The sequence below is a fragment of the Emydura macquarii genome, unplaced genomic scaffold (assembly GCF_026122565.2).
Source record: "Emydura macquarii macquarii isolate MOO-44397 ecotype Brisbane River unplaced genomic scaffold, CSIRO-AGI_Emac_v2 contig_3122, whole genome shotgun sequence".
Classification (NCBI taxonomy): domain Eukaryota; kingdom Metazoa; phylum Chordata; order Testudines; family Chelidae; genus Emydura; species Emydura macquarii.
Window position 1 is genome coordinate 5,532,842 of NW_027133259.1, and position 144,179 is coordinate 5,677,020.

The 144,179-nt window shown below is 42.2% G+C and overlaps 3 protein-coding genes across 3 annotated transcripts; 2 read left to right on the top strand and 1 right to left on the bottom strand.

Annotated features, from left to right (window-relative positions):
* The first annotated feature begins 23,430 nt into the window (after positions 1–23,430).
* CCND2 (cyclin D2) lies at positions 23,431–60,676 on the top strand. Its single transcript, XM_067530939.1, has 5 exons — positions 23,431–23,672; positions 25,081–25,296; positions 28,130–28,289; positions 39,469–39,617; positions 60,467–60,676. The coding sequence occupies exons 1-5, from the start codon at positions 23,478–23,480 to the stop codon at positions 60,620–60,622; spliced, it is 876 nt and encodes a 291-aa protein (XP_067387040.1). The 5' UTR covers positions 23,431–23,477; the 3' UTR covers positions 60,623–60,676.
* A 13,111-nt stretch (positions 60,677–73,787) lies between these two features.
* TIGAR (TP53 induced glycolysis regulatory phosphatase) lies at positions 73,788–93,723 on the top strand. Its single transcript, XM_067531030.1, has 6 exons — positions 73,788–73,892; positions 81,795–81,832; positions 84,049–84,170; positions 88,168–88,245; positions 90,487–90,597; positions 91,712–93,723. Exons 1-6 carry the CDS (start codon positions 73,861–73,863, stop codon positions 92,156–92,158), a joined length of 828 nt encoding a protein of 275 aa, XP_067387131.1. The 5' UTR covers positions 73,788–73,860; the 3' UTR covers positions 92,159–93,723.
* Positions 93,724–99,962: 6,239 nt separating this feature from the next.
* On the bottom strand, positions 99,963–107,918 carry FGF23 (fibroblast growth factor 23). The gene is made up of 3 exons (XM_067530996.1): positions 107,696–107,918; positions 105,402–105,505; positions 99,963–104,223 (listed from the first exon to the last, which is right to left on the bottom strand). Exons 1-3 carry the CDS (start codon positions 107,916–107,918, stop codon positions 103,798–103,800), a joined length of 753 nt encoding a protein of 250 aa, XP_067387097.1. The 3' UTR covers positions 99,963–103,797.
* Between the last annotated feature and the right edge of the window lie 36,261 nt (positions 107,919–144,179).

Consider the following 144,179-nt stretch of genomic DNA (forward strand, 5'->3'; position numbering starts at 1 on the left):
CAAACATTTATATGGAAAGCAAATAGTAAATGTATTTAATACACTGCCGAAGGAATATATCAAAATGGTGAGAAGCACTGTGGATTGGTTTAAAGAGTTTTAAATTGCACAGCAGAATGAATTCTTCTGATAACTTCGTCATTACCAGCAGTGCTTCTTTAATGCACTTTACTGGTGACAGAAAGGGTGATGAAACTGCTTGTGACACCCTTGCTGGGGATTCTGCCATTGTGAAGGCATTCCCCGTGATCACAGAGCAAACACAGGGCATTCTCTGTGCTATCTTCCTTGAGCCCTGGAGTAGGCAGGGAAGGGCAAGAAGGGGTGTAACAGGACAGCATTACTCCAGCGATCCACCTGGCTGTTCCAAACTCTGCTGGAGCCAATGTAAAGTCAGCTCTTCTATTTCCCACCAGTCATAGCAGAGCATCTGGGCTGCTATTACTATTTCATATGATTAAATAATTTGCTCCTGGAAACACACTTATGTTTTTGTCATTTTGTGGAAAAGTCTGTTTTCACTTTAGTGTTATTGTGAAGACAAAAATACAACTGTCTCTTTCAAATCAGTTGTGTCTGAGCATAAATTCTGAGTACAGCAAATTAAAGAAACAGTTCTATTATATCATAAAGGAAGCATAGCCAGAACTCTGTGAAGCAATATTTGAAATGTATTAAAGCAGTTGGGCTTAGGTTGTTTGAGAAATGCTCTGCATCTAATCTGATCCTACAGGTTAAATGTCTCCATTGGAAAAAGACAGCAAATATATAGAGTATATTTAGAATAAACTCCATACAAGTATTTTTTGAGAAAGTTTGTAAATTCCTACAGTAATAAATTACTTTTCTAAGGTGTATATATCCAAAGGGAGGAGGGAATTATGTCTCGCTATATAGGACTAGTGTGGTGACAAAAGAATTAACACAATATTTTAGATAGAAATGATCATATAAAAAGTATTTTACTAATGACATATTGGACCATAATTATAGTGAAATTAGTGGAACTATGCAAGAAAGACCAACCCAGGTTACAAGATATATGTTTGAGGTTGCTCAATAAACTGTATCATATCTACTGTATTATTTGAGAAAGAGTATGTGAAGAAACAATTAAAAGACGGTGAGGCAGATCCTCAGATGGAGTACTGTAAATCAACATAGCTCCATTGACTTCCATGGCTCTGTGTCAATTTACATCTGTTGAGGATCTGGCACAGTATCATAACATATACAACGAAGCAGAATAAAAGCTTAACGTTTTTCAACCTTAACTTTGTTTCCTAACTTCCGTGCTTAACTGCATAATCCTAGTGTTGTATTAACATAGGTACCTATTCAGTCAACGGGAGCTTTGCAGGAGAAAGAACTGGGTAAAAACTAAGTCAGGATTTCAGGATTTATTTAGAGGTATACTTTTCAAAGAAAGGAAACAAAGTATTTCCCCCTAAATGCTACCTACATCTCTTTCCAAGTGTGGAGGTAAAAGAAACTGAGGTTTGATGTTAAAAGACAGCAGCCAGGCAAAGTTATTACTATATCCATGCTGTGGAAAAGATTTTCAGTTAGATTTAGTGCTGAGGGAAAACAGGAATTTCTCTCTAGAGGGAAATTTCAATATTTCAATACTTGTTTTCAACCTGAATCGTGACAAAATGTGGAAATAATGAAATTCTTCACAAAACATTTTGAAAAATTACAATTCAGATATGGCAACACAGTTCACTTTGACATTTACTATCAAAACAAAACATTTCCATGTCCCTGAAGCAAAGGGGTTTGGTTTGGTTTGGTTTGGTTTGTTGAAGTGACCTGACACATTTCATTCAGAGTCAGTCAATCATAACGTGTTGCTGCAGTGCTTCATGGGAGTTGCCCCCCATTCTCTCCTACTAGCAAGGCTCCCTTGTTGGGTTACATCTCCAAGGTCCTCACAGCCATGTGACTCTCATGATGCATCATGCCACTTGGTCAGAGGAGAGACTACTTTGGATCATGGAGATACTGTCCAGCCTGGGAACCAAACACATAGGAGACAATGAGTGCCTGAACTACAACTCCCATGAGACAATGCACCACAGTAGGGACATGCAGTTTAATGTCGAATTGTTTCAAAGCAAAATGTTGAACAAACCAAAATATTTTGATTTGGGTCAAAGTGACCCAAACACAAAAATATTTCATTTCAATTTTCGATAAGGAAAATAAAAACATTTCAAGAAAACTGAAAATTTTCCCTTGAAAAATTTCATTTTTGTGGCCATTGCATTTTGCACTGAAAAATCATTCCAATGGAAAGTTTCCCAGCCAACTCTAGTTTGATCCTGCCTCAATCCTTGGTCTTGGGAATCCTATTTGTACCTAACTATAGTCACATAGTGCCAAGCCAGTTGTGTTTAAAAGCTGTTATCACCCCAGGTTACAGTTTCATTATAATGTTGAAACTCCCTTAGTGAGTTCAGGAGGCACTTGGATTGGTTGGTTCAATACAATATCCATTTAGTATTAACAGTTTCCAAAACAAAATTCATAAGTACAGATAAATCAATACAGGTCTTGGTAGAAACAGCGACATTGCTGGATCAGTCTAGAGCACCAGTGTCTATGGGGAGGATTCTCACAACTTAAAATGCCAAATGTAAACTGATCTTGTTTCCTCTTCCATTCTTATCTATCCTGTGGTGTGTGAGGCATCCAAAATCACTAGTTAGTTTTGAAAATCTTGGCTATAAAACCCACTTACAATTGTCCATCTTTGTTAAAGTTCAATCTCTCTTTCCATACCATCGCCTCCTTTTCCTCACTATTTGCATAGTTGTACATTTCGCAATTTCAAAGGGTTCTTTTGATCCAAATGTGTTGCTATATTTGGTCCTGGTTCAAAAGAACTTCTTCCCTCTCTTTCCACTGGCTGTTGTCTTAAGACACCCCTTTTAGAGGAAGGTTCATTGGTATCTTGATAGAATTCCCACTCCACAATGTCATCTTATGATGGGCCTGATTTTCAGCTAGTGCCCTTGGAAAACCAGGACCCTTTAAGGTGTCTCAAGTTGGGTGCCCAAAAATTGAGACACTCCAAATTACTAGTCACTTGGCTGTGGCTCATATCATCTGGCCTGGTGTCAAAGGGTGACTGGCATCTTGTAGGGGAAACCAGGCCAGCCACACCTGGGCCTTAATTAATTAGCTGCTTCCTTGCCTGAGAGAATGGGGCAAAGGAGGGTCAGGTGACAGATTAATGGACACCTGGGCCTTATTAAAGGACAGAGAGTGAGCTCACAGTGAAATTGGAGCCACAGGCAGTGAGAAGGTTCCTGTGGAAAGGTCTAAGCTTGGGTCTGCAGGCAGGGCTCAAGCATAATTTTTTTGGTCCTGGTACAATCTTGTAACATGGGCCCCCTCCCACACACACACACCCACCACAATCCCTCATCCCATACATACAATCTCATGAGCCATGAAAAAAATTTTCCTCATCGAAATGGGGGTTGCAACCTGGGTCAGGCCTCTGGGCCCCAGTAAAAGGTACCCTTCCCCATCCCCCCTTCGTGGGGGCCCTGTCTTCAGGAGGCTTGCTATTCCAGGAGAACCAGCCTGTGGATCTAAGTCTCCATACCGAAGCAGGTAAGAACACAAGGGACAGACGCCAGTGGGGGCTGAGAACAGTACCACAGGGTAGTGAGCCTGTGGACTAGGTGATCTATACTGGAGCAGGGGGGAAAACTCTCAAAGGCAACCCAGAAAGGGGCTGGGAACAAGGCCCAAAGGGAAGCTGTCATGGGAAGAAGAATCTTTTGGTTGTTGGGACTCTTCAGTTTGGCTGTTTGACACCCCAGAAGTGGTTAAGTCTGTTTATCACTTGGCTGAAGGGCTAAGCTGCACCTCCAGCACAGACCAGTGTGTGGAGAGCTGAGACGACCCAGTTCAAGTACTCAGCAGCTGTACCCCCTACACATAGGTGTCCAATAATAGCTCCTTCCAGAGAGCATTCTGGTCCCAAAGGAGTTACACCCCGAGGCATTGAAGAGTGATTCTCTCTAACAGTTACCGTCCTGCAAGTCTAACATCTATCCTAAGGAAAATAAGGCAACAAATGTTAAGAGGGGGGAAAAAAAATCAAACTATCATTCAGCATCTCCAGGGTAACAGAATCATGAGCAATAGGCAGCAAGGGGTTTAAAAGAATATTTTTGCCAGATAAACTTGATTGCTTTTTGGACAGAATTACAGAAGTAGTGGGTGAAGGGAACATAGTAGATACAATGTGTTTGGATTTTAGCAAAGTATTTGACACTGTGTCCCATGAAATTGTAGGGGGAAAAATTAATCCAAATTGGCTTGAAACTGAAAACTAGCTAGAAAACCAGAAACAAAGGGTAATGATAAATGGCAATACATCAAGTTGGGAGGAGGTGTCTGCTGGGGTACTAAAATAATCCGCATTAGAACCAGTTTAGTGTGGTTAAACATCTTTATTAATGATCTGGGAGAAGGATTTGTGTATGAGTGAAATTCACAGATAAATTGGGAGAGTGGGTGCAAAAACCAGCAAGAAATGTTCATAAAGTACAAAGCATTAAGCATTCACGCTCGAGCCAGCATCCTGGAAAATGAGGGAGTGGGGGCAGGTAGAATCAGGTGGGAATCTGCACCATAGCACTGGTGTTGTGGAAGGAAAAGTTTGGAATTAAGCGGTTAAATACTGACCCTTGTTTAGGGATCAAATCCTGGACAATGTTGAGAATTAGAGTTCCAATCCAGCAAAGTTGTTAAGCATATGCTTAACTATAAGCATGTGAGTAGTCTTACTGAAGTCACTGGGAATAAAGTTAAGCATTTGCTGGATCCGAGGCAGAGTGCTCAGAGAGGATCAAGCCCTCCTTCATTTACTTCTTATTGCTTCCTCTTTTGCGTCCTTCACCTACTTGTTGTCTGTTTAGATTAGAAGTTCCTTGGGGGCAGGGCCTTTGTCTTTAGACAGAATTGGCCAGGGGACAACAATTCCGGTTCATTAAGGATTTGGAAATTGGGCTTCACTTCAAATCAGAACAAAAACTGAAACTTTTGAAATTCTCCAAAGGACTAAATAGTAAAATGACTTTATTGATAACTGGCCACGGCTGGGTATGCAATAACCTTGGGCAAGAAGCCTTTGCTTCTCATTCTCATCACTAGTCCACCTTAATGAGGGTATGGGTTATTCCTATTTTCCAGCCCACCAGGACTGGCAAATGGCAGTTTTGTGATTTGCTTCCTTATTCTCTTTTCTCCTCATTAGAATCTCCACCTCCGCCTGCCCCTAAAAACTGCTATGCTGTGGTATTCTGTTCAAAAATACTCTTCCTGGATCAACCTTTCAAATAGCCCATGTCTGATCAATGGTACAAATCCTCCCTCATGATCACAGCATCTACAGGATTACCAGCTCTTGCAATTTTATCAAGAGTCTTACGATATTTGATGTGGGTTTTTTTCCCTTAAAGCTCCAGCTACTCATATAATGTGATTGTGAAAGATCTCACTCTTTGTTCAAAACAAAGGGGGAGTTTCTAGCTCTCATGGTTGCAGAGAACCTAGATAACATGAACCCTAAAGGCTCAAAATCCAAAGGGCAAATGAAAAGAACCCAACATTTGGCTTTAAAAAATCCTGAGATTTAAAAATGATTTCATTACATAGGGGGCCTGGCTCATGAATTTTGAAGGTGTAGGGGTGGCAATACCACATCTACCATGTCAAGATACAGTCTGGCAACCTTCCTGAAATGATCTGATCTAACATCATTTCCTAAGCAGGTCTGTAGCCGGACACCACATCTCTCCTTCAAACTGTAGGCAGTCTAGGGAAATGCTGTTCTTGCCACACCTCCTGTCTGAATCCATACACATCGTTCTGGGTTTATGGAATTTAACCATGGGATATTTGAGGACCACAAGTGGTTAGGACATTGGTGTTATGTCTCATCTGAAAGACGGTTCCTTTAGCAGCACACTGTCTGCTTACACCCTGACAAGGCATTTTCTTAGTAGTGGCCAGAAGGGAAAGTGCTGTCTTCTGACTCACCAACGCTACTTCCTCACCCATCTTGAGTTCTGCTTGAATGTTTCACACCCAAATAGCAACCAGCACAGCTTAGCCTCCGAGACTAGATGAAGTCACAGTCCAAAGTAGTATAGGTGCAGGTCATCTGAAGCTAATTATAGTTCTTAAAATGTGCTTAGCTGAAATAAACAGAGTGAGACTTTCAGAACTGGCTTGAAGATTTAGGCACACACTGTCTCAATCCCCTTACACAGCACTGAAAACTTCAACCATGGCTGCTACCCAACCTCTAAGCAGAGGGGCAGTAAAATAAACAGACATTACAGAATAAACTAGAGGTCATTCTTCTGTCAGCTGCTGTCAACAGCAACAAGGGCTGGGTTCAAATGGTTAAAGGTGCCTCCTTTAATTTACACCACCCACTCAAGCTACAACACAGAATTTTGGGGACTCCTGAATGCCTTCCATGGGTGTTTTTAATATGTGGTACTTTTAATATGCGGAGTCTATGTACAAAACATGGAACACTTTATTAGGTGGAAAGGGAATGCAGCACCACTTGTGAAAACACAGCAACACTCTAGCTAAATGAATGAGAAGTAAAAACACCCCCCAGCATGGTAACTTTGGCAATAGCCCTTAACTCGGTTCCCCCACCAGCTGGTGTGAAGTCCAATGATCAAATATTCCTTTAACAGGTCGCTTTCCCCCTCCCCCATTCACAGATTGGTGTCAATGGGCAGCAGAGATCTGAGATGCACTTGGGCAGCCCTGTCTCCAATCCTGTGGGAAATCCAGGTGGGTGCTGCCCTGGGGCTCCACCACCTCACCCAGCTACGGTTATTTCAGTTTTATTTCGTGGCTGGATAGGAGGGGCTCTCCCAGCTCTGCTGCTGTTCTGTACAGCTTCAGTGAAGATCCTTCTTGGCATTAAAGCCCTTTAGGAAGTTGCAATACCATGAAGACATCATCTCTTGGCACAAAGCACAGGATTCCTCAGGGGAGAACAACCAGTAGCATATAGGATCCTTACACAGACCGTTACTAACGACAACATTCCTTCCCACAAAATAGGAACCGTTTCCCCCTTGCACTCAGGTCAGTTCCAACCAATTCGGAGTCTGTGTGCAGTTAGGGTGGCTCTAAAGGTGTTGCTGGAGGAATTCTAGGTAGAAAACTTATGCAGATGAAACTCTGTAGATGTACTTCCCCCTGTTAGTTAATAGGTGGGGACAGAGAGTTCCTTACCACATCCATACTGCACTCTGCAGGCTTTCTGACTCATGACTGTGGCTTGAGCTGCATCCACACGGCAACATGACCAGGCTTGGACCCAAGTCACAGCAGGACTTAGGCTCCTCTCCCCCCAGCAGCATCTTAAGACCCAGGTCCTGAGTGCTTGCTGACCTGAGTCAGAATGACTTGTGTGTGGACAGAGGCGGGGCTTGGGCTCGAGCTGAGTGTGCAATGTAAAACATACCCTCAGACTTCATGGGAAGAGAGAAAGAAGCAAACCATGCTGCTCTGTGCCAGGGGCATGAAACATACGGTGGGCTGAATCTGGCTTTCATGAAGTGTTTCTGTGGCCTGCATGACATATTCAGATTCTCCAGTGGCTAAGCGATCATTTTTGTAAAAAGAGTGAGTTTCTTAAAACAGCACGTAAAGGTGAGCTGTATGTAACTGACGCAAGGATGTTTGCTAAATCTTCAGGCAGCCTGGAACGATGACTCAGAGGTGCAAACTTTCTAGATCCCCACTAATCTGATCAACTTCAAAGGGACTCCTCAGTGCCAACCTGAATGTAATCACTGAGCAGTTTAGTAGAGAAGTAACCCTTAGCACACTGCCTTGGGGACTGGGAGCTGCTACTGGGAAGCAAATGCAGAGAAAAGAACCGAGGGACTCACAAAGCCAGTGAAAACAGAGAAGAGAAGAAACGAAAGTCAGGAATAGTGGTCACCTAAAGGGGAGCAGATTTTCCCACTGAGTGATGAATGCAGCAGGAAAGCACTAAACAAATAATAGCTACACATGTAGTTATTATATAAAGGCTGTATTCTGTCCTTGATCTTTGTGCAACAACCCTACTGCCATCAGAGAGCCATTCTGCTGTGCATTGTTGGGCGTATATAATCCTGAATTTATACTCTGGCCCAAGGACCATAGTTAAACTTGAACTTCATCCCTCTCCACTCACAGACTTTAAAGTATAAAGCCAGAAGAGACCCGCATGATCATCTAGCCTGACCTCCTGCATATTGCAGACCACAGAACTTTGCCCACCCCCACTCCTAGAATAGTCCCCTAACCTCTGGCTGAGTTACTTTAGTCCTCAAATCATGATTTAAAGACGCCAAGTTGCAGCGAATCCAGCATTGACACTAGTTGAAACCTGCAGGTGACCTGTGCCTTAAGCTGCTCTCAGTGAGTTTGATATCCTGGACTACGCTATGTCAACTTCAAAAAAGGGGGCTGGGTCAGCCAGAGCAATGGCAGATCGGAGTATAAGTGGGCACATAACACAAGGATGGGGGTATGGGTCGAATGTTAACTATGTCTGCCAGAAACATGGATAGGGAGACTGTGCTCACCGCCGGATCCGTGCATCAGGGCAGGCTGCTGTGTAAACTGGAGCAGTGTGTGTGCTGGAACTGTTCAGATTCCCTTTGCTGGCCCTCACCCGTAACCTCCCACAAGGAAACCCTCTCATATGGTTTAAATCCAGGCTCCAAGCAAGATCCCTCCCTTAGGGATCAGTCCTCTAACCCTACCTGCCACGTAGGTGTGCTGCCGGAGGATAGAAGGGGATCCTGCTTTTGCAGGTGCAGCTGCCAGGCTGCGCCATCCTCTCATCCTGAATGCCCACCGCAGCCCGTCCCGCTCCGGGCTTTTGAAAAAAGCTATCCGCAGGCACTCTCTTTTCACATGGCTTTCATCACCGTTCCCTCTTGTACAGAAAACCTTCCCCACCACACCCTATTGTAGCCACATTAGTGAGATCTTTATCTGCTTTTCTGGTGTTGATTAAGGTGTTTGAAATTGTATTGTAATATGGAGTGCTCAGCATCTCAGAGGAGAGGTGTAGTAATGTACAGGATTGTTCAGAGCCCATTAGAATACCTTTCCCTGTCCACTACCTTGCCCTAGTCAGCATTAAATTTCATCTGTCACTCTGGTGCCCATCCATTCTTTTGTATTCGATTGTAACTCATCAGGGCAGTACCCTCTCCTTTTGCATATTTGCCGAGCATTGTGTCTCCTAATAAAATTCTATAGATCATAATTACCCAATCCTATGATTACTCTATTAACTCTCCCCATTCCCCAATGCACTTCCTTTTGTTTCAGCCTTACCTAAAGAACATTTTAATGACTATCAGTTCCCTTTGATTCAATGTTCCCTTCCCTCAGATCTCTGGCCTGCAAAAATTCCTGCCAGAATTCTTAACTCCTCATCATGCCAACTGACATGATACAATATCTCTGAGCTAGTACCATGCTGCAGCCTGTCAAAATATGATGGAAGATGGCCCTGAATCCCGTCTCGACTTAAACTGCAGCTGTCACATTCTCTCAGCGCCCATTGTTGTGGATTAACTCCTGTTGGCAGGGCATCCTGTGCAGAGCCTAAGCTGTGCTTTTCTCTGCATGCCTCCACTTTTCAGAGTTGGCCAAAGATATTTTGTTCCTAAGACCCTCACCCATTTGATCCACTCCTGTTTATCCAGCTTTGCTTCTCAGATTCTCCTCCTGTCTTTACCTAAGCTTATGCTAGACTGTCTCCCCATTCTTTGATGTGTCAATTCTTGCTTGCTTTCACCACATAGCACTTGGCCCAAGTTTTTTTTGTACTATAACAACTCCAGCCTTCTTATACACTCTCATCATCATGATTTGGTACTGTAGCAGGGCCTAGAGAGCAGGGCCCCTGTGCAAACATGTAATAAAGACAGGCCCTGCCCCAGTGATCTTACAATCTAATCCTAAAATGTGACAACAGGTGAACACGGACAGAGTGGGGAACAAGGAGGCAAGGAAACAATGAGATTATATCAGTCTGCATGATAGGCAGGGGTCCATACAGACAGCACACCAGATCATGGTCACAGTTTCTTAATAGGCATCATAGCAAACAAGAGTTTTAGGGAAGATGCTGAAGGACGATGCAGCAGCTTTGTACATTTTTACCAGGAACTCATTCCATGTGGCCTGCGAGAAAGCATAAAGGCGCTTGTTGGGAAATTTTATAATTGGGCAATCAAAATTGGCTTTGCACCAGTGCTATCTATCTATCCGTCTCTTCTGGTTAACTCCCTGAGGGCAAATCCTGCTCTTATTTCCGGTGATGTAAATCTGGAATGACTCCACCAAAGTCAACCATGTTATATTGGATTTATGCCAGCTTATATGAGAGCTAATTTAGCCACTGCTTTGCCTGTAGAGAAGCACCTGTTAAGTCCACTGCAAAATCAATGTCTCTCAAATGACTGTTCTTTACAAATATATACCGGATATAAATGTATATAAACAGAGAAATGCACCTTGTCAGTGTGATACATGACCATGTTTTAGTCTATGAAAATCATATTAAATATGTACTTCACACTTCTATTGATCATAGCTATTTATATGGCCACCGTTAGTTTTTTATCTAAATGTCACACTGTCTTTAATGTAGTTATCCTTGCAACACTCAGTGAGATAGGGAAGTGCTATTAGTGAGGCCATACAGATGGGGAACTGAGGCACAGAAATTAAGTGAACTGCCCAAGGTCATATGAGGCATCTATGAATGACAGAGCAAGGAATTGAACCCAGTCTCCCAAGCCTGTGACCTGAGCACTAGACCAGTGGTTCTCAACCAAGGGTACACATACCTTTGGAGATACAGAGAGGTCTTCTGGGGGCACATCAACTTCCCTAGATAGCTGCCTAGTTTTTACAACAGGGTACATAAAAAACACAGCGAAGTCAGTACAAACTAAAGTTTCATCCAGACCAAAAATGAGAAAGTAAGCAATTTTTCAGTTATAGTGTGCTGTGACCCTTGTATTTTTATGTCTGATTTTGTAAGCAAGTAGTTTTTAAGTGAGGTGAAACTTGGAGTATGCAAGACAAATCAGACTTCTGAAAGGGGTACAGAAGTCTGGAAAGGTTGGGAACCACTCCACTAGACCATGCTTCCTCTCTATACAACCTGTCATATGTTGATCCCAGCACACTTTGCAAACATTAATTAGACCTCACAACATCCCTGAGATGTAGGTCAATACGATCATATCTGTTTTGCAGGTGGATAAACTGAGGCACAGGGATGCTAAGCGATTTGTACAAGACCTAATGACATATCCGTGTCAGAGCTAGGAACAGACTCTGGGAGTGCTAGCTTCCTCACATATGCTCTAACCATTAAAAATACTGACTCCTGTTATCAATATTTAGTCAAGTTAAATGACAGAAAGAAAAGCCCAGCAACAGGCTATCAGATAGTATTCCTCTTCCAGATACATGAAAGAATGTCCCTGCCAAACCTATATGGAAAAACTTGGAGGCTTACAGATAAAATACATTGAGTTAGAAGTTTCTTTGCTTCGAAAGAGTAAAAGTACAAGGATTTTTATTGTCTGCAATGTTGGTAACATTGCATCATCCAAAAGACCTTGTTCATTTATCAGCATTTCTTAAAAATCTTTCTTTTGTTCACAAACTTGTGTGTGAGCAAAGAAAAATATTCAGCTCTATCTAATATCAGCTTGCAGCTGTTCAGTGACAGAAGGACTCAAAAGCTATGGATATGAACATGGGAAAATCCACCCAAATCAGAATGAAGACATAGCACGCAACAGCTGCATGACAAGAATATGCTGTTTCTGGAGTGTGAGAAAAAAAATAGCTACAGTTACATTAAGCATCAGAAAGTTGTCAGTAAACATTATAACCATGGTTAAACTTGGGAAAGAAGCAAAATGTCTCCAGGTATCTGGCGCTCTTCAGGGTAGATGCCATAATCCCCAGCAGGGGAAGAAAAGTATGAGCCAGGTGCAAAGTTCTTTGAACTAACTTCTAAGGACCAGAGTCAGCAAATCTCAATCTGTCTCTGACTTCCATAGAAAATAGAAAGGGTCTGGGGGAAAGGGAGTCCTGCTGAGCCCCATCTAGCATATGTATCCTTGATGAATACATAATTTTACTGTTCACACACCATTGTTAATGAAATGATGGTCTTGTTGATAAGGCATTATAGCAAGACTCAGGAAATCAGGGTTCTATTCCAAGGTCTAGTTTGGTGTTCCTGTGTGACATTAGATTCTTTATTTCATAGCTCAGTGCCTCAGTTTCCCACCTGTAAAATGTAGATAATGCTTCTCCAGCTTCCAAAGTGTGGTGAGGCTAAGTTCACTAATGCTTGGAAGATGTGCAGCTACTGTGGTGAGTGCCATAAAAAAAACTATGAATAAAAAGGAAAAATCTATGAATTAACTCTTTCATACATTATATTTTCTACTGCTTTTCCCAGTCCACTTTTAATGTTTCATATGGTGTGGCTTCTATCACCTCCTGTGAGATGCAGAAGCCAGGTTGCATAATTGCAGCCCACAGGAGTTACTCCAGCCCATTCCAAAAGGGCCCTGATAGGGCAAGACATCAACTCCACTTATCAGAGAAAAATGAAGCAATCAGAAGGAACTCTTACTTCCCAATTGGACCTGTTCTTGGTTGGAAGCTCCCGCATCAGGGCAAATGGGTAGGATCAGCTGGGGGACCTCCTTCAGAGTTCAGGATTCAGATCAGAATTTTGCTGGGGGGACCTCCTTCCTTCTGCCTACTCCAGGACCACCACTTTTTTTGCTAAGCCAATGGAGACAGAACTTTCGAATCCATATATCCCTTTTCAAATGTCATCTCTAACAGATGGGCATTCAGTCAATCAGGACAGAACCACTCCTTCAGGTAGGGCCATTAGATTTAGCAGGTCTTTACCACAGCCTGTGGGAAAGGGCAACCTTAGAGAAACCCAAAACACAAGAATCCTTGTTACCTCCGTCATTGTTGAGGAGATCTTTCCCCTTTGGACAATGGAGCAGCCTATGTAACTCCCATGAGGTCAGCAACAGTGGATTTGGCTGGAATGAACCATGTGGGGGATCTATTCCCCCCTCAACAAGAGGGCAGTGATGGACCTAAATTTCCTGCACACTGGGCAAAATCTTAGTCTTTACTCAATCCTCATTCAAGCAAAATTCTTATTGATGTCAATGGAATTTTACCTGTGGAAGAAGTGAGTAGAAAGGTATTTGGCCCACCACCCAGGTGAGAAAGACAACCCCTAAATACACATACTGTGCCACTCTTATTATCCTAAAAATACCTGCACCAAAATGTCTTTCCTAAACACTAAGGGTCAGAATCTGAAACCAGTGGGGGTTGCCTGGATGCAACAGAGGGCAGAGTTTAGAACTAAGAGAGGAATTCACTGAATTGCTCAGGGGTTAAACACAGGGCCAAATCCTGAGCTCTTTGCTCAGCGTTTACTCAGGCAAACTTCCACCAATTCAGTGAGGTAGCAGAGACATCAGAATTGTACCCTAAGAGTGTAGAGCATGCGTAGGGTCTCGTGATTGGTGTGGATTGATTACTTGGCACGCTGAAATGCTCAGTGAGGATGGCTGTAAACATCACCATCACCAGTCACAGCATTTTAAAATGCCTTTATTTTATAATTCACTTTACAACTTCATTCTTAATTTGTATTACATTAACGCATAGAAGGCCCGAGAATAAACATTGCATTCCCACATGAAAAATGAGCGAAGCAAATATAGCATTAAATGCCAGATTATTATTACATGCAACGTTGTTATTTTCCTGCACCCAAAGTTTTTGAAATTGGTTCATTTCCCAAGATTCTGCCCAACTAGAACAGCAAAATATCGCAAATATTTAACTCCAATAAGAGCTTCTAATTCTGCAAACAACAATGAATGGTTTAATTGTTCACCTTGAAAGAGGTTATTTGTTTTAAATGATTTGTCTATTTCATTATTTAATTTTTTTTTTTTTTGGTTAGGCAATTAAACTTTGTCCATTCCATTTGATGTGTTAGTGAGTTAATAAAATAAAATCTAAATTTAAAAGAATCAGGGAGAATTCCATGGTTCCAGGAATGCAAGAGGGAGTTCTATAGTATCACCCCAATGGCCATGTAAACCAGAATATTTTATAAAACTCATATTTTCTAACAGATGGGTTTTTGTCAAGTTTGCAACAGAAATAATTCAAATGCCAGGGAAAAAACAAACAAAAAAGCCCTCTCCCCTTCAGAAAATTCACTCGTTTTCATGATTCATTTGCATGTTGTATATTCTGTACAAAATAAGAAGTGGGAAAAAGTCCAATTTGTCCCCAATATGTAGTACCATAGTATCCTTAGAACTGTGGATCTCAACCTTTCCAGACTACTGTACCTCTTTCAGGAGTTTGATTTGTCTTGCTTACCCCCACGTTTCACTTTACTTAAAAACTACCTGCTTACAAAATCAGACATAAAAGTACAAAAGTGCTACAGCACACTATTACTGAAAAATTGCTGACTTTCACATTTTTACCATATAATTATAAAATAAATCAATTGGCATATAAATATTGTACTTATGTTTCAGTGTATAGTAAAATCGAGCAGTATAAACAAGTCATTGTCTGTATGAAAATTTAGTTTGTATTGACTTCACTAGAGTTTTTCTTGTAGCCTGTTTGTAAAACTAGGCAAATATCTAGATGAGCTGATGGATGCCCTGGAAGACCTCTGCGTACCCCCAGGGCTACACGTTCCCCTTGTTGAGAACCACAAGGCAGCACAAAAATACCTTGCATTTTTGTAGCACTTTTGAGCCTGGAGGATCTCAACACTCTTTATAAAACATCCTGCCACTTGTCTTTATGCAAGATGCCTCATTCATTTCAGCCGGGAATCCCACGCAGGGCTTAGTGGCAGGATAACTCTACAGAATAGTAGAATCACTCTACTTGCCTTTAAAATACAGTTGCTTCTGGGAATAATCATGACAACTGTTTAATAGCTCACAGCAACACTACATAACAATTTAGGATAGCAAATGAAGGAGAATAACAGGCCCAACTGCAATTCCAGAGAGAATTAGGGAGGCAGAATGCAGTTCAACCAATTGGGATTTGGCCAAGACGCTACACCTAACATTGCTATATTTGTGACAAGTGCTACTGAATGGTTTAATGGGAAGCAATATGGTCTATTGTATGAGGCACAGAGCTGGGAGTCCAGAACCCCTGAGTTTTAATCTAGGTCACTTCAGATATCTGTGCTAAATTCAGCTTTGATGTAAACAGGTACAATTCCCACTGTTAGGAGTCACACACATGCTTATGCCAGTGATGACTTTGATCCTCTATGTAACTTTCTCTCTTTGTAAAATAGTAATATTATTTATGGATGGGATTTTTCAGAAGCGCTCAGTAGCGATCCAGTTCTGTTCCCATTGGAGGAAAAGGAAATATTCTTTTACTACAATGAGTGCAAAGTTAGGCTAACACTGAGCACCTGGAAAAATCCCCCACTCTTTCTCTACCTCCCAGTGGTGTTTGTCACAATTTAAATAGTTAATATTCATAAAACACTAAATATTGTTAGTCTGGATTATTTGATTAGCTAGTTGGGCCCTTTGTGGTGATATCACAGCTGTTTACCAACCAACTTCCAACTGTGTATTTCTGGGACCTCATAACAGAAAGGAAAAGAAAAATCAATCCAGCCATTATTCTGTATGCATACAAAAAATAAAACGGGGTCTTTATAATCTTCCAGCCACACTTTCTCTTCCATTTAATATACTAGATTTAGTGGGAGTGATTCCAGTTTAAAATGTTTCTTGTAACATCCTTACCCAACCTCACTACTTGAAGAATTAGCGTGCTCTGAACTTTGATTTATTTTATAGCTTTACATTCAATCTTTGTTTCAATTTACATTTATAAATATAAATGCTAATTCCATATTGGCTTGAATAGGATCACTACCTCATGCATTGGATATTGGCTGATAAACGCTAAGGAAGAGACAAGCCACCAAATTGGAGGGATGTTTGCGCAAGGAGCAGCAAAGACTGATGATCACCCTTTGCGTTTGTTTTGGGGGGCTTATGTTTCATTTTTGTTCTCTATTAATGATCTAGAAAAAGGAAAACAAACTTCATTTTTTTGCAGATGTCTCAAAAATGAGAGATGTTGCTAATGCCAGAGAGGCCCGAGTAATCACACAACAGGACTTTGAGAGGTTAATAATTTTCAGCCTGAAAAATGCAAGCTAATTTGTCCAGAGAGCAATGAATGGAAGCTCAGATATTCAATCAGAGTGAGATCTAGTAGGACTGTCATTGTTTATTATTTGTTAAACACTGTACAAGGCATTGAAATACTACAGACATCTCCTCCCCTGAAGAGTTTACAGTCAGTACAAGATGGTAAGGGCAATGGGTGTTTCTTTGTGTTTGTTCAGTGTTTAGCATAATCCTAGATCTCACCTGCGATTTTTAGGCAGCAAATAATAGAAAGGAAGTCAATGAAACTTCACTGCTGTAAAATTGACAAAAGAGAAGAATCAAGGCTTTAGATTTTGAGGAAGTTAAACGTTTTTCAGCCTCTCAAAATCCCTGCACCCAAGAATGTGAAAATAAAGGACAATTTAGGGGTGATGTGGATTTAACTAAAGTCTCCCATCTACCAAAGTTCAGAAAATGGACTAAAAATAGTAAATCTTGCTTTGTCTTGTCTGGTTCCACTGCTCTTCATCAAACTTCTCTTTAGCAACGAAAACAAAATAGATGGGGACAAGCACACCCTATCAGAAAAGACATGCAGAAGGTAACAGAAAATAATTATTCTATAAATCTTTTAAGTCATCACAGAATTTAAAAAACAATGATCTCTCTGCCAGTTTGGAAGAGAGATAAACTATCATGCTGCAGGGTGCAAGCCAGCCTCTGTAGGATGGAAGTTGGGAAAGAATTTTGTCTGTAGGCAGGCTATTAAATAATTGCTACAATAAGGGTTTTTTGCACTTTCCCTGGGAGCAGCTGGTATCTGCCTCTGTCAGAAACAGAGTACAGTAATTTCTATGTTTCTATATAATAGAATGCTAAAAAAAAATCAATATAATAAATCTCATTCTATTAAACTCTGGAGAAGATCCTTAGCTGATGTTAACTGTCATAGTTCCATTGAAGTCAATGGAGTTCTAATAATTTATAACAGCAGAGGATCTGCCCCTATGGATGAAATCCTGACAATACTGAAGTAATTAACAAAACTCCCATTGACTTCAATACAGTACATTTTTGTGGGAGCAAAACTGAACCTGGTTCTCCCACAGTGAAGATTAGTATGCTAACCATTGGACCTTCCTTCTTTGATCATAAAAATAAAGTGTCAAAGCCTCACTCTGCTAAAATGTAGTAGGCACCGAAGTATGTCGGTAAATTATTATTTATTAATTAATGACAATGACAGAGATATTATCAGTGACCCTCCAGAATTATCCCTTGACATGCGTATCTGCTCTGCTGTCATCTAGCTGCTGCAAAAATGAACTTTTCCACACACAAAGAAAGAAGAAGGAAATCGTCCCCACAAGATTCTGCACAGCAATGGCCCAAATCTGCAAGGTGCTGAGGGCTCTCAGTGTCTGTTGATTTCACTGGGAATTGAAAGTACATAGTGCCTGATCCTGCCCCCCTGAAATTAACGGGAGCTTTTCCACTGACTTTAGTGGGTAAAAGATCAAGTCCCTAGTGCCTTGCACTATGGGATCAAGCCATAAGACCGGTGAACTTAAATAGACTCAAATACAACCAAATATTTCATATGTATCATATAGTGGTGGCAATCAAGATGCAGTTCTTTACCCCTCCCTCAGCAAAATGCTCATTGCCTTCAATGGGGTTTTTCCTGAGTTAGAATTGAGTCCTAAATCTGCATCCACCTATGTAATCGGCAATTACACATTCACAGATCTGTACATTTTTAAGGCCAGAAGGGGCTTTTATGATGATCTAGTTTGACCTTCTGCATAACACAATGCATAAATCTTCTCCACGTAATGTCTGCATCAAACCGATAACTTTTGTTTGAGCTATATCATGTACTTTCGAAAGCTATCCCATCTTGATTTAAAGACTTCAGTTATTGGGGAATCCATCCAGTCCCTAGGTGAGGTATTCCAGTGGTTAATTATTCTCAATGTGAAAAAGGTGCACCTTATTTCTAGTCTGAATTGGTCTAGATTCACTTTCTAACCACTGAATCTCATAATGCCTCTCTGCTAGATTGTAAAGCCATCTAGTATCTGAATCTCTTACACATACAGATAGTTGTAGACCATGGTTAAGTCCCCTCTTAAGATTTTCTTGGACAAACTAAATATAATGAGTTTCTTTGTCTCCCACTATAAGGCATGTTTTCTAGATTGGGAAACAGTCTCTTAATTCTTTAGTGAACCCCTGTCCAACCTAACTTTATCATTATGATAAGGATTGTGGATTGTAGAAACACAGTAAAAGGAAGTCCCTGCCCTGAAGAGTTTCCATTAATTAAGGAGAAGACATGAACAGGTAAATTTTTGCATAAAATGGAAAGGAAGAATGCATTTAAAAATTTATTACAACACTCACTAATTTATCAGTCTAATTGTTGTGCCTCTATGAAAACACCATCCAAGTGCAGACACTATTTTACTGGAGGGCAAAAGTTGCATGTTGTATTGGTGATTTTATGTAAGTATAATATTTCAAATGAAATGGCTTCTCTTGCTCAAATAATTAAGTCTAAAATTAGCAATACAATTAGATTTAACTTTTTTGTAACTATGTAAGTGGTGCACACACAGTTCCTATGATTTCTAAATCCTAATTTACACATCCACATAACCCACAATAAGAAGGGTGGAAAGGTAATTTTTTACTATGCTACTGTCTTTGAATTGGACTGTGGACACACAAAGCACAACTTCCAAAGGTTAAACATCACATTAACAAAACGTGAGCTCATAAGTAACACTTGAGATTATTGAAACTGAATTATTTTTTAAAAAATCTACTTTTCATGTTATGATTCATGCTGTTTGTTTACTTTCTGCATTTGTCTCAGCTCCGACAATGAAAAAACACATAGCTGGAGGGGGTTGGTTTTTTGGGGGTGGGGAGGATGGAGGGTGGGTGGGATTGCTTTCAGTCAGTTTCACTTTCAGATTCTAATGCCCCAGGCTTCAGTGTTCATGTTACGAACATCGGAAGGGAATATGTGTGTAATTTAAATAACCCTGTCTCCAGTGGGATTTAAAAAAACCCAAAACCGTGCACACATTTCTGTTAGTCTGCGGTTCGGAGACAAAGTTTGATCTGACAGTGAGCCTGGAAATCTCTCCGAGCTGCTTAGTCCCCTTATTTTTTTTTCCAAAGGCAGAAGCTGCAATAATAAATTACATGACTCCTGGATAAACTGGGTGCTGTGCGCTACACACAAGCCTGTCCCTCTCAGCTGGAGCTTTCACGCCAGCCAGGACACTGATAAAGCATCGTTCATGACTGCTCTTATATTCATCATTATCCAGGTGAACACTATGGACAGAGGTTCCGAAAGCTCACGGCACTAGCTTTACGGCGGAGCAGCGCCTTTTCAAGCGGCGCCCGAGGGTTGGCAGCCGCACGGCACCGCTCCAGTGCGGAGCACAGCGCTGCCAGGCGCTCCCTCGGCCGCAGAGACGCTGCTTTCCCGGGAAAGACGCTTCCAGCGGCTGTCGGGCGGGTGACGGGCCATTGCCGCGAAATTCCCGCATGCACGTGCGGGTGGCGGCTGCACCGAGCGGGCATGGCTGCGGGGCGGGATTCCCGCACCGGGGCTGCACACGCAGCTTTGCCAGGCGGGGGGGGGGGGTGTTTTGCAAGGTGTTGGCATCCGCCTAGCGCGGGGCTGTTTTAACAAACGAGACTAGCAGGGTTTGCTTTCCTCGTGTGTGCTCGTAACCTGCCGGCACGGCGCAGCGTGTGTGGAAAGGGTTTCTTTGGGGGGGGGTTAGAGGGGGGCACGCAACATATGGCACTGGGTTCATCTCCACACTGGGACTGGCCAAACATCTGCTGTCTCCAGATGTTAAGCAGCAGTTGTTGTTGTTTTTTTCCTTAAATGAGCCTGATGAGGGGAGCGCCCCTGAGCGTGACGTTAAGAGACAACTTGGGTTTGCTGCTTTCTTCGGAACCTGGCCCATACACTCGCCCAGCAGTCGGAAAATGACTTGGTTTTTCATGCAGCTCGTAACTGCCCCCTCCCCCTCCCCCCGGCCACCTCCAGTCAGAGCAAAAGCCCCTTCTGTCTCCTCCGGAGGAAAAGGGGAAACCCGCAGGCTGCTCTGCAGGTCTGCGTTGCAAAGGAGCGAAGCCCGGAGCTCCCCAGGGTTACTGCAAAGAAGGCAGTTTTGAAGTCCCCGGGATGAATTGCCATCCCTCTTTCCTCAGCACACCTGTGTCGGTCACAGGCAGTGGTTGGTGCACACCGGGCGCGGTGTTTGTTTTTAAAAGCCGAACACAAAAGGTGTACACGCGTTTGAAAGGCTCCAGCCCGTTGTCTTTACACATCAAAGTGTATGTGAATGAGCGTGCCTGGGGTACCACCCGCCTGGGGTGGATGTGCAGTCGGGAAGTGATCACCGAGTTTATTCCTCTGCCTGCTTGGAGTTGTTGTAGGTGAAGGCTCCGGCATATTTTTCTCTCTGCTGCACGAACTCTGCTTTCTGCCAAGCTGGGATTCATGTCTCTCCAATCCTCCTAGAAATCTAGCCGCTTTCCACATTTAGAGACGTTTGTCAAGTGTCCTGTGCAACTGGGAGATCACTCGCCATTTTCCTTGGAAACTCATGACAGTGACAATGACTGGCTTTGGGGGTACAAAGCCAGACGAGAGACCTTATGAAATCACTCCAATGAGTTCTTGGGGGGGGGGGGTCATTGCCACACCGCACTCCCTGTTACTGGAGCAGCTCTGCCATAGGAAGGGGAAGTGAATGGGGAAGTTAAAGTCCCGGAACTTTCATTGACAGGCACGCTGCTCTTTCCAGAGCCCGTTCTGTCCATGCATGGGTGAGGGATCCCCTGCCTTCCCCCAGCGCCATAATAAAATACCCAATGGGCAAAGTGCAGATACTTCAAGTGCTTTCTCATACGGACTTTGACTGCTAAACTCCCAGACAATGACGTTAGAAAAAGCCAAACCATGATTTATCTGTGTGAGGCGCCTGGGTTTGAAATCACCTGGATCCACGTGTGGCCAGAAGTTTGGTCCCTTTGGGGGGTCGGGAGACAAGAGAAAAGACCCGATGACTAGTGTATGCCTCAGCAGGATGAGTCCCCTCCTGAGCAAGTTGCAGAGGTGCTTCAGAAAAGGCTCCGATGGTGGTTGTGGTTGTTAAACACCCATTTCGCATCACGTTGACTAAAATATCTCGTCCCTTTGGGACAATCCCTGCCAAGCTTTGTGTCTCTTCTTTGTCAATGGGACTCGACGACTTTATTCCTCACCCAGTTAAAGCAAGCCACAGCTAGTTTCACCCTCAGCACACACGGTTTCGTTTGCAATTGGAGGGCTGGGGGTGGATTTTGGGGTTGTTTTTCGGGGTGGGTGCTATTTTCCAAGCAGCATCTACGGATCTGTAAAGTCTTGGTGTACAGTAGATCGGATGCTGGTTTTCCCCCGTTGATAAGGTCAGAAGGTTGTGTGTGTGTGTGTGTGTGTGTATTTTTTTCTTCTTTCCCCCTCCTTGGTTTCTTTTGATGTAGTGAGGAATGTTTCTTCCTTAAAATATAATCTGCCCAGTGACAACCAGCGCGCAGCAGCAAAAGCCCCAGAGCTATTGGCTATGCAAATAGAGGGAGGGGAAGCGGCTCCCCAAACTCTCAACTCACACTTTGCAAGCGCTATTTTCTTTCCCTCCAGTCCACCTGGCAGGGAGTGGGACCAGAAGGGGTGACTGGGCGGTGTGCTAGCCACATGCGCCTCTTTACTTTCTTACTCTGCATGAAAACCCAGCTTTAGGGGCAGCCCGTTCCTTTTCTCTGGCTGCAAACAGAGACTTAACAAACTTGACACACTTCACAAAAGGTTGCCATGCAGAGGCTGGGAGACACAGACGACTGGCAATGAACTGAGATGTGCTGTCCAAGGATGAAAAAAAAAAAAAACAACCCCCACTCAGAAGCAAAGTTAAACATCCATGTCCAACTGGTTAAAATAATAAATGCAAAAGAAGCAAGAGCATGAATGATCCTCAGCAAATCAAGCCTGGATGGAAATCACACTTCTTGTCAAGGGCATATTTTCCTTTTTTTTTTTTAAAAAGTGCAATAAAAAGGACAACAGTAGGAATAAACGTGAAGCCTAAAAAATGCAGTGTGGAAGGAAAGCTGGAAGTCACAGAGCCAGCCAGTGCTGGACAAATCCGCCCCTCTGCTCCCCCCCAATTATGTTTCCTAGAAAGCTCTATCTGTGTGACCATGCACTGCTAAAACAGTTCTGGCTGTTAGTCAGAAATACATATTCGAGGAAGTTGCATTGTGGCCACTGCTAGATCTCTCCAAACACCAGCGTGAACATACTGCAAAACACACCAGCCCCCGGTCCTGGGATCTTCTTTTGCAGGGTCTCTCTGTTGTGCCTTTAGTCTTTTGTTGGCGAGCAAAGTTTTCCTCCTGGTTGCAGGTCAGGAGGATTTTTTTTTTTTTTTGGGGGGGGGGGGGTTCCCAAAACCTTCTGGAAAAAGCAGGAAGCTCTCCACACAGCGAGGACATGTCATGGTTCACTCACACAGCTAGACTGACATGTCGTGAGCCAGCCACTGGCTTCTGCTCTTGCAATAAGCAAATCAAAAAGAAAGAGAAGAAAAAAGCCACTTCTAGAGATCCAGATTGGCCGGTGCAGCAGAAAGTCTGGCGCGATTTTGTTTGGTCGCTGCAACTAGAGAGAAAAAAAAGAGAAGCTGTCATTTGGTGTGTGTGTGTGTGTGTGTGCGTGCGTGCCCTATACAAGGGCCTCCGAGTTCCTCGTTAGCTTATAGAGGGGGGGAAAAGCCGCGTTTGATGTTACATCTGACCAGCTGCTGCGCTCCATAATAACAAGGGAGCGCTGCCTGCCCTGCTGGGTTGCGTCACTTTTGCTTCAACTCTGGGCTAGAAATCAAGAGAGAAAGAGGAGAGAGACCTTCCAAGGAGGGATCTGGAAAGCCCTGCGAGCCTGCCTCCCACCCACTTACCCCTCCTCCTCCTCTGCCCCCTCCTTCCCCTCCTCCCCACCCCCCTCCAAAAAAAAAAAAAAAAAAAACCACGTTTCCAGCCGAGGGAGAGGGCGATCTCTTCGGGAACATGGAGCTGCTGTGCGGCGAGGTGGAGCCCATGCGGCGAGCCCTGCCGGACCCCAGCTTGCTGTACGACGAGCGCGTTTTGCACAACTTGCTGACCGTCGAGGAGCGGTATCTGCCCCGCTGCTCCTACTTCAAGTGCGTCCAGAAGGACATCCAGCCCTTCATGCGCAGGATGGTGGCGACCTGGATGTTGGAGGTTTGTATTCAACGGAGAGGCAGAGTCCCCCCCCCCACATCTGTCTGTCTGTCTGTCTCCCCTCTTTGCCCCCAGTTTGGGGGGTTGCTGCCTGCAGACTCCTTCCTTCTGCGGGCTCCGAACTCCGTACGGTCCCTTCTGTCCCTGCCGCATTTCCCCTCCATCCTGCATTTTGCTAATTCATTCAGTGCTTTTTCCTCCCCCGGCGGGGGGAAGGGGATGGTCAAGGATTGTTCCGCGAGCCTGTCCTTCGGCGGGCGAGCCTGCGGAGCAAACGGCTCTTCCGGGGCCGCCGCTTTGCAAAGAGGGGTGCAAAATGGGGGAGAAGTGAAGTGAGCAGAAGTCATTGGCCAGAGGAGGACGAGAAAACCCGCCGCTGTCCCCAGGCTGCTGGGGCGGCTCGAGGGAGGCTTTCCCGGAGAGGGGGAGCTGCCTCCCCTCCCTGGCAGCAACCGGGGGGGGGGTGAGCGATCCCCCCTAATTTTTGCCCAACAAGTATTTCTGTGCCCACGTATGCAGCGCTCAGGACGTGCCATGTTTTCGCCATGTTGCTTTGCATGCAACTCTGCTCAGAAGCGCCGAACCCCCCCCCCAAGAGAAGGGCTCGGAAATGCACCCCCTTTCCGCCCGCCGGTCCCCCCCCAGCTGGCTGGGAGGCTGCCGGGGAGCCAGGGGAGCCGGTGACTCCTTCCCTCGCCGCGATCCTCACCCTGGAAGGGCGGCCCTGGGCCCAGAGCCCTCCAGAGCTTGCAGCCTGGCGCGGCCCCCCGTATCATTTCCCCTTCAGATCTCGCTTTGGGGGGACCCCTGCCAGCCCATCCCCCCCGGGCCGGGAAGCCCAGACCCTCCTCTTGGTTTTCATGTGGAATTTGCCCCTCTCCCCCCTGACTTGGATTTTTAATTATTTTTTGAAACCATTTTCTCTCGCTGAGGATCCGGGATCTCCCCACCCTAACCTCCCCCCTGGCCGACTCGCGGGCCCAGGGCTGGGGGATCCCCCCCCCCGGGGGAATTTTTACAATTGTCGGGAATGATAGGGGGTCGCCTGGGGGTGACATCGCTCCCAAAACGGGGGGCCCCGGGCCAGCGTAGCTATTTTTATTTATTTTTTGAAAATATGACGAAATCAAAAAAAAAAAAAAAAAAAAAAAAGGAAAGAAAAAATTGGGTCGCAAAATCTGAGGCTGCTGCTGCTGCTTTCGGCTCCCACACTGTGACTGAATTCATTTCTTACTGAATGAACCAAAGGAATGTGAAAGCCGATTGACAGCCTTCCCAGCCTCTCCAGAGATCTCCCCTTCCCCCCCCCCCCCCATCTAAAACAATCATTTAGAACCCTTGGTACATTTCAAGTGATCGCTCATGTTCTTCTCTCTCTTTTCTCCCCACCCCCACCCCTGGACTGCAGGTCTGTGAAGAGCAGAAGTGTGAAGAAGAGGTTTTCCCCCTCGCCATGAATTACCTGGACAGATTTTTAGCGGTGGTGCCCACCAGAAAGTGCCATCTGCAGCTGCTGGGGGCAGTTTGCATGTTCTTGGCCTCCAAGCTGAAAGAGACAATCCCCCTCACTGCAGAGAAACTTTGCATATATACGGACAATTCCATCAAACCCCAAGAGCTGCTGGTAAGCGGCCCTACACTACCTCCAGTGTGCCCCATTCCCCTCCATCAGCTCTTGCGCTGACAACCTCCCCACTCCTTCCAGAGCCCAGCACATGATACATTTCCCTGCCTCTTTATAAGTTTTTTAAACAATGTTTGAAAAGTTGAAGGTATTAAAGATTTTCAGGCACTGATAGAAAGTGATCAAGATAAGTTTCCTTTATGAAAATCGCATGGTTTTTTTGAGGGGGGCAGATCTCCCCATTTGTTTTGAACATACTGTATATAATTGCCTAATATTTAATATTCATATTCTTTTCCCATTTATGTAATTAGCACAATGGTTCGCAAATGCCCTCAGAGAGAATCTGAAGGTTTTGGTTACTGTTTGCGATTTTTAGAGATTTATACATAGTTAGCAGAAGATCTCTTTTTGATAGCATGCACATACATATATGTCCATGTGTTTAAATGGGCAACAAACTTTCTGAGTTAGGTTCTTTGTAGAGGTGCTTTCTTTCCGGTGCTCTGGTGCTACACTGCCATCCAGTGTCAGACATGCACAACTGGAAATGACTTCATCTTTGAATCCTTGCCAGAATCTCTTCTGTTTGCAGTTTCTTTCCTGCTTTCAGTTTTAAAGGAGCTGTCTGCAATCTGAGGGACATTTTAAAAACCCATGTCATGTCACTTGGTTTTATTCAGGTTACATACCCAATAAAATAAAAACGCGGGGAGGGTGTTTTATCACCGTTTGGAAAATTCGCTTTCAAATTTTTCCATTAGTGACACGGTTGAATCTGCTCCTGTTGAAGTCAATGAGAGTATAGCCGTTGATTCTGTTGGGAGTAGGATTGACTGCGTAGTCCCATGAAATTAACAAATTGCCCGTACAAGTGATACATTTATAACTTAGAAAATTATGGGTCGCATTTGTCCCTTTTTCGGTAAATGTAGTTCTCAGTGTTAACTCAATAAGCGTGAGATTTATCGAAATTCTGCTCTGCTAAGCACGATTGTAAATAAGGACCTCCTCCTCCTCAGTGAGCAGCTCAGTATGAGATTGAGGCGAGACAGCTGAAAAAAGTTACTTTTATTTACATGATTTTTGATGAAATACTATTTGCAAAGCACTTGGAGGATGTAAAGCGCTATATTAATGCTAAGTATTATTAGTTTATAAGAGTGCGTATTTCAGTCAAATAGTTCTGTTCTCACAGATCTTAATTTGTAGGATCTGGCCCTGGATTCATACACATACTTCTCATGTGAAACACCCATTGAAGCCAGTGGAGTTCCACCTATGGAGAGGTTGCAAAATCTATCTCCTAGAAGGCAGGGCCTTTCCCCCAAATCGCTGATGTGCTTAATACTACTGTTAGTAGTTCCCTCCGTGGTACTGCCTATGACAATAAAACACTGTGGCCTCAATTTAGGAAAGCGCTTAAGCACATGCTTAACATTTTTAGTTTCATGAGGAGTTAAGCATGTGCGTGAAGTTAAACATCTGCTTAAGTGAATAAAGATGCTTTCCTGAAGTGAGGCCTGTCTCTGCTAGCAAGTGTTCGAAAGATCAGTCCTTAGTGAATTTAATTGTCATTTTATTAAAACATCTTATGATATTTCTTGAGAAATTATGCAGGACTGGTTTCAGGTCTCACCTACGGAAACATTTTAGTAGAAGATTTCCAGGTTTTGGAGGGTTCTGTATTATCCCAATAGGAATGTTTCTGGTACAGCTGTTATCTGTCCAAGTAGGATTCTGCTCCAAAAAGTGACTGTAAAACTGCCATTGTGGGGGTCCATGTTTATTGTCTCTCACTGATGTCAGTTCAAATCTGCTAAATTCAGAAGTAAAAAGATGGTTTTTCCAATTGCCAGCCTTACAAACTCAGCCTGGGCTCTGAGATGCTGGCTTTCTGTAGACTTATGCATCCTGGAGATTAAAGAGTCTATAAACGGAATGTAGTTAATAATTCCGATGATTCATGAAGTGGAATAGAATTCAGCTCCTTCTCTCTGAGCTATGACGGCTCTGTAGGACTGATAATAGGAAAATGTATGAAACACTTAATTTAGACACTGAAGGAAGCAAATATGGCTCTGAAGGCACAGAAAGAGCAGATCTGTTGAGTGGGAAGGTGCCATTTTTTATATAACCACTTTTTGAAGAATAACCACACTTTAAGGGCCTGAACAATTCCTTTTGCACCCAAAAACTTCTCGTAACTTCTCTGGTAATTTTGTGTGTGCAAAGAATGCAGGATTGGGTCTTATGTGGTACATTGTCGGATATCTTACAGGCTTCTTGGGTGTGTCATATGCATTTCCCTTCTGCAAAACTTGCTGTGGCATAGATTAAATACAGTCTGAACCTAAGGACATCTCTAAAACAATTGTAGAGAAAATGCTGAGGTGCTCACTTTCCCAATGGAAAAAGAAAATTTATGTCTTGGTTATTTGTGTGCATAGTTATCCACTGGGCTTTAAATGGCTATAAATTAAGCACTATAGCCATTTAAAATAAGTTACTAGGTAAGGACCACAGTGACCTTGGCAATATCTAATTGCAGGCTAAACTTTCTGGGTGGGCATTCAGCAGTGGATACAAAAAAAGTAAAATCTTGGCAGGAGCTGCCAGGCCTCATTACTTTCAGTGTAACTTGACATTTCCAGTGTTTAAAAAAAAAATGAAGAAAAAGAAAGTCAACAACTTCAAAGCTTTAGAGGCACATTGAAAAAATGTCTAAGCAAAACCAATTTAGCAGTGATATAATTACAATCAGTAAAATGATTAAGCTTTTTTCTTTTTCGTCAGGGTTGCCTATGGTTTTTCTTTTGTTTTCTTCCTTCAGGAGTGGGAGCTTGTGGTGTTGGGAAAGTTGAAGTGGAATCTTGCAGCAGTCACTCCACATGATTTCATCGAACACATTCTAAGGAAGCTGCCTCTACCTAAAGACAAATTGCTTTTGATTCGGAAGCATGCACAAACATTTATTGCCCTTTGTGCCACAGGTAAGACAAGGTGTTTTGGATCACTGCTTCCTGCTTTTAGTGGGCTTATTAGAAGGGTAGATGACAGCCAGTGGTGATACAGAGGTGATACTCTGCCCTTCATCCCTAACTCACAAGGGAAGGCCCATTGAAGCCTATGGGATTATTCACATAAGAGCTGCAGGATCAGGCCTTGAGAGTGTGTGTTTGTTAATGCAGGATTCTTGCACTTGAGAGTAGCAATAAGGAGTTAAATGTGGCCTGAGCCTGCTGCCATTCAAGTCGATGGAAATTTTTCCATTGACTTCAGTAGGTGCTGGATCAGAAACTTCTGAGTTTTCTATTTTATCCATTCGTTTTTGATGGGTCATAGATGGTTTAGGAGGACAAATATGGTACATCCAAAACTATCAGAAGCTACTGTGGAATGTTAACGGGTTCCTTATGAAGTCTCACGTTCTCTGAATTTTGCATATGTTATTCAGGCACTTCGTTCTTTAGTATGAGGAAAAGGATGAGTTGGGGGAAAGCATTTTTTGTGTTAAATTGCCAAATATATGTTACAAGAACACTGTCAATATAAAATATGACATGTAGACATACGCCTTATCTGTGATACGACTAGATTACGGAAGGGGAAGGAACGGAAACAACATCAAATTTGCTTTGTGTCTCTGGCACTTTTTAAACAAAAAACCCCCACCTTTTTACTTCACTCCAGAAACTAGATCGCCTTTTCACTTTGTGTTTATGGTCAGTCAGATTTTCTGCTTCTCCTGTGTTTGGGTTTAACACAGCCTGGGAAAGTTTAAATAATAACTTTAAAAAACCCTTTACATTTAATTTCGTCTTTACATTTATTTATTTAAATCTTCAGTGTATTTCTAATCATTTTAATGTATGGAAAATCCTTTTTTTGAAAACTAAAACCTAGACATTGAGCCGTAAACTACTTAACAGCGTCCCGGTAAGATTGTGCATCATGCTGTTGTGGAGTCAGATACAGCTGTTCACAAATGGTTTAATCATTAGTCCTTGAGGGGGAGGCAGAATTAGAGTTCACTAACAATCAATCACGTTACAGCTGGAAATGTATAGTTAGCTTTTTGGAACAGGGGCTATTTCTACCTATGTATTTGCACAGCATGCAGCACAGTGGGCTCTAGATTGAGGTATTCTGGTACTACCATAACGTAAATAGTTACTACCATTTAATGGCAGTTGGGAGTTGATAACTGTCTTTTGCACAGCAGGCTAGTTTTGCTATTTGTACAGATTTTAATCTTTAAATAATAATTTTATGGACTGTGTCAGTGTATATGCTTTCAATTTGATTCATTTTTTAACCAGTGAGGTTAGCATATACACATTATATATATAATATTTTGAATCCTGCCTACCCATATGTGACAGACCCATGACAGACATTGCCAAATCTCTATTTTCACTTTCCTTATTTACACTGTGGGGATTGTAGCAGTTTAGCTAGATAGCACTTATGCTGGCATAACCCCATAGCGTAGGTGTAGCCTACACTGATGGAAGGGGTTTTTCCATCGCTGTAGGAAGTCCACCTCCCCAAGCGACAGTAGCTAGGTTGATGGAAGCATTTTTCTGTCGACACAAGTGGCTGCATCTGCAGTGGGGGTCTGGATGGAATAGCTGCAGTACTCTGGGGAGAGGGGTTTTCACACCCCTGAGCACTGTCGTTATGTCCACTTACATTTTAAGTGTTCACGAGACCTAAATCTCAACTCACAACTACCCATCTTTTTTTTAAAAAAACCAAACCCCACCTTCTGACCTTCTACTGTGTTCAAACCCTTTATTCCGGCAAGACTGCATTGAATTCAGTGGGACTATTGCATAAGGACTGCAGGATCACTTTTGGTAATTTATCAGCCAGTTTTGGCCTAATAAACCCTTTCCTTCAGGATTTATCAGTTGTTATTTATATGCTGGCTTCATCTCTTCTTGTTTCAGCATTAGGGGTTTACTCATAACATCCCTGACTTCTTTTCTCTCCTGGAAGCTCTTGATGTTTCACAGGCTATCAGCTCTCCTGCCCCCTCATCCAGTAGTTACAGCACCCTCGCTCCAGCTCTGACCCTGATGTCGATGATCAATCCTGGAGCACTGTGGATTTTTGTTCTTCTCAAACCAACCTGTCCCTGCCTTTGCTTTGGTGTGCTCCTCCCTGAAAGCAGTGGTTCTCCAGCTTTTTCATTCAGCAGGCCACTTTGTGACAGAGAGATGACCCATCTCCCCTTCCAGGCTTCAGCATCCAATTACCTCCTTCTCAAAATTATTCATATTGCAGATCTTTGGAGGGCCATCACCTGTAGTTTGTGAACCATTGTCCTAAGCATGGGTCCCTCTCCATTCTGTCCTGCGCTTTCTTGCTCTAGTTTGAATCCTACCTCTCTAACTACTCCTTTTTCATTTCTGGTGGAACCTTTATATCAGAGGTTTCCAAATGTTCTCCAGCTGTGACCACCGAACCAGCTGTGAATTCTTGTTCGCAATCCCATAATCCTTTGTGTCAGCAAAGGGATTGGAGTCACAGCAAGCAACCATTGCTAGTTTGGGATGGGAGTGCTGGGTGGACACTGGTAAGGTGTTGGATTGTGCTGGATGATTAAGGTTGCCTTCATAGGAGAATCACTTATACATAATGGTCAGAGAGGCAACCTCATGCTCTGTGTCCCTAAGTCTCTGACCTGTCAGGTGCTGGGACTGGATGACAGGATGCATTACTAGATAATTGCCCTGTTCTGTTCATTCCCCCAGAAGCATCTGGCATTGGCCACTGTCGGAAGACAGGATACTGAGCTAGACGGACACTTGGTCTGACCCAGGATAGCCGTTCTTATGGAGAGGAACTCTGCCCTCTTTGCTGTCTAACTTTTCCATTCTAGGGTTAGATAGTAACCTTGGATGTCATGTCAATATAGACGACACTCAGTTCTATAACTCCCCTTAACTCTATCTTTCATCTCCTTGTCTCCCATCTGTTTGTCTGTCTTGACTCTGCGGCCAGCTTTCCCACAGCTCTTCGCAATTTGAAGTTGTTCTTTCACTTGCGTTGCCCTGCCTGCTCGGAGCATCCACATTCCTAGCCATGGAATAGCTTCTTGAGGAGTAAGAAAATGCATTAGTTTTAGAGCTATGTGCTAGACATCCCAAACTGTGGCTGGAAAGAGGAACAGCATTTTGTTGATTTGAAATCTCCATTTCTTCCCCTCTCTTTCAGGTCCATCAAAGTCACAGATTGCTGGCTCCCACCTTATGTTATGTTCACCTATCAGAGGCAGGAAGTGCCAGTAGTTTAGGATTGTGCAATCCCATTTACTCCAAGACGTCCAGAGAAACAGATTTTTGGATGAAAGAGGAGGCAGCCAGGCCAGGTTTAGGACATGCTGAATCATGAACCCCTAGTGAAGAGAGTCATGGTCATAGTGAAGAGAACGTGGCTTGGTTGTTTGATTGTGAGAGTTTGCAAGGTTATTTTTAAGTATACATTATGGGATGCAAAATATGGACATTAAAAGCTTTGCAAACTTACAGATTGTACCGAGAAACAGCATTTACCTAACCTCTCCTCTTTCAGTGGTTGCTTCTGTGTGTCATCAGGGTTCTGTGACAGGTGAGATGATCCAGCATAGAGCACCATGGGACATCACACAGGGTGGGGGCTCCAGTAATTTGTGATGTCAGGGAGCCTGAAAGGAGGGAGGGGAGCAAGTCTCGAAGCTCATTCTGTACTGACTGCCAGACCTCTCCCCACTAATGTTGTTGACAGCATTAATCAATGAATCATCTAATTTCCACAGCGGAGAGAATTTTTTTACTTCTAGGCCAAAGCCTGAAATTCTTACTCAGGCAGAACTCTTGCAGAAGTCAGTGGGAGTCTGGCTGGAGCAGGGACTGTAAGATCAGGCCTACAGTGCAGGGAACCGGAGGATGACCACCGGGAGCAGTTTAAAGCTCTGAGAGCCACATTTGGCTCTCAGGACATGCCTTGAGCACCCCTACTATGCTCAGGCTTCGCCCAACCTTCCCCCTTTCAGCCTGTTTTGAGGGCCATTGTGCTTAACTCTGTAAAGTACGGTCCCTTCAAGAGAGAATAAATTGGGCTACGCAGTAACATTCATCAGCAGTCTGGATTTCCGAAAAGCAGTGGAAAAGCAGTGAAGGCAGTAAACACTTTGCCGCAGGTATTAATCTTTTGAAAAAGTCATGTAGGGTGAAGTGGCAATGGTTACACGACTATTCTGGGTGTATTGTGTGTCTGAAAGAGGAATGGCCGTACAACACTGTGGGGACACAAAGAAGGGTTTTTGATAATTCAGGTGAAGGTGTCATAGAGCAATAAATCAGAATTCGCAGCAAAACAAACGGAGGCGCAATCCTGCTGCTGTTAATGTTTTGCCATTGGCTTCATTGGGCCACAGGATCAGGGTCCAAATATGGTATAACTACATCTGAAGAATCAGATGAGAAGCAGCAGATAGAATATCTCCACATATGGAATCCTTTCCCACTCCCCCCATCTCTAACCAGCACTAACAGTATTGCAATTGATTAACAGTATACAGCAATGCTTTAATACCTTGGCCATTACAATATTGAGACATTTTATAACAGCATTAGGGGCAAACCCATTCCCTGCAGCTCCGAACCTGAGTTGCTGGATTTGTTGCTGGAAAGATGACTGAGGGGAAGTGGAGGACTGGATCCTTCTGCTGCAAACGCTTTGTACCAAACCCTTCACTGGTGTAAACTGGCATAATTCAATTGACTTCAATGAAGCTGTGCTGATTTACACCAATTACGAATCTGGCCATTAGATTTTTCATTTGTACATGGCCTAACAGAAGGTGGGTCTTGATCCTTGATTGGGGTTCCTTACTGCTACCATAACACAATACATAATAAAAGGGAAAACAACCATCCCAAAGCAGAGCTCATGATCTGCTACTCAGTATGTTCTATTAAATTGCCATATAATATATCGTTACTTTGATTGTGTTAAACGTACTTTTTCCCCCCTCGTGAAAGGCAGTGGTACTAACTCCAAGCATTAGTACTCAGGGTGCTTGAATATTCTGCTGGACATTCCTTGGGAAGTTCTGATCAAAGCAAATATGGAGGCATATCCGATTTGTCTTACTCATGTGATCAGTGATTGAGGTCACGGGGACTCATCAAGGTGAACAGAATTTGGTCTCTGTCCGTCCTAGCTATACATCATATTGAAGCACTTAAATCTGTGTCATGTTTGTTTAATAGCCTTTTCTGTGGTCGTACCTGTTCTAGTATGCTAAAGAATGGGCCTGGTTTTGCCTTTTCAAAACAAAGTAGTTAACCTGAAAAAAATAAATGCTGTGTTTAATAGAAATACAAGAACAAGAAAAATAGTGACGAATGCAATACGATTTACAGCATGTGTGCAAAATGAAGACAGCAACACACATACTGTCCAACTGAAGTTGGATCAGCACCTGTAACAATTAAACATACCGTTTAGAACAGTGGTTCTCAGCCTATTTACCATTGTGGGCCGCGTATGCAGCTCTCCGTGTGTTACGTGGGCTGTATCTACACAATAGGTTCAGACTCTTCCTCCGCTCGTTCCCTCCCAACTTGTTTTTAAAATACTGGGCTGCGTGTGTCTTTGGGGTTACAATATTGAGTGGGTGGAGTTTCATGAGGGATGAATTTAGCCCATTTATTTTTGGGGGAAGTAATTGAATATCATTTTCAAGTTTGGTAGATTGCTGCCCTGATTCTGCGGTCGTGTTGTAGGTAAAACGTCCAGTGACTTCATTGAGAATTTTGCCTACATAAAGACAAGAGCTGCAGACTCAGCATTTGTAACACTGAGAAAAAATTCTTCACTATATCCTATAAATGAAACCAACCTAATTAAAAAGCTAAAACCAGGACAGTCACGAAAGGTACTTGTAAGTAGGTAGGGTTCCCACGTTGCTCCTGACACTGTGTGCATGTACACACCAGATACTGTCCAGACTGCAGGACCTCTCTCTTTTAGGGCTCCTAGTTCCCTGTTGCTTCAGAGAGACTTTCAACCTTTCATTTTCCTAGGTTGATACGAGGTCCAGAGGGCCTGGATGCCAGGGTGAGTCAGCAGAATAACTCTGCCTCCCTGATTCTGCATGGTGCTGCACTCTCGCAATTCTCACAAAAGTCAACAGCATCTTGCAGGATCAGGTCCATAGTTTTCAAAGGGCGTGGGGAATAGGATGCTATATAAATTGAAGATGGTCAGAATAGCACCCCCATGTGGGTATTGCCTGGGTGGGAATAGAAAGCAAAACCATTTGTGGTTTCTCGTAATCTGCTTCTTTTCTTTATATTTTTGTGCTGTTCTGATATATTGTGCTTCGAAATATTGCCCTTGCCATCATTTAAACCTCTTTTGTACTTTTGCTTTGCAATCCCATATAAATCATTATGAAGATTTAGGGCCAAATTCTTCCCTTAGATGCATGTGCTAGATTCTCACTAACTTCCACGAGAGCCACACCTACCGCTGACAGAAGAATTTGGCTCATAGCCGTGATGTGGTTAGCACCCAGGGAGGGCTTTTATAGGATTTCCACTATAACGCTGCATTCATCACCTCAACCAACCAATTAAAACACTCCTGTATAGTCTTGAGGCCAAACGTTGATGTCCTTACTCCTTTTGTTTGTTTGTTTGTTTTTTTCACCAAGGCGGTACTATTGACTTGACCCCAATTGGAGTTTTGCCTGGGTAAAAACCGAGTAAAGGATGTCAGGATTTGGCTCAGTGTCATTTGTGAGGGGGGAGGAGGGAGGATTGTAGCTGAAAATAACGTTGTAAAAAAAAAGCTTGTTTTAAATCTCTTGGCGGAATGTGAGGGACTTGGAAGGGAGCCGGCATCCCCGTAGATATGGTGCTTAATATTTATGCTTTGGTTGCACCTTGACAAACATTTCACGTAGTTATTGCTTTGCTTGAATATGGAAATATGTTAATTACAGCTTTGATTCTGCTGCCCGCTCCTTTCCTCAGCCTTTTCTATTCAACCCTCTAGGTGGCCCAGCACAATGTGGCGTCTTTTCTTTGAATGAGCTCTTTCCGCACTAATAGGGTCCTGGGTGATGTGGAGAACCATGTGCACAAAATTGGTGCACCGCCCCCTCTTCCTTTGTGGGCATGTCAGGTTAAATTCATATCAGCAGGAAGGTCACTGCCATGATTTTCAATAGCGCAAGATGAGGTGATGACTTCAGACAATGGCACCACACTCTCCAGTTGGAGACACTTGCCTTACCAGTTGCAGTAGTTAATTAATATGCTAAAAATAGAAGCCAGTGATACAAATCGCTGCCTGTTGTACAACAAAGACCGGGCATGTGCAGCTTTGATAGCCAAGTTTATGGAGCTTGTTATGGAGGGAAGTTAGCGTAAAGCTAGAGGCAATGGAAGACTTTCTGGATGCTGAGCTTTTAGTCACTCTGGGCCTCTGGCCATTCGTTAGCTGTCTCATTTGCATTATGAATGACATTAAGGGAACTAACAAGGTTATTGGGCATAGAAATGTTCTCATGTGACCACACGTGGAAGCAGACCTACAGCAGTGCTAGCTGGCAGGGGTACTGTGGTTCTTTATTCAGCTTCCTAAGAGGAGCGTTTCTGGGAATACATAACTCACAGATATTCAGATAATGTGAAGGGCCTGATATAAACCCCTAGGAGGCAAGGAAATTCAGAGAGAAGACTGGGATTCCACCCTTCACTTAGCCCATTGTGCCGGAGTTATGGTGAACATAGGGCACAGTATGTATGACCTCCCATGGTTTGAGGGCTCCTGCATACCTACTGTTGGCACTGCGGAGGGCGAGAGAAGAACAGAGTTTCATTCTTAATTCTGAGTCCCTGCTTCTCTGTGTACAAGTCGGCTCTCTAATGGTACTTGATTTTCAGGGAGAGGATTTCAGTTCTTTGTTATAGCACAATGTTTGTATATGTAGTAATGACATAATTTGGTAATTTAGAAGTTCAGGCCAGAGTCTTATCCCAAGTTACACCAATGTAAATCTAGGCTAATCCCACTGACTTCAATGAAGTTATGCCTGATTTGCAAATGATCTGCTTAATATCAGAATTTGTCCCGTGTTCTTTATCGTATTTTAACATCCTCTTTAAGAGCCATTGGGCCTGATTCTTCTCTCATTTATACTGGGATAAATCAGGAGCATCTCCACTGAACTCAGAGGATCAGCTCCACTGGTTTCTGTGTTACACCAGATTAAATCCAGATTAAACCCACTGTAGTCAGTGGCCTACACCAGGTGAAGTCAGATCAGTATAAAACCAGTGAATCTGAAAGGAGAATCAGGCCCGTTGACCCAGAGTCTGCCTTCTCTTACTCCTTTGTAAAATCCATTGAAGTCAGTACCCACGTAAACGACAGCAGATTTTGGACACTAAGACTATTATGTAAACATGGTTTTGCACACTTTTTTATTTTATAAACGTCTGTTATTTGCTCCATGGACTGGGAGTGGGCCATGGACAGTCACTCATCCACATAAATATTTATACGTTGTATCATTTTTTAAATAATTTAATTGATAATTTTACAAATGGTCTTATAAACACCTGCTTACTTGGGGTTTTTTTGAGCCATTTCTGTTTGTAAAATTGGATTTTGGGGTCTGGTAGCCCCTCTTTCACACGCTTCATGTTAGAAGATACCACATCTGCCCATAGCACAGTGCTGGTACAGCATCAGTGGGCAAGGCCTGATTTCCTTCTATTATGCCATTCATTTTAATAGGGAGTTCTGCTTAAAATTCATTTGTTTGTTACAGTCTTGAGGAAGGAGCTCAGGGTTTGATTCGTTATAACGTGCTCAACTCTGATCTCTTTCCCGTTCATGTCATTCCATTTGCTTCAGTGGAGTTACTTCAGATATATGCTGGTGCACCTAAGATCATTGTGTCTAGCGCTGAAGACTTGTATTCAGGAATTCTGGTGCTGTTCCTGGTCTGCAGTTGACTTCCTGCAGAACTCTGGGGGAATCATTTAATTTCTCAGTGCCTCAGCTTTGCCATCTGTAAAATAGGATAAAATAATAGTTACTTGCCTCACAGGAGTTTTGTGAGCCGCAATTCTCTGATGTTTGTAAAGTGCACTGAGCTCCCAGAGGGAAAGTGCTATGAGCTTTATAGAACATATTTTATGTGTAGTGGCTGGCCTTCAGACGACAACTTCACCTGTTCCAATGGTCCTCTGTGTTCCAGATAAAGCCCTATGAAGATTCCATGTCTTACCTCTTCTCTTCCCCTTTCCAGAGGCCCCCACTCTGTCACAGCCACCATCTTTCTGGCTGAGTATTCTGACCAGATTCCCAGTCACTTTTGACCCTTTCATCTTTAATTGACCCCAGGGACTGCCGGTGAGCTAATGATGCATTCCTCCCTGAAAAGAGCATAGTGTCTCCACAACTACTTCAGTCACAGCCAGCTCAGTGTGTGAAGGGCTGAGATAGGGAATCAAACTCAGAGGGCCGAATCCTCAGCTGGTATAAATGAGCATTGCTACACCCATTCACACAAGCTGAGGGTTTGGCCCAGAGTCTCCAGCATGGTGGTTTACCGGGCTGCTCTCTATTTTTGTAAATAGACTGAATATATTGACAGGGATCTCTTTCACATTATGTACTAATTGGGTCTTGAGAATATTCATTTTAAAGAATAAAATAAAAGTTGATTGTTATCATGTAATAAATACATTTTCTCCTCCCACCCCCTTCTCTAAACTCCCCTTCAGTGCCTATAAAAACAAGCAAAGAAGGTTTTCGTTAAGTTACTGTTGGACTAAAGTCTTGCAAACCAAGTTTCAGTTTGAGCAGAAGTTTGTAACCAAGATAAATTCCTGGAAACAGGGTTTATAAAGGCAATCTGGATATACCATTCCCTATGTCAGTACTGAAAAAGCCTTAAAAAGGTAACTTATAAAGGACAAAACAAATAGGGATTGTGTCCTTTTTGTTTCTTTCTGATGTATAAAGAATGCTTGAAAGGATTTTTTTAAAATGTTTTCTTTTTCAGCTTGTTTATTAAAAGTATCAGGAATGTCAGTCTGGTCTTTCCTGGTTTTGCTAGAAGACTCATTGGAGGTCTCAAATATGCATTATGGGCTTTCTCAACCCTTAATTGTAAAGGTGTGGGCAGACTGGAGGGCAAGGGGAAAGAGAGCATATTCATTTCAACTTAGACTTCTTTTCTCCAAATAGACACATTTGAGTTAAATGTTAGTAAAAACAAACAAAAATACTTTTAGCTAAAAACCTCTTTCCTCTCAATTGTTCAGGTTTCAGTTCCTTTTGATTTCATATTCCAACTAGTTCGCCAGTTACATCAAATTCCAGGGTAGACGAGACCTGAATTTTAACGAGACCTGAATTTTTAAATTTTTTTTTTAAAAAGCAGAAATCTCCCACTTCCTTTTTTTTAAAAAAAAATGGGGGGAAAGGAAAAAAATGATTAGGTCTTCTTTATTTATCAGAAGTAAATTTGGAAGGATTAGATTTTTAATGGTGAATGTTGGTAAACATTGCTTTCACTGTAGATACACAGACCAACAAAAAATATTTCCATTGATAATAATCAAAATTTACAAAGAGGCAAAGTAAGAAAAATGCTGCTTGCAAACTTTGATTTAAGAATATTTACTTTATATATTTTGACATGTGATGTTGGCAATTTGTGTTTTAATAGTTAGTAAGCTTGTTTGAATGTGAGTATTTATTGTCATTAAATATTGTCTGACCTTTCAAACCCCAATAATTTCCTGCAACTATGAAAATTTAAATCAATAGAAATTGGAAAAAATGCATAAAACACATAATTATGCACAACTGAACATTTTAATAGATAAAAATAGAAGAAAGTATTGAAAAATACCGTTGAAATTATAAAAAAAAAAAACTGAATTCTGCCAAACCTATTCAGGAAGGAAAAAAGGGCACAAACACAATTTCTTTTTCTTTTGCAGGTCACCTTTAAGCCTCATCTATCTGCATCTAGTCTCTCTGGCTCAGTCAGAGCAGAAAGGACTTCAGTATTTCTGGCTGGTAGTCTCTGTGTCTTACAGCTTTGATGGTCTGTGCTTGGAATAATTCTTGGGTCCGTTTCTGCAGATTTTAACTTCGCCATGTATCCACCATCAATGATAGCAACTGGAAGTGTGGGAGCAGCCATCTGTGGCCTTCAGCTTGATGATGGAGAAAGTTCACTCTCTGGTGACAGCTTAACGGACCTCCTGGCCAAGATCACAAACACAGATGTGGTAAGTGTCTGGCAACATTGTTGTTTCTTTGCTGAGAAAGCTGTGGAAAATACGATCAGCATAATTTGCCTGTTCCTGCCAGCCAGTGGGAGTCCCATGGGCAGAGGACTTGCAGGACTGTGCTCACAGACATCATTTTAAAACTTCGGATTCAGCCCAAAACTCTGCGGGTGTGCCTGCACTGCAGTTAAAAACCCCAGGCTGGCTCAAGCCGGCTGACTCGGGCTCAGGGGCTGTTTAATTGCAATGTAGGGGCTGTAGGATCCCAGAGCTCAGGCTACAGACTAAGCCCCAACATCTACCCTGCCATTAAATGGTCTCTTAGCCCGATCCCAAGTCAGCTGGTGTCTAACTGCAGTGTAGACATACCTTATGTCACACTCTACCTTTTCTGTGGATGCATAAGGTGTGTGTGTTGGAGAGAGGGAGTGGGAGCCACAAGGGGGGGCATTTGGCAGTCCCTGCTCGTGTCTCTTGGAATGCTAGTCACCCTAAAGGGAGCAGGGAGAAGGCTTTGGACCTGCCTCCGTTAACAGCAGCCGGCAGAGCAGGCCTGTCGTAGCGGGGCAGTGTACCCTACGTCCTCGTGAGGGGTGATGAAGTGAGCAGACAGAAGGCACCGGGTTTCCCTGAGATCCCTCTGGAAGTGCAGTTTTCTCTCTCCCACACCATGGACCAGTACGAGACTGGTCAAATCTGGACCTGTGTTTGCAGACCTTGGAGATATGCGTTTGTTATTCTGGCCCTTCATTGACACACCTTTTTTAAAGGTCCTTGGTTTAAAGCCCTGTGTCCAGTATATCCAGATAATGAAATCAACTCACTTTGTATTCCGTTTACTATAACTTCATGCCTCCGAGGACACTTCTGAGATTACGAGAAAGTATTCTCGTAAATAACCGATGGGAAGCTGATGGTTGTTTGATAGTCTGTGAAATAAGTTTGGTGGTCTCAGGTCAGCATCTAGTGAGCACCTCACACAAACCAAACCCTGACACTCTTGTTGACAGCCTCAGCAGAGAGTTCAAGGACCGTGAAAGATCACTGAGAATGACCTACCCTTTTGCCCCTAAAGGTGGGTCCCAGAAGATCTTGGTTGAGATATTCATTGCTGCTGTCCCAGGTGTACCCAGTCTGTGGATAAACATGGGACTTTCATCTCTAGGGTTGTTAATCGAGCATTCAAACGAAATTCACTCAAACGAAAAGAAAGTGGGTGCTGGTTTCTGACAAGATGATGCTCTTCTACCATAAGGCCATCCGTTTACAGCATGCCATACTTAATATATATTAAGTATAGATTGTTGCATTTCTTTTATCTTGCAAAAAAGAATATCTTGTGCGTTTTTTATAATATTTTTGGATGCATTATACTGTTTTTCCACCAGCAAATCGAAGTCTTTGCATTTCATTTCTGATTTCCAAGAATGGCCCAGTTTTGAAAAAAAGAAAAATGGGTAGAATGTTACATTCCCCCCCCCCCCCGTCTCATTGTTTTTAATGTGAAATTTTGCATTTCTTTTAGTTGGAAATCACTTCACACAGAAAAGAGGCAACATTTTGAATGTTTTTAATGTGCTTTTAATGTGAAAGAGGTCATGGCTGTGGAAATGTCACACACTCAATTTCTGGGTCTAGGAATAAAATGAAATGAATTTTTTTTTATACAAAATACTTGTTGCTTTTGTACGTCTCTCTATAGACGTGTAGGTCAAGAGACTGTGTGAGCGATACAGAGCAGTATGTGGCAGGTTAATGCAATAAGAGAAACGACAAATGTCATGGTAGGCTGCATGGCCTGGTAAAAGCGGAAATTAATTGTCACATAGTGCTCCTTTGGCAATGGGGGTCATTTGGTGGAGGCGTAATGGGGTGCACACAGCATCCTTGGTGTGGGGGGGATGAAGGGGCACACAGAGCCTTTGGCATGAGGGAGGAGATACGGGAGTTACAGGTGGTCCCTGAGATAGAGGAGGATGGAGGGTGGCACACAAGGAACTTGTGTGGGGGATGGAGGAACCCAAGGAACCCCTGGTGTGTGCAATGAGCTGCAAAGTGTATACCCTTCCGGTACTAATGCTAAAAAAAACAGTATCAGAAGGGAAATAAAACATCATGTTGCAAGTCTTACAACAAACTCTAACTATTAGGGATTAGGATGAGACCTTCATGGGGGATACATTATCCCATATCTACCTACTGTGGGGCTTTTTGTGCCTTCCCTTGAAGCATCTGGTGCAGGTAATCTTAGAGACAGGATATTGGACCATGGATCTGATCCACTGTTGCAGTTCCTATGCTTTTTAAAAGGATTACAGTAATACTTTTCTCCTTCTCCCAGCTTCATTTGTAGTTGTGTGCAATGAGCTTTTTTACGATCACCATTACGTCCTGTCTGCTAACATTTCCTTTCATGTCTTTGTTTATCCTTGCCATGGAGAAGGAAATGTTTTAAAAGTTAGGGGGAACTTTTCAAAGGAAGGCACCCGGCTCCTATGGATATTCAGTGGAAATTGAGCACTTGACTGCTCTTTGTGCCTTTAAAAATTCCCCCGTCATATTTTTGAAGTGTCTTTTATGGGGACAGAAACAAGTGCACCAACCTCTAATCTATATCTTAGAACTGGAGTCTTCATCAGAGTTCAGGGCGTTTTCCCTGGTGACATTTAGTGGAAGAGAGGCTTCAGGCTGCTGTCTAGGCTGTCACAGGACTACATCTTCAGTATCACTAAACTCCATCTATGCTCTTAATATTGTTTCCATAGCAATGAGTGTTCGTCAGAGCACAGGGAGCTGTCTGCAGGCCCTGGTAACATTAGATGGGTTTGTTTTTGAGTGGCTCTGTTCTTTCTTCTCAATGATTCCTGTGTTGGGCAGTTGCTCATCTGCTCTAAGGGTTCTGTATGCCAAGGGGACATTTCCCATCGTTCATTTTTTTAGCATAGATGGGAGGTTTGGGTTGCAGTGGCATCACTCTGCTGACAATATTCAGCTCTGTCTCCTTTTCAGCTGAGCCAGACATTGCAGACCTAGCGTCTAGCCAAGATTGTGGCCTGGAGGATTGGTAGTTGGCTAAAGTTCAGTATGGATAGGACAGAAATGACACTAGTGGGGTGAGAGAAATGTTGGTAGGAGAGCATAGAGGGGATATCTCCTCCCTAGATGGAAAGATAATACTCACCATATAGAGGTGAGCGAGGTTTGCAGAACTTTTAGCTGCTCCTGGATTCCTGGGTATTGGGAAAGAGCATGTTGCATAGAAAGAGGGTGTGACCGTTTCTCTCAGATGTACCCTTGCTACAGTAATCTATTCCTAGTCACCTCCCGATTGGATTTTTGCAGTTCACTCTAAATGGGGCCAAACAGAAACCCCAGTGACTGCAGGCTGCACTGTTGTATTATTATTTATTAGTTATTTCCAGATGCGATTTAAAATATTGACATTTCACCTGGAAAGCCCTGCTTGACTTGGGATCCTGGCTGCCGTAGCGACTGAATTTCCTCATGCTCCATTTTGCTGGCTGGGAAAGGGCCACAGTGAAGTGTCTTTTTTCTGTGGAATTTCCTTTTCCCTTGGTCCACAGCGCCTGAAGTAATTGATTTTCAGGGCACGTTGCAGGGTGTACCCAAAGCCAAGCTGGAGAGAGAGGGGAAGGCTTGGCTTTCTTTGGTGGCTTAGGGAATTTATATGGGTCCTTTTCCATTGACATTGTCAATGTACATTTTAATTCGTGTGGTGCTTACTGTAGGTGGCATTGTAGTGCTGCCTGTTATTAAAGTTGCCTGACATTTCCTGTTATAAGACCCTGTTTTTAGCTGCTTATAACATTGCCAGACTTTAACTGTTTGGGGTGCTGTAGGCTGCTGAACTGAGAGCAGGGAGCCCATCTCTCCTGTGCTCTTATTGACACCCTCCCCCGCCTCCCGTTCTGGACCCAGGCAGCGTCGATGAAGAAGCTGCCTGATTCAAATGCAGCGGGAATGATAGCCAGACTTACAGAGGGTAGAGGAGTTTATTGGGACATGGAGCCAAGGGGGTGGAGGGGGGGGATATTGGAACTGTAGACTAGCAACGGAGGTGAGAGAAACTGGGAGTTGGGGTAGGGGAAGACCGAGAATGGCTGGGTAAAGAGACTAGGACTAGGAGTCAAAAGAGAAATTGGGATTGGAAACAGAGGGAGACTGGGCCTGGCTGGGCATAGAGACTTGGACGGACACCAAGATGGGTCAGGGTGGGGAGTGGCTGGAAGTCAGGGTGAAGGAGAGAGGCAGATTGGATGAGGAGCCAGCAGGGAGGGAACAGGGACTGACTGGAGACTGGGAGACTAGTGGGTGGAACTGGGAAGGGTTGGGCAGGGAGACGGGGGGGTGGGGGACAGACTGGGACTGAGAATCTGGAGGGGTGAGACTGGGACTTGGACGAGTAGCCCAAAGAGAGGAGACTGGGGCTGGCGGGGTGAGGAGAATGAGACTGGGATGAGAACCCCTGGGTGGGAGAAGAGACAGGATTGAGACGTGTTGGAGGGGATGGGGCGGAAGGGATCACATTTGAGAGAAATGGGCAGACGAGTCTGCACCTGCTAGAGAACGCTACTACCTGGAGCAGCGGTTCCCAACCTTTTTGGCTCGAGGGCCACAGATATCGTTTTTACAACCCTGAAGGGCTGCCAGTCTCCACCAGCAGCCCCCAACCTGCACCCCCACTGCAGCCATCCGGAAGGAGTTCAGTGCGGAGGCTGCCCCCCTCCTCGCTGATCTCCCGTCCCCCTGGCTGCAGCAGGGAAACCGCACGTGTCCTGTAGCCCCATGCGCTCCACCTGGGTCCCTAGGCAGTGGCTGCCTTCTGTAGCCAGGGGGACGGGAGATCAGTGCTCCCCCCTCTCTCTGGCTCCAGGAGGGACCCCAGCGCCTAGGGACCCAGGCAGAGCGCTTTGCCAGGCTCCCTGCTACAGCCAGGGAATGCAAGCGCTGATCTCCCATCCCCTTGTCTGCAGCAAGGATCCTGCACCGGCTTTGTAGCCCCGCGACAACGCGCTCCGCCTGGGTCCTTAGTCGCGGCTCCCTTCCGCAGCCAGCCGGAGGGGAGTGGCGAGTCACTTTGAAAGCTCTCACAGGCCATGGGTTGGGAGCCATGGGGCTAGAGCCTGGAATGGATCCCAAGATGTCTGAGTTTCACAATTCCTCAGACAATATCCGTGAAATCCACTGCGCAGCGTCTCGTCCTCCACATAGACAATGACAACTTACCATGGTATCCGTGACATGGTATTAGTTCAAGCGGCAGGGGCCGGTGCAGTGGCTCTGAAGGTTCCAAACCTGCTGATGAATCATAGAAAAGTAAGGCTGGAAGGGACCTCAAGAGGTTACTAAGTCAAGCCCCTTTTGTTGAGGCAGGACCACGTAAACCTAGACCAGCCCTGACGAGCGTTTGTCCAACCTGTTCTTAAAAACCATGAGTGACGGGGATTCCACAGCCTCCCTCGGAAGCTTATTCCGGATCTTAACTACCCACATAGTTAGAACGTTTTTTCTAATCTCTAACTTAAATTTCCCTTGCTGCAGATTAAGCCCATTACTTCTTGTCCTGCCTTCAGTGGACATGGACAAGAGTTGATTACAGTCCTCTTTAGAACAGCCCTTAACATATTTGAAAACTGTTATTAGATTCCCCTCAATCTTCTTTTCTCAAGACTAGACATGCCCAGTTTTTTAGCCTTAGGTTAAAATATAGGTCAGGTTTTCTAAACCTTGGATCAGTTTTGTTGCTCACCTTTTGGTCTCTCCAGTTTGTCCATATCTTTCCTATAGTCTGGCATCCCGCACTGGACACAATATTCTACATGAGTACTCACAAACGCCAAGTAGAGTGGGATAATTACCTGTCCTATTTACATAAGACACTCCTGTTAATACACCCCAAAAAGATACTAGTGTTTTTCGCAACTGCATCATGTTGTTGACTTATATTCAATTTGTGATCACTATAATAACCCCCAGATCCTTTTCAGCACTACTACTGCCTAGCCAGTTATTCCCCATTTTGAATTTGTGCATTTGATTTTTCCTTCCTAAGGGAAGGATTATTTTGCACTTTATTGAATTTTGTTTTGTTGGTTTCAGACCAGTTCTCCAATTTGACAAGGTTGTTTTGAATTCTGATCTTGTTCTCCAAAGTGCCTGCAGCCCCTCCCATCTTGGGCTCATCCACAGATTTTTATACGTTTACTCTCCACTCAGTTATCCAAGTCATTAATGGGAAATATTGAATAGTACCGGACCCCACTAGATATGCTCTCACAGTTTACAGCAAACCATATATAACTGCTCCTTAACCACGGTCTTTCAACTAGTTGTGCACCCACCTTATAGTAGTTTCATCTAGACCACTTTTCCCTAGTTTCTTTATGAGAATGTCATGTGGGACTGTGTCAAAAACCTTACTAAAATCAAAATGTATCACATCTGCTGCTTCTCCCCTGTCCACGAGGCCACTCACCCTGTCAAAGAAGGAAATTAGGTTGGTTTGGCATGATTCGTTCTTGACAAATCCATGCTGGCTCTTCCTTATATAATCCCCTCAATGCATACAGATTGATTGATACCTGAAAATATAGTAGAATAAATTATTAAACAATCAAAGTTAGGTTGACTGGTCTATAGTTCCCAGAGTCCTCTTTGTTCCCCTTTTTAAAGATAGGTATATATTTGCCCTTCTTCAGTCCTCTGGATCTCACCCGTCCTCCAGGAGTTCTCAAAGATAATTGCTAATGGTTCAGAGATTGCTTCAGCTGGTTCCTTACGTACTCTAGAATGAATTTCATCAGGCCCTCCCAACTTGAGTACATCTAACGTATCTAACTATTCTTTAACCTCTTCTTTCCTTGTTTGGGCTGGCACATTCCTACCCCTTGATGTTAATATTAAGTGTGTTAAGTATCTGGTCACCATTAACCTTTTTAGTGAAGACTGAAGCAAAATAGACATGAAACACCTCAGTCTTCTTGATGTCATCAGTTATTTGCTTTCCTTCCTCATTGTATAGAGGACCTACAGTTTCCTTCATCTTTCTCTTACTCCTAATGTATTTAAACACCCTCTTATTTTGGGCTTTTATGTCCCTTGCTAGGTGTAACTCATTTTGTGCCTGAGCCTTTCTGATTTTGTCATGCTTGTTGCTATTATTTTGTACTCCTTAGTAATGTGTCCATGTTTCCACTTTTTGTTGGACGCCTTTTTGTTTTTCAGGTTAGTAAAGCGAGCCACTTACTGGCCTCTTACTATTCTTCCTATTATTCCTTTGCACTGGAATAATTGGCGGTTGTGTGTTTTAATAATGTCTTCTTGAGAAACTTCCAGCTTTCCTGAACTCCTTTAGCTTCTAGATTTACTTCACATGGGAGCTTACCTACCAGTTCTCTGAGGTTGTTTAAATCAGCTTTTTTGAAGCCCATTGTCCTTATTCTGCTTCTCCCACTGCTTTTCCTTATAAAATCTATCACTTCACGATCACTTTTACCCAAATTACCTTCCACCTTCAGATTTGCATTAATTCCACTCTTTTGGTCAGAATCAAGTAGAAAATGGCTGTCTCCTTCGTTATTTTTAACTTTCTGAAACAAAAAGTTGTCCCCGATACATTTCAATAACTTGTTGGAAATTTTGTGTTTTGCTGTATTACTTTTTCAGCAGACGTCTGGGTCTTTAAAGTCCCCCATTACTACCAGGTCCTGTGTTTTGGATATTTCTGTTATTCATTCTATAAATGCCTTATTCATCTCCTCTTCCTGTTTTGGTGGTCTGTAGTACACTCCCTACCATGACGTCATGCCTGTTTTTTCCCCTTTTATCTTTACCAAGAGACTTTTAACTGGTCGGTTTCTCATTTCCTTCTGACCTCAGAACAAGTGTATATATTTTTGATGAATACTGCAAGACTTTCTCTCTTACTATATGGATATCAAATATGATGCTATATGATGAACTTTCTGGGTTTTTTCCGTTTGCTTTTTTAAAAAGCTAGGAAATTACACACAAAAATAAAGTTACAAACATTAAGGTTTCAAAGTCAAGCACTCAAAATTAAGGTTGCCTGTGCAACCTTAATTCAGGTCCCTTGTGCATATGCATTATAATATAGACTTTAATTGCCAGTGCCAGCTTCCCCCCATTTCCTGACTCCTCTTCCCAATCTACCCTCTTCCCTCCACACACCCTCTGTATTTGAGTCAGGCAACTTCCTTCTGTACACTGCCTGGACCCAGCAGGGGGCTCAATAAGGGCATAGGAGAGACGGGCTCCCTGCTTTCACTTTAGGTGTGCGGACCTGGACCGCCATAGTTGCGGCAGAACCAGAGCTGCACTTCCAGGGAAGGTCCTCTTCAGCACCTGGCTGGAGCATGCTCAATGTGGATGGACTTTTTGGGGAATTTAGTTGCTAAAAATCTAAGAAGTCTCTACTGAGCATGTGCAAACTGTGATTTTTTCCCCCCCCTCAAAGGGTTATAAATTGGCCAAATTTGGGTTTATTTTCACAGGGATGTCAAAGGGCACACTCCTGACACAGAGGCCATCCACCTACCAAATTGCAAGTCCCTATTCCAAAGCATGGGGTTGCTAAATCTTTTCAAAGAAAAGGTCCCCAGAGTTTTTGAACATGGGCAAAACAATGTCTTTTTCCCTAGCTTCATTCTCAAAAGTGACTGAATGGTTTTGGTGGACATTTTCCATACACCCAGAATGGACAATTTCAGCCCAAACAATTAATGTCTGGCAAAGTTATAAGCAAATGAAAACAGGGTCTTATAATAGGAATTGTCAGGCAACCTGAAGAGGTGATTCTACTGGCTCTGTCTATAATGAATAACTGTGATTGTAGAAAAAAATGTACTATCTTTGCATTGTTTAAGGATTAGTATCAGGATGCATTAGTAAAGGTTAAAGACTACTGTAATGTCCTGCAATGGGGCAGAGTTAAATTTTACATACAACCATAGTTCACTCTCAGTTCCTGATTTGTGATCTCTTAACCTTGTAAGTGTAATATTACAACAACTTCAGCTTTCCTATGTGAACTTGCCTGTTTTTGAGGCGGGGTGGGAAGAATCTTGGGCTTTTAGGTAAAAGATCTTTCTTATATTGCAAGCTGTCTTTGGGGTAGGGACAGTGTTTCTCTTCTGTGTTTGTACAGTACCTAGCACAGTGGGGTTCTGGTCCATGATGAGGGCTCCTAGTCACTATAATAATACAAATAGATAATATTAATATCCTGCAGAGGTTACAGGCTCTGCAGATGAAAAACTTCTCCTCCTGCCAACTCAGCAATAATCTTCAGAACCCTGCAGAGCACCTGAAGGGAGAAAACGGAGAGAGCAGGCAGCAGAATTAGCACTAACCCCATTCATGCCCCCTGGGCAGGGAGCTGCTGGGTTCTGTTGCCCTCTGAAAAGTTTAGCATGGGTCTCTTCATGCTGCAGTTAGCATCATAGCTGTGATGGTTAGTAAAATTGATGATCAAATCCTCCATGAGGACTAGCCACCCTGAATATTTCAGACTTTAAAGTGCAGCCATTTTTTAATTATACATGACCAGAGAAGCATTTTACAAATTTCTTAACAGGAGAAAAAGCCTGTTTTTTTTAACCCTTGCAAAACTCAGAAACTGCTGAAGGGATTTTGCTTTATCTTAAAAAGAAACAAACAAACAAACAAAAACCCCACCATCTGAAATGAAAAATGGCAGCTCCAGAGTTAGGAGTATGAGAAAATAGAGGATTATAATGAAAGACTGATGCAGCCTTAGCTATAATGATCTTTCCGAGGCTTCTGCTGTTGGATGTGTCCTGTTTACAAGGAAATAACTGTACCTGAGCTGCATAAACTCAAATGCCAAAATCAGTTGTCTTTACTATAGCATAACTAAGAGCAGAATTTGGCATGTAGTGCTGTAATATTTTTAATAGATGTTTCTTTACAAATTAGGCCAAAAATATGGTATTAATAAAGAGAATTTAATTTAATTCCCTGCTGCTTAAATAAATAAACACTCACTGTGTGAGTGTTTCTTTCTAAAACAGAGAGCCAGGTACTGATCTCTCAGTACTTTGGTGTAAATCTGAAGTAACTCCATGGACTTCAGGAGAGTTACTCTGGATTTTCACTGGCATAAGTGAGATCAGAATCTGACCCAATAGCTGTTACCTTTCATAGTGGTATCCTATGTCAATATCATTTGATAAAGATTATTTGCTAAATAGTTGCCATACACCATTTGGCAAAAAATAAAATGCAGTGTGAAGGAACTGTGACCTTCATGCTGTATGAGGGAATAATTGGGCTATGTGAAAGCTGAATTTTATTGCTCCTTCTGGCTACCAAAATAAATATCAGGGCCTTATACTAATGAGAAACTGAGAAGCCTGGCAGTTTTATGGGTTGTGAAATTACCTTTGTGTGGTGTATATTGAGTGTATTTTCCAAACACAAGATAGTAGCTGTGGTTTCACATAGCTGTGTGTGATATGGTAACGTTGTGGGCCTCTGCTGTGATCTGATTTTCAACAGGGTAGGAATATTTCTTCTGTTACTTGCTAAAGAGATCATTGGTTGGGGAAAAGTTGAAAACAAAAAACAAAAGAAAGACACCACTAGCCACAGGGAGTGCACGGAAGTGTTCTCTCCATCTCTCAATTGATCACTGTACTGGAAGAATAAACCACTTGAAAAAATGGGAATTTTCATACTGGACCAGACCAACATTCCGCCTGATGCAGCTTCCTGTCTCCAGCAGTACCAGATGCTTCAGAAGAAGGGGCAAGAAACCCTATTGTGAACAGTTATGGGCTATGAGAAAAGGAGGTGCAGTGGTTAGGGTGCTCGACTTGGGATGTTTCTGAGTTCATTTCTCCATTCTGCCACAGACTTTCTATGTGACGTTGGGCAAGTCACGTAGGGTGGGATCTCCAAAGGGACGTAGGTGTTGCAGTGTTGAGCGTCACAGAGCCTAGAAAATCACAGGAACAACATTGCGATCCACAAGGCGAGTTAAGTGCCTCAGCTTCGAGTACAGTGAATGGGGAGAGTTAGGAGCCTCCGATGGAGATCCACAAAAGCCAGTGTGCTTGGAGGGGAGTCACCTGAACTAGCCAACAGAGGGGTGTGTACTAAGCCCCCTGCCCATGGAGATAGGGCCTCAGTCTGGGCTGCATGGAGGTGCCTGGCTCTGCTTAGCAATCCTTGAATAGCAACCCCTGTCCTGGAGTCAGGTGGTTGAGGGCTATAAGCTGTTTCTTGTGGGAAGGAGTTAGATGCCTGCCTTGTTCCACACAAAATGGCTGTCAGAGGAGGTTATGCCCACCTGATAACTTTTAGCCCAGGGGTTAGAGCACTTGCCTGGGATGTGGGAGACCTGGGTTCAGTTCTCCCCTTTCTGCCAGAGGGGGAGAAAAGATTTGAACGGCGGTCTGCTGCGTCTCAGGAGAGTGCTGTAACGCCTCAGCTATGGGATATTCTGATAGGGGCATTTCCTCAGGCTGTCCTGTTGAAGCTGTTCTGTGGCTAAATAACAAAAGAGTAATGAGAGGAGGGGGACTGGACCCGGAGTCTCCCACCTCCCAGTGGGGTGCCTTAACCACTAGACTACAGAATCATTCTCCCACTCCAGCCCAATGACTGTTCCACAGTGATAAATATTAGATAGCCATTGGGTGAGAGAGAGCACATGAGAAGGACTCTGTGGTCCAGTGGTTAGGGCACTTTTGTGGGAGACCCGTGGGTCTAAGTCCTCTTATCTAATCACTCTTTTTCATTATTTATCCCCAATGGAATAGCTTCAACAGGACAGACTGAGGGAGCCTCACATCAAAATATCCCATAGTTTAGTGGTTCTCTCCTGAGAGATGGGGCACCGCTGTACAAATCCTTTTTTCTCCCCCTCTGGTAGAGAAGGGGGAACTGAATGTAGGCTAAACATTTATAAGGTGAGCACCTCTTCCTCTGGCCAGATTTTGTGATGGGACCTGAATCTGGGATGTGGCCTTTGAACACGCCTACAGGATTGGGCTGCACGTGAGATGTAGGCAGACAAACACCTATCTTCCCCTGGTTTGTGAATCACTCTGGGGCTTAGTTGGGGAGATGGGTGTCCAGACTTCGAGGGAGTCAGCAGCGTACATACCTAGAGGCTGAAACATAAGTGCTGAGGGAGCTTTACCTTGAAATGTAGGCACCATGTGAGTTTAGGTGACTACATGGTTTTGTGGATAGCAGCGTAGCTAAAACTGGGACCTGGCCCCCTAAACCTGAGATTTAGGTGCCTAAGTAACTTTACGGACGCACCCTTAGTCTCTCTATGCCTCAGGACCCCATCTACAAAATGGGGTTAATAGCACTTCCCTACCTCACAGGAGTGTTGTGAGGAAAAATACAGCACCAAAGAAATATACATGAGAGATTGTGCTGTGCTCAACACTACAGTAATGGGAGCCTATAACTATCTAAGATAGAGAGGGCCTACCCATGGGAGAAATTTCTTCCTAACACTAGGCCGTTAATGCCCTGAAACATGAAGGTTATTGCAAATATGTTCATCCTTCAGCTTTGTAATATTTGACAAAAGATAACCAAGTTAAAACTTAAATTAAGGCTGCGGTTATTGTGGTAGCACCTGCAGGGCAATCAGATTGTGGCCTGATTGTGGTTGGCTCTGTACAAATACATAGGGCCAAAGTTTCCATATTGCTCAGCACTCAAGATTGGGGAGGTTCGATTTTCAAAAGACCTAGCTCCTTGTCAGGCACTTGAATAAGCGGACAGATTTTCAGAAAAGCTCAGCGTGTTTGGGTGTATGTTGGGTGCCGAGGTCTTTTGAAAATCTGCCTGTGATGTGTCCCCCTGGGAGTTGCTGAAACTACCATTACCACTTCCGAAACACTGGCCTCCCCGGTGGGTGCCGAGCCCTTCACAATCTGGCTTTGAGCTGTTTTGAAAATCTGGCCTATCGTAAATGACCGTCTCTGCTCCAAATGTCGTAAATACTCTCTTGCCCTTCCTACAACACCCAACATTAGATCTGCTGTGTACATTACTTCTCAGCCAAAGAAGTAATTCTGCTATTATCTTCACACAGCTCCTTGCAAATCTCGGCATCCAGCTGAAGTTCGAAGTTGCCCCATTCTCGAATTATTTTTTTTGTTGAACCACGATATAAAACGATGGACTATTCGTTGGCAGTCTGTCTAGAGTGGACACCATTCAGGCAGTGTTCCTAAGGCGCATACATCATTTATTCCCTCTTTTGTGGGGTTTAGGGCCTGTGGTTTTGGAACCGTGTAACAGGGCTTGCTGTGTCCTAGCCTGCCTTATTTGTCACAGGCTGCATTTTATATGCAAGGAAACAACAGACAAAATAGCCTCCAAAGAAAGGAAGAATGAGATAGTTTCCTAAGTTGTCTTTGCCTGAGCTGGCAGCTGCTCTAGCTTATTCAGCGTTTTGTTCTCCAGTGAGTGCTGTGCGTGTGTAGTAACAATGGGGTGATGCAGTTACACTGTAGGCTAATAGCGGAGTTCCGTCAAATCCATTCATAAATACAGAGGAGGGTGCAGTGCTGTGAAAACGAGCCAGCTTTCAGAGGAAGTAAGGCCTCCAAGTAATGAGCTCTCCATCACAAACATAGCTGTCAGATCGCATGGACTGGTGATAGACTATGATCATCTGGTTGGAGGCTTGCCCCGACCTGCACCAATGCAGATGTGTGACCTGTTCGAGTTGACAGGGGGCGTTGATAATGGGTAGCAAAGATTCTCCCTGTACACACACATAACCCTACTTTAACTTTGTCTAATGCAACACAATTATTGTAGGTTTTCTAGAACTCCCAGTGTTTATAAACTCTGACATTATTGATACTGTTCTTGTTTGTTATTTAATATACACTTCTGCGATGCCCTGTCGTCTGAAGATCTCAAAGTATTTTACAACCATTAAAGGAACACTGTCAACTTGAAATCTCAATTCAGCTCTTTAAAAAGGAGTTAATTTAAGGTGTGGTATATGTCCTTGAATTCTCCTGCCAATTTGTTTGGTTTTACATTCACATTTTCCTAAAAAACTGTTTCTCCTCTTTTGGTTGTGAAAGACTCACCCAAGCAACAGGGAAAACTGACTTTACTGGGGAAACAGTGAACCCGAATATAAACAAAGTGTTGTCAAATGAACTAAGAAAAATGAAAAATTAGAGGGAAAGAAAACTTGTTTTCCCTAATCCCTTTCAGTTGTAGTCATCGTAGGCAGTACTTGTAACATAGTATGTGAACAAATTCTGGCAGAAATGTGATTTTATTCATTTTAAGTCTGATGATGTCCCTTTAATTTACCTACACAACAACTCTGTGGGAGAGCAAAATATTATTTTCCCTGTTTACAGAGGGCAAACGGGTATGCAGGCAAACTTCGTAGCCATAATTCATCACCCGTCAGAGCAACAGAAGAAGCATCTTTCTGTTTGTAAACTGAGTAAATTTGATCTGGAATCAGTAAGACGTCAATAACATGAAACACAGGATGACATTTTCAACTGTCACTTTTCAAGCCCTTGGTTTGTATGGACAGTAGCGTCTAAGAGTTAGGGACCAGTGTACTGCAAATCAAATCCCCAGTTGAGGAAAGCCCCCCTAGGCTGGTAGCACGTGCACAAGTTCCATACATTTAATCGTGTGCTTAAATGCTTTTGGGAATTGGGACCCAAATGTGGACCAAGTGGGAATCCAGTCTTCTTTTGTGTTTAGCAGTGTGGATAACACGTAACACATTCCGTGCTGGAATTTATGCAAAGCCTTATTCTTAAATGCATGAGTAGTTGCATTCCTGTGCTCTCAAAGCAAACTAAATGACAGGAGACCAGCACTGTCACATCAACTACCTACAGCTCCCACTTCCATTTGTTACATCTCTACTCTTTCTGGAAAGAAACACTTCTCCTATTTTTCTGCTATGATTTCTTTAATTTTAAAAAAGAGGTCATTTTCAGGAATGTTTTTTAAGAGAACCAGAGACATTTGAAGAGTCATCAGGTAGGCTAACAGTTCTCTTCTTCAAGCACCAGCAAACATTTAGGAAAAACCCACCTTTTTTTTTGCACACAAATGTCCTGAGATGCTTTTTTGAACAGAGAAGCCCTGAAAATTTTCACTGTTTTCAGACTGCTGAATTTTATCACTCAGCAAAACATACAGACTTTGGATTTAAGATTTTGAGCTTTGGCAGCAACTGTGAAGTAACGGTGTAAACAAAGGCCTGTGTAATTATAGCTCAATGGTGTCTTTTAGATCATATCATTAAAGCAGCCAAACAAAAAAAACCTCTCTAACATGTTCTTCAGCTAGTTATCGTACAGGGCAAAAATTGTGGTTTGATTGCAGATGTTTGATTTGCAAGCAGTTCAAAAATAACATGGTTCATTCAGTGCTAACATAGATTGACTGCAGGCATTTTTATCACCGGATTATCTAAACGTGCTCCAAGCACTAGATAAATTGTTTTATGTTAGGTCTCCAAAATGTAGTGACACTTGTCTTGAGTAAGCTCTTAAAGTCAGACCAAAATTATTTGCTTAGAAGAAGCTAAGTGGAGCAGAATTGTATTAAAAGCATTTGGGGATATTTTGTGATGGTGTGGATAATGTTTGATATAGTGTACCCATCTGAGCATAAATAAAGTGAGACCTTGTTAAATCAATAGACCTTCAGTTTCTGGATTGTTTTTTAGACAGTGTTCCATAGAATGTCATGTACCCCCATTGTGCCTCTTTAATAGTCCCAGATGTATTTACTTTTTGACTATTTGATGGGCAAACCTCAAAAGATTCTGAGGTTCAGATCAGAATTTCCATAAATTCAGATTTTTCTCTAAACCTCATCTGGTTGTTTTGTTTTGTTTTTTTAAATCAAGCTAGAAATCTTGCTGGGACAGGCTTTCTTATGGTATTTCCACCCCTAGCCCACAGGCCCCAAGCATAGTTTTTTCAGGCCCAGTACAAATTTGTAACATGGGTCCCCTCCCACACACATACCACAATCCCTTATCCCATACATACAATCTCATGAGCCATGAAAAAAGTTTGAATTCTGAAATTACTGTTACATATTCTACATTTCTGAAAATGCCCCACCCCTTTGCTACTTTTGTTTAACATAAAACTCAGCCTGAGAGTCCTACAAGTTCAGCCTGAGAGTCCTACAAGTTTGCTGACTATTTTGTAACTTGTTGGTCATTATAAAGGTAGTATATCCTGTCAATATCTTGATTTTTTTATTCTAATGGACCGATGTGACTGCAAACATTTTATAATTAGGCCAATTAACTTTAAAGCTTTATTTTTCTGGCCTTTTTCGTTGCAAAATCATGAATTAGCCCCCCCAATTTCTCAATTTCTCCCCCCAAAGTCAATTTCTCTTGCAAGTTCACATTCAATAGACAAGATAGCTAGGTGGCTTAACCGTTCTTGCCTCAGTGTAGAACGCCTGCAGTTTTTGATGAGTGCTAACTTGCTGAAACTTCTTTCAGCTTCTGCCACGGTCACTGGCAGTGTGCAAAAAATCCGTAGGACTGTGCCCACTTCACTGAAAATGAGTTGCATTTGTTTTTTGTAAATCTCATTTAATGAGATACGTGTGGGTAGTTCATATTCTTTTCCAAAAGTAGACTTGAGGATTTTTTTCAGATGCAACATTTCACAAGGAAAATGCTCAGAGAGATCTGTCGGATACTCGCGAAGTCGACATTTAGAAGCTTCTTCCAGTTCCCCAGGCTCTAGTGTCCCATATTTTAGGACTGAACGGAATGTCAAACAAATGTCAGCCTGGATCCCGCACTGCTCTTCAGTATGGTGACAATCATTAAGAACTCAGCGCACCTGATCCTGCAGTATTTCCCAGAGCCACGAGACGGAATATGATGATTCCTTGCAAGCTGTCTTGCTGTGCACCATGGAAAGAAACAATTCAAGATTGTTGTTGGCATTCACAGAGCAGATGCACACAATGGACTGCCAGTTCTGGGCCCAAGAAACAAGTATTGACTGGTGGGATTGCATCATTATGCAATGGCTGCAGAACTTTTGGATGCGGAAGGCCACATTTCTGGAACTGTGTGTGGAACTCACCCTAGCCTTCCAGCACTCTGACGCCAAATTGAGAGCTGCACTCATAGTGGAGAAGGGAGTGGCAAGTGCTATGTGGAAGCTTGCAACGCCAGATTGCTATTGATCAGTCGGAAATAAATTTGGAGTTGGAAAATCCATCATGGGGGGTTGCTATGATGCAAGTGTGCAGGGCCATTAATCGTGTCCTGCTATGAAGGACTGTGACTCTGGGCAATGTGCATGAAAAAGTGGATGGTTTTGCAGCAGTGGGGTTCCCTAACTGCAGTGGGGCAATAGCTGGCATGCTTATCCCTATTTTGGCACCAGACCACCTTGCCATGGAGTACATCAATAGACAGGGCTATTTTTCTCTGGTATTGCAAGTGCTGTTTGATCACGAGGTCGTTCCATCAACATCAATGTGGGATGGTCAGGGAAAGTGCATGATGCATGCATCTTTAAGAACACAGGTCTGTACAAAACGCTGCAAGCAAGGACTTTCTTTCCAGATCAGAGGATTACCGTTGGGGGTGATGAAATGCCAGTAGCGATCTTGGGAGACCCAGCCTAACCCTTATTCCCATGGCTCCTGAAGCCTTACACTGGCCACCAGAACACCAGCAAGGAGTGCTTCAACGACAGACTCAGCAGGTGCAGAATGACACTTTGGCTGTTTGAAAGGGCACTGGTGCTGTCTACTCATGAGAAATTGGGTTGTAAAGCACTCCGATTAGTAATTGGCTGTGCAAATGCCTGTTTTGTTTTCAGAAAGACCTACTGGTTTGCAATTTTGGCCCTTACTATTTTAAAGGCATATGAGATGCTTGTAAGAAAAGTCTTTTATGAATGCAAAGTTTTATGATATTCTGCAAATTGATATCCCCACTCTTCCAGTTTTTTATTTATGAGCCTGATCTGCACCATTTTGCCATCAACTTCGATGGGAGCATTCTCAGGGTTGACCCTATTTGAGGGTGGGTTAACATGGCTGGAAACTTCTGTTTTGTAATAGCGAGATATACATATTCAATGAAATCTTTCTGATGTGGGAGGTTCATCTGTGCTGGTAAACTCCTGTGTGACTTTGGGACCATTCACTTTATTACCTTGCACCGCTCTCAGTCTAGCTGCAACAACTGTTTGAAAACGAGATATTGTGTCTGATTATAGATTATATGCATTTGCTTATGTCTTGTCCCGTGACCTCAGGTACATTAGCACCAGTGTATGGAAAAGGGAAGCCGACCACAAGCAGAAAACCAATTCTGTTGCAACAAGGAGGTGCAAGAATATGCTATAATCACTGGGCATTGTAACCTAAGCTCAGTCATTTTAGTAACCTGTAGAACATGATATTACAGTTGCTGCTTCTTGAATGGGTGAATGTGTTCTTGAGCATGGGATTTATCTGAATTGTTTAGGGTTTTTGGCAGCAATATATTTGGGAGAGAGGCCCAGCCCTCACCATTAAATGATCAGTTCCCTGACTATAGAAGGCATCCAACCAATTCCCAGCAAGATGAATGAAAGCACAAGTTCTTACCTTAAAATAATTAGACAGATTTGTCATCATCAGCAGGACAATTAAAAACAAAACAATCAGTCCCCCTACACACCTCTGGCAAGAAAACCCAACCAAAAAAACCCCAACATTTAATGGCTACAGCATTGCTAAAATCCAAGTTTTATGCTTCACATCCCATCACCAATAAATCCAGGGTACTTAGGTTTCTTTTTCTCATTGACATGTATGGTGCTACCTCTCTTCAGTCTTCCTGCTCAATTCTGAGTAAACCATGTATTCAAACTTCACATCTCTCCAAGAGCAGGAATTCTGTAGGTTTCAGTCTCTTGCTTTCTAGTAAGAACGTGTTATGTTTATAGTCTACAAGGAAAGATAGACAACACAATGTACTTCCTACCAAAAAAGTTGCTGGAAGGTCTAATTTTAGGCCTGCCATCCTCAACAGGACTCCTTTTACAATAAGGCAAAGAAGTCTTTTGTAGATTCACCAAACACAGAGAAAATGTGGTTTTGGTAATTATGCGTCTTCTTATGAGCAACTCCTGCTAGCAAGATTGCCACACGAAGAGTTCTTAATACAGGATTATGGGCAAGCCTTCTTGCTCTGGTGTGGTGCACAGACACAGTGCTGAAGTGCAGTTAGCATTTTGAAACATCCATTCAGTGACTGATCCGGTGTGCTGTGAGTACCTGTAATCTAGTGGATAGGGTAATAGACCACGAGTCAAGAGACCAGCATTCTATTCCTGGCATTGCCACTGACTCATTGTGTGGCCTAGAACAAGTCAGAGAGGTTGACATTTTAAAACTCGGCCTCCCACTTCAGTCACTGCATTTTTTGGGGGGGGTCTAACTTGAGACATCTTGCTCTTGAGTTTCTAAGGTGCTGAGCATCCCCTGCTCCCATTGACTTAACTGGAGTTGTGGTTGCTCAGTGCTTCTGCGTATTAGCTAACTTAAATTGTTACTCATTGTCTGTGCTCACAATATACCTCTAATCTCCCAAGGACAACAGACCTATACACAGAGTGTGGTCATGAATGTAGAGAGGCAGAAATAAGGGTGATTTACAAAAAGCACAGATGAAGAATCACATTCTGGTCAATTGTCCTAAGAAAAACTGACCCCAGGAAATTAAAAGGCAATGGAGCATGGAATACATACATGATATGCACCCTCCTTCTGAGGCTACGGTACATCTTAGTGGGCTATCTCATAATCAACACAGGATAGAGTGAATTTATCTTTCATTGGGGCACGTTACTCTAGCAGACAGACTGCCATAAACTTGAGCAGCTTCTGGGGCTCCTCTAATTTATGACGAGGGCTACACTGACGCCGCAGAGGAACCCAGATTCTGCATAGTGCAAAGGTGACTTAAAAGACACCCTTGTCCCCACGGCACTTTGTGCAACATGCAGTCTAGAATCTGGTCCCTGAAGCTTTTCCAAAGTGACCTTGTGCAAACCCTCAGTTCCCCTTCTGTAAAAGGGGAGGAACGGTACTTGCCTGCCTCCTTAGGGTAGGGGTATGAGACCTTGCTCAGTAATGATTGTGAAGTGCCCAGACTTATTAACACCAAAGAGTAGAAGAGATGACACTGGAACTCAGAGTTTCTCCCTTATGCCCAGCACACCTTCCCCCACTGGAGCAATTATATTGAAATAGGAGGGAGAGTATTGGCACCTCAAGCCAAAGAGAATGGCATTCCCCCTCACTTTAATCTAGTCCTTCTCCTGCCAAGGGGCTACAGCAGCTGCTACTCCATTTCTTGCATCCACATTACATCCAAAGCTCTACCATAAGGCACCTGACCCCACACTTTTCCCACACCAAATTGGAAGGTCCTGCTTCAAATCCTGAAGATGCTAGAGCTCTTCCGAGAAATGGTTCAGATTTTTGGTAAAACTACCTGCTTTCCCTAGCCTTGTTTTTGGAAATAGCTGAGCTGTTTTTGCTGAAATTTCCCCAGATCAGTTCAGCCTGAGACAGAGAGAGCATGGAAAATTTCAGCCCAAATGAGTGAAGTTTGGCAAAGTTACAAACAACTGAAAGCAGTGGCATATAACGGAAAGTGTTCGGCACCTTGAACTATGGTAGTAACCACTCGCTTCACCTTTAGTTAAGTGTTTAATATCAATCCCACAGGTTAGATTCACTAACAGATCACTTTGCTTCCTATTCTCTAGGACTGCCTTAAAGCCTGCCAAGAACAGATCGAGTCGGTGCTAGTAAGCAACCTTAGGCAAGTCCAGCAGCAGCAACAGCAAAGCAATCCTTCTAAGATGGTGGATGAACTGGACCAGGCCAGCACTCCCACAGATGTGAGAGACATCAACCTGTGAGGACGTCAGCCCAGACAGTCATGCTTGCTCCCCCAGCTCCCCCCGCCCCCCTTTTTTTTTAGAATGAAATCTTTTTTTTTTTTTTAATCTGCTCCCACATAGAACGTATTTAAAGCTCTTTTAGATACAAAACAAAACAAAACAAAAAATGAGTAATTAAAAAAAAAGCATTTGGTGCCTGTGATGTTCTACAGAAGGGAATCCCACAATATATTTGATAATTGCTGTTTGATTATGTATCAGTGATATTAAGTGCTTATAAAAGCATAAAGAGTAGCTAGATAAATGTAAGCCTGCATTTGTGGGAACAAAGTAGAATATACTTTTTTGTGTGTGTGTATTATGACATAGTGCATACACACCCTTTTTTAAACTTAAGAAAGGAATTGTGTGTGTGATGTTATGGCTTGACTAGATTGCAAAGCAATAGAATTAAGAGGTTAGGGCAAAGTGGGAAAAGATCCCTGAAGCGATTGAACCATTTTGGATGCAGAAGAGATTTGCTGATCTGTCACCTCTGTTATTAATCAGAACTGTTTGTTGGATCTCTGTATGTTAGTTTTGTTTACTCTTGCTGTCTGTGGTAGCTGCTACCTAAGAAAGAAGATGCTTTATTTTGCCAGCCGGAAGAGCAGGTGTTTCTTTTTCTTTTCTTTTTTTTTTTTTTCTTTTTTTTTTCTCATCACCGCTTCCTACTTTTCCTCCAGAAATGGTTCATTCTGAACACAGCAACATCTTTGGCATCAGGCTGGTCCTGCTATCCAGCGGCAGTCTAAGCCAAAGTATAGAAAGCTTGCATTAGATGGCAGAAATATACAGATTAAAAACGACCAGTCAACAATCAGACCACCTCAGAACTTTGGATTCCGAGATGCAGTGGATCATCTGTGAAAAGCATTATATTCATTCACAATGCTAATGCTACACGTCAATGTTAACTTTTGGCAGCTCCTTAGTTTCGTGTAAAGGCAATTAAATGATGCTCTGCCCATCTTCCTTTTTAACAAATCCTCACTGTGTTAAAGAAGATGAGATTTCCTTTGATCCCCCCTCTCCCTCCAAAAGACATATTTTCCAGAATTTTATAACTTTACTGGTCCACAGTTAGCATTATTATAAACCATTTCATTCGAAAAGCACTTTGAAAATTGTTCCTAAGGGATAAATGAGATGGTTTATGACAATTGTGCTGAGCAAAAAAAAAAGAAAAAAGCAGCAATGCATATAGCTTTGAATAGTCAATATTTTCCAGTATCTGGTGTACTTTGTTAGTTCTGGTGTTGCTGGAAATTCCAACACCTGCTTTGGATGACATTCCTGTCACAACATTCCGGATGAAAGTCTGACAATTCTATGTATTGTTCAGTGTCACAGAAGGATCTTAATACCACCTGCATGCTTATCTATGGACAATGAAAGAAAATTGCTGGTGCAAAAGACACAAATGGTAAACATCAAGGTGCGTGACTTTGGTTTTTATTACAAAGGTGTATTCAGTGTACTTGAATTTATTTTTCCTGCTCCATCTGTAAAGAAGAGGCATTTAGATGGCAAAGGAGATGGGGCGATTTTTTTTTTTTTTTGCACAATTGTATTAACAGATTGCAAATATACAGTATGAAGCTGTTGGATGAAATGTTAATGTTTGCATTTTTTTTAAGATAAAAATCCAGAAAGAACATGCTACTTTGAAGAATATTTTATGAATGGACTCTGCCATATTTGGCTAGATGAGGGTAGAAAATGGAATAAGAATCTAAGGGGTTTATTTTGTTTGGTTTTTTTTTTGCGCTGCTACGAAGCTATGATTTGTTTCATTCTTATTCACATTAACAGTACTTAGCTGTATTGTTTCACTGAGTGTGCTGCTATTTTATAAACATTTTTATAATATATTATTTTACTGCTTAAATTTCAAATCCTGAAGTAGACGGTTAAGTGGAGATAAGATGAGTTCTTAGATTTACTGGAAATGCCCTGTACAGTTTTTTTTCTAATAGCGTGCTCATGATTTTTTTTTATTTTTATTTTATTTTATTTTATTTCTCTGATCACATCCTGCAAAGACAGTATATTTACCTCAGGTTTACTGGACAAAAAAGGTTCCCATTTTCACAATACCTCACAACTTTACAGTTCTTTCCGCCGGGAGCCTCATGGAATGGTCAATGCAAAAGGCAGCCGAAGCCTGTGTTTTGGTGAGCAAAGCACAGTTGCTTCAGTTATATTGGGGAACAGTTGCAGACTGCAGGGACATTGGGCTCCCATTTGGTCTTAGGTCTCCTTTTCATAGTGGAAAAAATACATTAACATAAGGACCTGTTCAGCAAAGATTTCTGCACATATAGGTCTCAATCCTGGAAGCACTCAGGACCTGATTCTTCACTATATTCTGCCTTACGCAGTCATTTGTATTTGTGCAAAATAAATGTGGATATTAAAATGTTACTTCTGACATAAGTAGAAAATTCTGCTTTGGTAGCGTTTTACACTGACTTTGCCCAGGTGCAAATGATTACTCAAGGTGCTGGACAGTGAGAATTGTGCGTTTGCTACCTAGTTCAATGCTTTACTACCATAAGTAATCTCATATGCCTAGATCGTGACTTTGTGATTGTCTGCATTATTGCGCTGCCTCTAGTGCAATCCAGAGGACAGATGATGACCCCAGGAGTCACAATTCCCTCCTGGTCTCCTCTACTTCAAAAAGGGAATAAACTGCACCAGGTCTTTCCTCAGTGCAGCGTATGTATCACAACGCACCAGTGCAGCTACATGGCTGGTCACATTGAGGGTGGTGGAGCCAGGGCTCTACCCCTTCCTACCCACCTGCGCAGGGAGGGGCTGTCCAGCTCTGTGGTGCCTGCTTCCCCACTCACGATGCTTCCCGTGGTACTGGTAGTTAGCCACACCATGATTTGGTCAATAGAAGTCAGTGGGCCTACTTGTGGTAGTAAGCACTCGGCTCAGTTGTGTTTGGGGAATCAGGCCCTTGATTTGCAGTTGATTTAGAAATAATCAGTCCAGTACTGTAGTCCTCAGTAGGAGTTTTCCCTGAGTATGGACTACAGGATCAGGCCCAAAAGTCTTCTCTCGGTGGCTGGGTATCAAAATGCAATCTTAATGATCTTAAACAAATGGTCTTAAGGTAATACTGCCAGGCTTTTTGAGTCCCAGATTTTACATGCTTTCAACAGTGCATATTATAAAAGAAAACACTTTTTGGTTAGGACTATGTCAGTGAAAATTGAAGACCTAGGTCCAGTTCCCACAAACTCCTTTAGATGACACTGCATTCAATTTCAGCTGTCTCTGTCCATGCAAAGGTGTTTGCAGCATCAGGGCCTGAGATGTTTAAGATTTTTGTATTTTGTTTCAATTTTATGAAATCAGTCCAATTTTGCCAAAAAACCTAAGTCATGTAAAATGTTAGTTTTTTGCTTAAAAAAATAGAGGAAGTGAACATGGTAAAATGTTCACTCTAATATGGCCATATAATTAAACAGGTACCTTGACATTTTCCAAATTGTGAAATTTTGTTCTTACAAAAATAAAAAATTTCACATTACAAACATGAAATTTAGCCTGTTCTGATTAAAAATAAACAACACTCCTCATATTGTGAAAAAATCATGGTAAGTGAGATTATGGAGCCACAAAATAACTTCTTTTTTGTGGCAAAATTTTGACCCCGAAAAATCTGCACAGCCCAGCTGACATATAGTGCCTTTTATATGGGCATATACCAAAGTGATTTATGGACTGGAAAACATTCTGTCCTGACTTGCGCCCCTTAAAACGCCCTTGATTTTAGTGGAGCTGTACATGTGTAAGTCAGCATAGTATTTGGCCACGTGTATTTATGGAGATCACTTTGCCTATTCTGGCCTGGAACACAGCAGTCGTGTGCCAGCAACAGTAAACAACTGTTTGTAGAATTTAAACTGTAAGGAGAATGTAGGTCAGCAGAATGGAATGGAATTACCCACACTGGAATTTGGCCAGGATAGCAGGGTTAACAATTCTGAAAAGTATCACGGGACTTCTAACAACCACAATGGTCAGGACCTTGGTTTTTCATTCAAAAACAGCATTTTCCCAAGCACAGCTCCTCCTAGCATCATGCTAGGCATTAGTTCACTAAGGACTCAGAGGGAAGAGTGCTGTCTGCTGAATCACTAGCACCATTTCTGGCAGTAGTTAAATTTTCCTTGCAAGGTTCATCATTCAGGCTTCTCTCCTGCAATCAGATCTGTGGAGGCAGTCTCTTGCATCCATGTGGAGCCCTATAGACTTCTGTGGAACTCAGTGCAGGCACTGAAGTCCACTTGTGCTGATCTGATTACAGGAGTGGGGTGGAAGTGTGAAATTTACTATGCTGTAAATTACTGGGCTAGGTGCTGTTCTGTACACCTATGTACTGCAGAGGCGCCTTCACATCATCTTGGACTAGGCCAGCTTGCAGAGAGTTCTGGAGATGGGAAAGTGACTATGCAGATTCATTTCCAAAAAGAGATGCAGAGAGGCTACATAGGAGCTTCTGGCCTGTCAATAGATTAGGGATGAATTTCATTCCCCTTACTCCCAAGTTGCTCCCTGCATATAGCCTGATTACTCATGCATTATGCAGGGATGGGCAAATTTCACTCTAAAGAACCTGGTAGACTATAACTTAGAACCTTATCCTGCAAACACCTATGCATGTGAGAACTTCACTCATGTGAGTGCGCCCGTTGACAATGGGACCACTGTAAAATTATTCATGTGTATGTGTTTTTTGGATCAAGTCATCAGACTGTGACATCCTAAGACAGTGTAGGGTTTGTTTTTTTGTTTGATCCTTAGTTTGATCCTTTTAAAACTGATAATTACAGCATGATATAGTTAAATAATGTAGTTCTTTATTTTGTGTTAAGCCTACATATAAAAACTACAATTGGAGCACACATGCACAACTTATTTCATAGGACCTACACTGTGTGCAGGCATTTTTAACAAATACATTTGATGCTGCAGTGAGGTAGTAAAAAATGAACAATTACTATGTGGTTAGAATCAAGAGGGCATTTACTATTATAATACACAGTATTCAAAGTATGTAAAATCTGGGTCCTAACAACTTGACAGTATCAATTAAATGAAAATTATTTTAAAATAAGGACAGCAAAGACAACATTATTTTTTTTATTTTTTTTTGGTCTGGCAACAAATACTGCTATCTCAAAGCACTAATGTGTGATTTTTTTCAGATACCATAATCCAGCTGCCTTCTCAGCCCACTTTGAAAAAAGTGCCTTGCAGATTGTATTTTCATAGATTTTTGATATATTATGGCAGACGTTTTTTATAATTAGTGGAAGATTTGCTTTATCTATCTATTTTCTATCTTAAGTATTTATATGGTCCCCATCACCATAATATTTGAGTGCCTCACAATCTTTAATATATTCATCCTCCTAATATCCCGTGAGGTAGGGAGTGTTATTATCCCAATCTAATGCTGCTGGTCTTTGCTTGAATAATTGGACAGCTCTAAAGTTTCCAGCAATTCACCCAGCCACTGGATTTTTTCCACTATGTGTATTACCATGTTATCATGTACCTCAGAAATCACTCTCAGTTGCACAGTTTCTGTTCTCAAACTTTTTTTTTTTTTTTTTTTGCTTTAATGAGTGTGATGCCATATCAAGTCAAAGTTATCCTCTCACTATGTGCTCTTTAAGAGGTGTGGATGTTTATATGGTCAGGGGATGCTAGAGAGTGTGGTAGTAGACATGATCAGTGTAAACAAAAAGTATTTAGAAAGTATGTGAGATTGTTTTTTGATGGATAAGATTCTGATACAGTGTAGTCTCGATTACCTTTTAAAAGGTCTTCTCTGTTCAGTGTTAAGTCATTTTTATTAATAACCTGTTGTTGTGACTAGTTTAAAGATGGTTTTAAGAAATGTGTTTTGGCGGGATTAGGTATGCTATATGGACAATAAACTCACCTTGACCAGAACTGCCTGTCCTGTTTTTAGTCATTCAGCATGAAAATCCTGTAAAAAGAGGTGGATTTCTAGAGCCCTGTACCCTGTTAATAAACTGTTCTCCACAGCAACGCAGCTTATGTAGGTAAACTATATATGTAAAATGCCTCTCCATATTTAACAGAGTGTCATGGTAGAACATGATTTTACTACTTTAGAAGTTAGTTCATTAATCAAGACTTACAGCCAAACTCTGATATGTTTCTCTCATGTAAAGGTCCTGTAGTGTTTGATAGAAGTAAAACCACTAAAAAAGTGGGTTTTAAGAGTTCTTAAAAAATTAAACAGGGTTTACAGAAATTACTCTAAAAATGTATGTAATTTATTGGAGAAAGAAATCCTTTCTGTATGTTTTCCAAACCAGTCTATAGAATTCTATCTACAGCAGTTTATTTAACTCTCTATTCATTTCTATCGGGTATTTTTAAAAACAAACAAACAATCCCACAGAACAATTAAGTTCTATTGGACTTTTCCAAAAGGGTTGTGCAAAACTTGAATAAAAGAGCTTTTGTGCTGAACAAACACATGGAGAATTTGAGGAGAAATGGGCTTCCATGCAGCAAGTCTCTTACTTCAGACTTTGGGCAGAAGTGATCACAGCCTTCTGAGGCTCCCCCTCCTCCTTCACACTAACATGCAGGGTTTTAAGATCGTGGATACATACTGCAAGATGACCATTCCCTCCCATTCACTTGTGTGGCCTGACCACAGTGGCCCCCTTTTTCCCCCACTTCACAGTGCTGTATAAAGAAACACTTCATGATCTCTGTGTGACCTTTACATCCCCTTGTTTAGAGAAAAAAGCAAGCCAAATTATCTGCTGGCATACCTTCATTGACTTCACTGGGGTTACACCTGCAAATGGCAGGAGTGAATTTGGCTCAGCATTTCAGGTCTTCTGTGCTCATAGCGGGGGACCAAGATTCACTGCTAAATGAGGAACCACTATAAAGAGATCTTTTGTCAGCTAGTTAAACTGCATTTCAGACGGCCAGCACAATGTCTGGTTTTAGTCCATGCAGCTTCATACATATTCCCCTTAAGTCTCAGAACTGAAACAGGCTAAGGGTTGTTTTTATAATTTGCATTTGTGTATTCAAACTGCAACTTAAAGAGATGCTTTATACTTTCAATTTAGGGTTTGTGGACTTGATTCTGCTCTCACACTAGTGTGCAGTACATCAGCAGTAACAGTTGAAACGTCTATAATTACACCAATATCTGTTTTATAAAGAGTGTATCAAATCTAATAGTATCGTTTTTTTTCTTTTTTTAATTTCAGCAAACACGCTTTTTAAAATAATGTATTTGCAATCTAAACAAATTATTGCCTGAGAACTAAAAAATGAAATTCACTGAACACTGACCATTACTTTCTTCTTCTAAGCTGAGCAAAATACTAAAAGTAGGCAAACAGCAGGGAAACAATTCCCCTTCCTCAAATGTAGACAATTCCTGACCATCATGATCACATCACTTTGCACAAGGGCAGCCTAAAGATTTTAGGGAGGGATAGGCTAGCGAGCTGACTCTTTGGAACATACTCCAAACTTAACTGACTAATTGTGTGTTTAAAACAATTGTGGAGACAAAAGCAAGAAAACGTCAGCATCGCGATGAGTAAGAGGATTCTAGTTGCTTCAGCCTTCCTCTCCTAGTAATTGGATTACATCCGTTTATATTTTCAGACTATTATTGCCTTGACTAGAAACTTCATTTTATTCTAAAAAAATCAAGGCAAAGATTTTTCTTTTACCTTTCTTGTTTTCCTAAATCATGGTGGGCAGTCCTAGTACTTGCTGTGGAGTTTTTTCAAATACTCTTACTACAGCTGGTGTATTTCTCAACACTGCATCTAACCATCTGAATACACCTCCCTTCATGTTGCTCCAAAAGAACCAAACCAAGGATACTTATGAACATCATTATATACTTTCGGGAAACATTCTTTTCAAATAAAAATGAAAAACTATGAGCATCTGTCATATATGCAAACAGTGAAGGTGAAATTCTGTCCCCATGGAAGTCACTGGGAGTTTTGCCCTTGACTTCAGTGAGGCTAGGATTGCATCCATGGGACCCAATATATCCTGCACTTTAAGTTACCATTTACACAAGTGAATGCAAAGTGAATGTAAAACACCAGTTAAAGCCTCTTGGGGAGGGGAGGGCTCTGCAATCTACTCATGGCCTGGTGTGTTTCTGGATTCTGTGGCTGTAGAATTTGAGGCAGAATTGTGCTCTGAACTTAGATTTTGTTTAAAAAGGGATGGGGGAGAAAAGAAAAAAAATGGACCAGGTGATACCGCACCTATGGGTAGCTGATAACGCTATAGTTTCCCCTCAGTGAGTTTCCTCTGCATTCTTCCATCAGTTTGGAAATACTAATGCAGAGAAAAAGTGAAGTGTGGCTCATAAACATTGTGGATACTCAAAAGATCTATCCATATATCTCTGACCCCACTCCTTCACAGAACTCCTCTATTGGATTTGCACTTCAAGAGGCTTCCTTTGCTGTATCTGCTCCAAGGACCTCAATTAAAGGGGGGAATCCCTACCATGGAGGGGGACTGAAGAAGTGTGATAAAGTTTCTGGCTGCATCACATTTTGAGGCCATCTTAGAAGAGGGGAGATCGGTGGCAAGGGCGTCCCTGCAAGTGGCCTCCAATGCAGCGGACTCGGCGGCCAGGACAATGGCCTCTGCAATATCAATGAGACAAGCGTCCTGGCTCCAATCCTCGGGTCTTCCATCAGAGGTCCAGCAGTCCATCTAGGACCTCCCTTTCAACGTTACGGCTCTCTTCGCCAAGCAAACAGACTCCAGGCTGCATGGCATGAAAAACTCGAGGGCTACCTTGAGGTCCCTTGGCCTGTATATGCCTTTTTCATCTAGAAGACATTTCAGGCTCCAGCAGGAGCAGTATTCTGGGAACTGTCCCCACAGGGGCTCCTATAAAAAGAAAAATAAAGACTATAAGAGACACCAGGGCCGATTGTCATCTGCCGGCCCTCACCCAGGGTCTAGCCACCATAATCGAGGCGGGAAACAGGCCTTTTGAAGGTATGCCAGAGAGCAACCTACCAGTTACACTTACGGATCCACCCCCTCTTCTGTTTTCCTCTCGTTTGGCCTGTTTCCTCCCAGCCTGGGCCGCCATAACTTCAGACAGCTGGGTGCTCTACACGGTGGCCACCGGCTACACCCTCCAGTTTGCCTCACTCCCGCCTTCCTGCCCTCCTTCCCCATCCGTCTTCAGGGATCCCTCTCACGAGCAACTCCTTGAGCAGGAGGTGCGAGCACTTCTACAGGTGGGCACAGTGGAAGAGGTCCCACAAGATTTACAGGGTCGAGGTTTTTACTCCCGTTACATCTTAATTCCAAAAGCAAAGGGAGGTCTGAGGCCTGTCCCTGGACTTAAGGCACCTCAACAAATACCTCAGAAGGCTAAAGTTTCGTATGGTTTCTCTAGCCACCATCATTCCCTGTCTGGATCCGGGTGACTGGTATGCAGCTCTCGATTTAAAGGCCGCTTACATTCACATTGTTATCTTCCCTGGCCACAGGAGATTCCTGAGATTTATGGTGAGAGATTGCCATTACCAGTTTGCAGTGTTCCCTTTTGGCCTCTCAAGTGCACCAAGGGTCTTCACCAAGTGCATGTCAGTGGTGGCAGCATACCTTCGCAGAAAAAGAGTGCAGGTATTTCCTTACCTGGACAATTGGCTCATTGGGGCAGGTCAAGATCTCAGTTTCAGGCCAGCATCACGGCTACCTGAAGCGTTCGCCCGGCACTGGGTCTCCTAATCAACAAGCAAAAATCCACATTAGTTCCTGTGCAGAGGGATAGAATTCATTGGGGTGATGCTGGATTCATTCAAGGCCAAAGCATTCAGTGGGGCTTGAACTTGGTCCTCTCCAAACTCATCAGGCCCCTCTTCGAACCCATGGCTTCGTGCTGTCTTAAATACCTGTCCTGGAAGGTGACCTTCCTAGAGGCTATTATGTCTGCCAGGCGAGTTTCTGAGATCAGGGTGTTAACATCAGAACCACCTTACACAGTGTTCTGTAAGGACAAAGTCCAACTACGCCCCCCACACCCAGCCTTTTTGCCTAAGGTAGTCTCTCACTTCCACCTTCAATTAGAGTCCACTTACCTGCGATTTCAGCTTTCCACCCATGCGTGGATGGCCATTCAATCTTGTCAAATCATTGGCGACATGCTGTCTCGTGTACCTGTCATGGAAAGTAGCCTTTCTGGTGGCCATTACATCAGACAGAAGGGTTCCAGAACTAAGAGTCTTGATGTCAGAACCTCCTTATATGGTCTTCTTTAAGGACAAGGTTTGCCTGCGGCCACACCCAACCTTCCTTCTGAAGATAGTCTCGTAGTTTTATTCAACCCAAGACATTTTTCTTTCTGGTTTTCTGCCCCAAACCGCATGCTAGCAGCCGTGAGCAGGGTCTCCACTCACTGGATGTTAGGAGGGCGCTTGCCTTCTATATTAAAAGAGCAAGACCTTTTAGGAAGACATCTCAACTCTTCATAGCAGTGGCGGACAGAATTAAAGGCGTCCCAGTCTCTTCATAGAGAATCTCATCTTAGATCACGTCATGCATCAAGGTATGTTAGGACCTGACAGATGTGCCTGCCCCGCCATTGACAACTCACTCCACAAGGGCCCAGGTGACCTCAACAGCCTTTTTGGTCCTATTCCTGATCCAGGACATTTGTCGGGCAGCAACATGGTCCTCCATCTACACTTCCGCAGCGCACTACGCCATCACTCATCAAGCTAGGGAAGATGCAGTGATCAGCAGGGCAGTTTTGCAGTCAATAGCACGTTGAACTCCGACCCCATCTCCTCAGGGGGTTTACTTCTGAGTCACCTAATTGAAATCGACATGAGCAAGCACTCAAAGAGGAAAAGACTTTTACCAACCTTTCGTAATTGTTTTTTGAGATGTGTTGCTCATGTCCATTCCAAGACCTGTCCGCCCGCCTCTCTGCTCTAGGTGAGCAGTGAAATTGACAACTATGGCAGCCCCAGATTTCACCAGTTACCCTCTTTTCCTGTCTCTGTCTCTCTCTCATCTTCCTTCTCTCAAATCTATGGCAAAAAATTTGGCACAATGCCTCCTAGCTTTAGCCAACATCACCTCTAGCCCAGGTACATATTTGAGTTGTGCACCCCTGGTGTAAAGGTGGTAACCCTACCCACACTAGATCTAACATCTGTCATATCACGGCCTTATATACTCAGCCCTTCTTCCAACATATGGCTCACATTAGTCTGTCAATATAAAATTCCGTGGAAAATTGAGTGTTGTGGCATTTATTAAAATTTTCAGAAGTTAAGGGGTACTTGCTACATAAAAGGTTGAGAAACAGTGATATAGATGATAAACTCAAATTGAAAAGATTGTATGCATATTTAACCATATGCCACTAGATGGCAGTAGTGTGACTCAGTCACAGTTATTACCAAGTTCAGCTTGTGAGGAAGAGAAAAAAAATACGCAAATCCACTGTAGTAGTAAATAATTATAAGGTGGGTAAGAATAACCAACATTTATTTTGTCACTGAGCTTTGCGTTGCTTTTTTTTTTTTTTTTTGAAATTCCACTAGTAAAAGGTGTTGGCGTGACAATATTGGAGGAAAAAAAATCCCTGTTTATCCACAGAACAGGTTCAGCATAGGCAATCACAGTGCAAGCTTCAGTGTAAGCTCTCCTCCCATCTATGTGCCTCAATTATGTGCCCAGACAAACAAATCTCTAGGTCAGAAAACAGAGTTTGTAGTTTATTTAGCTTTTGTGCTCAGGTGCTAGTTTTTTGTCATCTTTACAAATAAACTGATCGGGCCATGCAAGCTTGAGTCCATGGAGCGTCCGTTGACGTTCATGGGAATGGTGCAGATAGAGGCATTACACCCTTCAAGTTTCATTTGATGGTCAGTTTGCCTTCCGCGCCCCCCTTCTCTTGTCCTATTTCACAAAAATGATGATAGTTACTAAGCAAAGGTGGCCCAAACAGTTCGACAAATTGGCCTGCAACTCCCTCACCTTAAGTATGGAGACTACAACCCCCAAAGGCAATGGATGCTGAAACATAATGTACCATCTGATCCCAGCAGCCAAGCTGCATTGAATAAACAGCCTCTGTATTCTCCAAAGGCCTATTGATGAGAAGGGAAGAAACAATCTGCCCCATTTTGTGAATAGGTGCAGCCTTTGGGCCTCGTCACACAATGCTCAAGGGACACCATGGGTTGGTGCTTTGCAATTTCTGTGCAAGTTCTCACCTGCTTTCCCTTTAGTACATAGATCTCTCACAGATTTAGTAGTAGATCTCTCTCAGATATTGCTCTGGCCAAACCCCTGCTCCTACACAGCTGTCCAGTGTCACTCCTGAGCCAGGGGCGTGGACTCTCACAGTTTTATGTAATTTGGTGTAGCTATGAAAGACCCAGGTCCTGAAGTCATGTGACTACCTGTTTTCATTTAGGAAAATGGATGTGAAACATGAGCCCTGGAGTTTGCAGGTAGCCCTTGTGCATGAAGCAGAAGAGGTCTGGGGGTTGGCTGGTCGCTTGCACAGGACAGCTGGACGGGTTTCCACAGTAGAGGGGTCTCCACCAATATGAAACGAGCTGGTTTGTCATCGGGGGAAGGCGTGGCTTTTGGTAAAAGTGAGTGCGTGTGCACAAATCAGGGCACCAGGCAGGGTGGTGTGGCACGGCTGTGGGCAGGGGTGGATGTGGGCCACTCTCGGACTGGTCTGAGGCCTGCTGCCTGTGATCACCGCCTAGCTCTCAGGTGGGATAGGCCGCAGAGACAAGGAGGCTTTGGCGCCCCACCCCGCATTGTGCGCGGGCGCGCGACCAACGGTCCTCGCTCTGGGAGCGCGACCCCTCCCCCCTCCCCGCCGGGCACTCCCGCGCGCGCCTCCTGGGGGCCTCTGCTGCGCCTGCGCCAGAGCTCACCGACCCTGCGGACGAGCGGGGGCAGAGCGGGAGGACGGAGACGCAATTGGAGGAGCCGGCCAAAGGGGAAGAGTGACGTCAGGGAGCCGCCAGTCGGCGAGCGAGGGCGTCAGGGTCAGGGGGCGGGGCGTCAGGGTCAGGGGGGGGGGCGGAGGCAAGAAGCCGGTTGGAGGAGGCGCGCGCGCGGACAGGTCTGCGGGCTGCTTCCTCTGCCCCGTCATGGTTCGGTTCGCCTTGACCGTCGTCCGGCAGTGAGTGGGGGCGGGGCGGAGGAGAGAGAGAGCGAGAGCCCGGCCCCCTCCCCTCGCGTCTCCCCCGGGCTGGCCTCGAGGCAGCGAGGCCCTGCCGGCCCCGGCGCTCGGGGGGAGCCCGGTGCTGTGTGAGGGGGCGGGGGACGAAGCGGGCCAGAGGCGCGGGGCTGGGGTGGGTCCGGTGTGTGGCCGTTAGGCCCCGAGTCTGGCCGTCACCCGCGGCCGCCTCCTGCTGGCCAGTGTCTGACAGGGCCCGTGGCGGGGCTGCCTCCGCGAAGGGGACCCCCGGCTTCTGGCCGAGCCTCGCCAAAGCGGGGGGGGCGGGGTTTGAGGGGGCCAAGCAGTGCTGGGTGTAACGGGGGGACTTGCTGTGAGGATGTAAACTGAAGCCTGCCGAGCACGGCGACGAATCTAGCTGCGTCTCTCGGGGCTGAGGTAAATATTTCGTTGTAGTTAGGGCAACCTCATCTCCAGTCCCGGTGCCGCTCGGCGATGGAAGACTCCTCCTGTCCACACACCGACCGCGTCGCGGAAAGAGTGGATTCACCGAGGCGACAGAAACCTCCCCCCTCCCACGATGTGCTACGGCCTGGTCTACACTACATGCCTTTGTCGACCAAAGTCCGTTTTTTGCGCCAAAAGTGGGGGTGGTGTACCCACTGGAATCTCGCCCCCGTCTCCTTGCTATTCCTCCCCCCCAGTCACCGACCCAGCTCCTCTGACTTTGTGACAACATAAAACCACCTCGAAGAGAGGCATAGCACTTTCGGCACCAAACTTATAGCGATAGTGTAGACACTGTGCTTGGTTCTGTTGCAGTAAATGGTCTCCAGGAAGTGTCCCACAATGCCCATCCTGACCACTCTGGCTGTCAGTTTGAACTCGCTGCTCTGTAGCCATCCACCCCTTCCCCTTTAAAGTCCTGAGAATTTTTGAAATTCCACTTCTTGCTCGGTCAGTGTGGAGAGCTTACTTCTCATCTTCCTAGCTGACCATAGCGGCTCCACGTAGCAAAAGCTTGCCCACCTGGAGCTTCTGGATCTGATCAGCATTTGGGGAGAGGAGGCTGTGCAGTCTCAGCACCGCCAGATCAGAAGGAATTTAGATACATATGGTCAAATTTCTCACTTAATGGTGGAGAAGGGCTATGAATGGGATATGCTGCAGTGCCATGTGAAAATCGAGCTGCAGCAGGGGTACCAAAAGGCTAGGGAGTCAAACTATTGCTCTGGTGTAGAGCCAAAGACCTACTGCTTCTAAAAGGAGCTGGAAGCCATCCTCGGCAGTGACCCCAACTCCACGAGACCCGTGCATACCTTCACTGGCCTGGAGGCAGCGGATACCAGACTCAACCCCGAAGAAGTTGTGGACAAGGTGGTCTAGCTAGAGAACGATAGAGAGCAGGGGACTGTGTCATTTGGTGACAAGGGGAATCAGGACTTCTTCTCGACCCGGGAGGGTTCGAACCAGTCCCGGCCTTACAGCTGTGGCATCCAGGATCCAGGAGAGGGAAGCTGATGCCACTTGGTTACATGAGGTACAGCTCTCCTTTGCCTTGTTGCATTGTACAGCTGGTTGAAGAGATAGAAATGCATGAGAGTAGCTGTGTTTGCCTGTGCTTCCCATTCCCCTGTGCAGCTTGTCAGTGCTGTGGAAAAGTGTGTTGATGCACACTGAGATTTCATGGGAATCCTCAGAGAGATCTCTAGGAAACTTTCCTAGAAGTACTCGCCAATCCTCTGCTGGAGATTCTTCGGCGGAGCTGCTTTGTTTTTTTTCCCCCGTTGTAGGAAACTTTCCCACCACAGTAGGCAATCACTTGTGAAGGGACCAAAGCAGCATACAAGTGAGCAGTTTGAAGCTGCTTGCATAGAGGAGATGCACCCTAGCATCCCTGCTTACTCTTAGGAGTGAAATATCCACTTTTATGGTTCCCGCTTGTGGAAAATGGTGGCACAATTTGAAATTTTGTCCCTAGCTACCTGAATCAATACCACAAACAATCACCCAGAACCTTTTCCCCAGCTTGAGTGCTCCTGTCCCCTGGGCACAATTCACCATGAGTCAAGCTGTGTGCTTGCCAGGGGACAGTAAGAAAGGTGTATTTTACAGTAATGTATCAATGCTGTAATTGCACTCACAATCATGCTTTTGTTCATTGTTTGTTGTGCTTCTACAGAGGTGCCCTTGAGGGGAAACCCCTCCACACTTGCTGAGCGCCTGTGGCTGATAAGAAAACGACCATGGAGAAGCAAGGAGGAGATGTTCCACGAACCCCTCCAGTCTTCTGAGGTGGAAAAAAAGAAAAAGGCATGGAGACACACTGTATCCGAAAATCAAAAAATTGATAGGCAGGAGAAGAGGGAAAACCAGGAGTGAGTGATAGGAGATCACAAGTGCATGAAAAAAGCCATTGAGGAGCAAACGGAGCTGCTAAAATCACTATTAACACTGTAGACTGAATTCATGCATGCTCGCCCCCCCTTGCAGCCAATACAGAACTGCTTTCCATGCCCTCCCCAAACTCCACTCTCACCTTCCTACGAAACTCCTGGCTCATCTTGGTACCTCATTAACTCCATCCCTTTAGACAGCTTCCAGAATGATAGCTGGACTTACACTATCATAACTGTCATAAGTCATACTGCCCCTCCCTGCTTTCTCCCCTCCAGCCCAGGTTTTTGTGTGTGTTGTGAATAATTGTTATTTAATAAAGACATACTCTGTGAAGAAAAAGCAATCTTTATTTGACTGTTGCACCTGGTGGTTGTAGCTCACATTGATACACAGTGCAAGCTGGATAGTAGTCATAGCATGGCACAGTGCTGTTTACAAAGATCCCTTATTGCTCATTGTCAAAATGGCTCTGCAAGGCCTTCCTGATTCAAATGGCACCTTGTTGTGGTCCTCGAACAACCAGATGTCAAGGCTATTAATATTCAGCCACAAGCCGATCCACCTCTGTGCTCCACCCAGGAGGAAACTTCATCCTTAGCTTCACAAATTTTATGGAGCATACATGCTGGCTGCTGGCTATAGCCATGGAAATACTGTCCTCGTTTAGGTCTAACCTGCCGTAAAGGCATAGCTAACAAACTTTTAATCTGCTAAACACACACTCAATGGACATTCGGCAGCTGCTCAACCTGTTATTGAAGCGCTCCTTGCTGCTATCCAGGTTACCTGTGTAAGGCTTCATGAGCCATGGCAGTAAGGGATAGGCTGGGTCTTCCAGGATCACTATGGGCATTTTAACATCTGCCATTGGACTCTTTTGGTCTGGAAAGAAAGTCCCTGCTTGCAGCTTTCTGTACAGGCCTGTGTTTCTGAAGATGTACCTTCCCCAACCACTGTTGATGTCAATGAAACGCCCTCAGTGATCCAAAAGTGCTTGCAGTACCATAGAGAAGTATCCCTTTCTATTGATATACTCTGTCACAAGATGGTCCAGGGCCAAAATTGGGATATACGTGCCATCTAGCACCCCGCCACAGTTAGGGAATCCCATCGCTGCGAAGCCATCTATTTTTTCATGCACATTTCCAAGACTCGCAGTCCTTTGTAGCAGAAAGTGATTAATGGCCCTGCATGGTTGCGATAGTACAGCTCCAGCAGTGGACTTCCCGACTCCAAACTGAGTCGGCAGCAGTCTGGAGTTGCCAGTTTCCACATGGCGATCGCCACATGCTTCTCCACTGAGAAGTCAGCTCTCATCTGTGTGTCCTTTTGCTGCAGGGCAGAGGCGAGCTCTGCAGAATTCCATGAAGGTGGCTTTGCGCATTAGAAATTTCTGCAGCCACTGCTCGTCACCTGCATAATGATGCTATCCCACCACTCAATGCTTATTTCACATGCCCAAAAGCGGTTGTGCTCCATGTGCAGATGCTCCATGAATGCAAACAATAATCTGGAGTTGTTTGCATGGCGCACACAGGTCAGGCGCCTCAGATTCCCGTTCCGATAGGGAGCTCATGATATACTGCATGACCAGCCGCGATGTGTTCGGAACACTGACAACAACAGTGGAGAGCAGTGGAGGATCCATCCTTTCAGATAGAGATGGCAGGTGCACAAGAAATGGGCCGCTGAAAATTGCTGCAAGATCCAGTTGGGAACCCATGGAGTGACGGGACTGAAATCACTGCATCATGGGATGTTGAGCCCGTACCCATGATGCACTGTGATCCTCTCCGCCTTCCCACAACTAGCAGCGCAAGGTGGCGAGTTGCACAGCTGCCCCCAGTGCACTGCTCTCACTGTCAATGCTAGAGCACCAACTGTGGACGCGACACAATGGATGTATTTTAGCTTTTTGATCATTGCTGTAACTTGCATCGACAACATTTTCTAGTGTAGACAAGGCCTTAGTGTCTACTCTGGTGGCGCAGCTGCAATGCTGCACCTGTGCCTCTCTAGCTCTTATTGTTTAGACATATCCTGAATCGCAGCTGGCCTAGACATTAGCTTTGTCTCACTAATGTGAATGGATGTTCCCTGATCCCTTAGTTTCTGCAGTGGTCAGTGTTAGCATCACCATTACTTATTGCAAAGATTCCCAGGGATTACAGCTTTGGAGACATGTACCTTGTTTAAGATACCATAGGATTTACCAGTTCTTTCCCCCTCCCTTCCCTTTATTTAAAGGAAATACGCATTTGATAATATTCATTGACAACTCTATACCATTTCAGTGGACTCCCAGAAAGTGCCAGGAACCCAAAGTCCATGCTTATGTACTCTAAAGGTACCTGATCCTAAATCTGGCAGTCAGCGCATATCTTTACATTTCAGCTAATGTCCAAACAGTTTGCTCCTTTCCTTCTCTGCCTCTCTCTGAAAATGGAATTCAAAATGGTTGATTTCTTGAGAGGAGACAATACAAAATTTCTTTTCTTGGCTGGGGATCAAGATGACTTTTCTACTATATTATACTTTATTCAATTTCTGTTGTTCACAAATTATTTATCTAATTTAATAAACACTGATTAGAACTTTTTTGGACAAGCTAAATTTGGAAATTTGATTCTTGCTGTTTCTGTAACTGTCAAATCTGTAACTTTCAGTAACTATGTATTGCAGCGTAAGCAGAAGATCCTACACTCTGACTTAAATGTGAGTGAGCTAATAAGCACGTTAGGCCAACTACACTGCCTCTCAGAAAACTAAAGCTTCTTGGTTAATTATTTTAGGGACTTTTGGATCACTTGAGATTCGTATCCCAAAGTATATTGTTTGGAGGCGATTTCTATTTCTGGCCTTACCAATTCTAGCTCAGCTTCTGTCTAGGCACAACTATTAACGAATTGAAAACATGGCATTTCTTGTACTGTTGCTTGTTATGCTTTATACAAAGCTCAAATATGGACACATTGTACAAGACTAAAGTACTTGAATGGATTCCTACCTTCCCATCATTAGAGCTGGGATGTGAAAAATTACTTTATAGCTTCTGGTAGTTGTCATGATTATTTAGGAGCTTTTGCACCCTACTCTTCAGTGAACTGGAGGGAATGTTTTCAAACAGGAATTAATTCAGGCTTATGTTATACAGGATGTGAAGTTTGATGATCACAGTGATCTCTTCTGGCCATATCTATAAATCTGTAAAGATAATGACATTTCATCTGTTCATGAGGTATAACTATCAGCCCCATAAAGTCTAAAAATGTTTGAATGATAGGGAAGTTTGCTCCCGTCTTGTGTTAGAAGCCCAAGACCAAAATGTAGGATTCCAATTAAACTATAGAGAAGCATATAGGTAACTTCCCTCGTCCATCTTTTTTCCTTTCTAAAAACCTGGGAAACTGCATTACTTAAGAATTGTGAAACTTGCACTGTGAGGCACTTAAATCAGATGGCAAAATGAACATTCGCACAAACCAAAGGAGAGATCTTTTATTCTCCAACAATAAGGTAACAATATAGCAACCTAGCAGTGAAACCATTATGATTGTATCTTTTAAGCTGTATTTTGAGAGGCACCTTTTATCTCCTAGTTAAGACTTGTGTTCTTAAAATCAATTTATGGCTAGAGCATCTGGGCCCCAACTTTCACCAGCTGAAGGTGGCATTGGCAACTTGCTGGAGCCTGAGAGCCAGGACTGATGACCATAACACTGAACATATTGTATATGTTCATATCTCTTTCATCAAGTCTTAAACTTTTTAACAGATATAGCAGGCATTTAAAAGAAAGCTGCATATAATAACAGACTTTTTCACCTAAACAACTGTGGGTGTACTTATTAGCTAACCCCTAAAATCAAGGCCAAAAATAAGAAAAAGAAAATGCATGTATTGAGGACCGAATGCCTGTTTAAACATGCTGCCTTCTTTATAGGGTGCATTTTGGCTAACGTTTGCAGAAGTTTTAGCAATTTTGACATTTTTTGGAGTTCTTTTCTTTAAAACTAATCTGACCTGAGTCATTTTATAATTCTAAAGAGTTGTTTGTTTTTGAGCTTTTCCTGATAACTTCTGTTTTATTAAGCACTTGAAACAATGAAAGTTGCCACAGAAGTGACTGAAATGAAGAACTCTGCTTTACTGAATTCTCAGCACGTTATCAAGAATAAAATGTTGTGATACAGAAAGATGGCATGCAGTGGTTTCAAATAGCATTCACGTGATGTAGTAGTTTAACCTATTAACTCTTTTGGAATAAAACCTAACATAATTTTTTGTTATAACAAATTTTGTGATGCAACTGTGGTAACATTCTGGGAAATATTTGTAGAAAATTTTGCATCCGGTAAATATTCAGTTAGAACTAAGCATTTGAAGTTATTCTGTATTTTGGTAATCAATTAAGATAAAGATGTTATATCAATGATGTGACTCAAACTTCTGCTTGCATCTCTTTATTTTAAAAACCATCCAGAGATATCTGTAAAAGTGTAGAAATAGAAAAATGGACCTAATCTGTCCCTCTGACAAAACAAGATTACCCATAAAATACTCAGAAGCATTGTCCAATACATATTTAAGTGATCAGAGCTGGGTTCCTTCTGCTCCACTACTAGCTCCACTACTAGGATGGTATCTTTGATGGTATTTGGAATAACCGCATCCACGCGTTTGCTTCAGATTTGTACCCTACCTTATTCTGGGTTAATTTTCATTTGTAGACAAACCCTTTTATTTTATTTTCTAATTCTTTAATCCTATTTTTCTTCCTCCATGTCTTGTACCACCTAAATTCTTCTTGATTGTTATACCTCTTTGTCTCACCCCTATTCATCATCTTGTCATTTAGCCAAGCCATACAGGGTTAGCCATTTTAACTTTTCCTCCTAAATAAATGTGCAGATTGTGCTCTTTTCTGAATTGCCACCAGTTTGTCTATATCTTCCTGGTAATGTAATGCTTGAAATGGAATATGCCATTCCAGAGGAATGTGTTGCTCACACCAGAGCAGTTTCTTTCTCCATGATTAACCTTGCCTCGCTGCTGAATTTATTGATGTTTTGTATAGGCTCGCTTCCATAGCATAGGAGTCTGATTGATGGAAAAAAATGGAATTGTGCGCATTTCTGTAAGATGACTATCTTCGGGTGGAGATAGGAGAAACCTAAAATGTGGATAAGGTTTTAATAGATGACTAAATAGTGCTGAATTAACTATGAAATTAAGCAACTACATATACTTTGAGTCCAATGAAACTTATACTTAAAGAACACTGAAGGAGTAATTAGAACTAATTATTTTTAAAAGTTTCTGAAGTGTTACTGTAAGAGCTTTAAGCACATCTTAGTGAAAAAGATGTATTTTACAGCAATGTGGCCCCTTAGTTATAGTTTTGATGCAGTATTTACATATAGTAACTAAATGTTTTTAAATTTTGACTAACATTATTTTTAGTCAAGGTTGTTGTTCTTTGTCTGAAATATTTCTGTCTTTCAGTGGAGAAACAAGATACAACAAAGAGAAGATACTTCAAGGTTAGTGTCAATCTTACTATGACCATTATATTGCTAGAGATTAAAAAATTACATGTACCTACGAACGAGGGTAGCCAATCTATATTAATGCCTAAGCATCACTTAAATGATTTTAATATTATATTAAGTTTAAAAAAAAAAGTAGTATGTGTTTGCAGCCCAAGTTTTAAAGAAAATCAAACAGCTGAACTAGTGGAAGTAACTGGCAGTAATGAGTCTGTTGGAGTGCCAAACAAGCTTTTTAAAGCAATAGTCTCTGTCGCAGTTTATTTAATGCAATTATTCCTTCAAAGCTGAGAAACTGACTGGGAATTGAAAAAGTAAAAAAGCTTGTTTTCCTCATCCAATCTATGAATAAAAATGAGGTGTGAAAGGATGAGCTCAGCTGGTTCTAAACTTTGAAGGGCATAGTGATCAGAAACAAATCAGTTCAATACTTCCTTTGTTTAATAAAATAATTTAGTTTCAAATGCAAAACATGTTTTGATCAACTTATTTTTATATGTATCCAGCACATTTAAGGTAGTTTTATTTAAAGAAAAAGAGAAAAGCTGTTTTTACGCATTTTTAGTTGAGTTCCAATTTCCACCCAAATGTAGTTTGAGGCAAATCATGAGTAAAAAAAGAATTAATAATTTAGTAAATGTTATTCACCAGTTTCCAGCATAATGAAATAAATGTAAAAATTAAGAATCCGAATACATCTATTTTAAGCCATATAATTCCTTAAATAAATTTGTATATAGAAACACTATATCTTCCTGGTTAACAAAGGTACCAGATCTAGTATAAAGGCTATGTTGAGCTGCAAATCAGCATGTTCTAATGGTTGCCAGTCAGTGAGAATCATTAGAGATCAGACAATCAGTGAGAGCTGTAGGAAAATAACTGAAAAGTACAAATGTTAAAACAAGATTAAAATCCTTGATTTAAATCAAGGTTTTCTGCTTATTTTAAATCATGAATAAACTCATAGATTTAAATCACATTAATTTAGATCCATCCTGATCATTATATCCAAGTTAGCTTGTCAACTTGTTCCTTTATACCAGATAATGTATATGGTAAAACATGTATCTTTTGGGTTAAGATTGAGCCTTGGTAATTTATACAGACTTTGAACTGTTAAGAGTTCAGTAGAGTTCATATGCCTCCAAAATGTCTGTTTAAAACTGGAATAGATATGGTGACATCAAGAAATTTAGGTGGTGATGTAATCTCCCCAGGACCAAATTAAAAAGAAATGAACACATCTATTTTCTTTATACCAGAACATTCTGCTTTAGAATAATAGTCATTTGATTATAGGCAGAGCTGGTAGCAAAGGTATCTAAGGATGCCCAATGCTTCCGATCATAAGACCCTGCTTTCTGTTGTTTTTAACTTTGCCAGACTTCAGCCATTCATGCTGAAAATTTCCATGCTGGGTGTTTGGTTCAGGCTAATTTTTTTAAGAGTTTCTGGAGATACAACTGTACCGTTTCTCAGGAAGTTGAAGAGGAAAAGCATTGTTTTGCTAATGTTAAATATTCTTATGATAATTTGCTGAGAAGTTCTAGTGCTCCCATGCTTTAGAGCAAAGGCTTGAAATTTGGTAAGGGAATTGAATCTGTGTCAGGGATGTGCCTTTTTGCCAAAGTTGGGATTTTTTTTCCATAGTGTTGCCAACTTAGTGATTTTTGTAGCTAGATTTTGCGACTCTTTGGTGTCCCTAGCGAGGAAATGTCAAAGTAACCAGCCACAAAACTAGTGACTTTCACTGCTGATTACAGTGATATTCAGAGAAAGAAGTTGCCAGTTGGGACTAGGATCAGGTGCCCAGAGAGGTGAATAAAAGTGTGGACCAGGGACAGGAGGAGATGAGGAGATGAGGTTTGGGGTGGTGGGGAAAGCTACTCCTTGTGGAATCATAAATTCTCCTGCCTCCAGTCCTGAGGTCATTCTGGTAATCTTAACATAGCTGCTGACTACCTTCCTCAGATATGGAACCTCCTCTTACTCTCTCCCCAAGAGGGATTTCTGGTGTCGGAAAGGTGGGAGACAGCAGGGGAAATATAGTTACAATATACACAAGGAAATGAAACAGGAATTGTTTTCATGTTTGTATGGGACTCCAATCCGACTGGATTCGCTGAATGCTACTGCATTACATATAATTAATAGTAAATTAACTAAAATTCAAATGTTAAATTGTCTGGGAAATTTTTATTTTGCAGGACAAGGTGTGGATGAGCCCCTTTCTGCTACTGGTTTCAGACAAGCAGATGCTGCTGGTATATTTCTCAATAATGTAAAGTTTACGCATGTCTTCTCAAGTGACCTCCTTCGGGCAAAGCAGGCAAGTACTTTTTCAGGCAATTGAAAGTAAATATAAATCTCAGTATTTTGAACTTTTTATTTTGGGGTGTAGGGGCAAAATAATGCAATGGCAATTTTGAAGGAGGGGATAAGTGCAGAACTAAAATGTTTATATGTAGAAATTGAGCTCTTTTCCAAAGAGCGAAAGAAGCTGAACCATTGAGTTAATATGCATCAGCCATGACTTTCACCTTTAGTGCACATTGTACATTAGGGGTCTGTGGTATTTTTTTCAATCTATGTATGCTGCTACATAAGTTCCTCTCAGGCGCAGTTGTGATGGGAGCTCAAGAGAATCTGGTTGTGGTGATGGTGGATGTTCAAGGAAGATCTGTTTATAAGAAGGTGGACAGCTGACAATGCCAATAGTAACCCAGGGTGTTTTTAATTGTTCACTGAGATACACCATAAGCAGAAAGTCCAGGGACAATGGCTTCCACTATGTAGGAACACTTTTCAAATCTTTGTTTCTTAACTCTAAAAATACTTTTTAAATGGAAATCTCTTCTTAATCTCCATCTGTTTTTAGCTTAATAGTGACACTTCTGTCTTTACTAAATATGGTTAATAAAAGATGATCAATGCAGTAACAAAATGAGGAAAGACAGGAGAGGCCAGAAGCTTAAAACAGAAGGGTAAAAATATACCTAAATCATTTGAAGGTATTAAGACAGTAGGACCCAACAAAATTCATTTTATAACAATCTAAATTATCTGGTAGAGGTAGTACTTAAACCACTGCCAGGTATCTTTGAGAACTCGTGGGGAATGGACTGAACTCACAAGTGACTGGAAATAGGCTAACTTGCTTTAGTGCCTACTTAAGAAGGAAGAGAAGGGGAGGGACTTTATTAATCTAATAAATTTATAATACTTAATTGCTTGACAAGACAATATTTGCAGCCCTAAAGGAAAATAAAAATCTGTAGATACAAGTTAATCAAAAATATAGCATAAAACCAACTTAACTATTTTCTTTGATAATGAATAAAGGAAATGGAATGGTTGTAGTTTAGCTTAACTTTATTAACTTGTGTGAGCTTGTTGCACACTACATTCTCCTGGGGAATGTAGACAAATATTAACTGGGTGAAGCCATGCTATAAAATGACTCACGATTGACTAAACGTTAGTAAGCTAGCAGGACTGAATGAGATGCTCAGGAAACTACTTCTGGGACCAGTATTTCATAAATATTTTCACAAACTACTTGAATTGCGAGAATACACTAATTACTGGGAGGAATCACATATCGTTTGGTGGACAAGAGTAAAATGCAGGTTTGTTTTGTCATTTCTGTTTCTAGAGAGAATGGCGGAACGGATCACATGATTCAGGAAGTGCAGATTTCATACAGAAATTGCATCCTTATTTCTTGCCTCAGTCTCCCCAAGAGACTTCCTGTTAATGAATCTGGCAGAGGCATATGCCAATCATGAAATGCTTTAAAATTGACAAACTGGTAATAATAGTAACTTCCAGTACAAGTCACATTAATTTGTCAACAGCAGCAAAGATATTTACCTAGATCTTGGGTATTAAAAAGCAGTGTTGAGACTCAGACAAGGAAGTTAGTCCAGTTATCTCAAGCCACTTAGTTGTTTCAGGAAAAATTTGAACAATCTTTTTAAAAAAAAATTTAATCTACCTAGGAATCGTATGCCTACCTCAAACATCAGAGTTCGAAGTATAACTAAAAGAGGGAAGAAAATTTAGGATATAGTGCCAGTTGTCAAGAGACTACTCTTTCAGATGTCATCTTTGATCAGTAGGACTCCTCGTGGCTTAGTACATAATAATAATAATAATATAATGTGCTCCACATGAGCAAAATTGTATATGAGGTGTCTTTTGGAGACTGGAGAACCACAATATGGCCCTGTTGGTTTTAATTCCAGAAAAAGTAGTAGTAATTTAGTGGGGAGGTCATGGATACAATGTTGCAGAAGTTGATTTTATCCTAAGTTGCACTGAGTAGCACTTGACCACAGTAGTACTGTAAATAGTTAAGTATGGATGGCAGAATCTGGTGCTTAATGATTACTCATTTGACAAAGACTCTGGATGTGCTCCCCAGCATCCATCTTTCAGTATAAGGATTTTTTTACATGGGCTGGGCCTAATCTGCAAGCCTTCTGTGTTTGAAGTTAAACTTTACCATGAAATAGTTGAAATTATGTTCTCTTGTTGTCTGCCCTGCCCATCCTATATAAAAATAAAAACAAAACAAAAAAATGTTCTTTAAAAAATGGGATGCTGGAAGGGAAGATACAGAGAAAATAGCACACTCCCATCTAAACCGAAACATTCTGTATATTTGTATTTCTTATAGGTTTGTGAATAAAGCCCAAATGTAATAGATATCATACATTTCGAACCATGTAATTCTAAATTCTGTCCCAGATTTATAATGCTTGTATTCTTCTGTATTCAGCCCATTAGTAACTCTTTCTGTGATATCCATTCACGTACAAATATAGATATAAAAAAAGATACAATAGGCAGGGCTGATAGTACCACCTAATAAGGTTGCTTTACACTTCCCATTACAAGACCGTTTTCAGTTGCTTATAGCTTCACCAGAAATTAAGGATTTGGGCTGAAATTTCCCACACTGGTTGTCTGCCTCAAGCTAGTGGTTTTGGCTTTTTTTTTTTTTTTTTTTTTTTTTTTTAATTTTCAACCAAAATGACTCTGCTGTTTCTGTGAACATGGCTGAGAAAAATATTTTTTATCCATGTTAAACAAAACAAAACAAAATCTGGTGTCCTCTTTGAGGAGCTCTAGTACTCTCATCCTTTGGAAAAAGGTCTTGAAATTTGGCAGGGAGTGGCCTTTATGTCAGAGTCTGCCTACTGCCATCCTAGTAAAAATCTTCCAAAATTTGGCCAAGGTATAAGCCTTTGAAAAATTGCAATTTACATACATTCTCAGAGACTTGGATTTTCAGCAGCTGAAATTGCTGACAGGTCCATTCACACTCAACCTACTCCATGTTCTTACATGTGACAGGACTGCACACGTGCCATCCCCACAGAGTAATTGAACATGCTCCAAGCTAGGGCTACAGGGGCAAAGATGGACTTTCCTTGCAGTGGCTGCTCTGAGCTGTGGCAGGCCATAGTAGGGCAGGCACTGGAAGTGAGAGCAGGGAATCTGTTTCCTCTGTTTTCAATGCCCCCTCCCCCAACTTGCCATCTTTTGATTTAGAAGGTGGGTCCTGAATGAAGCATGGATTGCTGGAAGAGAATGGAGTGTCTCATGGTTCATGCAGTTGAATACTGCCCAGCCTAGAGAATTGGATTCTCTCTCTGCTTCTGCCACAGAGTGCCCATATGAAGTTACTCAAATCACCTAAGCCAAATTTTTTGTTGGTGATTGCTGATTGTGTGTTCCTCCTCTCCTGAATTGAGGCCCTGGGGTCTGATTTATGGGAGTGCTGAGCACTTTCCGCTGCAACTGAAGTCAGTGGTAAAACTGGGGATAAAACCGCCTCCTTCTCTCATGGGTTTTGTGAAAATAAGCATTTGTGAAGTACTCAAATACTATAGAGATGAGTACCATGGAAAAGCCCATGAGGAAATTTAATAATTGTGTCTTCAGAGCAGGGTTTGAATAGTGCAGTAAATAAGGCATGGGCCATATATTGAACAATGATGATAGAACAATATTGAATAGTTGCTCATTAGTGCACACTGTCATAATGCAGATGCACAGGCAGCCTTAATTCAGGCATTTTTTTTAACTTCTAAATGCTTAACTTTGCAACCTTAATATATTATTAGGTATAATTTTTGCTTTGCTTGGTATAACACAACTTAGTATCATAAGTATCTACTGTTGTATGGCAGAACTTGTCCAAATCATTTAACCACCTCCTTCCTGACAATTACTTAATGGTTAATTTTTTTTTTCCGAAGCATCTTTTAACATCCAAATGTGGAGTTTTTATATGGCTTTGTGCCTTTACTTTTCAGACTGCATCCACAATTATAGGAAAGAATAAGTTTTGCAAAGATATTGTAATACAATATGACCCAAGACTTCGAGAGAGGGTAAGTGCCAAGTTATTAATCTCTGTCTTTAAATTGAATAATTTGTAAATGTAATTTACCACTTATGATATGAATACTTTTAAATCTCTCATTTATCTTTTCTTAGGTAGCTTTGTATTTCAACCTTTGTAATTATGAAAGTTGCAATTCTGCCGTCAAATACACACTAGCTTTCACTTGCTTCAGTGCTTTCTGCATTCATACTAGGGCAGAATTTGACTTTAACTCTAATTTACATAATCACCTGCAGAATCTCTTTTTGTTATTACTTATCCCATTCATCTTTTTTTTTGTCTACACAAATGCATAATTGTGCCTCTTCTATGAGTTTAGCTATAACTTGAACTGAATAAAACTGAGTCTGAGGCATATCTTAACCTAGGTTGTGGCTGTTGCAGTGTTAACAGGAAGTGTCCTGAAGTTGTTATAGTACTGGTATTTTCAGCTTAATTTTAAATGAAAGGAAACACTAAAAAAACAAAGGAAAAAAGGATGGCAAACTGCCAAAAGGTAACCCTGTTAAAAGAAGAAAAAGCTTTGGCATTTCCTCACTTTCCCCCCTCTTTCTTCTTCCATGAAGAATCAGGAAGGCTTTTGTTCCCTAGAAGGCTGTAATATAGTCATGTTCCTGAGGCTGCATTCTTCAAATGTACACATACCAGTTGTTCTGGTGATAAGCCCTACTGGAGGGAAGGGAAGAGAGGAAGGAGGAAAATTAAAGGATTTTTTTAAGGCCTTTGTAAAATATCTTCCTTTTCTGAAATTTCAGAGCCCTGATTTCTTTGCTTCTGTGAATTCTTTCATGGACACTTTTGAGCATTTTGGCTTCAGCTGAAGGGAGTAAGATGTTGATATATCTTTTATTGCTAGCAAACAACTTCAGTTTTGAGTACAGCAATAAATTAGAGGAGAGCTGTATAGTAAGTAATGGTGTACATTTGCATATTCACTGTACAGATATTGAGAAATAACTAGTGATTATGTAAATAAACACCATTAATTGGAATGCAGGGATTTATAAAACTGAGGGAGGGATTGTACAGTTGTGCATTTTTCTAATTGTATAGCATCCCCTGCTTGTTTTTTCAAAATAGTTATAACTACAGCAATTTCACTATCATCATGCCTAGTAACATAGAATTAAACCTGTCTTTCACTTGAATATATTATCTGTGCTCGATTATTGTCATGTAGTGTGGGGGTGTGGTGGCAGTGCATTCCACTTCAGGCGTGGATGAATTGAGTCCTGTGTTGTTTGTAAAGACTTTCAGGATGAAAGATGCTTTATAAACATAAGATGCATATTACAGTGTGTATTATAAATTGTATGTCTATATGTAATGTACACTAAAAATTATAAAAATTCATTTTACAGCATGACATTTGGTCTGTTTCACTGTGAAACCAGGGGATATGTGCTTGGGTTTCTATATGCATTTCTGCTGTGAATTTAGCATTGTAATCTTATATAACTTCAGCCAAAACATTAAAATTAACACATGGTTACAAATTCTTAGGGCCAGAGAACTAAAAATGTATTTTACAGTACTTTTTTTCCTTTCCTAAAATATCCCCAAACTAACCTGTCCATAACTTTGAAACATATAGCCTTTTTTGGAAGTTCCAAGAGTATTTTTAACAGCTAGAGTGCTCTTATTTTGAAAAATCTCAATAACCAGCTTTCTAAATTAATTTTTATTCTGTGAATTATGAGCGAGATATCAAAGGGACAGAGGACAGTTGGGTGACCATTTCCCATTTGTAATTTTGAAAATGGCCCTATATGTTGAGTATCATATCACTTAGCTACAGCAGAATCCCAGTGATTTCTGTTTGGACTTCGAAGGTTTACATTACGAACAGGTCATTGAATAGCTTTAGTTGTAACCTTTACTTGGATTTTGTGTACCAAGAATGATAGAAAAACTCTGGCACATAGAGCAAGAAAAGCTCAAGATAAATATCTGTTAGATGCTAATGTTTTGAACTTTAGCTCTTTCATTAAATCAGAAATGCATGATTACTTTAAAATGACTTACTTGGAGAAACTAACAGTAAAGGAAATAGCACATCTCTTCAGACCTTTGGTGTAGAGTGAGAATGCTGTTAAGTCTGTTGCCTATGGTAAAAGAGAATCTGAGGAGCTAAATCTTTAACTAAATGAAGTTTTGAGTTTGAATTTGTATGCCTGACTTTTTCTTAATATTCAATAAATCCTTTTCTATAAATGGTATTTTCCAGAGATATGGGATTGCTGAAGGAAAGCCGCTGAGTGACCTCAAGGCAATGGCAAAGGCTGCAGGAGAGCAGTGTCCTTCATTTACACCATCTGGAGGAGAAACGTTAGATGAGGTATGGTATTACCTCTTGTTTGTTCAGGCCCCATTTTCCATGTTACCGTACCCATTTCCTTTATACTAGTGCAGACACCTTTGTATTGTTCATGAAAGAACGCTATTCTATTGCAGACATAAATCAACCGGAGCTGTCTTTTGTCAGTTCCATTCTGCTGTATTCCCTTTTAATACAATGGATTTAAATACTGCCCTTCTATTCTCCTTTAGTCTTGATATGTTTCTTTATTTGGAATCCCGCTGATAGTTGTCAGTTGGCTACATGTGAATTTAAAAGCTTCATGTCCCAAGTGATCAGCACAGAAACCTGTTGAGCTTAAAATTGACTTTGGGTTTGGTACCTTTAATGTGTACACACTGGGGTTGGTTTGTGTTTTGTTTTTAATCCTGCTTTTTATCCTGTTCAGTCAGGGTTATATCATCCTGAAATCATCATCCAACCTGACACAACCACTAGACCTGATGGGAATGGCAGCTGATTTGGGATTTTTTTCCAAATCTAAAATTAGCCTGGGGATAACTTTATGGGAAATCAGTCTTTTATCTTCATGAAAATGAGAAATTGCCTTCACCCTCAGCCTCCTTGGATTTAGAGAACTGAGAACTAATAACGTTTTCCACATTTAGTACTTTGACCTGCTACTGTAACTACCATGTGGAAGCTGGTTTTATCTTTGTCTGATTCAGCTAATTAAGTTTTCTAGTCAGTCTTTACAACAAGAGTTCTGTAGCACTTTAAAGACTAACAAATTTAATTTCAGCAGGCATAAGCTTTCGTGGGCTTCAGCTCACTTCCTCAGATGCAATTGGTAGAAATAATACAGCAAATATTTCTACCAACTGCATCTGAGGAAGCCCACGAAAGCTTATGCCTGCAGAAATTAAATGTATTAGTTTTTAAAGTGCTACAAAACTCTCATTGTTTTTGCTGTATACAGACTAACACGGCTACCCCTCTGGAACTAGTCAGTCTTTGTGGACTATGTAATTTATATGTGTTATAAAACAATTGACAATGAAATTATAAAGCCACTTAAAAGCAACCAATCAATTCACTGGACAGAATTATTGCAGTCATCACAGATATATTCCTTTTTCTGAACATTTTTTAGGTGAGGGCACGTGCAAAGGATTTCTTTGAATTTCTGTGCCAACTTTCAATTGAAGAAGAGCATCAGAAAGAGCAAGCTGTTCTGGGTATGGCAGGCAATGGCTTGGAAACATTGGAAGAAAAACTAGTTTTCCCTTTGAGAAACCACTGCAGTGGACTTGAATTTAATTCTGATACTGACAAAGCTACAAAAATGTTAAATGCAAGTATACTGGTGGTGAGTCATGGGGCATATATGAGAAACTGGCTTGGTTATTTTGTTTTGGATCTAAAGTGCACTTTACCATCAACTTTAAAAAAGTCTCAGTTATGTTCAGTGAGTCCTAATACAGGAGTGAGTCACTTCATTATAAACCTTGAAAATGGAGATGTGATTAAACCTGAAATCAGTTGTATTTGTCTTAATCAAGATGATCATTTAGCAGATGTGAATACTGGAAATATGTAGCTCAAACAATAAAAATGTTATTAATATTAAATGTATTATATAGCATTTTTAATCTTTTAAGTTAAGTGTGTGAAATAATTTATTTTAAAAAATACCCTTAAAGAGCAAATAAGTTTTGACTAAGTTCATGTTATCTTTGGAAGATTGGTCTTAATAGTTAATTGGGTTGACTTGAATTCAGTTATTTGCACTATACTGCAAGATTTAGAAGAATTATAATCTGTTTTACAATAATATATATAATGTAGATGACCTAGTGCTTGATGATAATTCAGTATTGTAAAAATGACACTAAAACATATTCTTTATGAACAGAAACTTAAAGATATTACTGTTGAGGACTCCTGGATATCTGTTGCTATAATGTTTTTTAATATCTTTTTACCATTCTACCAAAAATGTTATGGCTATCATCAGCTGTTTTTCAAAAAGTATTACATTACAAAAGATTTAGAAATACTGTAACTAAGGAAGTTAATTTTTTTTTCTCCAACCTACTGTGCTGTAACTTTATATGTGTAAGTTGTTTTTGTACATGTAAATGTGTTCCTATTTTAATGTAATAGTATAACCTAATAGAGGGAGCATTGACCAGTGGGAAGAACATGGAATAGTAGGTGTTTGGGGAAAACCTGGCTCTGCCACTAACTAGCTGAGGCACCCTGGGCAAGTCACTTAATCTCTCCATGCCTGTTTTTGCATGTGTAAAAATGGAGATGATGATACTTACTTCACAGGGGTGTTGAGAGGATTCAGGTTAGTAAAACACTTTTGAGCTCGTCTGCTGAAAATCCTTGTACAAATACAGAGTGTTGATTGTTTAAAATTGTTAGTAGGGTAAGGAACGCTAACTTCCACATAGCCAAAATTATGGCCCCTGTCCTGAAAAGGAATTCGTCCACATGGAACATTGTGTCCAGCTAGAGTCCCACTGATTTAAATGGGACTCTCATAAGTGGTTTCATTTACATTTAAACTGCTGTAAGCAGTCAGTGAGTGCTTATGGTTACTGGTTATACTGTATGTTCCTCCACCTTTGGGATGTTTATAGTATTCGCATGTATGAGTGCACATATAAATGACCTCTATATATGTTGTTTATGGTCTCCATATGCTGAAGTAAAACTGTTCTTGCAATTTGCATACCGGAAAAGTTTGTAAATAAAATCATTGAAGTTCTATATGTAAAATTACTTGGATTTCTCCCTACCCCCATCACGGTTTACTTTTGATACTTACTGTATCAATAGGCAAAGCACAAATCCTGTATCTTCTCTTATATTAGAGAGGGTGGTCTCTCGGAATGACTGTACAACTGCAAAATGGAGCTATTTTCTACCATGTTAGTCAAATTGTCTTTTGAAGGTGCCTTGTATACATCAAAATGCTTTACTGATTTAACACCTAGCAGGTACCATAGAATTTTATTTAATGTTGCAGTATTAATATTGAACTGTTTGGGCTGAAACTTTCAGTGGTGGGTGTCTGTCTTAGTCTAATTTTTTTTGAAGTTTCATCTAAACTAAATTCAGACATTTCAACAAATAAAATTAAAGGAAAATACATTGTTTTGCCCATATCTTTTCTAATTCTTACAACCACTTAATTGACGTTCTAGTGCACCCATGCTTTGAAGCAGAGGCTTGAACTTTTATGTGTGGAGGAGGTTACCCTGATGTCAGGGATGTCTCTTCCTTTCTCTGTGAAAATCCTCCCAAATCTGGCCAAGTTATAATTTCTTCTGAAAAAAAAAAAGCAATTTGCCCATGTCAAGTATAGGTTTGGCAGCTAAATTCTCCAAAGATTCTGTGTGCACTGAGTGTGTTTCATTCCCATAGAACTCCTCTGGGCAGACCAGACTGCCATGTGTCACCCCCACAGAGTCAGTCACTGAGCATTCTCCATCCCAGGGATGTTGGGGATGAGCAATGTTTAGTTTAATTTCTACTGGCTGTTAAGGGCTGCTGTGGTATGAGCATGGAGATTCTCCTGTGCTTTCAGTGCTCGTCCTCCTAGTACCCAGACTGCATCGAGAAAGAAGTCTGACTGGAAGAGGGAGGCTGAGGACTAGCATAAAACCAAGTGAGATGGAAGACTCGGACTAGAGGGGACAAGGGTGGAGGGGGACATGGGCAGAAAGGTCTGTAATCCCAAGAGTAGCCTCCTCCAAAACGTGGAATTGAATCCAGGATTCTGCATTGTGAACATTCCTTTGCTGTCTAGCATATAGCTGTGAAACCCATTGACAAAAATCTCTTCCCAGGCCAGTGTTGGTCTGCATAGAGGATATAATGACCTACTACTGCTACATTACTCAGCTCAACTGATAGAGGTCTGGGCTGTGAGCCTGAATCCTGCAGATGACCCAAGTGGGGTATCAGTATGATTTTACATGATGGAAGTGTGGGGGTTTTTTCAGTTTGTTTTATTAAAAACTTCAGAAATTGCATTTTGAAAAATCCAAATTAAAAAAAACATTAAGGATGCAAAGTCAGTTACTCAAAAATAGGAAATGCTAGACTCATGCTTATCTGTGCTATCTTAATTCAGCCCCATTAATCACATAATAGTATAAATGCATATGGCACATGTAATTAAAGACTATCCACTGGCGCTCACTTCATTCAGTGCACAGGATGAATGATGCTCAGGGAATGAATTAGGATTGTGTAGTGAATGAAGGTTTGACTCAAAACTGAAATTTTGGGGGATTTTTGCCAGTGAAAGTCAGAAAAATTGGGGAAGATGTATTTTTAACAAATACCAAGTATATGAAGGGCTACATTCACAACAGACAACTGCTGGAGAGTAGGAGGAGATGGTGATTGATGCCAGTGCCATCTTTATAATCTTTAGCCCAGTGGTTAGGGCATTCACCTAGGATGTGGGAGCCCCTGGTTTGTATCTCCTGCTGAAGCTGTTTATAAAAGGGCTGAATAGTCATTGTGCCAGAGAGAGAGACTCTATAGCACAGTGATTTCGACCTCCATGAGAACCTCCCTCACTCACCCAGCTCTACCCGGAACCTGATACTTATTCACCAGCAGTGGTAAGAATCTCTCCCATCTTCCTAGGAATATAGATTAGGCACTTAAATTTGTCTTAACTTAATCTACATCTTCCTTTTGCCCCATGTATGAACCAATTCTTCACAAGTTAATTTACAGACTGTGTATAGTTATTATTCTGGAGGCTGGATTTATACGTTAACCATTGATAACTACAGAACCAGACACTCAGGACCATGGTGACTGTTGTATTAAAATGTACATTGACAGACTGTTTATGTACAGTATTTTATACAAAACGTGGGTGAATGTTTCTGTAAAACAAAAGTTTATTTGGTTGGGGGGTTTTTTTGTTTTTTTTTTGAGCTGGGGAGGGGAAAACTGGTGTAGATGAAAGAAAGGGGCGTTTGGGCAAGGAATAAATTCTATACAAAGTCCAAAACAGGTGCCCGTTATACACTGTTTCAAAGCTTTTCTGAAAACTTAGATTGGTATTAGTTGCCCGGGAAAGCAGAAATGTTTAGTCAGGGCTGTTAACAAAGTTCAACGGAGGTGAGGGGTGAGACCACAAAGGAGAGTTTGTTCTTATTTTAAGTGGTGGTCATCTTTACTGGTAGCCATATATCAAGAGAATTCTTTTTTGTTGGTTCAGCTTCTCTATGTCCTGTATTTTGTCAGCCACCAGTTGACACAGGGTCTATTTTTTTTTCTTCCAGCATGTTGTGTTTGCCACAAGTAACTGAGTTATCAGTTTGCCACTTCTTACAGGTAAGGTTTCGTCAAATGGAAGCCCCAAGTAGAAACCAGCTGTATCCCACAGAAGTCATTGTAACCTCTATTAAACATATTTCCCAACATTGTGGACACCGGTACATTCCCACCACGATCCTTGTTCCCCACAATTTGGCCAGCAGCTACCAGATGTGGTTACAGAAATTGGGTGATTTATGGGGTCATTTGCGTCACAGCAATTTTCTCAGATGATTTCAGAACAGATAGATAAAGTGCTGTAGCTCTTTGCCAAATATCCTATTACTTTATTTGGTAAGTCCCTTTCCGTAAGCATCTGACTTTTCTTTGTCAATCTATTTTATCCTGCTTTAAATATTTGTAGATATTTAGATAGAAGTTTCATAGTGTCTGGCTGAATGTTTACAATTAGATCATTTTTCCTACTGTTTTTTATCTTTTAGTGGATTGGGAGAGTAGATTATGCTCAGTCTTGGTTCATGAGAAAATAGAGCAAAATTATGGTATTAAATCTAATACAAATACTAAACGCCTGTTAGATGTGTTGATCTGACTGCGTTATGTTCCTTGGTGACAGCACAATATCCTGTAGTAAGATCTCAATTGCTACTGCCTCTTTTCTGTCCAAACCCAAGCTTTCCCAGCAGTCCGGATAAGGCACTATTAAGAATATTAGTTGAGATACTAAATAATATTTCAGCAGACTCAAGAATGCCATGTTATCTCTCAACAGAGTATTGCTACTTAATCTGTATGGCTATTGTCACAAATTAATTTATTTATAAAAATGTATCAACTAAGTGTCTGATCCTACTATGTACTACTAAGAGCAATTCTTACACAGATAGTCTTTGATTAATCTCATGCCAGTGAGAATAATAATTGCTCATGGATGTAAGGGTTACAGAATCAGGCTCTAGTTTAGCACAAACAGTGTCCATCTGATGGGAGGCAGCTAGACTTTATCCATCTCTCTGACTGATTTTATCTGGCTAGTCCATGAACATATAAATAGTATATTAAATTTTCTGGGTGTGGGGGATCTTTTTCTTAAAGTTTGAATAGTATTTTAAGTTGTATTTGTATGATAGAGAACAGGGATAGGTGCACATGAGACAAAGGGGGGTTTGGGCAGGATGGGAGCAGGAAGGAGGAGGTGGTGAGGGAAGGGTGCAAGAGATGGGAAGGAAAATGGGAGAGGATGATGGGAAACTGGACAGGCGAGGGCAGGTGAAGGGAAGAAGCAGGAGGGCACAAATAGGGCACAGAGTGCAGATTGAAGATGTAAGAATGGCACTTGCAGAGAGCAAGTGCTAGTTCCATCCGACCGTCACAGGCGGAAAGAAGAGACAGGGGCGTAGGGCCGGCAGTGCCTCATGTGGGACATTCAGGTTAGACAACTGTGACTTTGGAAGGGGCGGACTTTTGATGGTGACCCAGCCAAAGGGCTGAGTCTCTGGAAGAGGAACTGGGGGAGTGACTGTCAGGAGGGGGCACTAGCCCAGCAAGACAGCTGCTACTCCATGCCTGGCCATGAGAGGGTGCTTAGTGGTGCGTGAACTCATTTACAGGGTGCTATGAAACAACAAGTAATAATATAGGAAGAAACCTCTGAATGAACCTGGGGTATTTCAAGCTTGCAATGAGAATCCAAACCTGAGGAGTTTGACCTGATTTGCACCTACAGAACAAAATGTATGTAAGCCATACATGTAAGCCACGGGGGTGGGGGGAGGCTGAGTTGGTAACTTCAGGTAATGCGCACTGCATGTGTAATATATACATGCCATGTAACCAGCACACAGCTACCCATGCACAACTAACTTGTGAACTAACATGAAAACGGCCCCTTTCACATATCAGCTCACTCGTGTAAGCTATGTCTTATGGGGGGTGTGACATCTGGGAAAGTCAAAACAAACTCTATTCAGATGCATTAAACAAACTATGGGCCTGATTTTCTACACCCACTATTCTCTCCGCTGAAGTCATAGTCATGTGTGAAAAGAAAATCTGTGAAATCAAAATCTACATAGCAGCGTGGTAACAAATGTTATTATGGGGAGCTGAGCAAGCAACAGTGAACAAGGTCTGAACAATTCCATGTGGGAGAGTGTCAGACTTAGATAATACCCATGCCGTCTTTTTCTATCAGCAAGTTCACAGCTGGGCTTTGCTGTGAGCTGGAATGGCTACTGGAAAGCAAGTGAAAAATACAGAATCAACTGATACTATGAAGAAGGAGCAATGAAGGTAACACTGAAAGCATGTGATGAAAGGGAAATCCGAGACCCTTTTGTATGATTAGTTTTGGAAGGGAACATGGGCAAAGATAAAAGGGAGGAAAAGCACTTTACAGCTACAGCATGGACAGAATCACATGGTGAAAAATTGAGAGAAAGATTGTAAGGTACTGACTGATGTTTACATGCAAACCTGCCCTCTGCTGGACAGACTCAACCTTCTGAAGTATTTGTGGTTCTACTCCCAGAAAATTAGAGGCTATGCTGTAGTGTAAACTGAGAGCTAATGGAATTTCTCCTGGTAGCTCAAGTGGTGGAGGTTTATTTGTTTTGGAGAGAAAGGTCTTTAGTTCTCCATCCTATTTTATATATGTGTGCTTTGGCTGTTTGACTACCATGCCTCAATAGAATGCTTATTACTGCCCAAATACACCCCAAAACAGTTACTGGCTCAGAAAGCAGTGGTGCCTCATCTGAATAATTTACCATGCAATTCTCATCAGGGCGCCTCAAAAGAAGGAAGATACTGCAGATTTTCAGTCTTGGTGACAGAGTGCTCTGTTTGCAAAATACTCAGTGGTTGAAAGGCTGATGAGTTTTTCCTGACAGTTTTCTCTTGCAAAGCCAAACCTACTGAAAAATGTGTCTGGCACTATTAGGTATTGTTGTTGTTCGTCCTTGGAGTTCAAAGATGACCATGACATCACTGATTGGTTTGGTTTCTGTGAACACGTGATTGGTTGATAGGGCCAATTGGAACCTTGAACTGTCTGTGGCACACTGAACAAGAGATGCCGCTATGGGTTACTTGATTAACAGCGACCGTGCTTCTGCTATGCGATTTACATTGCTGGCACTTCTTCTCTACCTCAGTAGTTCTCCTCTGCTCACAGACTGTGGGTCCAGTATGGATGAGACTTTTTTTCTTTTTCTTTTTTTTTTTTTTTTTAAATTAGGGGGATGAGTGGCAGGAGCAGTTCCACTTATCGTTTTCTCTCCTGTCCATGCTCTGTACCTATCACCTGGTTTAGAGAGTGTGTAAGCTGAGGGGGGGGGCCAGGAAGGAGAGGCACCGACACTGCAGGGGAAGTGTACTTTAGGTCCAAAGACTGCCTGCCTTTAGGTCCTTTTTGGAACTCCCTGCTAGCTCTCGGCTGAGTTGCTTGGGACAGGGCCAAGGAAACCTGGATAGAGTCACAGCTTTTGGAGTGTGGCTTTAAAGCACTCTGAACTCTAAGAACGGCCTCAGCTGCCTTATGGATCATCTGACCCTGGGACCATCTCAGAGGAGGGCGTGGGGGGCGGTTGAAGTTCCGTGCTCTAGTATCAATCTTTGGCTATCCTGTCAAGAATTACAGTGGGTCTTATGGTGCTCCCAGCCCAGTTCCATTATCCAGTGGGAACTGGGCTGGGAACCACCAACTCCTTTCATGTAGGCCAGTGGGTGGCAGTGAGATGGCAATAACAATGCCAGGAATTCATGTTCACCCAAAGATCTCAAAGAACTTCACAAAAACTGGTCAGTATCAGAATCATTCTGGGGCAGGATTGGAAAGGGCCTGTCAGAGCAGAGGTGAGAGGTTCTGGATTCCCTTACTAATCCCTTAAAACACTCCCGCCCTCTAGGGGTGTGCATTTGGTCAAAAGAAAGACCTGAGATGGTTGGATCCATGGCTGCTGTTATGTATAGATTTGTTTATCCCCTGGGAAACCTATGTCTGATTCTTATGAAGGCAGACGTTTGAACAAAAGACGATCACTATCATTTGAGAAAAAGGGTTTATTTGAATTTTTAAAAAAGGAAACCGTTTTTGAATACAGTATAAATAGTCTGCCACATGTGTAACCATTCAAATAAATAAATAAATACCGCAATACAAACAAGTAGTATCTTCTTAAAGGCTGGTGATGGCCAGCACCTCCATAGAACACTGACTTCTAAAATCCCACTTCAGTTCTGTATGGTTAAAAATATGCTTTAATGCAAAATCCCTCTTACATTTCCTCTTGGCATAGTGACCAAACAGCCCTGATTATTGGTGAATAACAACTTATTAAAACAACCTTTTTTTTTTTTCTCCATTCCAAAAACCACCCCGCCATTTCTTGTGTGTATGGTTGTAATATAGTCCTACACCAGAATGGAGTCCTGCAGCCCTTACTTACATGAGTCTTTCTGCTCATTGACTGAAGTCCTGGAGACCCCCTTGAAGTCAGTGGAGCTAAGACAATTCACACCAGCTAAACATCTGTTCCTTTAAGTTCAGCAGGATCACTCGTGACTACAGGCTGCAATATCTAGCCTTAATTTAGATTATGGACCTGATTCTCTTCTCATGTATGCTGGTGTAATCTGGAGTAACTCCGCTAAAACAAATTGGTATGAGAGGAGAACTGGACCCCATGAGCATATGCATTTATTTGTAATGCTCAACTCTAAATCCAGTTTAAATCACTAAAACAGGTAGAATGATGTTTCTTTTAGGATATTGCAAATGTTAATTCCACTTAAAGGTTCTGGAAAGGCACCAATGTGCATGCTGTCTTTCTCTCATAACTACTATTGCAGTCCAGAGTTCTCTGGGAGCAAAGTCCAATCAGAAAGGTATAGGAATCAAACGGAATTATTAAAAATATAATATATAGTCAGACCTGCCCATTGTACAGACAGCACAGTAGAGAATCCTGCTAAAACTTAGAAGGTAAGAACCTCTCCAACGTCCTTTTAGATTTGAGTTTTCCTTTTGAAGCTAAATTGTATTTGTTGTGGTTTTAAAGAATTTTCCTCGGCTTGATACCCTGGGCCTGATTCTGATCTCATGTACGCTGGTGTAAATCAGGAGTAATTCCACTGAAATCAGTGGACTTACACGAGGTAAAACTGTTGAAAGAACAGAAGCAGGCCCAGGTCAAACGTTGATGGCACAGGCATGTAGAGAGAGAAGGCGAATTTAAAAGACAGCAATAGGACAGCTCTTGAACTCACTTGTTAATTCAGAGCAAATCCACTGAAAACAGTGGTCCTTATTCCAGTACCACTTGACTGGTGTAACTCCACTGCTTCAATGGAGTTCACTTCTGGTTCTCACTGGTGTGAGATCAGAATCAGGCCACTATATCTATAGATGGCCCTAGCGCCTAGACCTATTAAACAATTATTAGGATGTGGAGGAGAAAATGCACACAAATTAAAAACCCCACATTAAACATCCATTACATTAGACCCTTCTGCAGAGCATTTTGGGCCTGATTCAGATCTCCCTCTGGTGTAAATCAGGAATAACTCCTATGCAGTCACATGTACTTAAAGCCCATTTAAGTGAGATCAGACTCAGGCCCAGGAAGAATGACGAGATGTGGAAACAACTAAATGTAGACTCTGGGTCAGATCCTCAGCTGATGAAAATTGGTTTAGCGCTGTTGAAGTCAGTGGAGCTAGGCTGAAGACCTGACCCTTAATTTACAATGAAGAGCTCTGCTCTGCCGTTCCTGTCATGCAAAGGCCCTTTCAAAGCCAGAAGACAAACTTATGAGCAAGTCTATTGATTTTGTCATGACTTGTATTCAGCAGATTCTGGTTTCCTTATGCCTCATTTCTTAAGCCTTCACAGTGGCCGGAGTAGCAATAGGGAAGCAAAGTGAAGCTTAGAGTCGATGCTTTTATCTCACAGATTCCTTAAAGTTTAAAGACCCAGGGTCAGATTCATCCCTGTTATAACGCCAGTCAATGTACTTATTCGTCTCAAGGATTAATTTGGCCTGAGAGCGCTCCTGAAACACTCCTGTATTTTAGCAGGTAGTGTTATGATTTGTTCAACATCTATCTGCATATTTGGTGCTCAGGGCTTGATTCTGCCCCCCAGAAGACACTAGAAGGAGGATCAGTCCATCATTGCCTTATCTCCACATGTAGTCATTTAAGTCAGAAAAGAGAATACTGTCTGCTGAAGTTAAGTCTTTTCCTATAGCATGTTTAGCCAGGCTTCCCCACGTTACAAGGCTGATAAAATAAGAACTGTCTTGAACCATCATCTGTACCCAAGGGCCAGCCTTTTTGAAGGTTTGAATACTGGTTTCAATGGTTTATTTTTTCATATATTCACTCCTCGGCTCTTGATTCTTTCAGGGCCCATAGCTGAATTTCCAGATTCATTTCAGAGCTTTTCTGCCTTAACCAGAATCAGGAAGTACATCATAAAAGAGCCTGGTTGGGGGAGTTTTCCAGCCCAGAAGACCCAAAGAAGTTAAGATCAAATTCTGACAGAAATCCAGACGTTTTCTAAACCTAATCAAACCTCTGATCCTTTTGAGGTGCTTTCATCTTGAATTTACTAGCTACAGATTTTAGTGCATCCACATCTTAACTACAGATGAGTAAAACTCAAGGAGGATGGAGGTTCAATTTCAATAAGCAAGCTTATCCATAGTGTATACTGACCTCTCTGGTCCAGAATTAGGTTGGAAATCTCAGGAGGAGGATTTTTTTCTTAGTACTTGGAGATCTTAAGATGAATGTATAAAAAAAAGTGGGGCTATGTAGGGACTTCACCATTATTACTTTAGAGCACATGATGATCATTCAGACCATCATGGAAATGGTGGGGATAGAACTCAGATGTTCCCACTCCTAAAACACCCACTTGACCATTCCAGCTAGAGAAAAATCTCCATTACGCCCCATAATGCTAATAGCTATGATACACAGCTATGATTCTCTCTTACAGAAGCATTTGGTGTGCACACCAAACATGCACACTTGTTCAACATAGTATTATCATAATTGGTTATTTCTGGTATTTCCTATTTAATTCTGGGTTGGAAATTCTAAGAATATAACTCTTCTCTTTTTGTATGTGTGCATTTCTGTTCTGGCACCTTGTTGACCACAGAAAGTATGGTATAGAGGGAGCTATGAACACCTGCGCTTTTCCAAACCTCAAAGTAATTTCAGTTTGGGTTTAGTTTGAGACAGTTCTTATTGTATCCCAACTAGTATGGCAGTTGTTAGGACCAAATTCTGTCAATGACTCTACTTTTACACCAGCATAACTCCTTAACAGTAGAGTTACGCCTGTGTCTCACTGGTGTGAGAGGAAACTCAGGTTCTAGTTTTAACTACCAAAAATGTGCATAATAAAATTTTCTGTAGAATACACAATCACTTATTTAGACTGCTATGCTTGTGCAGCCTCCTAACCTAGAATCTGAAGAGTAGGTTAGAAGCAAATTTCTCTGCCTACATTAGTGTTTTGAACATTCTAGGACCTGATTCTCCTCTCAGCCACGTTAGGAGCATAACATCAATTATTCAGCCGTCAGTGGAATTACTTCTGATTTACTCTGATGTAAGCTAGAGGAGAGTCAAGACCCTAAAATGTTTGGTTGGTATTATTACCTTGCAAATGAAGCCTATTTCAAAGAAAATAAAGCTCCACCTGTAAAATAACATACAATTCCATGTTCCTGTAATGTCATCTACAAGAACGAAGCACAAGTTCAAAAGTTTTCAATGTTTTTCAGGTTTCTAACAGGCCAGGTGAATGTTAGATATTGAATATAGAAGACTTTAGGGTGCTAGCCAGTTCTCTCTGTCTAATGTATTCACCCGCATCTCCAGTTTGCAGAGGTGTGGCCCTGGTTATCTTGTAATGAAAAAGCGTGGACTTGCATTCCTTCTGACATCTATCATGGCAAGCGGGTCATCCGGGTTGACTACGTCATTTTGATTGATTCTCATGGGTTCTCTAGGCAGGTGAACAAAGTGAGTCTGCAACCTCTGAGGTCCTGTGTCAAAGGCCTCTCGCCGAGGGATCAAAATCTGGAGAGGATCAATATCTGCATTTCTAGTGTGCCTGTGGGGTTCAGGTGTGTTGAATTGGATTAAAGGGATTTCATTTCTCCTCGGCAAGAACTGGCAGTAAGGCGGTAGATTCATACCAGGGAAGAAAGCTTGTTTAACCCTGCCCAGGCTGACCAGAAAGTCGTACTTGGGAGACTCGTACACATCATATCCATTTTCTAGTGTTCTGTGTTTAAACATGCAGTCCTCTTGACTGAAGTAATGCTTAGGAAACAAAAAGAGAACGATCATTAATTCATTGTTGGTAAGCGTCAATACAAAATGCAAGGACTATGGGCCAGATCTTGCATTCATTAGTCATGGCAATAGTCCCACTGGCCTCAACAGGCTGTTTTGTGTGAGAAACGAATACGGGATGGACCCCTTTCGTTTTTGATAAGGGCGTTAGGGAGAGCTGTGCAAATAGCCATCAAGCTGAAAAATCAGTTATCTTAAAAAGTCAGAGACAATATGGTTTGGGATCAACTCAAAACAAATGTATTTCAAGTTTTTCAGGGCAGTTTAAAAAAAATTGTTTTTGTGGTTTTAACCTTTTTTTAAAAAAAAAATAAAAGCCAGCAAAATTGAAAATGACACGGTGTTTAAAATGTAAGCATTTAATTTAGAAAACGTCAAAAACCTAACATTTGGATTTTTTTTTAAATCCCCCCCCCCCCCAAAAGAAAAAATTTAAAAAAAAACCCAAAAAACCCCCAAAAAACAATGTCAACTTAATTTGCACTTTTTGGTTCCTCCCTTCCCCAACATTTTTTTTGGCTAAAAAATTGTGCCCAGCTCTATTCTTAAGGCTCTATCCTGCAAGATGCAAAGTGCCACCTGCAAAGTTTTGAACAGCTTTCACTGACTTCAGTGGGAGCTGAATGTGCTTGGTACTTCTAGGATGTGCTCAGTGCATTGCAGGATCCGACCCTTATCTCTCACCAGTCTCTAACTCAGACTAGGTAACAACTTAGTAAAATGTTCAGCTAGAATTCTGCTTGTATCTCAGAGTTCCGGTGAGGTTTTCAGTAAAGATCTTTATTCAAATAAAACTACCTCAATCAAGGTTCTAATGTCTGAGCCACTTCCCTGACTCGACTACAGATAACAAAAATTCCAGCTGATCACCATTGACTTAATTCTGACCTTGCTGACCTCAGTGTAACACCCTTGACATTTGTGGAGATCTAATTTGCACCAGTGTAATAGAATGAAGCTCGCTACGACTTACTAAAAGGAACAAATTTAACCTAACCAGGGGCCAGGTCTTTAACTGTTGTATATCTGCATAGCTCCATTGACTTGAGGTAGGCAGATTTACACAAGCTGAGGAGCTGGCCCTATAATAATCAGAGACCTGCTCTGCATTTCATTTAAGTCTTAGTAACGTTAGGAGCACTCACCGATCCAAAGATATTTCCTTTAATGTCCATACATAGATAACGACCACTCTTTACACCAGTTATCACCACGTAGCCAGCATCCTCAGATTTGATCATTAGGGCACCTGTTTAGAAAAATGAAGATGTCTAAAACTGGGGCATAGTTGACCCTTTTAGTATTAATTTATCTGACAGTTTCTTTGCAACCATGTCTGGTGTTTGGAGTTTAGCTGCAGTTCTGCAAAGAAAATATCCTCTGATTCTTTAAAAATTAAGCCTAATGCACACAGCATTTTCAATATTTTTGTTTGGGCTTTAACTTTGTAAATATTTCTTGAACCCCCTTTCTGAGCAAATTCCCCTGCACTTCTGGATTTCAGCTATTCAGTGTTTACCATTAGTGGGAGACCCTTGCTTAAGTCTCTTTCTCTGGAGTATGCAGCATGTTTTTATGCTATGATAACAAGGAAAGTGTTGTAGCAATGGGAATCAGTGGCAGAACGCACACAACACAGCTGCAAAATTAATCTGTACATCTTGCACTTCACCTCAAGGGAGATCAGTATATCATAGCAAGACTTCAGCACCCTGAATGTTTACTATCACTTTCCATCCGGCTCACCTCATTTAATGCTATAGGTCAGTGTTTCTCAACCTGGGGATTTAGAGGTGTCGCAAGTGCAGAGCTGGTATTGGGGGTGGCAAGAAAGGCAATTGCCTGGAGCCACAGGGGCGCCATGAAACTAAGTTACATGCCTCAGCCCCGTGGGGGTGGGACTCAGGCTTCAGGGGTACAGTAGTTTGGAAAGGTTAAGAACCAATGCAATAGGTGAATTTTGTTATCAAAAGATTAACAAAGCATGCAATCTTATTGGGCCTTAGTCTTCACTTGGTTACACAATTATTATGTTCATGTAACATGGAATAATATCAATGTAAAACTGGCATAACAGAGAAGAGACAGGCCTTTTTATGTCTGTTTTAATCAGTAATTCCTAACAGAGTTAATAACATACAATCATCCTGACTCCTGGTTTGATCAAAACTGTCATAACTTATGCAATTGTGCTTTATATACAAACAGAAAACAAACTTTTCTCTTTCTTATCCATCCCTCCTGATCCTCCGTGTCTACAGAAAGATTTTCATTCTTGATTAATATAATTGCAAAGGGTTAATCCTATGTTAAACGATCTTCAATATTCCTAGCAGCTCAGAGTTTGTTTTGAAATGGGCAGAGCACTTTTAAATTAGCATTAAAGATACATGAATAGAGTGCTTTGGTTTCTACACGCTATGGTGTTAGGGCTGAACTTTCAACAGCCAAAAAAGTGTACCTATATTGTGCAAGAAAAATTGATATCCTTGTTCCAGATTGTGACCCTTTTAGTCCCAGTGGAGAGCAGTTATGTACATGAATAATACCATTGAAATCAATAAGGCAAACTCATATTTAACTCATAGGGCAAACTCATAAGGCAAACTGGTTATTTAATTTGCAGCTGAATGTGCAACTACCCATTTGATATGCACAAGTGTGCTTCATACACACAGTCAGATGCACAGTTCTGAAACGTGTCTCTTCAGTAAATTTTCAGAGAAAGGAACCACAGAGGCTGTAAATGAGCAATTAGGCAGGCAGTTGCATAGATGCAGTTCTACTTTTGTGTCCACGAATGCAGGTTTTGTGGGCACAAACAGTTTGCATCCATTTTTGTAAATTTACTCGTGCTTTCCTTTCAAAAATATGGTCATTAGAGGCATAAGTAGCTTCACTGAACATGTCACCATCTGACTCAAATTTAGACTCCTGTAGGGTAAATGAAGGATATACCTTGGAGAGAAGATGCTTGCTTAAGAACTTAAGAATGGCCATAGTGGGTCAGACCAATGGTCCATCTAGCCCAGTATCCTGTCTTCTGACAGTGGCCAATGCCAGGTGCTTCAGAGCATGAACTGCGTAGTGCTACAGGTTCTGGGAGCTGTACTACATTATTACTATTAAAATAATCATGTAGTTTAAATTTTTTTAAACAGTTTTAACTTTTTTTAGACAAAAAAGATTTTAACTAAACTCTGTTTGCCACTTGGGGACAGTGCAACCATTTAATGAATTGCTCTCAGAGTTTGAATACACCTCCAGCAGCTGGTCTTAATATTAGCTCAGTGATATTTTCTGTTTCCTGCTTATAGTTATCTGTTTCCTCTGTCTAACTGTGAGGTTGAATTTTTTTTCCATAGCCCCTGTAAAATAAAAAGTCTTGAGCGCTTTTCCCTGTTTGTGAGGGAGGCTGCGTGAATAGTACACTACTTACTGTAAATGGTTTGGTGAGGTGTGCCATCAACATAACCATCAGGGTTGATTTGCAGATGGAAGCTGTTCTTCTCAGTAGATGTGTACAGGTGCATCAGGCGATCTGTGTTTCCCCAGCTGGGATTCAGCAATGGAGAGAAGTTGGGAAAGGCAGTAATAGCCCTGAAGCTGCATAGCACAAACAGCATGAAGTCTAGGCAGCTGCACTGACTGGTCTGTGACATGGTGCTCCTTCCTTAGTGGCTGGTACAGTTATCTGAAACTTGATACTTTCTGACTCTCCTGCCTGTGTCTCTCTTTGCCTTCTCTGTGTGTATTTGGACTATGAATCCTCAGATGGGTTCCCTACTTTTTTGCAGCGGCTTATAAAGGGCAGCTGAATGACATCACACAGGAAAAACTTGTCCACATCCTTGGTTTTGTCAAAGCAACATTTTTAGGAGTGTCCTGAGACCTCAAAGACCCAAGGAAAAGGAATGCACGTAGAGGGAATGTAAGGTTTCTAAAGACAGCTCTCAAAACTAACCATTTGTTCAAATGTTATCTGCAAAACTTGGACATTTGAAAGCTTTCCACTCTCCTACCAGTAAAAAAAGAAAAAGCAGACTATTGTACTGCACTGAAATTGTTTTGGGAACAATCCATTAGAATTTAAATTGCAATTTTTCATTCTCCCCACCCCCAGATTTATTTTCCCCATGTTTCTGAATTAAGGGCCTGATCCTACAAAAGTGCAGAGTACCTCCTTACAGGTGCTAAGCACCTTCAACTCCCATTCAAGTCAAAGGGAGTCAAGGGCACTCTGCACTTCTGTACGATGAGACTCATAGTTTGTGTCCAGATCCATTAAAAGCTTAAGCCTAATTTTCCTTTCATGTTGGTGTAACTTCATTAAAGTCACACTGATGTAACTGAACTAATCAAGGGGCAAATCAAGCACAGTGACATTAGCTTTATATTTTTTCCTGTTTGAGTTCTTCGCTCTGAGTCACTTAAATGGTTTGATTTTAATGTGGTTAAATAGCTGGAAACTTTTTATAAAACAATTGGAGAGAGACTCTGCTTGTCCATTCCTGCTCCTTCCATCTAGGTAGCACTTACTTCACAGGTTCTAGGTCTACTAACCAGAATAACCTTTGTGAATCTGAAATATTTAACTTACGAGCATTGTGTAGTATTGTAAATATAGCAAGCATGTGCTAAAAGACATGAAAAGGATTCTGTCAAGATAAAACCTAGTATAAAAGAAATAACAGTAGAGCTGGGAGAAATTTTTTGGCTGAAATGTTTTTTCAGTGAAAAATGCAGTCCATGACGAATGTATGGCAAATTTATGTGATTTTTTTTTGCCACATTGTTTCAAAAATGAGCCAGTTTCAAAATAACTGAAATATTATTCTGACATTTTGAAACAATGTTTCATTTTTTTGTATGAAATGACTTTTCATCTCTGAATTTCCTTTAATTTTTTGTGAAAACATTTTTAAAAGGGTTGAGATAAAAACAGAATGCGTCTTTTGTAGAAAGATTCAATCCAAAATGAAAATTGTGTGACTTTTCAAAATTACCAACAAACTTAAAAATCCATTATTCACCCAAGATCTAATTAAAAATAGTTTCAGATATGAGAAATGCTGTTCAGTTGTCCTGCCAATTCTTGTGTTTTTAGTCACAATTTCCTATTTAAAAACGAACAAAACGGTTTTTCCCTCTTGCTGTGTTAAAATCCCACATGAACCAGGGGTGGGAGGGGATGGGGGGGAATTGACTGTGAATCTCTGAAACGGGACTCTGCAAAAGTTGCTTCTAAATACACAGAATAAACAAACTGAAGAATTAATGAAAAATAGATTAATCTATTTCACTTATAGAAATCAGAGGTTTTACTTTTAAAAATAGTAGGCTCAGCATTTTCAGACAAAACAGGATTAAATTGACAATATTCCTTTAAAACACGATGCACCAAATTCTTAGTTTCCCTATGGAAATCTGGAGTAGCACCAACAAAGTAAGTAGATTTATTCTAGATTTATGCCAATGTAACTAACAACAGAATTTGACATGTTGTTTTTCTGTTCAATAATTATTTAAATTAGCACAACTGTGCCAAATTCTGCTCTGTTACACCTGTGTAAATCTAGACTGACGTCAATGGATAAGCAACTGTGTAAATGAAAACAAAATGTGGTCCAAGGTGCTTAGACTGAGAACCTGTGTAGGTGTAAACCAACAAAACTCCAGTGCCTTTAGTAGAGCTGGACTGGTTTATACCACATGACAATCTAGCTCATAGTATTCTATGCTGGAAAGTGTTCTGTTATAATGACTGTAAGGATATATATTTTCTAACTCTGACTACTTTTTAATTAAAGCTATATTAAAGTGATGTATCCATTTTTAGAGCTGTACAATGGGGGAAAAAATCCCAACTCCCTTATTTCAGTCTGGTATTGGAACATAGAAATTATCATACATGATCCAACCCATGGTGTATCTAGTCCAGACTGCTACTGGGGGGAGGATACAGCACCATAAACTTCAGAGGAAGGTGCAAGAAACCATGTAGTAAGCAAATGTGGGATAGTCGATGCCCTGGAAAATTTTCTCCTAACCCCTAATAGTTAGTGATTGACTTATATCCCAAAGCATGAAAATGTATAATGTTCATAAACCTTTTTTCAATATTTACTGTATGTTCTTGTTATCCACCTAAACATCAAGTCTCTCTTGGTACCATAGCTTTAACTCAAATGAAACTACATTTTTAATGAGAATCTGTCCACGCTTCATCTCAGTGAATATCATCAGATGTCCCACTCTCTCTGTGTCAGATGCTTAATGCTTGCCATTTTAGAAAGGTTCCCAGAGGGTCAGCACTGTCCCTGATTTTGCTTAGCTGTGTTTGTTTAAGTTCCAAGGCTAAAGCAAATTTGTTTAACGTCTCTTTTGTCATATTGTTAGTATGGATTTTGCTTTTTAAGGTTTTTGCTTTTAAAGCAATATTTTTTTTTAAATTGGAGTGTAAGTTTGGAGTTTTTTTAAAAAAAAACAGTGTATTCCTCTTTTTGGTTTCTTCCAGCGGACCATTTGTTATTTTGGATGTTGGAAATTTACTCTCTTGTCCAACACATTGAACTTTTGTACATCAGTTTCTATGACTATTTTAGCTCTTTAGGTAGTTTTGGTGTGTTTGAGAGAGGCAAGAGAGAGAGAGAGAGAGAGAGAGAAATGAATCACCACAATATGTAAAGACTGAGTTATAGAGTCTTGTAAAGGGAAAAGGATAGATGTTGACTGTTTTGAGGGGAATAAAAAATTAACTGAGTTTGAAAACAAAAAATCTCAACAGCTTCTGAATTTCAGTATTGTTATTATATTTATTTGTATTAAGGTTGTAGTTAGAGGCCCCAGCTGAAATCTACACCCCGCTGTTCTAGCGCTATGCAAACACCCAGTAAGGGACAGTCCCATCCTTGAAGATCTTACAGTCTATGGGCAAGAGAGACAAAAAGTATTATTCCCACTGTTTTACAGATGGGGAACTGAGGCACAAAGAGATTAAGTGATTTGCCCAGGGTCACCCAGGAAGTCTGTATCAAAGACTGGAGTTGAACCAAGATCCTCTGGGATCCAGGCTAGTGTCTTAAGTGCAAGATCATGTTTCCTCCATAGTTTTGTGATTATTCCAATAAAATGGCTTGCCTAATATATTGATACTTAATTTAAATATTTACTGGAATAACAAAATTATTCTTTAAAAAGTTCTTTTTCCTATTTCCTTATGTTTTCTTTTTGTCCAAATTGTCATTGAGTACTCAGAAGGTTCTGGTAGCTTTCAATAAGAAGAAGGGTATTTAAGGTTGTGGTTCTCCTTTGATTGGATAGGGAAAAAAATTTAGGTGTTTTTTTCCTGCAATCTGCCAGACTTTCACTTCTCTATTTTCTTGGATTTAAATTGCTGCGCTAGTTGAGAGGGAAAAGCAAAATAGTAGAACAAAATACAGGCAAGAATTGAGGATAGACTTGAATGGCTATTTCCTTGTTTCCTTCACCAATCTGATGAGATAGAATGTAGTAAAGTGCTGCTTTCCTTAAAAATCACAGTAATATAGCATACAGAATTCTTGGCTATCCTATGATGCTATGATGTACATTTATCAAGGGTTATTCTCCTTCAGTGATTTACTGAAGGCTGGGACCCACCTGGAAACTTCTTGTTGATGCCCTCTTAAAATGAGTTTGAGGGCCTATGTCTATTTAATATCTCCTCTTCTTGAAGCCTCAGGGCAAAGTAATTTCTAATCCTTCCAAGTTATATAGGATAGGCCAGTAGACAATACTCCTTCTTGAACTTAGCTTCAAGGACCAGTAATTCCATTAAGTGATTGTTGGAGGCACCAAAGTACAGAAGGTGTTCTTGGAAACAAAGATGTCATCTAATCAAAGGTACTCAAGAGACTGTGATTCTTTGAAGAAGATACCTCTAAGACCAAGCAGGGGTCTCCAAAAGAGAACCATGATGATCCAGCTAAAGGATCCAAGAGAGGAATGGTGTCTTTCAAATTAACAAACAGAAAGTGGCTGAAGAAAATGACACCGAGGACTTTAAAAAAACAAAACAAAAAAAAAACCAAGCCTACAAAATTAGACTCAGTTTAGTCCTGGAATAAACAGACAGGACTTCCATTGAAGTATATCCATCTACATCAGGCTGAATTTGGCTGGCTGGCTGACTTTGAAACAGGTAATGCCAGGATATTTAGACAACGTCTCGGTCCGTTATGAGTTGACGATAAACATGCACTTGCAGGATCAGCAAACCAGCATCAGATAAAATAAGAACTGACTCAAATCTTTGCCCAAGAAGTTGAACCAAAGCCAGACTGAACCTATCTGAAAGTCTCTTGGAAGTTTTGATGGCTTGATATTTAAAAACTGTTCTTTGTGTTGCATGGCTGGCCCAGTGGCACAAGTACCAAAGGCTATGTTTACACTTGAAGGTAGGGGTGTGATTCCCAGCTCATATGAACATACTCACGCCGGTTCTTATTGAGCTAGCATGCTAAAAATTGTCATGGATAGATCGTGCTGCCACTCACTGCTGCCTGGGCTACCCCAGATACATGCTTATTTTTAGCACGCTGGCTCGATGAATCATATCCCCAACTCCAAGTGTAGACATGTCCTAAGTGTTCTGAGAAATGTCGTTCTCATGGCATTTACAAATATCAGAATTTGTTTGAGGGAGCCTGTTACCCTGAGGTTTACACTTCAATATTGCAGCTAAAATAAGAAATGAATAAACTTCATCCAAGAGTAGGGAGAAAAAAACCCTTTATTGAAACTTTATTTATGCTAAACATCCAAAATTTCCCACTCACTATTAGGTTCCTTGTTGCAAAAATACATTATGTAGAATTGTTAGGATGAAGAAACCCGTCAGCTTCACAAACTTCGTTCTGTTGTTGGCAGATGAACATGTCTCTATCAGGAATACCAGTCAATCACTTTCTGGGAGAAGAAACCCATATTGATATGCTCTCTAATCTTTGCGTGCATTCTTAAATTACACATGTGATGGTGCTTTCCTCTCTGTGAAAGGAAATTACACATGTGAAGGTGCTTTCCATCTCATTTCCTAGATTGCTGAGTGACTTTTACTTTAATCGTGTGGTCTGATTGCTGCATCACTTTCCCCTTCTCTGATATTTTCCATTTATGTTTGTGAGTCTTTGTATTTTTTCTTTAACCTTTGCTAGTATTTGCAGCCATCTTAACTATCTGCAAATGTCATGCAGTGCCGTTAACTCCATCTTCTAGCTCATTAATGAAGATCTTAAATAAGAATGAACCCAATACTGATCATGGGCATCTTTCTCCTAATGAGGCACAAACGCCTAACAGGTTCCTGCTTTTTATTTGCTGTCCTTCAAGCAAGTAACGGTACACATGGCAGGACCTCGCCCAGCTGTACAATTAAATGTTTCCAGCAAGATTTTGCAAGCAACAGTATTTTTCTTAGGTGTTTATAGGAAGGGTGGAGTTGAAGGACAAAGTGGTCACAGATGAGATTATTACTGTTCTTATGACAGGCTGCTAATGCTGCTATATTGTTATGGTCAGCTTTTCATTATTTAACATTCATAGTGTGGTAGTGTCTAGAAGCCAACCAGGACAGTGCCCTATTGTGCTAGGTGCTGTCCAAACTTTTAATTTTATGTTTATTTGTATTACTGTAAAGTGTCTAAAGCTAATGATTGACACTTGTAGTAATCAAACAACAAATCAGTATTATAGTCAGAGGTGGTAGTGCAACATAAACAGAAGGTTCTTCGACAATTCCCATGATAAGAACCTGTTTTCAGTTGTTTATACCTTTGCCAACCATTAACTGTTCAGGCTGGAACTTTTCATGCCAGGTGTCAGCCATGGGTTGAATTTTTATGGAAAGTTTCAGCATGATGGGGCTGAATCAAGATTGTATAGTGAAGACTGTCTGTAGGACTGCTGCTTTACTTTTTGCAGACGCTGGAAGGTGTTTCGCGAATGAGACGGGATTGTAGGAAGAGAAAGGAAGACTGCATGGTTAAGGCAGTTGAATGTTGCCCTAGCGAATTGGCTTCTATCCTGGTCTCTGCCACACAGTTCTTGTGTGATGCTGGGAAAATCACTTAAATCAAACTTTTCACAGATGGTCACTAGTTGTGTATTCCTCATTTTCTCAGTATCCAAACTGAGACCCTGATAGTTGATTTGCAGAAGGGCTGAGCACTTGCTCTGAAGTCCAGGGTTGTGCTTTGAACACAGGAAGAGCTATATAATGCTAACTAGTTTTAAAAATCAGAGTCTAGACATTTTAAATTGGGCCCCCCAAATAAGTGGACACTTTCTATCTTAATCTGTCTGTGCCTCCATTCCGCAGCTGTAAAATGGGGATAAAACCCACTCATCTGATTGGTGGTGTGAAGATAATTGTTTGTGAAACACTTAGATATTATAGTGATGGGCATCATAGAAGAGCCCACTAGGAAATGAATAATTCTATATTCTAAGCAGGGTTTGAATATGCAGTATTCGGAATTGCGCAGTACACTGAATTGTGCAGTAAATAAGACCAATGGCCACACACTGAGCAATGAGGAGAAAACAGAATATTGACTAGCTACTCAGTAAGTAAGCGCCAGCATCTTGTGCACTGAATGAGGCAGGTGTCCTGTGGAGAAAACAATGGCATGTAATTAAAGACTATCATAATGTGCACAGAAGGGTGAATTAAGATTGCACAGGCATCCTTAATCTGGCCTTTCCTAACTTCTGAATGCTTGAATTTGCAGTCTTAATGTTCTTTTAATGTAGCTCTTTTGGATGCAATCTATAGTTTAAAATTACTTTGTCACTTAGTCTGTGGTTTTCCTTGACGGGATTGCTACCACCACTCGTGCAACCAGCTCCCTTCTGTCATGGTTAGTAACTTCAGTCAACTGTCAGCAATCAGCATCCCTGAACTCAGGTCTTGGAAGGTGAAAAAGTCTCTTATGCTTTTGAACAGACCACTGTAAGCAGCTGTGATTTGTCCTGTCTGCTTGGGTTTGTGCACATACGGTGGATTAAAGTGAGCATAAGAAGATCCCTTTGGTGTCTATAATGAGATCATCTTCCAGAAATCTATCTGCAAGTAAAAATAGACTTGTGCATGCAGGAAATGTGGGCCACCTTTGAAAGGTTAGAAGCACGTGGCACTATTGTTGTTTAATGAGAAACAAAGGTGACAGCGCCAAGCATAATGTGGCACCCCTGGGCAGTGTGGTGAGTGCGCCGAGCTATATCTGTAAAATGGGTGTAGCACGCACTCTCCCCATGTGCTGCCCTAGCTGGGAGGCAGAGGAATGGAGCCATGGGTGGTTCTAGTCAAGTTTTTCCCTGCGCCCTTGTGTTCTGGGAGCAGCATTATCTGCACTCCACTCTCTCTTGGTGGGAAAGGGGCACCCTCTTCAATCTCAAGATGAGATAAATGATAGGTAGTCACAGTAGAGCCCATGCGCTGTTGCTGCTCAGAAAAGTGTGTGTTTAAAATCTTGTCAGTGGCCTTTTTAATAATCTCCACTGCACTGTGTCTCTTCCAAGAGTTCAGAGACTCCAGCCTCTTTTTTTATCTCCCTCCCCCGCTCCTATAGAATCATATTAAGAGCTGCCTGTAGGGAGATCATGTGTTAGATGGTGGAAATACCAGAGCGAGGTGTTTCTATAGCAGTTATTCCAGGAATAATGGCATGCTGACTCAATAACTGTGTGTGTGTGTTTCTGCACACGTGCTCTCTTGCCACAGATTTTAGCCAAAGTGTTGTTAAACATATCCTGTCCTGACCTTATTTGGATGACCCATCTTTGTCACACAGCCCCTGGCTAAAGCAAACATCCTGGCTAGGCTCACCTACGTGAAACAAATCAAGTAAGCTCAGCCCGCTAGGTTTGGGACGGCAGCATGTAGCAGTCATTTCTGTGATGTGGGTGCCAAAGGCACTATCTTTAATCTTAGGTCTTCTCCACTTTTTCCCCTTGAACGTGGACGTGTAACTACAGTGAAAGTCTTGGAATGCTATTTTTGGCCTCAAATATTGTAAATCAGCTGGGCGAGCCAGGTCAGACAGATAGTGTGCTTTGCTGGGAAAAGGCAGCTTGACATGTTTTGCCTGCATAATGCAGGATGTATGGCCTTCCTGAGCATCATTTGTCTTTTCTTTAATGTCAAGGGGTCAGTGTCAGAGCAGTTGCAAGAACTTTTTGTTCTGCTTGGTTGTTTCGAAGACAAAGCTTTTCACCAGCGGTTTTAAAATCCCTGGACTTTCAGGATTCCAGGAAAAAAGGGACACCACCACCAACGTACTGGATGAGAGGGGAAATAGATAACAAATCAGCCAGCCCTTACAGTAAATCCCTCAATCACATGTTTGTCATGCAGTCTAATGTTGTGCTGATCAGTTGGAAGGAACGGCCTTGGTCCTGCTCCTGTTGGATTCATTATCAAAACTCCCATTTGATTTCAAGCGAGAGTTGGATCAAGCCCTAAAACAGCAGTAAGGCCAAAGTGTTCAGACTATGGGGCGGGGTCTATATTTGGATATCTAATTTTGAGTAGCCTGAATTTTCACACGTGCTAAGCTATCTTGAGCTTCCTTTTGTCTTCAGTATGAAACTCAGTATCTTGTGGCAGAGTTCCATGGCAAAATTACATCTTGTTTTTTAATTTTTTTTTTCACTCTTTAAATATGTTGCTGTTTAATTTCGTTGAGTGTCCTCTTGTTCTCACTGAGAGGGGAATGGTGTCATCCCTGACCTTCTCGATACCACTCACTATTTTTCTGTGAATCTGTTGTGTCTCCTTTTAATTTTTCTCCTCTGTGAATTCATTGGGATTGTTTAGTTTAATTTCTCATAGGGAAATCTCTCCATGTCCCTTATCATTGCACTTCTCTGGACCACTCCTATTCCTGCTAACTTTCAGGTATAGGTGCCCCCTAGCTTGTTGCTTTATTATAGTCTTGATTTGTATGGTACTACACAGAAATAGAAACATTAAAATGAAAGGTGGTAAAGAACTATAGAATGAGGCCATTGCTTGTTGCATTGTAGAACATCATGCATCCTTCTGCCTTCCAGATCGTCATTCTGTTCCTATATTCATTTATACCGTACCGGTCACTTCAGCTCTCTTGCTTGGTTGATTATTCCCAATGCCAGTCACCTTTTGGCTGAAGAAACCCAAACAGTGCAAAGTGCGAGGAAGGGAGAGGGAGGGGTACGTAGGTTTGTCTGAAGCCCAGAGGGAGAACAATATGTTCTAACATACGTTTAACCCAGCAATTATGGAATATAGTGTCCTAGTATAATAAAACAAATAAAGGACACTGTAGGATATATAGGAGCTAAATGAATGAGGGTATTGGGGGCAGGGTGGGTTAATTTAAGTTAAGAAGTGATTTAAATCAGCAAGTAGGAAACCTTGGTTTAAATAATGTATTTTAATTGTTTCACATTTGTATTTTTTAAATTTTCCTAAAGAGAGCTTGATTCTCAGAGGTTGGTACCCATTAAAAATGATAATTTGCAACTAACTATAGCCTTTACACTAAATTTGGTACTTTTTATTGATGACCAAGAGGATACACATTATCAGTGACAAGACATGGCTTCTCGGCTTGTCATACCCGGTTGATATATTTGATAGTCTTAATGACCTCAATCTGTCACTTCAGGAAAAACATTCAACATTAATAGACCTGACCAATAAAATCATAACCTTCCAGATGAAGTTGGATCCGTGGTGCAGGAAGTTGAACGCAGACAAATATGGCATGTTTCTGACACTTTCCTCTTTCAGTGACGAGGAGGAAGTCACCATTGACAGTGCTCTCAAATCAGCTATCCGTGAACATCTGAGAGCCCGTCACGAAGATTTCTCACACTACTTCCCAGCACTACCAGAAGCACTTCATTCCCTGGTGAAGAACCCTTTCATTGTGACGGCTGAGCAGTTATCTACTGAGGATATTCACGCACATAGACGTGATCAAAGATGATGAAGTGAAAACAAAATTCACACAACCGCCTGCAAACCAGTTCTGTTGCAATGAATACCCACTGGTGTCTGAAATGACCCTGAGAGTTCTTCTGCACTTTCCCACTACCTACGAATGTGGGAGTGGATTCTCCAACCTTCTCACAATAAAGACAAAATCTCGAAACTGGCTTGATGTGAAGGAGATATCAAATGTGCCCTTTCTAAAACAACATCAGTAAAACTTCTTGTGTCAAATAAACAGCATCATCCATCTCACTGATTTTTGGCTGCTTCTGGTGATTAATTGCTGTCAAGTATTAAAATAAAATTCTACTTAAAAATAACTTTTCTGCTTATAACAATAATTCAATAAAAATTGTGTTTTAGTCTTAATTTTAACGCAGTGAGAAAAGGTAAATTCATTTTAAGCAATAGGGTTTACGTTTAGCATTTAACATAGTGTTAAATATAAAAAAATGTATTTTTAATTTCTAAGAGGGGGTTGCACTCAGAGGCTTGCTGTGTGAAAGGGATCACCAATCAAAAAGTTTGAGAACCACTGTGATAGAGGTCTATCAAACTGTGAATGTTGTAGAGAACGTAAATAAGGAAGTGTTATTTACCCCTTCACTTAATACAAGGACCAGGGGTCGCCCCAATGAAATTAATAGGCAGCAGGTTTAAAACAAACAGAAGGAAGTACTTCTTCACACAACGCATGGCCAACCTGTGCATCTTGTTGCCAGGGGATGTTGTGAAGGCCAAAAGTATAACTAGGTTAAAAAAAGAATGAGATAAGTTCATGGAGGAGAGGTCCATCAATGGCTATTAGCCAAGATGGTCCGGGACACAACCCCATGGTCTGGGTGTCCCTAAACTTCCAACTGCCAGAAATATCTGGCACTGGGATAAGAGGAACTCTGCAAAGCAACATACACTGCAGAGATGAAGAGAAGCTTGACAGACCTTTCACTTTATGAGCTCCTCGTTGTCTCCTGTCTATTTTGGAATTTTTCCCTGTTAACTAACTTTCCCCTTTCCCTCCATTGCTGCTTCTCACTGCTGCTCCTAATTTTGCTGATAGGAGACACTACAGGGTAAACGCCAGGAGCACTGAATAAAAGAAAGCTCAAAGATGAACCAGATCTTGTGTTTCTTCATGAGAAAGATGATAAAAGAACAAGAGAGACAATTTACCGCACAAGAATGGAAGCAGTGAAGTTTTATCCAGAACTGAAACAGTTCCTTTTTCAGTAAAGCAATTTCTTCTTTTGAGAGAGAACCATTTGGCTTAAGAGCTTTCCAGATAAAAATATCCAGTGCTAAAGAGCTGGGAGTTTTTTCCTCTGTCAACACAAAGGTTTGCTAGTGCAGAGTGTGATGGGAAGGAACCTTCCATTCTTGGGCTTGTCCCTGAGAGACCAGCAGCCTCAGCTACAAGAAACGGCCTGACTGACTCCCTTACACGGACACGCCATCTGTCACTGGGTCACTAGCTGTGATAACAAAACAACACATAGAATGAACAGCTCCACAGTATCGCCAAGCAGTACCTGTTCCCTCGCTCACTTGGAATCTCCAGCCAACCTAGATTTGCAATACAGTTGTAATTGGCAGGCGCTGCTGGCAGCAGAGATGCATTAACATGCTGGGCCCAATCCTATGGGATGGTGAGCGCCCTCAATTTCCATGGACTTTTCTGGGAGTGGTGGGCACTCAGCACCTCACAGAATCAGGCCTTCGAGTTGCAGAAAGGCCTGCTTTACCCATTTGAGTCTGATTACAAACTACAGGCCCACTCCCGTTCCCATCGAAGTGGATGGAAGGTTTTGCCACTGACTCCAAGAGGAGCAAGATTGAGTGCACATAACGTCCTTAAGGCTTCATCTGCGTAATACCCCAAATGGGTATTATATCATCCAAAGGGTCCCCCCACTCTCATACTACTTTGCAGTTTAGAAAGGGAGACACATATCGTACATAACCACATCGCACGAAGGCTGCAAACTGCTGAGTAGCTCTCAACTCAAGTCAACGGCAGTTGAGCGCACTCAGTAGTAACTTACAGCTAGCTGCCCAGTGCTGAACTGCACTGAATAGAGCCGATGGATTGTAATGGAGGCTTAAGTCCGCTGCTGCAGCATAGCACTGCATTGAAGCAGTGTTACCGGTGACTTTCATGCAGTGCATGACCTTAGGAGGGAATAATGGTGAGTACTTCGGGATCGGAACTGTGTCGTTTTGTGTCTTGTACAGTGCTGAGTGCATTCAGTGCTTAGCAAGTGAGAAGCAAAAATAACAACTAGCTGCCCTGTAGGTGGAAGCACAAGCTGTAAAATCAAGAGGTCTTTAAAAAGTTTTATTTTCAAACCTTAGTTCATAATTAGCATAACATATTAGCCTGCCAGCTTCCAGCAGTGACATTTGAGCAAGTTAGTGTTGGAAACGGATGCTTGAAACTCTCCCTAATCTCACAGATTTGCCCCCTGGATTGTTATATATTCCACCTGTCTGCTGATGAAGAATGTTCTGTATCTTTTCTGACAGGCAGATGATGCTTTAAAATGGACAATTTAAGCTCCAAATTTGGCTTTTAAAAAAAAAGGCTAAAAAAGAATTATTTTTATGTATGTACAAATATAATATATTTAATTTCCAATTGAAATAGTTTTTTAAAAAGAAATGATAAAAGGTGTCCTGGCAGTGTTTGCAGCCCAACGTGACAGCTTTAGGCTAACGCATGGGAACCTGAAAATGAAGTAGACTAGAGGACAAAATGAAATGGACTCTTCTCTTTGCCTTAGACTCATAGACCTGGAAGTCAGAAGGGACCATTATGACCATCTAGTCTGACAACCTGCCTAAAATGAAAGAAATGCACAAAGTTAACAGCATGAACAATCAAAAGTAAATTAAATTAATAAAAAATTATTTTAATATATGAGGTGGTGGTGAACATTTGCTTGTGTCTGTAACAAATAAATCCATAAACAAAAACTATATGAAGGTGGAGTTAAGGTTGAGAGCATGTATCTGTCGGGTAAAATACATTATGTGGAGATTGCAATAATCCCAATAGCAAGTGTTCTGAACTAGGAAATTCAGAGTTAAGGCTAAACTTAAGGGAAATCTCAACATGCTACGGTCTAGAAATGCACGGTGAGGGCATGCAAACAACCGAACTCTGCTCTGTGTTGTCACCATGCAATAATCATGTTTATTATAATTAAGGCCGTTTAGTGTCTGTGATTCCAAATTAGATGTACTGATTTTTAAATAAACATTCCTCTTCCCTCTCTGCCCTGCCCCCTGTGTCCAGGCTGGGGACTGGATGGGTCTATTGGACTACTCATTCTCACTCTCATTAGTGTGCTGGGCTGGCCTGAAAAGGCTCTGTCACATGGTCACTGGTTGAGGTTCCATATGTATTTACTCTCAGCGATGTTACCAGTAAAAACACGTCAGTGCCTTGCACCTTGTGTAACTGCTTGCCCCTGGACAAAGTGGGTGGAAAACACTACCAAGACAGAAGGAGTGGGATTTTGTCTGGCACTCACTCTGCTCAGGTATTAATGGTTACACACAGTGCATGGTAATGAAGAATCAGGCCTGGTGTGGCCTTAAACTCAACTGGATGGCACTTCTGTGACTGTCTGTCTGTATTGCAACAATTTTTGAACACCAATTTCACAGTTTTGGGTAACTGCACCTGTATTTCCCCTCCATGGGCCATTCCAGGAGTTTCAGTCAGGACTCAGGTTTCTAGCTGTTACCTGCATCTGGGTAGGACCCCTTGGTCCCCGTCCTTTCTGAACAGGGATTTTAAAGCTGCACCACCCACTGCCTTATGCTGTGGTAGCCCCGGCAAGCCAGTCTGCACCTGTGCTTTGCTTTCTCCGAGGGCTAGGAACTGCGGATTGCCAGCAGCGTATAAAAACCACCCAACTCTTTCTGAGCAACCATTTATTCTTCAGCTAAAGTCATTACAGAGAAAACATACAAACGCTCCTATATGCATGCTAACAGCTTACCCGAGGTAACCCACTGGTCTTATCAGGACTTCATAGACCAAAGTCACTGCAGCCCTTCAAGGGTGACCAGACAGCAAATGTGAAAAATTGGGACAGGGGGTGGGGAGTAATCGGCGCCTATATAAGAAAAAGGCCCGAATAACGGGACTGTCCCTATAAAATTGGGACATCTAGTCACCCTAAGCCCTTCTGTGATGGGTGTCCACCCCACACAGGGTCTGATGTGGTTAAGGTGGCCAAATGGGCCAATTAACTGCCCAGGCTGCAGGGATTACTTAGATAAGGCTCAGCTGGACAGGATTAGGCAGGGGCCTGTATAAAGGCCAGAAGCTGAGTGCAGCTAGGGGCTGTAGGGAAGTCGTCTGCAGTTACTCCCTGGGTGAAGGGAGATGTGTGTGGGAGTACAGAGGGTAGCTTATTGATACCTCCCTGGGTGGTAGGAGTTTGGGCTGGTGAACTCAGAGGGGGGAGAGCCAGAAAGGTAGGAGAGGGCTCAGAGGAAAAGCAGCAAGACCTAGGATAGTGTGGACTTGGGCTGGCTGAGCTGGAGCCCAGAGTAGGGGGCGGGCCTGGGTTCCCCTACCAGCCATTGGGGAAATAGCAAAGATTGCATAGTGGAGAGGGGAGCGCTTGGCACAGTTCGCATGGAAGACTTTGATATCCTGGAAGGGGATGATCATGGTGACCTGTCCGGAGGGCCAAGTCGCAAAGAGGAAGCTACAGTTCCTCGTGTGAGAGAAGGACTGCAGACCGAGAGAGGGACTGAGTGATGGAGTGCAACAGCAGGAGAGCTAATCCCCAGAACTTCCGGGAGAAGACACCGTCCCGCAGTGAGTAGAACATGCCATCACCCCTTCCCTAAGGGGTGGGGAGCCCCCCTGAGACTGGAGGTCCTGCCTTGTGCTGGATCAGAATGAAAGCCATGTTCTTGGTTCCTGGTAGAGCGGTGGCTCCCCTCCCTCATGGAATTACATACAATCCCTGGCCCACAATGAGACTCTATTAAGTTTATGTAAGCTCTCCCAAAGGTATTGCAGATTTGCCTTATGTGTCTCAGCCACCTCCGATCAATTCCAAAATTTCAGAGAATGCTCAGTGCATCGGAGGCCAGATTGTCCCTATTGATTTTGGGCAGGAGGGAGGGTGGAACCCTGGGGAACCCCTGCCATTGGTTTAGCACAGCCACAACTTGAAGCACCTCAGCAATTGTGTATAGACCACGCAGTGGGTTGAGGCCACTCATTAATGCCTTCCAAAACAGTAAATTATTGGGAGGATGAGCAGGGTTAACCTGATAGCACCCTAACTCCCTGAATGACTTATCTCCCAGAGCTCTAATGAAGATGTGAAGGGGCATGTACCCTGACATGGAGTGGGGAGGGGGGGGAATAGGACCCCCTGGTATGGGGGGAAGGGAATGCAGGGCCCATACAACCTCTGGGTAGGAGATTGGGTGGGAAGTGGGGAATGAAAGCACACACAAAGCCCCTGACATGGGGGTGGAGAATAGCAGATCCTGGAATGGGGGCCCACAAGACCTCTGGGGAGGGGGGAGTTTGGGAGACCCTACTATTGAGGCCCAAAGAGTCCCTGGCATGATGGACGGGGGAAGAGTGGAGTAGAAAGCTGTGGTGGAAGTGGTAATAGGGTGCGTACACAGCTGCTGGCAGGGGGAAAATAGGGGTCTGTGGCATGGGAGAAAGGAAGGAATGGGAAGCGCACAGAACCCCACAGCAGGAATGAGACGGGCGAGTCGTGGAGAGTCCCTGAAAGTGGGGGATGGGAAGGCGGCACACAGGAAGCTTGAGGGAGGAAGGAAAGCAGGAACACAAGGAGCCCCTGCTATGTGCAATGTGGGCTCAGCCCACAGACGCTACAAAGCATGTGACCCCTAGTTTCTAATCGCTAGCCCTCCGAACTCTGTTTGGCATTCAGAGTCAAACTGGATTCTTTCTTTCGTGTTGCCAGGAACAAAGTTTCTTTTGGCCAAGTTCTCCCTTCAGTGGCTCCTTTTTAGCCCTATGTCCTAATTGTGTCCTCAGCAACACCTGTGTGATCCCAGTGACGGCTAATGGAGATGGCCTTCAACTTCTGCCCTGAGTTCTGTGCAGACGTGTTCACTGGTGTAACTGAAGGCAGAATGAGAAAAGAGTGCGGCCACCATTTCGTTGCTGCTATCTCTTTTCCCTTGACTCTTCTCCCAGGTCAGCTTTAAGTATGCCACCTCAACATTTTGAGTGCAGCCCACACAGCCTTGCTACACCGTCCCACGCCTGACTGGAAGCACGTAACATAACATAATCTTCAAAAGCGCCAGATGCCAGCATGTGGCAATGTGTACGGCGTTATTTATTAAACAGGGGCAAATACTGCAATCGCGGACGATTTACCTAGCCTGAGCCCAGATGGGAGGAGACAGTGGATTTGTTTTACCTCATTTCAAACTTACTCCAACTTCATGGGTTTCACTTGAACTTTAATGAGCCTTTGCCCTGCAGGAGAGAGAAGGTGAGAAAAAGGAGCAGAGAGGAATAATTTCAATGACAAAATAAGGTTTAAAAGAATTAAGTGAAGTGTGACAAATAATGGGGAGAAGAAGGAGAGAGACTTTCTAATGACAAAACCACTCAGACAGACACCCTCCTTCCCCGTCTATCTAGGTACCAACATGGGCCCCGTAACTCTGGGTGCAGTAGAGACAGAGTGACACAATACCTGAATATAGCATATGGGTACGTCTACACTGCAGTTAGACACCCACAGCTGGCCCATGCCAGCTGACTCAGGCTTAGGGGGCTCAGATTAAGGGGCTGTTTAGACATAGCCGATAAGGCAGCCACTGATGCTTAGGGTTTCTTCTATCCAATGTACATAACACATGCTTTACAACCTTTATTTATTTTTAATAAGATCTCTTGGAAATAACATTTCTGGGTTTAAATGATGGGAAAAGAGGTTCTCAAACTAGTTGTGTGATCCCAAAAACCCAGCTCACAGTTCAAGAGGTTTGTAAACCCATCACATTTGCCCATCCCAAAAGGCGCAGAATTGCAAAAAATCAAAGCCGATTTCTACAGCAGCTGCAGTGATGCCCACAGGGTGCACCACTCCTGGCTGGACTGGCGCCTCCTCTTGGTTGTTCTGGAGATTAGCTGAAGACCAACATCCCCCTGTCCACTGTTTGCAGACCATCACTCCAACGGTGCTGTCTGCCTGCACCCCCTCTTGCAGCTTCAGGAACCGCTGCGTCCGCTTCATGACTCGGTCCTCCAGCCATGTCACTGGACATGTTCCCCCCTTCCAGAGGAGATTTAGCTCTTCAATAGTCCTGGGCAGTCCTCTTGATCACTGCCTTGTTGCTACTCACCCAGTGACTGGTAGGGGAACCTGGACCCATCATCTTCTCCAGCTTCCAGCACAGGGACTCTTCCCTCAGCAGTCCGGACCTAGGCTCTGTAGCCTCACTGCTCTATTCCTGGACTTCTTCCTACTACTCGTTCCCATTCTCTTCCTTTGCCTACCAGTTCCCAAAGCCTCCTCCCTCTTCCCAGGGACAGCCTTTCCCTACTCCCCTTCTCCTGGGACTGTCTGCCTTTTCCCAACAGACCCATCTGCTTTCAGTTCCTGAGTTCTATAGGCTCCCTTTTCCTGTCCATCCGAGCCTCCTTAATTAACTACCTATTGGGTCAATTGACCTGCATTCAGCCCTGCAGGGTGTGTGGGGTGTAGTCACCCCATCGCAGTGACACCCAAAAGTGAATTCTGGTCTCCTTAATGAGTTTGTAAACTGACAGGAGGACAGAGTTATGAAAACTGGGCTGGACAATGCCTACATGAACTTTCCACCCAAAAGCATACATCAGCTCAATTTTACTCAAAAGCTGGAACCTTTGTGCTTAAATAATTCTGTGATGGACGCGTTAGGAATCCACCGACTGATTGATTAGATTAGATAGACACTTGGCAAAGCTTTGCTTAGACCTCAGTCCACATTCATTCTAAACTTGACTGAGGCTTGCTGGAAAAGTTCACAGACCTTTCAGTGAACTTTGATCCAGTTTCAGGTTTTTTCATCACAGAAATGGATTTCTGTTCAGCTTTTCAAAGTTCTGGCAGCAGTAATAATTCCCAGGCTGCCTTCTCCACTCATTACCCTGCTGTGGGTGGCTTATTTTACTAGTGAGCGTTACAAATAGTAACTCAGACATACGGCTCGTTGCAGTTGGATGGGCAGGTTGGCCCACTAAGTCAGCACCTGGTTTCAAAGGTCTTGCGTAACAAGTTCAGCAGGTGTAAACTGGTGTGCTTCAAAAGTTGACTGGGACACGTCTTTCATTTCGAGGAAAACAACCATTTTTCATTTTCTTCGAAATGTTTTGTGCTTTTCAAATTGAAAACCAACAGTTTTTTTCCAGTTTAAAAACTTTTATTAAAAATTTTGGAAAACCTGAAGGTTTTCTACAATCTTTTCTTAGTTCTTTTTGGATGAAAAGCTATAAGTCCATTTTGTCAAAAGGGATTTGTCATTCAAAAACCTTTTTTAGGTTTAAATAAATAAAAAAAAAATGTCAACCAGCTTCTGTGCAGCTCTATTGCCATAAGTGCTGCCTCACACCAGCCGTTTTTTAATCACTCTCTGCTTATTGCTAATCCCTAGCCAATTCACAGCACCAGACTTGTGTAAAATGTAAATGTTCGTTGCGTATGCATATCTCTGAGCTTCCAAATGTGTCTGTTTCAGGTAGTGTTTTTCTTACCCTCAGCTTGCACTGTTGCTGGGGCATCTGTTGCGAGCCATGCATCCGCTCTGACTAACAATGGGGTTCTCAGGGGCAGGATAAGTGCATACACTCCTCATATAACGATTACTGCTGGGACGCCTGGGTTCAGTATATGTGTGCCTGTTGCCTCAATGGACATCCTTGTAGCAGCTGATGTCATGCACTGTTGCTCAGTGTTTTTGGAGTGGAATATTAATACTATGAGTTAATCTGTCATTTTATTAAATCTGCAAATACAGTAAACCTACGTATCTAGAAATTAAATCAAGTTTTACAGACTTTTGCCCTGATCCTTGCTGCTGTACTTGCTGTCATTTCATCAGATGATTTTCCTGTGAGCTCAGACAGATCACAATATAGTCGTAGCTCTGATATTTGTCTCTAAATGATGCCATTTATCCATCATAAGATCCAATACAGGATAGATCTTTTGGCAACGTGTCTTATTTCCGCTAAGGTACAGTCTCTTTTTATAAAGTGATTACGTTGCACACAGCTCAGCAGGAATTAATAAGGGGGATCTTACTATACAGACCCAATAAGAAAATCAGATCGTTTTTCCATCTCCATTTGTATTGTAATGCATGACAGTTACGATATACTGCTCTACGGTCTTTCCTCATATTTTATTCATGAGAAGCCCATGATTGCATGAAAGTACTCATTTCTGAACAGCCGTTCCAGTTCAGCAGAGAGATGTCTACAGATGTGGTGTATTTGATGAAGGGGCAAAGATATGCACATGGTTATCTTAAAAGTGCAGTTCTGCTCTGAAAAGTGACAATGGCATATCAGATTCACAGGATATTTCTAATAAAACAGCATTGGCCCAGATCCTCAAATGCTGTAGCTTGGTGCAGCTGCATTGACTTCAGGAGAACTATTTTGATGTACATCAGCTGAGGCGCTGGCCCATTAAATCATAACCATGTAACAAAACTATGAATTGTAAACCGTCACACCGGCAGCTTGACATTTGGCCCCGACCAGGACTCACGGGTGCAGCCATGGCACAAATAATAAACGATAAGATATACATTTGCAATAAAGTGTTGGATAAGAAATTCAGGTGTCAGCCAAGGACACAGCTTAGCTGGTTCATGTGGGTGTAGTGAGCCTTTAGTCTTTGTCTAAAACCTTTTGAACAGACTGTCTTCCAAAACAAAACTTCTTTCCTGTTGAGCTGGATACAGAATTTGGCTGGACAGAAAAAGACTTGGCTTGTGATTGTGTACGTGGGGTTTTTTTTTCTTCAATGACAAATATTTCATCATCCAGACTGGGTCATTGGACTTACCGGAATATCCGTGTCCCAATCTATATCAAACCTAGGGATACACATGTTGTCTTGCTTAATCTGTCTCACCCCTAACAATCCAAATACCTGGAAAGGATTCATACGAGTCTGTTCACTCTTTAGTTGTTTCCTAACAAGGATAGTCAGTGCCCTTTTCACCTGTATTGGGTCATTTGCCACCTGTAACTTCAGGACCTCAAGGACAAGGGCTCACAAATTTCATGTTGCAAATGAAAAGCCTTTTCTCTGTAGAGTTTGGAGCAAATTCTTTTCTCATTTACACTGGTGTCAATCACGAATAATTTAATTAAATCCAATGGAATTACAGATGTGGAAAACCAGAGTGAAAGCAGAATTAGGCCCTTTACTTTCTTTTAGTAGAGCACTTCTCACTGTGCCTCACAGGGTCACAGCTACGGAAGCCAGGTTCAGGACAAACTGCTGAGAAATGGGGCAGATTCACCCCCAAACAGATATATATTCTTCCATAAGATATACCAAACCAGTAACAAGAGTAAATGTCTGTCTCACCACACCGGTTAACAAAAATTCCAAACTGCAGTCTCCTTTGGCATCCCAGACCTTGTTTCACCACCCAGACACCAGACTTTATGATGAGTGGCTACTGAAAACCAGTTTAATCAAACAAAGGGTTCTTCTGGTCCCAAGAGACCCACCACATAGCTAAGTCATTCTATAACTCAGGTCTTACCAAATATTCATGCTATTGCCAATCCTTTGGTATCTAATATCTAAATATTTATTTATAAGAGCAAAGAAGAAGGAGAGAGTTAAAATGGGCAAAGAAATCATATAGCTACACTCATTGCAAAGTTCTTGGGTCAGGTCTGTAGCAATGATGTTACAGACTGCTGGCTTGTGAAGTCTCTGGTAACTTCCAAAAGATTGGAAGGTCCTGAGTTACTGGATTGGAGTGCTCCTTTTAGCATATGTCCAGAGATCGGAGCAGGAAAGAGGCAAAATGAAGATGTTTCCAGGGCCTTTTATACTTTCTCCCATGTGGTGGGAACTCTCTCAGTCTTAGTTTGCAGAAAATTACAGGCCCAAGATGGAGTCCAGGGTCACACGAGCAAGTTACATGCCCTTGCATGTTTTGATGAGTCATAGGAGCAGCCATTACCCATATTCGGGCTAAAATGTCCACAGGAAGGCTCACGGGGTAAGGATGAGCTTCTTCTATGGCCTATTGTGAGAGCTAAGTGATGGACAATCTAAGGCATATATCCTGGCCCCCCATTACAGTAACACCTGAGCACCTCACTATTTTTAATGTTTATCCTCACAACACCCCTGTCAGGTAGGAAATAATGTAATCTCCATTTTACAGAGAAGGCTCTGAGAAGTCAAATGAACTGCATAAGGTCACAGAGGAAGTCTGTGGCAGAGAAGAGAACAGAAGCTGGATCTCCTGAGCCACAAGCTAGCACACTAACCATGGAACCATCCTTCTCCAAATATTATGTGTAAAGATCACACAGAGAGCTCCTTTACTCATATTCCAGAAACAGAAGCCAGATTGTATAGAAGTGTGACCATCTATTTCCTTGGCTGTCTAATAACTTCTCCCTCACTAGAACTGTGTTCCACAGAAGTATGTAATTCCTTCTGTAGGTACTACTACTGAAATAATAGGCATCTCAATCCAACATGTCTACTTTAGTCTCAAATGGGTTCAGGGATCTGGAAAGCATCTGTTTATCCCACACAAAGCACTGGATAATTTGCCAAATGCATTTAGGAAGGGGATTAAGTTAAGAGAGAAGTTACTTTTATCTGAAGCATCACGTGTAACCTGCTGGACGAGACATCATATTTCATTGACCAATGCACATTTCTTCCTTCTGTGGCTTTCACTCTCTTGGTAGGACTCATTTTGCAAAATCAGTTTCTGCTTTCAGTAACTGTGCCATTGCTTGAGATGGGAACGCTCTCTTCCTATAATTCACACTGTTGTTCAAGGGAGAAGCACTCTCAATATCAGTGCAGTATAAGACTGATACCCTCCTTATATTTTTAGGTGTTCCTTTTGTGTCATCAATATAACAAGAGGAGGAAAAAGCCTCATGCTTCCCCCACCACCTCCATGCATAGCATCAATCCAGCATGTGGGCTGAGAAAACTGACTCAGCGAGGTGAATGCAGGAGCCTGGTGGCTGAACCAGGAGAATTAGTTGGCTGAGCCCTTCTCAGATTACCCGTGTTCTGCACATCTCTGTATCTGGGCGATTTGCTGAGCAGGCTTCGAAAATCCACACTTTGCAAATGTGCTGCAAGGTAAATGGGAAATGCCCCTAGAGAAAGAACCTGACTTTGCTTTTCTTTTCAAAGTGAGATGCCAAGTTTGCACTCCAAAGATTGTTTTTCATATCAATCAGGGATGGAAAAGTACCCACCTGGCACTTTCCTCTCTGTTTACGTTTATGGGCAAATATCTTTTTTTTTTTTCCGGGAGAACATGATTTATTTTTCTGCGACATCTCCCCATGCATCCCAAAAAGGAAAATTTCTATCACTACATCGGTTGTGTTATTACTTACCCTGGTTTTGCCCCAGGGAAGCTCTGACATGAGTGGGCTTATCTGCACCAATGTAAGTGAGATCAGAAGCAGGCCACTGGATTGCAAGTTTGGTTGATAAAGTCATTGTTAACATATCCTTAGACTTCTGTGCGGCAGTTCACCTGAACATAGCTGATTTACACCAGCGTGCATGAGATCAGAGACCGTTTTACACGAATCATTTACCAGGGGAAGTTGCTAATGGGATATAGAGTCTTTCCTCTCTAGGTCGCCAGTTCATATTAAAACTATTTGTTCACAATACAAAAACTATGACTATCCGGTTGCTGTTTGGCCCATGAGAAATGAGGGCCAGCTGTGCAGCTAGTGTAAATCAACTTAGCGCAAGATGAGGATCTGACCTTGCAGTGTGGCTCTCCGTCCATTTCCTAGCAGACAGGTTTCCACACGACAAAATCCATGACCAGAAGTGGCTCTAATGACACCCTTGTTGGCAGTTTTGTTCCCATATTTGAGGTTGTGAAGTAATTTCCCCCCAGGTCAGATTGGTTTTTCGCCTTCCTCTGCAGCATGGGCACTTGCTGGTTTGAACCAGTAAATGGTGGACTCTCTGTAACTTAGCGTCTTTAAATCATGATCTGAGGACTCCAGTAACTCAGGCAGAAGTGGCATGCCTGCTACAGAGTGAGGTTTGGCGACCTGCAACGTGCAAGGGGTCAGAGCAGATGCTCACGATGGTAGAGCCCTGCATGGGACTAGTGTAGAGCCTGGCAGCGGGACTGGGATCCTGCAGGTCCTGCAGACCCGCTGTCGTAATAGGAGGTGGGAGCAGGATTAAATAATTCAACGGGATGGTTCCTACTGGCCTTAAAGTCTATGATTCCCAACAGAAAAGTCAAAGACGGAATAGATCTGGAGAGTAAGGCTGGTCTTTTCAAAGTACTTAAAGGGCATTAGGTGCTCAGGTCCCAGACCCCAGTGCTAAGAAACAGTCACTCCAGCTCACAACTGAGGGTCAGTGTGGAGAAGCTTGCGCTGACACAGGCGGTGCCCTACTTCGTTCATGAGTACACTGAAGATCTCCAGGCTGGATTCGACTTTCAGGGCACGTCTACGCTGCAGCAGGAAGTGTGACGGCAGCAGGGCCAGGCGTACCATGCTTGCTTTAATCCACCTGGCACAGCTCCGAACACTGGTGAAGACGTGGCAGCATAGAACCTGGTGAGGGCTAGCAACACAAATACATACCCAGGAGCCTGTAAGTATTCAATCTGTGATCCACCGTAACCCCGACCCACACTCAGGAAAGAGATCTTGGAGTCATTGCAGCATGGACTCTGAAAACACTCGCTCAATGTGCAGCAGCCATCAAAAAAGTAGGAAAGGGATAGCTAATAAGACAGAAAATATCATAGTGACTCCATCATGAGTAGAGGTATGGAACAGCTTCCATATGAGGAGCGATTAAAAAGACTGGGATTTGTCAGCTTGGAATGAATGAGGGGGAATATATAGAGGACTTTAAAATCTTGACTGGTGTGGAGAAAGTGAATAAAGAAATGTTATTTACCCCTTCACATAACACACAAAGTAGGGGTCACCCAATGAAATAAATAGCAGCAGGTTTAAAACAAACAAAAGGAAGTACTTCTTCATACAACGCACAATCAACCTGTGGAACTCATTGCCAGGGGATGTTGTGAAGGCCAAAACTATAACAGGGTTCAAAAAAGAATGAGATACGTTCATGGAGAATAGGTCCATCAATGGCAATTAGCCAGGATGGTCAGAGATGCAACACTATGCTCTGAGTGTCTTTAGCCTCTGATTGTCAGAAGCTGGAAGTGTACGACAGGATGGATCAGTGGATGATTGCCTGTTCTGTTCATTTCCTCTGAAGCACCTGGCATTGGCCACTGTCAGAAGACAGGATACTGGGCTAGCTGGACCATTGGTCTATCCCAGTATGGCTATTCTTATGTTCTTTTCTGCAGTATTACTGCCTCCCCAGTTATTCCCCATTTTATAGTTGTGCATTTTCCTTCCTAAATGCAGTACTTTGCACTTATTGCTAATGAATTTCATCTTGCTGATTTCAGACCAATTCTCCAGTTCATTAAGGTCATTTTGAATTTTAATCCTGTCCTCCAAAGTGCTTGCAATCCCTCCCAGCGTGGTTCCATCCACAGATGTTATAGGTGTATTCTCTACCCATCATCCAAGTCATTTATGAAAATATTGACTAGTACCAGAACCAGGAAAGACCTCTGTGGAATCCCCACTTGACATGTCCTCCCAATGTGACAGCTAAATATTGATAACTATTCTTAGAATGTGTTTTGAACCAGTTTTGCATTCCCCTTATAGTCATTTTAGCTAGACCACATTTCCCTAGTTTGCTTTTGAGAACGTCATGTGGCGGTGTGTCAAAAGCCTCAGTAAAACCAGGATGTATCACATCTAAAGTTACCCTGCCATCCACTAGGCTGATGACCCTGTCAAAGAAGAAATCTAGATTGGTTGACATGATTGGTTCTTGAAAAAATCCATGTTGGCTATTACTCATCACTTTACTGTCCTCTAGGCTTGAACAAATTTATTGTTTAATAATTTGTTCCAGTATCTTCCCAGGTAGCAAAGTTAAACTGACTGGTCTATCATTCGGCAGATGCTCCCTTTTCTCCCTCACTCACACGTCGTGAGTTCTCATAGATAATCACTTCATGGCTTGGAGATTACTTCAGCTGCCTTTACAGTAAAACAGAATGCCTTTCTGTACAGGGTCAAAACACTTTCTATAATCATCTCCACTCAGACATTATGTCCTCAGACATCCTGTCTTTCACAACCGCTTCCTTTTCCCTTTCTTCCCAAGTCAATAACACCAAAGACATTTTAAATCTCTGACATCTAGTTGTTAAATAACAGAATAACCCGCAGACGGCAATGATAATAGCAATAAAGGGAGCATAGTAATTAGCCTTGCTCTGTACAGAATTTCAGCTATAATAAAATAAATAAATAAAACAATTATGAACCCCGACGGTTGATACTGTAAATAAGTCATCTTAACCCAATTCCTTACAATTCAATGGATGGAAAAGGTATATAAAACTAATAGTGATATGTAACTGAAATAATAATGTGCATATTATGTCTTTCAATTTTTTTCTTTTCCCTTTCTTTTGAAAATCAAAAGGTGCTACACCATCTTATTTAAGTGTCAAAAGAGACCTGGTAGCCTAACTTTCTGGTGTTTTAAAATAATGATCATGGTAGCTATCATTCTAGTATCATAAGATCTGCTCCTACAAAGACTTAGGCATGCGCTTAACTTTATGCACATGAACAGTTTCACTTAGTTCAACAGGACTGCTCACATGGATAATTTGAAGCACGTACATAAATCTCTGAGGAGTTGGGGCTTAAGTGCCTAAATCTCTCTTACTGACCCTGTCTACAGTGGGATTATTTTTCCTGACATTTTTCACAGTTGTCACTAGTTAAGTAGTGTTGGTGAAGACAAGTTGCTAGTGGCCGCCAGTGTTTTAACTGCCATGTCACAGAGACCTGCTGTGAAACAAAGTTAGCTTCTATGGTGATCAAAACTAGAGCTGGGTTAGAAAATGGAGTTTTCTGCAGCAGAAAATTTCAAGTTTTCAATCAAAATCTAAACACCCAAAACCAAAACAAAAAGAGTTTTAGCTGAGAATCTAAATAAGTCAGCTGCAAACTGAAAGGTTTTGTTTCTAAAGTGTTGCCATGCAGCTCATGGGAGTTGTAGTTCCCGTGCTCCCTCAGAGAGGAGACAGTGGTGCATCATAGGAAATGTAGTCCACCCAGCAACCCCAGCCTATGGAGGAGAATGGACACATGAGGCACCATGATGGCATTTCTGATTCGAAACATTTCCCTTTTTGGCCAAAATATTTTGGTTTCCACTATTTTGTTGAAAACTTGAAATTTTCTGCTGCCTTTAACTATAGGGCCTTAGGAACATAATTTCCTATATCTATATCTCCTTCCGTATTATATATTTCACAAGGATTATGATGACCAGTGTGACACAGGCTTTCAGTAGAGACCTCACGTGACACTCTTTGGGGAACTAAAATATAAATACCAGACTCAGGGATTTATATAACCCTTATGCACCTCTGTGCCCTCTCCCAGTTGGCATGAAGAGATCCTTGGGTCACAGGAATGTGAAGTTTACCTAATTAATTGTTTGTAAAGTGCTTTGAGCTCCTGGGATGAAAGATGCTACATATTTTAATGCAAAGTATTTTATTAAACCTCCGTGACCTTGTAGCTATGATGTACCCAAATGTCTTATGGACACTCTACTTTTTCCAGTATGAGGCCTCGGAGCCTTTCCAAAAGGAAACAGGGTATTTCACTCCAGGGAGTTAGATGCCTGTATCCATTTCCCTTTAGCAGTTTCTAGACACCAGCAACGTGTTCAAACAGCCATCATTCAACCTTTCTACAACAGGCAGTGGAGGAAATCTTCTGCGAAATGACTGGCTTCCTTATCAGTCCAGAAAGTGATGAATTGTACTCACATTTCTATTGTAACTGCAGACGAGAACAAGGAAAGAAATGATTCAGGAGAGACAGCTGGTAGTTAAGGATTTAAGAGTTTCCATTATAAACCTGATTTTGGAAACATTCCCACCCGAACTTTTTGAAGGAAAAAGACGTTCCTTTCCACATAAAATTTCTCCTTGGTGCCTGCCCAGGGAACACACTTGGAAGTTGATGTTAATTGGACAAGTAGTTTTTGAATTACGAGACTCACACATGGAGGTAGTTTTTCATTCTTTTGAAAACCGTCCTAACGCATTACTGCACAGATGTTTTAGCTGGGGAGGGGAGAGACACTGGCAACTCGCCAAGAGCTCAAGTCTTGTCTCTGGTCTGTGTGTAAACTTGGAGGATTTTAATCAGAGAAGTTATTTTACAGAGAGACTAAAGTTACTTGGCCAAGGTCAGCTGTGAACGCCGAAGTCCTAGCTCCTAGTCCACTGCTCTAAACATTGAACAACTCCTCTGCTCTCTCTAAATGTACACCCAAGTCAGAAACATGTGAATGCCAGTCCAAAAATCCAGGATAAGGCCTTTTTGGACACTATCAGTATTTCACAGAAGCACTGCCTGTTTCCTTCTACTCCCCCATCAGTCTGCTTGCACCCACCTGTTGTCTCTTCTCTTATACTTGGATTGGAAGCTCTTTGGGTCAGGGACTGTCTTTTTATTCTGTTTGCACAGCGCCTAGCACAGTGGAGTCCTTGTCTATGACGAGGGCTCCCAGGCCCTCCTGCAAGAAAACACATATTGGATTCCAACTGGTCTACCCCTTTGCTCATGCAGGCTAGTTCCCGATTGTATATTCAGCAGTGCCGTGCCCAGCCTAGTTGCAAACGTCTTCAGCGGGGTGGCTTTAAGTATTACATGTAGAGACCTACTCCATTTTTAAATGATTTTTCTATGGGGGGAGGGAAGTGAGCTGGCTTCCTGATATTTCGCAAGAACGATATCTACTGGACAAGGCTGCGTACCACTGTGCACGTGGTTATCTTAACCCGCCCTGTACGTATGTAGATTTTACACAGAAGCACAGTGAGATTGCTCTTGTTTTGACCCTACAAAGGGACCTTGTGCATCTTAACACTTACGTGATATTCAACGTGGACTTCTTCTCCGGTCTGTATCAGCACCGGATTGGCTTGGTTCTCTTGTTTGGCCAAGTGTCCCCCAACTACTAGTTCTCGAGCTCTTTGTGGGTGGTACTCGAGGCTCCCAATCCCACCATTATGAGTTTCTGTTCTTGGGTCCATGGGGACCACCTCTACCTACTTCCCATGCAGTTGTGTGCACTATCACCTGCAGCAGAGCTTGGTCCAGGCCCCAGCTTCGCTGTCAGGAGAGCAGCCCAAGATCCGCGGGCTAGAGTGTGCCGGGTCATAGGGAGAGGCGGTGAGCACTGTGTGGCGCAGTGCGAGGGTCAGTGTGGTGCATTGGTATAGCTGTCTACAAATGCCAGGAACTACCGGTTTAGGTTGAAAAAGAAATAAAGAAAAAGCGAATCTATGTCACAGGCTAATTGGCAGATGCTCCTTCAGTCAGTTGGCCATGGGGTACACTCCAGATCTGCATATCATGTGCCAAGAGATGGGAAATCCAAGTCCATGCCCCAAAGGTGAAACTTGAGGTGTAGAAGGTCCATGAACATAGCCAGTTGCTGCATGGTGCAGACATCCCACGTGGAGGCTCACTGTGTAGTTCAGTAGCATCGCAGGACACATGGGAACACAAAATTAAACTGCTAACTTCACTCCGGTGGCTATCATTTAAATGTTCTGCCCTAACAGCAGTAGACGTGGGTTCAATTCCCTGGCCTTTGGGAGCCCAATGGACTTCGCCCTCCGGTGGAGAAAGCACCTTGTGCAGCGCTGTAGTTATAACCTGGTATTTGAACTGGGAGTCTTGTTGATGAACACCTTTAGCTCCCCTTAGTTATAGAACTTTGCCTTGATGAGGGGACTTGAATTGGCACTGCAGAGAAAAGTCCTCTGGAAAAAATTGGTATGCTGAGTCCACAGGCAGAGCCTCCTGAGCCGTTAGCTTAGTCTGAGTGGGGAAAGGATTTTTGCTTGTATTCGTTTGATTTCTACCATTGCTAAAGATCTGCCTTTCGCAGTGGGGAGAAGGACTAGTCCTTTCTCCTCTTACCTGTGCTGCTAGGACTACAACCCTCTGCAAGCTCTGAGCTGAGGGACTATTGGGAACACAGGGGCAAACAGCTAACGAGAACTCCACCTGCTGCCTCATAGGGGTGGTGGGATTTCAAAGAAGCCAGAGACCAAGTACAGGGATGGATTATGGATCTCTGCCAATGGACTCAGTCCAAGAAACATGGAGGGCTGCATGACAGAGGTGGGGAAGGCAGAAAAGACGTACCCAGGATACCGTGCACTGCTCTGCTCCGGGTGAGGGCAAGGGAACGGTTAAAGGAGGAATTTCAATACAAGAAAAATGGCTTGGAAATTAAAGAAGAAGGAGAGAGAGGTGAGAGGGAGAGAATGAGTGATGGAAACAAGGAAAGGTGCAGTTTTTAGGCCATTAGATTTTATTTTTTAATTCACTTCTACTTGCCAGTCCTACTGTGCGTGTGAACGTCTCCCCTTCCCTGGGAAATTCCCCCTCCCCCCCAAACCGCTTTACAGGGCTGGGAAAGGGCCAGGGACAGTGCGGTGCTGAGGCAGGGACTCGAGTCAATTGCTGAGACTGTTGGCGGGGGGGCAGATGAGGTTACCAGGGGGCAAGTGTCACTTTCTTTAGAACGGGTATTTAGAGGAGGACGAGGACTCTCCACTGAGCAGATGCGAAGTTCAGCTAAGATCATTCCCTGCCCGGGGCAATAATCTGGTGCTTATTTAGCACCTTTCATCCCAAAGGATCCTTCCGGGCTCTTCTGCCCACAGAGTGTTCGCCAGCTGGGCACGGGCAGCGCTGTGACCATCCATGCCCCAGAGGGGGGTGTCACAGGGTTCCCTCCCCTTGCATTCCTTGCTGCCAACTGACCTCATGCTCATTAGTGGCAAGTTCACCACCACCTGCCTTGTTCACAGTGTGCTTTGCACCTGTTTGCTCACCGCAGCAGAAGGCTTTACCCCAAGCTACCTACCTACTACCAAGACACAGGGGGGGAAAGGACAGAGAGATCTCGCCTCTCTGAGACCTGGGGCTGCTATGCCTTTCCTGCCCGCCTTTCCCCGGCCTCGCTCAGAACCATCCGCAGCTGACAAGCCCAATCTCCTTGTTGATTGGATAATCACCTGGGACTTAATCAATTACCTCAGGGCTTTGGCTCAAGTGTGGACTCTCACCAAGTGCCCAGAGTGGTAAATCAGCTGTATACCTCCTCTTATTCCACCATTGCCTGGCCTAACTAGGTCTCAGCATCAGCCATGAGCTAGCTCCGTGTAGCATACAGAACCACCCCTTCATCTAGCAAGGAAGTGCACTCAGCTCTCGGGTGGAACATGGCATCTCTACACAGCACCACTACAGGGTGTTTTAGCACTAGAAATGAAGAGTACCCAGCAGGACCTGCAAGGGAAATGTAGGTAAGTCATTGCACAGATTGGCATTCGGCCAGGACAGTAGGATTAACATGTCTACTCTTGTGAAAATTGCCAAAGGATCTTAAATAACCACAAGTAGTCAGAGTCTTGGATTTATGTTGGCTCTGAAATGCTATGCTGGGTAGTGGTTCAGTAGAGTGCTTGAAGTGAAAAGAGTGACTGTTCTCATCCCACCAATCTGTTTTAATGGGTTTTTTTTTTACTTTATCTCCCCAGTGGGTAGAAGTTTGAAATGGAAGGAGAGAGTAGGATGTCCAACCCACCTAATTGAATGACTGATTCAAGACTGATTCAGAAAAATAAGCATCACCTACCAATCACTGAAATGGGGTGGGATTTGCAAAAGTGCCTATAAGAGTCAGGCCTCTGCTTCTTGCCCCCTGCCCCAGAATCCCACCCTGGATTTTCCTATGCCAATGCTCACCTGGCTTAACACTGACTTGTAAGGACTGACAAGGCCACAGCCTGAGGTAACTAAGGGCTAAACTTGTTTAAAGTCTGCAGCTAAAAATCTTTAGAAATGGCCACATGCCTTTGTCCTCTCCCTAGTCAGGTAAAAACAGGCAGTGACCATTTAAAAAAAAAATGCCTCTCCAGTTATATTAATTACATGTTAAGCAGCTTTAGGGTTTAGTCATTTCCATTAAGAAAAAAATAATGCTTGTATGAAATGATCAGTTTAAGAGCATTAATAACAAAAGAACTATACTAGATTTCCCCAGATAAAGAGCCCTAAGTCCAAAGTTTTCAGGGGATGTACGCACTTGTCCAGGAAAGCACAACTTTGACCAGACTCCACCCTTTGCTTTTTCCCAGCTCAGACTCCCACGCATCTCCAAAGCTCCCAGTTTCTCATCTGCTAAAGTAAGATTTGCTCTTGGCTTCTCAGAGAGGACACGTGAATCACCCAGAAGTCCACAACTCTTCCTTAACTCTGCTGAGAGGGCCTCTCCTTGCAATAGTAAATAAAAACCAGCAGTAGACATCAATTTTTCTGAATACAGCTGGTCTGAAACAAGCACAAAGCAGCTTAATAAGGAGTTGGAGACAAAACACCACAAGAAATGTATCAAAAGAATTTATTGTATGAAGACATTTAACAGTTGTGCATGGCACATACGTATAAAAATAGAAGCAATTACATTTTAGAAATGATTGGACAGTTTTGTGTTTCCTACAAATTTACAATCTCATTTGTAAGTCCATACTGAGTCAGAAGATGAGGTATATTTTGGTGGCAAGAAAATAATGCTAAAACTTTGGCACCATTTTATTGTGCAAAATAGAATATTGGAATTGAAATAGTTAATGAGGTATACAACGATTACTCTGCTTTTCTGGTGTGTGTGTGTTTGGGGGGGGGGCAGAGGGGGGAGGAGGACAGCTTATTTACATAAATAAGGTCCTGATCTAACTCCAGTAGAAAGACCCTGACATCAGTGGGAGTTGGTTCAGGTCCTAAGTTGCTATGGGGTTTGTCTATGGGGAAAAAAACAATCCTAGTAATGGAATTCTCCTATGGATTATTACCTATGTACAAACAAAGAGCTACATAGGCCAATAATCAGCATGCCTGGGATATTTTTGACATGCTGGCACGTTTTGAGCAAGTAATGTGTTTCAGAACCATTTGCTAATGGACACTGATGTGTAGCTATTCTCTGAGAACGACGGAGGTTCCATATTTTGCCCCATCTTTCAACAACCTTCACTCCCATACGTTTTTTACTCAGGGAAGAGCTGCTCACATCAGTAAATACTCGCTCCTGGGAGTGAGGGTTTGTAAGATTGTACCCAAATTCTACCAGTAATTTCTATGTAATGTGTGTTTAGTTTATAAATTAAAAGGTGTCTTTTCTAATTGTCTGCTCTGCAAACTCACCCTCAGATCTGCAAAGTAAGCTGTACTTTCTGACTCCTTATTACTAATGGCAAAATAGGAGGCATCTGTTACTGGAATTTAGCTGACAATTTTGCAAGTGATGCGGGAGGCAGAATGAAATCAGGCCCATTCTCCTGCAGCTGTTTTGGCTTTACAATGCTAACATCAGTGACATCTGGCTTTGAAATGTAAGCCACCGTGACTTGAAGACACACCTGGAGCAGATGTAGAGTAAGCCTGTGCCATTTGACACAGTCACTTTTATGAACTTAACAACACATCGACTGAGATTCCTCTCTAATGTATCCCTCCAAATGCCTGCTTATCCAATGGGTATGCATCACCATCATGCTGTGGCATCACCTGCAGAAGGCAGCACTTCTGAGAGTGACATAATCCACCACACACACTAATCAATGCTCCCTAAACTGCAGTATCTTTGTGACAATTTCTGCCTTCACTGGCACTAACTTGACACAAGATGTGGGAAATATGGCAGTGTTCAGAACAATTCAGTAGAGTTAGTGGCCTGGATATCCAAATACTCTGCCAAACTGCACCTGGGGGCCTACATTTATACAGACCAGATCAACATATCGCAACTTTTGGTCGTTATGTTGAACAAGAGACTCAGTGACCTAGTGTGTACTGTAAAGCCACTGATGACCTAGAGTTAATGGGGCTGATTCTGATCTTGTATTCCAGTTTTATACTTGTGTAATGCCACTGACTTCAGTGGTGTTACTCCTGATTTATATCGGTGTAACTGAGAACAGAATTTGCTCCCAGCGTATCAACATTTGAGCTAAAATGTAATCAAATACAGTTGATCTATCAGCATTTGAAAATATTATTTCTTTTTCCATTGACTCGTCTATCCCTCTTTGAACATCCTTTCAAGACAACTAGGAATAAAACAGACCAGCTCCTCTGCTGGTGTTGGAGCGTAGATCCATTGGCTTCAACCTATTTACAACAACTGGGGATCTAACCAATATTTTCTAACCCAATGCTCTGCTCTGACCCATCTTCAAACATCCTGCTTTTCCTCTCGAAAACACAATGCTTTCCACAGCGAATAGCTTCAAACATGGCAGACCTATACCGTATACCAACCTGGCTTCTCTTTCTATGCTACCGTACTCAGCAACTAAATCATTCTTTTTCTTTGCCTTATCAAAAATGTCCAAGTCACATGTCCTTCCTCTTCTCTTTGTTTACACAGTTATCACAAGAGGTTTCAGCAATTCAGTAAGTCTACATTTTGAACAAAATAAATTCAAGTATAAATCACACACAAGTAACTGGAAAATGGTTTCTTGTTAATAAAATAAGTTTCACAATTTGAAAAGTGTGCATATGTGCATTTACATATGCATACAGAGACCTATGTTGGGTCAAATCTTCAGATATGTAAACTGGTGTAACTTAGCTGATGTCAATAGAGCGATAGTGATTTACACCAGTTGAGGATCTGGCCCTTAGAGTGGATTTCAGATGTCAAAAGGCCCACACTCATTACAAATCTACACCCACTGCAAATAGAATGGGACACCAAGGGTGGTGATAGTCAGCATTTTGGTTGCACATGGGAGATTATCTTGCACTTGGATATACGCTTCTGCAGCAACACGGTGGTTCTATGCAGAAAATGCTCATAATCTGACTGCATTGAATCTAGTTTCAAATTTAGGAGCACCCCATCAATGCAGGCATCTCAAGGCTTCTGGTAACTGACATTTATAGCAACTATTGACTTAAGGCCTCTTAAAATACTCTTTAAAGGCATAGAGAATGTGGCATGACTGGTATTCTGGGAAAAGGTTATCTAAACAGTTGGGCAGGATTGTATGTCCTTCATATGTATTTTTAGGAGAGGTTTGGGGGACAACACATGAAATTTGTGAACAGTCCTTGCAAGTCACACTTTATGCAAGTAACACTTTTTTTTAACTCTACCATTTTGAATTCTGACATCCTCCACCACAGGCCCCAAAGACAACATTTTGGACAACATGGAGATGCTGTGTTTGACTGAGATAAGGCAAAGAAGAACGGCATTCATCTGGGTGTAAAGAAGGGCTCCCCAGAATGACATGCAGTCAGTGTTTTCAACAAAACTGTTATCTAAAATATGGGAAGCTCACATGAATGCCGTACATTTAACAAGTTAAATACTGCAGCCTAATTCCAGCACTCAGAGATCATCATAGTGCAAGTGAAATAAAATAGATGGCTTTTAAATATTTATCTCACTGTCTGTATGTATCTCTCTGTTAGGGTGACCAGTTGTCCCAATTTTATAGGGACAGTCCTGATATTCGGGGATTTTTTCTTATATAGGCGCCTATTAACCTCCAACCCCTGTCCCAATTTTTCACACTTGCTATCTGGTCACCCTACTCTCTATGTGGGCACCTTGGCACCTAAATACCATAGTGACCGGTGTATTAAAAATATATATGGCTATAGCAATATGCAGTGTGTGTAATATATAATTATACATTGGGCGGATAACTTAGGTATGCACGCAAATGTGTCTATAGGAGATGGGCCTGAACATCCGGGATGTGAACAATTCTAAATAATGAAGCGTTCAGAATCTTTATCTCAGGACATGTTCTGCAGCTCAGGCCCATCTCTAATATAGAGGGACCAAATCTTCAGGTCTTTGCTCAGTCCTTAGTCAGGGCATGTCTACACTATGGGTGTTACGGTGGCATGGCTACAGCCACAGTGCTGTAGTGCCATAGTATAGATGCTGTCTACATTAATAGAAGGGGGTTTCCTGTCGATGTATGGAATCCACCTCTCTGAGAAGTGGTAGCCAGGGTGATGAAAGAATGCCTTGTCGTAGGCCCTTCTGCCGTCACCACTAACTTCAGTGGGACTCTGTGGGCAAAAACATTTGCTCACTTGGAACCTTTTGTGGGATTGAGGCTCCTAGTGAGTAAAACCGAGGGAGGACTTTGCAATTCAGCCCTATTTGTGTGTTTGGGGGGGAGGGGGAAGGCAAATCCTCAGATGGTATAAACGGGTGTAGCTAAATCCATCCAGCTGAAGATTTGGCCCATTTACATGTATAAATAACAACTCTCCACCAAAAGGCTACTTTGCGAGGTAATTAAAAACAAACAACAAAAAAGTACCTGTGGTGGTTGGACAAGTTCCACATGCTTGTTGCCCTTCTGTCAGGGTTGCATTTTTTTTTTTTTTTTGTACAGCACCAGTTCAGGCTCACACGCC

Excerpts from the sequence above, each read along its gene's own strand:
- CCND2 (XM_067530939.1), top strand. The coding sequence starts at position 23,478 with ATGGAGCTGCTGTGCGGCGAGGTGGAGCCCATGCGGCGAGCCCTGCCG. Across the intron at positions 25,297-28,129 it reads TCAAACCCCAAGAGCTGCTG|GAGTGGGAGCTTGTGGTGTT; the intron begins GTAAGCGGCCCT and ends TTCTTCCTTCAG. Across the intron at positions 39,618-60,466 it reads AGATCACAAACACAGATGTG|GACTGCCTTAAAGCCTGCCA; the intron begins GTAAGTGTCTGG and ends CCTATTCTCTAG.
- TIGAR (XM_067531030.1), top strand. The coding sequence starts at position 73,861 with ATGGTTCGGTTCGCCTTGACCGTCGTCCGGCA. Across the intron at positions 81,833-84,048 it reads CAAAGAGAAGATACTTCAAG|GACAAGGTGTGGATGAGCCC; the intron begins GTTAGTGTCAAT and ends TTTATTTTGCAG. Across the intron at positions 84,171-88,167 it reads ACCTCCTTCGGGCAAAGCAG|ACTGCATCCACAATTATAGG; the intron begins GCAAGTACTTTT and ends TTTACTTTTCAG.
- FGF23 (XM_067530996.1), bottom strand. The coding sequence starts at position 107,918 with ATGTCACAGACCAGTCAGTGCAGCTGCCTAGACTTCATGCTGTTTGTG. Across the intron at positions 105,506-107,695 it reads ACCTCACCAAACCATTTACA|GTGCCCTAATGATCAAATCT; the intron begins GTAAGTAGTGTA and ends TTTTCTAAACAG. Across the intron at positions 104,224-105,401 it reads AAGGAAATATCTTTGGATCG|CATTACTTCAGTCAAGAGGA; the intron begins GTGAGTGCTCCT and ends TTGTTTCCTAAG.